This window comes from Oncorhynchus mykiss, chromosome 10 (assembly GCF_057628025.1).
Source record: "Oncorhynchus mykiss isolate SJ-2025 chromosome 10, ASM5762802v1, whole genome shotgun sequence".
NCBI classification, from domain to species: domain Eukaryota; kingdom Metazoa; phylum Chordata; class Actinopteri; order Salmoniformes; family Salmonidae; genus Oncorhynchus; species Oncorhynchus mykiss.
In genome coordinates, this window is record NC_143031.1 from 62,878,738 (window position 1) to 63,009,724 (window position 130,987).

Sequence of the window (130,987 nt, forward strand, 5' to 3'; positions counted from 1 at the left end):
GTCAGGAGTGGGATGGGAAAGCGGAGGAGGCGAAGAAGAACTACGAGGTAGCGATGAGGGAGTACAGAGAGAGTGGAGGAGGATCCTCTGCCCCCTCCAAAAAGTACAGTATCATGTCCCTGTTAAACACCTACAGTTGAAGTCCGAAGTTTACATACACCTTAGCCAAATACATTTAAACTCCGTTTTTCACAATTCCTGACATTTAATCTAGTAAGAATTTCCTGTTTTAGGTCAGTTAGGATCACCACTTTATTTTAAGAATGTGAAATGTCAGAATAATAGTAGAGAGAATTATTTATTTCACCTTTTTTTCTTTCATCACATTCCCAGTGGGTCAGAAGTTCACATACACTCAGTTAGTATTTGGTAGCACTGCCTTTAAATTGTTTAACTTGGGTCAAATGTTTAGGGTAGCCTTCCACAACCTTCCCACAATAAGTTGGGTGAATTTTGGCCCATTCCTCCTGACAGAGCTGGTGTAACTGAGTCAGGCTTGTAGGCCTCCTTGCTCGCACGCTTTTTCAGTTCTGCCCACAAATTTTCTATAGGATTCAGATCAGATCTTGACTTTGTTATCCTTAAGCCATTTTGCCACAACTTTGGAAGTATGCTTGGGGTCATTGTCCATTTGGAAGACCCATTTGAGACCAAGCTTAAACTTCCTGACTGATGTCTTGAGATGTTGCTTCAATATCTCCATATAATTTTCCTCCCTCATGATGCCATCTATTTTGTGAAGTGCACCAGTCCCTCCTCCAGCAAAGCACCCCCACAACATGACGCGGCCACCCCCGTGCTTTATGTGTAGTTGCAAACCATAGTCTGGCTTTTTTATGGCGGTTTTGGAGCAGTGGCTTCTTCCTTGCTGAGCGGCCTTTCTGGTTACGTCGATATAGTTCTCGTTTTACTGTGGATATAGATACTTTTGTACATGTTTCTTCCAGCATCTTCACAAGGTCCTTTGCTGTTGTTCTGGGATTGATTTGCACTTTTCGCACCAAAGTACGTTCATCTCTAGGAGACAGAGTGCGTCTCCTTCCTGAGCGACATGACGGCTGTGTGGTCCCATGGTGTTTATACTTGCGAACTATTGTTTGTACAGATGAACGTGGTACCTTCAGGCGTTTGGAAATTGCTCCCAAAGATGAACCAGACTTGTGGAGGTCAACCATTTTTTTTGGCTGAATTCTTTATATTTTCCAATGATGTCAAGCAAAGAGGCACTGAGTTTAAAGGTAGGCCTTGAAATACATCCACAGGTACACCTCCAATTGACTCAAATGATGTCAACTAGCCTATCAGAAGCTTCTAAAGCCATGATATCATTTTCTGGAATTTTCCAAGCTGTTTAAAGGCACAGTCAACTTAGTGTATGTAAACTTCTGACCTACTGGAATTGTGATACAGTGAATTATAAGTGAAATAATATGTCTTTAAACAATTGTTGGAATAATTAATTGTGTCATGCACAAAGTAGATGTCCTAACCGACTTGCCAAAACTATCGTTTGTTGACAAGAAATTTGTGGAGTGGTTGAAAAACGAGTTTGTACATACTGTACATACTACACTCTTACAAAAAAAGGTTCTGGATAGAACCAAAAAGGGTTCTATGCTTGCTTCATATAGTGCATTCGGGAAGTATTCAGACCCCCTTCACCTTTTCCACATTTTGTTACGTTGTAAGCTTTTAAAAAAAAGGCAGCCAGCTTGGAGTTTGCCAAAAGGCACCAAAATTACCCTCAGACCATGAGAAACAAGATTCTCTGGTCTGACGAAACCAAGATTCACCGTCATGTATGGAGGAAACTGCATGGTGGTGGCAGCATCATGCTGTGGGGATGTTTTTCAGCGGCAGGGACTGGGAGACTAGTCACGATCGAGGGAAAGCTGAACGGAGCAAAGTACAGAGAGAACCTTGATGAAAACCTGCTCCAGTACTCAGAACCTCAGACTGGGGAGAAGGTTCACCTTCCAACAGGACAACGACCTTAAACACACAGTCAAGACAACTCAAGAGTTTCTTCAGGACAAGTCTCTGAATGTCCTTGAGTAGCCCAGCCAGAGCCCGGACTTGAACCCGATCAAACATCTCTGGAGAGACCTGAAAATAGCTGTGCAACGACGCTCCACATCCAACCTAACAGAACTTGACAGGATCTGCAGAGAAGAATGGGAGAAACTCCCCAAATACAGGTGTGCCAAGCTTGTAGCGTCATACCCAAGAAGACTCGAGGCTGTAATCACTGCCAAAGGTGCTTTAACAAAGTACTGAATACTTATGTAAATGTAATATTTTAGTTTTACATTTTTTTTATACATTTGCAACATTTCTAATAACCTGTTTTTGCTATGTCATTATGGGGTATTGTGTGTAGATTGATGTAGATCAATTTAATCCATTTTAGAATATGGCTATAATGTAACAAAATGTGGAAAAAGTAAAGGGGTCTGAATACTTTCCGAATGCACTGTGCATGGCTTCTACATCTACATCTGAACTATAGACCTCGGTTTAAAAGCTGACAGTGTTTTTATATACCTTTTATTTTATTTTGAATCCTGCGGCTCTGTTGGGCTAAATTGCTGTGAGCGCCGCTATCTATCCCGGGATCCTGCCAGATTCCGTATAGGAGGAGAGACGAGAAAGCCCAGCTAGCCTAGTTGTCTCGGCGGGCTCAAATGGAGGCCGCTAATCTAACGCAGGAACTGTGTTTACTTTGCTTTGTTCCGGGACAATGTGGACCGCGCTGACTTTCAATGTAGCAACTGCTTGCGGAGGACTACAGGAGCGAAGCAGCTATTCTTGGCAAGCAAGTAGCAAACCTACATAAGCTACTGAGGAACCCACGTCCACCTACTTTTTATTTTTCTTCCACCCCTGTAGCCGGACGCCGCTCTGGTCTGGTGGTAGTTTCGCCGCCATGTCGCGGCTCTCCACAGCCGACTGGCCGGTGCTTGGCAGGGTTACATCCCTGAAGGGGTCTCCCCCTTTCCTAGAGAACGGAACTGTTCTCGACCCAACCAACCAGCCATGGAGTTACGTCACTCGCTTTGGACGTCGAAGAAGGTGTCCTCTGTCAATGGTGGTCTCCATGAGATGTTGAGCCCGGAACTGACACAGACCAAAAACAGATTTGCCGCCCTGGATCCAGAGGTTCCAGCGCCTTCGTCCTGGGTGGGTTCCCAATCAAGATCCTATCTGGAGGTAGCTGCGTCTTCGTCCTTTGTTCTGTCTCCCTCTCCAGTGGCTTCTACCTCGTGTTCAGATCCTCGGAGCTCCCAGCCTCACCCGCTGCCTGAGAGACCGGCCCATTCAACATTACCAGCTGTCATCATAGGCAGCTCTATGGTGGGAAACATCTTGGTTCCCAAGGCAAAAACCCTGTGCTACCCAGGAGCACAAGTACAGAACATAACAAGGCTGCTTCCAACTGTTCTACCACAGATGCCGGGAGCTGACACTGTCGTAGTCCATGTGGGGTCAAACGACATCAGGAGGGCTAGCATGGAACATTTGAAAATGGATTTTAAAGAACTGATTTTAGCATTAAAATAATTTCAGGTCCAGTACCATCGTTGGGCCGCGGGTGTGAAAGATTCAGCAGACTGCTGGCATTACACATCTGGCTAAAAGACTACTGTAGCTCTGCTGGAGTCACTTTTATTGATAACTTTGACACCTTCTGGAAACAGAAGATACTCTACAGGAATGACGGAGTCCATCCATATCATCTTGGCTCCTGGACTCTGTCCACGCATTTCAAGGCTGCGTTGAAACAATGACTGGTAAATGATCCAAGACCAGCTGTCACGCCCTGACCTTAGAGAGCCTTTTTATGTCTCTATTTGGTTTGGTCAGGGTGTGATTTGGGTGGGCATTCTATGTTCTGATTTCTATGTTTTGTGTTTCTATGTTTTGGCCGGGTATGGTTCTCAATCAGGGACAGCTGTCTATCGTTGTCTCTGATTGGGAATCATACTTAGGCAGCCTTTTTCCCTTTTGCTATTGTGGGAAGTTATCTTTGTTAGTGGCACTATTGCCCTTGTAAGCTTCATGGTCGTTTCTTTGTTTTGTTGGCGACATTCATTCAAATAAAGAAAATGTACGCTCACCACGCTGCGCTTTGGTCCACTTGTGACACCAGCTCGGTTAATCCCTAACATTGTGACAATGACTAGTCATAATGATGCATCAAATGTACATGATTTTAGGGGCATTGTAAAAAACACAATGTATGTAATTTAATTGATGTACCCCTAATTGCACCCGAATACATCTGTTTATCCTACAGCTATTGTAAGCAGTAATCATGAGCCTATAAACCAGAGTTACACTGTTAGCACTGAGGTGGTGTGCAATAGTAGGAAGACCACTTTATGCCGCTCACCCTGCACTATCAGCTCCAATGTAAATAACATGAGTAAGTCTACCTCTGATAAGCTTCCCAGTAAAGCATTAAAAACAATCAAGCAACCCATAAAAGTGCTAAAAATAGCCCATATTAACATATGTAGCCAAAGAAACAAGGTCCATGAAGTCAATAACTTGCTTGTAACAGATGACATTCATATTCTGACTATCTCTGGAACTCACTTAGATAATACCTTTGATGATACAGTGGTAGCGATACATGGTTATAACATCTACCGAAAAGACAGAAATGCCAACGGAGGCGGTGTTGCAGTCTATATTCAGCACCACATTAATGTAAAGCTTAGAGACGATCTAATGTTAAATACTGTTGAGGTAATATGGCTACAGGTTCATCTGCCTCACCTAAAGCCCATTCTTGTGGGAAGCTGCTATAGACCACCAAGTGCTAACAGTCAGTATCTGGGTAATATGTGTGAAATGCTTGATAATGTATATGATATCAACAGAGAAGTATATTTTCTGGGTGATTTAAATATTGACTGGCTATCATCAAGCTGCCCACTCAGGAAAAAACATCAAACTGTAACCAGTGCCTGCAACCTGGATCCGGTTGTCAGTCAACCTGCCAGGGTAGTTACAAACAGCACAGGAGTTAAATCATCAACATGTGTTGATCACATCTTTACTAATGCTGCAGATATTTGCTTTAAAGCAGTATCCAAATCCATAGTATGTTGTGATCACAATATAATAGCCATATCTAGGAAAACCAAAGTTCCAATGGCTGGGCCTAATATAGTGTATAAGAGGTCATACAAGACATTTTGTAGTGATTCATATGTTGATGATGTAAAGAATATTTACTGGTCTGTGGTGTGTATTGAGGAGCAACCAGATGCTGCTGGTCTGTGGTGTGTATTGAGGAGCAACCAGATGCTGCTGGTCTGTGGTGTGTATTGAGGAGCAACCAGATGCTGCTGGTCTGTGGTGTGTATTGAGGAGCAACCAGATGCTGCACTTGACGCATTTATGAAAATATGTATTCCAGTTACTAATAAGCATGCACCCATTAAGAAAATGACTGTAAAAACTGTTAAATCCCCTTAGATTGATGAGGAATTGAAAAATGGTATGGTTGAGAGGGATGAGACAAAAGGTATGGCAATAAAGTCTGGCAGCCCAACTGATTGGCAAACGTACTGCAAATTAAGAAATCATGTGACTAAACTAAAGAAAAAATAAACTACACTATGAAACAAAGAAAAATTATATAAAGAATTATAGTAAAAAGCTTTGGGGCACCTTATATGAAATTTTGGGGAAAAAAGTTGCCTCCGTCATTCATTGAATCAGATGGCTCATTCATCACAAAGCCCACTGATATTGCAAACTACTTTAAGACTTCATTGGGATAGGGGGCAGCATTTTCACTTTTGGATGAAAAGCATTCCCAGAGTAAACTGCCTGCTACTCAGTCCCAGATGCTAATATATGCATATTATTATTAGTATTGGATAGAAAACACTCTGAAGTTTCTAAAACTGTTTAAATGATGTCTGTGAGTATAACAGAACTCATATGGCAGGCAAAAACCTGAGAACAAATCCAACCAGGAAGTGGGAAATCTGAAGTTGGTCGTTTTTCAACTCAGCCCCTATTACAGACACAGTGGGATATTGGTCATCTTGCACTTCCTAAGCCTTCCACTAGATGTCAACAGTCTTTAGAACGTTGTTTCAGGCTTCTACTATGAAGGGGGGCTGAATGAGAGGGGAATGAGTCAGAGGTCTGGCAGAGAGCCACGGGCTCGTGACGCGCAGTCATGTGAGAGCGACCTGCGTTCCATTGCTTTTCTACAGACAAAGGAATTGTCCTGTTGGAACATTTTTGAAGATTTATGGTAAAAACATCCTAAAGATTGATTCTATACTATGTTTGACATGTTTCTACGGACTGTACCGGAACTTTTTGGACTTTTCGTCCGACCTTTCCACTAGACTTGCCCGTGCCCCGTGAGTTTCGATTTGTATACTAAACGCGCTAACAAAGGGAGGTGTTTGGACATAAATGATGAACTTTATCAAACAAATCAAACATTTATTGTGGAACTGGGATTCCTGGGAGTGCATTCTGATGAAGATCATCAAAGGTAAGGGAATATTTATAATGCTATTTCTGACTAATGTTGACTACACAACATGGCGGATATTTCTTTGTCTGGTCTGAGCGCCGTACTCAGATTATTGCATGGTATGCTTTTTCCGTAAAGTTTTTTTGAAATCTGTTTTCTTTATTTTTGTTTTCTTTCTCTGTTTTCTTTATATTTTGGTTAGGTCAGGGTGTGACTAGGGTGGATATGATAGTTTTTGTATTGTCTAGGGGTTTTGTATTGTCTAGGGTTTTTGTATGTCTAGGGTTTTGTAGGTCTAGGTATTTTTATGTTTATGGTGGCCTGATATGGTTTCCAATCAGAGGCAGCTGTTTATCGTTGTCTCTGATTAGGGATCATATTTAGGTAGCCATTTCCCTTTGGTGATTGTGGGATCTTGTTCTATGTTTAGTTGCCTGTCTGCACTATTCATATAGCTTCACGGTTAATTTTGTTATTTTGTTAGTTTGTTCAGTGTTTCAATCTTTAAATAAAGAAGAATGTACTCATACCACGCTGCACCTTGGTCTCATTCGTATGAAGAACGTGACAGTGACTTGGTGGTGACCTAACATAATCGTTTGTGGAGCTTTCGCTGTAAAGCCTTTTTGAAATTAGACACTGGCTGGATTAACGAGAATTGTATCTTTAAAATGGTGCCTAAATACTTGTACAGTGGGGCAAAAAAAAAGTATTTAGTCAGCCACCATTTGGGCAAGTTCTCCCACTTAAAAAGATGAGAGAGGCCTGTAATTGTCATCATAGGTACACTTCAACTATGACCGACAAAAAAAAAATCCAGAAAATCACATTGTAGAATTTTTAATGAATTTATTTGCAAATTATGGTGGAAAATAAGTATTTGGTCACCTACAAACAAGCAAGATTTCTGTCTCTCACAGACCTGTAACTTCTTCTTTAAGAGGCTCCTCTGTCCTCCACTCGTTACCTGTATTAATGGCACCTGTTTGAACTTGTTATCAGTATAAAAGACACCTGTCCACAACCTCAATGAGTCACACTCCAAACTCCACTATGGCCAAGACCAAAGAGCTGTCTAAGGACACCAGAAACAAAATTGTAGACCTGCACCAGGCTGAGAAGACTGAATATGCAATAGGTAAGCAGCTTGGTTTGAAGAAATCAACTGTGGGAGCAATTATTAGGAAATGGAAGACATACAAGACCACTGACAATCTCCCTCGATCTGGGGCTCCACGCAAGATCTCACCCCGTGGGGTCAAATTGCAGGCATTGCCACTCCTATTTGCTATATCTTCAATTTAAGCCCACTAGAGAGCATGTGCCCTCAGGCCTGGAGGGAAGCTACAGTTATTCCGCTACCCAATAATAGTAAAGCCCCCTTTACTGGCTCAAATAGCTGACCAATCAGCCTGTTACCAACCCTTAGTAAACTTCTGGAAAATAAATATGTTTGATAGACCAGATACAATGCTATTTGACAGTAAACAAATTGATAACAGAAATTCAGAATGCTTATAGGGAAGGACACTCAACAACTATAACACTTACACAAATGACTAATGATTGGCTGAGAGAAATTGATGATAAAATGATTGTGGGGGCTGTCTTGTTAGACTTCAGCAGCTGTAGTCTGCTGCTGGAAAAACATATGTGTTATGTCTTAACACCCCCTGCTCTAACGTGGATAAAGAGTTACTTGTCTAACAGAACACAGAGGATGTTCTTTAATGGAAGCTTCTCAAATATAATCCATTTAGAATCAGGAATTCCCCAGGGTAGCTGTTTAGGCCCCTTGCTTTTTCCCTTTTTACTAAAGACATGCCACTGACTTTGAGTAAAGCCAGAGTGTCTATGTATGCGGATGGCTCAACGCTATACATGTCAGCTATTAGAGCGACTGAAATGACTGCAACACTCAACAAAGAGCTGCAGTTAGTTTCAGAGTGGGTGGCAAGGAATAAGTTAGCCTAAATATTTCTAAAACTAAAAGCATTGTATTTGGAACAAAACACTCACTAAAGCCTAAACCTCAACTAAATCTTGTAATAAATCATGTGGAAATTGAGCAAGTTGAGATGACTAAACTGCTTTGAGTAACCCTAGATTGTAAACTGTCAGGGTCAAAAGATATTGATGCAGCAGTACCTAAGATGGGGAGAAGTGTGTCTATAATAAAGCAACGTTTTGCCTTCTTAACAACACTATCAACAAGGAAGGTCCTACAGGCCCTATTTTTGTCGCACCTTGACTACTGTTCAGTCGTGTGGTCAAGTGCCACAAAAAAGGACTTAGGAAAATTGCAATTGGCTCAGAACAGGGCCGCACGGCTGGCCCTTGAATGTACACAGAGAGCTAAAATTAATAAAATGCATGTCAATCTCTCCTGGCTGAAAGTGGAGGAGAGATTGACTTCATCACTACTGTTATTTATGAGAGGTATTGACATGTTGAATGCACCGAGCTGTCTGTCTAAACTACTGGCACAAAGCTCGGACCCCCATGCATACCCCACAAGATATGCCACAAGAGGTCTCTTCACAGTCCCCAAGTCCAGAACAGACTATGGGAGGCACACAGTACTACATAGAGCCATGACTACATGGAACTCTATTCCACATCAAGTAACTGACGCAAGCAGTAAAATTTTATTTAAAAAACAGATTAAAAAAACACCTTATGGAACAGCGGGGACTGTGAAGCAACACAAACATTGGCACAGACACATGCATACACACACACACACATGATAACATACACACTATACATACACATGTATTTAATACTGTAGATATGTGGTAGTGGTGGAGTAGGGGCCTGAGAGCACACAGTGTGTTGTGAAATCTGTGAATGTATTGTAATGTTTTTAAAATTGTATAAACTTCCTTAGTTTTGCTGGACCCCAGGCAGCAGCTAATGGGGATCCATAATAAATACAAATACATCTGCATTTCTTGCTGTTTGGGGTTTTAAGCTGGGTTTCTGTATAGCACTTTGTAACATTGGCTGATGTAAAAAAAAAAAAAAAGCCTTTATAAATCCATTTGATTGATTGATTAAGATTCAATATAGAACCGAAGTTGGTTCCATATAGAATCCTGTAGGAAACCCGAGGGTTCTATATGGAAACAATTTTTGTTCAGTGAGAAGAAGCCCTTGGGTTCTGATCAAAGAACTCTACAAAGGGTTTTATATAGAACCTTTACGGGTGCCATATTCATGGGTTGCAAGTTTCGTCACAATATTGTTTTGAACGTTCATTTTGGACTGATACCCGGCTGAGCATTCAGTGCATTACAGTGACTTGGAAATACAATGACATTCAAAAGGAGACACATATTTAGTAGGAAAACCTTTTGTTATCATTTGGATGACTCCAGATTGACTTTAGATGCAGCTAGCTAGCTGGCTAAGATTGAGGAGAGGCCACCGGATTTTAGCTCGCTAATGTTAGCATTGCTAGCTATTTTTGACAAACTTTGCTAGCTAATGACAACATTGCAATCTGTCTAAAGTAAATTTGACGACATGATAATGCTGGCAAAGTTGTTTCCTACTAAATATGTGACAACTTTAGCAATGTCATTGTATTTCCAGGCACTGTAATGTAATTTAAACCTAACAGTAGTTAGCCTCTGTCCAGAATGACTGGGCTTATCACCACATTAGGGCACCACTATGGCACCACCGAGTGACGGAGGTGCAACCTATGAATATGAAGCAAGCACTAGAACCCTTTTTGGTTTTATCCAGAACCTTTTTTTCTAAGAGTGTAGATACAATTGATGCACTACTTGTACATCATTTGCAGTATATATAACGTGGGGTGGTTTCCCAGACACAGATTAAGCATACTGCTAGAGTAGAAATCATTTCTAATTGAGATTCTCCATTGAACATGCTTTTTAATCCAGGACTAGGTTTCTGTCACGCCTGCTCCCGCTTCCCCTCTCTGGCGCTCGAGGGCTCCCGTCATTACGTACACCTGTCACCATCATTACACGCAACATCGCTCATTGGACTCAACAGGACTCCTTTACTTTGTTGATTGCCCCTTTATATCTGTCTGCTCCTCAGTTTGTTCCCCGTGTCAGCATTATTGCCGTTTTGTTTCCCCTCTCCAGACGCTGTCCATTTTCTTTTCCTGTCCATGTTTCATTAAATGTTCACTCCATGTACTTGCTTCTCATCTCCAGCGTCGGTCCTTACAGTATCATAGATTTATCATGAAAGAGTTTTGCTAAACATCACAGCAAAAGGTGCATCATATTTGAAGTATTTTTGTCTGAATGTTTGCTCATTTATCATGTCTTTAATCTATCACTTCCTCTTTTTCATGTGTTCAGGGAGAGGAAAAAGAAGGGAGGGAAGAGTGATGAGAAGAATAAGAAGGGGACGTCTGGCGGAGGGAGGGAGCGAGAGAGGGAGAGGACGACAGGAAACGACAGCTTTAAGAGCAGGGAGTTTATCTCCAGCGAAGAGAGCTCCTCAGAGTCAGACAGAGGCAAGGGCAAACGCAAACGCAAGGTGAGGACACATATGCACACACACACAATGTACTTCACATGTAAAATGTTGCTACAAGTATGGCATTTCAGACAATTGTTTTGTTTAATCATGTTCACACCTCTTCTTTTACCCTCTATCTCTCTCTCCCCATCTCTCTCTCTCAGGGTTCAGATGAACTAGAGGAGGTGGCCTCGACCCCACCCAGTTCTGACTCAGGATCAGACTGAGGCGCGCCTGAGAGGAGAGAGAGAAAGAGAGGGAAGAACATGGAGAGGGAAAAGAGGGCAAAGTGTGGAGAGGGGTTGTGAACTCTCTACCGCCCTCCGTTCCTCTCTCTTATATGCTTGTTCTATTCTATTTTAAAGCACAGGAATCAAGTATGAAGATAATTCATACCGATGTATTCAAAAATATTCTGTCCAGGAATTGTAAAACGATCCCCCTCATCTCAGGAAGCGAAATACTGTATTTAATGATTTTAGCCCAGTGCAAAAATCCCATAACCTGACCAGTGTCATGACTACATTTCCCAGCTACACATGCATGACACTGTCTGTTGGTTTAGGCTGTGAACAACTCAGGTAAAAACCCTTGCCTGCTGTTAAATGTAGTTTTCCAGAATATTACTAAATTAAATATTATAAGTAAATGCCCTTTTCCATGTCTTGAGTGTTTTGGTGCTGACTGGCGTAAATGCTGTCTTTCACATAACGTTACACATGTTCACAAACACACACACATAAACAACCATTTGCTATTAGCGAAGCACAATAAACATTCTATGGTTATTCCACGTGGTTTAGAAGGATGTGTGGTGTTGGACTGAGTTAGAGGAAGGAGGAGGGCTGTGGTTTCAATATACCATGGTGTGGTCAACTATGAGCAGTGCGAATGACGGGGAGGAACGGAGAGAGGGACGGATGGAGGAGGCCTGTCTTTTAAGTGTCTGTGAGTAGTCTGATACTGATGACAAGCGCTCTAACGGATATCAATTCTCTCTCCCCTCTCCTTCTCAGCCAACCACAACATCTATTTTCTTGTTCTTTCTCTCTCACACACTCCCTTTTGTTCTCCCTCTCTCAGTTTCTCTGCACACCCTTTCTCTCCAACCACAACATATTCTGTATATGACAGCTACATTGTTTATCTACCACAACACTTACCCTCTTCTCTCTACATGCTAGCCCTGGATTGATATAACTTTAAACAGTATATATATTTTTTATTGTCACATACACCGGATAGGTGCAGTGAAATGTGTTGTTTTACAGGGTCAGCCGTAGTACAGCGCCCCTGGAGCAAATTAGTGTTGTGCCTTTTTGTTGTTTCTCTCTCCCCTTATCATTGTCTGTTCTCCCTCCCCTTCTCCTTCGTCTTCTGTCTGTCCTCTCCAGCCCTCTAGCTCTCTCCTTCCTCTCAGACCACTTACTAGGTAATCTAATTGAAGGTGTGGATGAGTTTTATTTATCATCTATTAAGTCAATTCCCTTTCTCTCTCCATCTCTTTCTCTCAGTCTCTCCCCAGCTGTCTTTCTCTTTCTCCCCCTCTCTCTCGTTCTCCAATTTCTAAGGAAATCTAATAACAAGTTGGAAAGAACTTCCTAGTATCTGTATTTTCTAACGGCGCCACAATCATCATTATGAGAAATATAACTCTCTGGGCACATCCCAAATGGCGCCCTATTCCTTATATAGTGCACTACTTTCGACCAGGGACTATAGCGTGTAATTGGGGACTTAGCATCGGTCTCTCTCTTAGCCCAGAGGGTTATGGTGTACTGTGTACTTAACAGGGTCATGCCTTAGAAACAAACGTACAATCCGTCGTACAATGCTTGTAATTTGGACTAGGACACTGTTGCCACCCCCCGACACTATCTCTGACCGCTTTAATGCCCAAAAAGGCCCATTAAATTCCTTTGTTTAGCAGATGCTCTTATCCAAAGAGACTTACTGGAGCTACGAGGGATAAGTGCTTTGCTCAAAGGCACATCAACAGATTGTTCACCTTGTCAGCTCAGGGATTTGAACCAGTGACCTTTCAGTTACTGGCCAAACGCTCTTAATGACTAGGCCACCTCAACCTGAGGAAATATAAAGAAAAAACACCCCAAAACAATATTTTGGCATTTTTTTTCATAAGTCCATTGTTGAAAAATGCCAAAATGTTTGACATGTCAGCGATCAAGTTTTCAAGATATATAAATTTCAAAACAAAGAAATAGGGTGCATTCGGAGTATTCAGACCCCTTGACTTTTTCCACTTTTTGTTTTAAAAATCCTCATCAATCTACACACAATACCCCATAATGACAAGGTGAAAACAGGTTTTGAGAAATCTTTGCAAATGTATTAAAAGTAAAAAATTATTATTACCTTATTTACATAAGTATTCAGCACCTTTGCTATGAGACTCGAAATTCCATTGATCATCCTTGAGATGTTTCTACAACTTGATTGAAGTCCACCTGTGGTAAATTCAATTGATTGGACATGATTTGGAAAGGCACAAACCTGTCTATGTAAGGTCCCACGGTTGACAGTGCATGTCAGACCAAAAACCAAGCCATGAGGTCGAATGCAGAGCTCCGAGACAGGATTGTGTCGAGGCACAGATCTGGGGAAAGGGAACCAATCAAACAAATCAATCAAATGTGTTTCTGGCTGTGCCGGGTAGAGATTATAACAGAATCAAAATCAAATCAAATGTATTTATATAGCCCTTCGTACATCAGCTTATATCTCAAAGTGCTGTACAGAAACCCAGCCTAAAACCCCAAACAGCAAACAATGCAGGTGTAGAAGCACGGTGGCTAGGAAAAACTCCCTAGAAAGGCCAAAACCTAGGAAGAAACCTAGAGAGGAACCAGGCTATAAGGGGTGGCCAGTCCTCTTCTGGCTGTGCCGGGTGGAGATTATAACAGAACATGGCCAAGATGTTCAAATGTTCATAAATGACCAGCATGGTCAAATAATAATAATCACCCGGACAGGAAGATCACGTCAATGACTCAACCCACTCAAGTGGCGCACCCATCCTAGGGACGGCATGGAAGAGCACCAGTAAGCCAGTGACTCAGCCCCTGTAATAGGGTTAGAGGCAGAGAATCCCAGTGGAGAGAGGGGAACTGGCCAGGCAGAGACAGCAAGGGCGGTTCGTTGCTCCAGTGCCTTTCCATTCCCATTTCCTTCACACTCCTGGACCAGACTACACTTAATCATAGGACCTACTGAAGAGACGAGTCTGCGTCTTTCACATGGATAGGCAGACCATTCCATAATAATGGAGCTCTATACGAGAAAGCCCTGCCTCCAGCTGTTTGCCTAGAAATTCGAGGGACAGTAAAAAGGCCTGCGTCTTGTGACCGTAGCGTACGTGTAGGTATGTACGGCAGGACCAAATCGGAAAGATAGGTAGGAGCAAGCCCATGTAAGGCTTTGTAGGTTAGCAGTAAAACCTTGAAATCAGCCCTAGCCTTAACAGGAAGCCAGTGTAGAGAGGCTAGCACTGGGGTAATATGATAACATTTTGGGGTTCTAGTCAAGATTCTAGCAGCCGGTGTTTAGCACTAACTGAAGTGTATTTAGTGCTTTATCCAGGTAGCCGGAAAGTAGAGCATTGCAGTAGTATAACCTAGAAGTGACAAAAGCATGGATAGGTTTTTCTACATAATTTTTGGACAGAAAGTTTCAGATTTTGCAATGTTACGTAGATGGAAAAAAGCTGTCCTTGAAGCAGTGTTGATATGTTTGTCAAAAGAGAGATCAGGGTCCAGAGTAACGCAATCAACAATCAAGATGAATTGCCAGATTCAACAGAATATCTCTTTGCTTCTTGGAACCCATAGCTATCATCTCTTTTGTCTGAGTTTAAAAGTAGAAAATTTGCCGCCATCCACTTCCTTATGTCTGAAACACAGGCTTCCAGGGAGGGCAATTTTGGGGCTTCACCATGTTTCACCATGCTTCACCATGTCGTCCGCATAACAGTGAAAGTTAACATTATGCTTCCGAATGACATCACCAAAAGTTAAAATATATTGTGAAAACAATAGTGGTCCTAAAACGGAGCATTGAGGAACACTGAAATTTAGAGCTGATTTGTCAGAGGAAAAACCATCTACAGAGACTAACTGATATCTTTCAGACAGATAAGATCTACATCAGGCCAGAACTTGTCCGTGTAGACCAATTTGGGTTTCCAATCTCTCCAAAAGAATGTGGTGAGAGTGCAGAACCTGGGTCTGACGCCATTAAAAGGTAATTGACCACCTTTACCACAAGTGCAGTCTCAGTGCTATGATGGGGTCTAAAACCAGACTGAAGCGTTTCATATACATTGTTTGTCTTCAAGAAGATAGTAAGTGGCTGCGCAACTGCTTCTTATACATTTTTTGAGAGGAACGGGAGATTCAATATAAGCCGATAGTTTCTTATATTTTCTGGGTCAAGGTTTGGCTTTTGCAAGAGGCTTTACTACTGCCACTTTTAGTGAGTTTGGTACACTTCCGGTGGATAGAGAGCCGTTTATTATGTTCAACATATGAGGGCCACGCACAGGAAGCAGCTCTTTCAGTAGTTTAGTTGGAATAGGATCCAGTATGTTTCCGGATGTGAAACGGCTAGCTAGTTAGCGGTGGTGTGCGCTAATAGCGTTTCAATCGGTGACGTCACTTAATTGTGTAGCGCTTTTCATTTGCTTTGCTCTGAGACCGTAGTGGTTCCACTTGCTCTGCAAGGGCTGTGGCTTTTGTGGAGCGATGGGTAACGACGCTTTGAGGGTGACTGTTGACGTGTGCAGAGCGTCCCTGGTTGCGCCCAGGTCGGGGCAAAAGTTATACTGTTACATATGCAGCTTGAAGGTTTAGAGGCCATGATTATTTTCATCAATGTGTCAAGAGAATTAATAAACTTGAGTGTCTCCCTTGATCCTAGGTCCTGGCAGTGTTGTGCAGACTCAGGACAAATGAGCTTTGGAGGAATACGCAGATTTAAAGAGGAGTCCGTAATTTGCTTTCTAATGATCATGATCTTTTCATCACAGAAGTTCATGAATTCATCACTGCTGAAGTGAAAGCCATCCTCTCCTGGGGAATGCTGCTTTTTAGTTAGCTTTGTGACAGTATCAAACATTTGTTTTGGTTTGTTGTTATTTTCCTCAATTAAGTTGGAAAAATAGGATGATCGAGCAGCACTGAGGGCTCTTCGATACTGTACTGTCTTTAAAAGCTATTTGGAAGACTTGCAGTTTAGCGTAGCGCCATTTCCGTTCCAATTTTCTGGAAACTTGCTTCAGAGCTCGGGTATTTTCTGTATACCAGCGAGTTAGTTTCTTATGACTAATCTTTTCTGTTTTTAGGGGTGCGACTGCATCTAGGGTATTACGCAAGGTTAAATTGAGTTCCTCAGTTAGGTGGTTAACTGATTTTTGTACTCTGACATCCTTGGGTAGGCGGAGGGAGTCTGGAAGGGCATCTAGGAATTTTGGGTTGTCCGCGAATTTATAGCACGGCTTTTGATAATCCTTGGTTGGGGTCTGAGCTGATTATTTGTTGTGATTGTACACTTAATAAAATGGTGGTGCGATAGTCCAGAATTATGAGGACAAACATTAAGATCCACAACATTTAGTGAGTAGGTCCGGAGACATGTTGGACAAAGCCCACTGGCTCCGAAAGCCTTTTGGAGTGAGTCTGTGGACTTTTCCATGTGAATATTAAAGTCACCAAAAAAAGTAATATTATCTGCCATGACTACAAGGCCCGATAGGAATTCAGTGAGGAACGCTGTATATGGCCAGGAGGCCTGTAAACAGTAGCTAGTAAAAAGTAAAAGTAATTGAGTAGGCTGCATAGATTTCATGAGTAGAAGCTCAAAAGACGAAAACGCAGTTTTGCGGGATGCGCGGGGGATATGGTAACTAGTGTAATCAGGAGGTGAGGCCTCATTTAACACAGTAAATTCATCAGGCTTAAGCCATGTTTCATTCAGGCCAATCACATCAATATTATGATCAGTGATTAGTTCATTGACTATAACTGCCTTGGAAGTGAGGGATCTAACATGAAGTAGCCCTATTTTGAGATGTGGGATATCACAATCTCTTTCAATAATGACAGGAATGGAGGAGGTCTTTATTCCAGTGAGATCTCTAAGGTGAACACTGCCATGTTTAGTTTTGCCCAACCTGGATTGAGGCACAGACACGGTCTCAATGGGGATAGCTGAGTTGACTACACTGATTGTGCTAATGGCAGACTCCACTAAGCTGGCAGGCTGGCTAACAGCCTGCTGTCTGGCCTGCACCCTATCTCATTGTGGAGCTAGTGGAGTTAGAGCCCTGCCTATGTTGGTAGATAAGATGATATGACCCCTCCAGCTAGGATGGAGTCGGTCACTGCTCAGCAGGCCAGGCTTGGTCCTGTTTGTGGGTGAGTCCCAGAAAGAGAGCCAATTATCTACAAATTCTATCTTTTGGGAGGGGCAGTTTTCAACCAGCGATTGAGTTGTGAGACTCTGCTGTAAATCTCATCACTCCCCCTAACTGGGAGGGGGCCAGAGACAATTACTCAATGCCGACAAATCTTTAAATCTGATTTACACGCTGAAGCTATGTTGCGCTCTGACTGTTTCATCCTAACATCATTGGTGCCGACGTGGATAACAATATCCCTATACCAAAGATGTTCTCATCTATCTGTGCCAATACTCTCTACACTCGCCAGTTTTAGCCTTAGCCAGCACCATCTTCAGATTAGCCTTAACATTGGTAGCACTGCCCCCTGGTAAACAGTGTATGATCGCTGGATGATTCGTCTTCAGTCTAATACTGCGGGTAATGGAGTCACTAATGACTTGCGTTTTCAATTTTTCAGAGCTAATGGTGGGAGGCTTCGGTGTCTCAGACCCCGTAACGGGAGGAGGAGAGACCAGAGAAGGCTCGGCCCCTGACTCCGACCTGTTGCTCAATGGGGAGAACCGGTTGTGAAAGTTTCTGTTGGCTGAATGAGCTACACCGGTTGAGCATTCCTACAGCATTTCCTTCCAGAAGCCATGGAAAAATTGTCCAGACTGTGTTGGGGATTTATACTACTATCTGTAGTTATTTGTGGCATAGTCACTGTTTCATACTTTCCTAGACTTAAATTACCCTTGCCTAACGATTGAATCTGAAGCTGGGCTAGCAGCACACCTATCCTCGACAAAGGGTGATAGTTCTCCCATATGTTAATGTTAATACTTAGCTTCGGCTGGTGGAAGTCCTGACAAACCACGTCCAGATAAAGCGTCCAGGGTGAAAAAGTTGAATGAAAAAAGTTGAGCGAGATTTCAAATATAAAATGGTAATTAAAAAGTAAAAACTGTAAAGTTAGCAGGTAGAAAAGTAAGTTTAGCAACAAACCGCACAGCAGCACGTAAACAACAAGTCTACAAGTTGTGACCGGAAGTTACGTCAAGTGTGCTTGGATGTTTGCAAGGGTGATGGTGGAGCTGGGTACCCATAAATGTCTGCAGCATTGAAGGTCCCCAAGAACACAGTGGCTTCCACCATTTTTAAATGGAAGACGTTGGAACAACCAAGACTCTTCCTAGAGCTGGACACCTGGGCAAAACTAAGCAATCTGGGAAGAAGGACCTTGGTCATGGCGGTGACCAAGAACCCGATGGTCACTCTGAAAGAGCTCCAGAGTTCCTCTGTGGAGATGGGAGAACCTTCCAGAAGGACAACCATCTCTGCAGCACCACCAATCACGCCTTTGTGGTAGTGGCCAAACGGAAGCCACTCCTCACTAAAAGGCACATGACAGCCTGCTTGGAGTTTGTCAAAAGGCACCTAAAGGACTCTCAGACCATGAGAAACAAGATTCTCTGGTCTGATGAAACCAAGATTGAACTCTTTGGCCTGAATGCCAATCATCATGTCTGGAGGAAACATTGCATGGTGTGGTGAAGCATGTTGGTGGCAGCATCATGCTGTGGGGATGTTTTTCAGCGGCAGGGACTGGGAGACTAGTCAGGATCGAGGGAAAGACGAATGAAAACTTTTATGAAAACCTGCTCCAGAGTGCTCAGGACCGGAGACTGAGGTGAAGGTTCACCTTGCAACAGGACAACGACCCTAAGCACACAGCCATGACAATGCAGGAGTGGCTTCGGGACAAGTCTCTGAATATCCTTGAATGGTCCAACCAGAGTCCGGACTTGAACCCGATTGAATATCTCTGGAAAGACCTGAAAACAGCTGTGCAGTGATGCTCCCCATCCAACCTGACAGATCTTGAGAGGATCTGCAGAGAAGAATGGGAGAAACTCAGATTCAGAGGAGTCTGCAGTCACATGTGGCGTCCCACAGGTGTCAGTGCTGGGGCTTATCCTGTTATTAATTGACAGGCTCCCTCTCAGCCAAATCCTCAGAGATTATAACAACTCCCACTGCTACGCTGACGATATTTAGCACCTAGCCCATTATTGCTATTTTACCTGCCTTAATTCTACATTTATGTTGTTTTATTGAATATAAATATATTTTTTCCCCTCCGTAGACCTTTGAGACAAGTCCAGAATGAAAAGCGCTACACAATTAAAATATATTATAATGTATACATATGTAAAATCCAGAGATACTGCCTTAATCTCTAGTCTACTGTCTTCAGTCTATGGAAAAAGGCCATATAAATCCAATCAATTATTATTCATTATTAAAGGGCAACTATCAGGGCACAAGGCGAGACCCAGATGTAGACACAGAAGGCAGAGTCTTAGATGTTTATTAATCCAAAAGGGGTAGGCAAGAGAATGGTCGTGGACAGGCAAAAGGTCAACACCCGTTCAGAGTCCAGGAGGTACAGAGTGGCAGGTACAAGTGGTGGAGCCGTACGTTAGGTTATATGTTCATCTTTCGATGAGCATGGTAAAAGACCAGGGCTGCATCCCAAATGGCACCCTATTCCCTTCCTAGTGCACTACTTTTGACCAATGGACCCTGGTCAAAAGTAGGGCCTTATATAGGGAATAGGGTGCCATTTTGGATGCAGACACAGTTGAAACATCGGGTAAAATCAATGTATATAAAAATGGATCTATATAACATACATGCAGTAGCTTTGGTCATGGACTTCTAGACCTCAGGTCAAGGGTCAAAGACAACAGATGAGGAAATTAACAATCAAGGTTACTGCTCTTTAAATGTTAGTGTGTGTGTGTGCGCTTGCGAGTGCGTGCATTGGGTCTGTCATTGATTGTAATGGGATTGTATTTTACTTTGTACTTTTACTGAGGATGCTGACAGACTGACTGGCATCACTCAGGAAGTTAATCTCCTCTTCCTTAACTCTCAAGTGTTTTTCTCCATCTTTTCAGTTTCAGTGTGTGTATGTGTTTAAGTGTATGTGTGTGTGTGTGTGTACTAACTCTCTGTCAAACCTATTCCCCCACCCCTCCCTCAATCACTTCCTCCCTCATTGTTCCACTCTCCCTCCATCTCTCTCCTTCCCTCCCTCCCTCAAGTAAAGGGTTATCACAGATCGAGTTAGTAGATTTAGTCAATAATAATAAAAAATCTAAGTGTCCCTGCTTTGTGGATTGGAGAGGTTGAGTGATGGGGGCGGGGTCTGTCTACTTCCTCCTTCTTGGCCCATCAGGAGCCAATATTCCCCCTGGTCATTTCTCATAAATTGCCATAAAATTACTTATAGAATGTAGTAATTTCAAAGGATCTCTGTGTAAGTGACCAGCTCAATGCAGATGTTCATACTTAGATATAGATAACTTCCGTTAGATTTAAGTGAAATGTCATTCATCTGATGTGATTTGGGGTGTAATGGATGTCAAATAGTGTGTGTATGTGTGTATGTGTGGGTGTGTGTATTAGGGGAAGCAGAAGAGGAGAAAGAAAGATAGAGGGGTTGAGAGACATTGCCGAGAGAGTCAATCTGATAAGTGGAGGAAAGACAATAAGCAGAAAGAGAAAGAGAGAGGGGGTAAAGAAAGAGATGGAGAGAGAGATGGAGAGGGAGAGAGTAAGGATGTTTACCATTTCACTATTTCACCAGTGACAAATCTGTTACTTGAACCTTTTTGAAAGAAGCAAAGACAATGATCAGATTGCTTTTTTGGAACAAATAACTGTTTTAGTATGTAGGGAAACCAACGCATCTTGGGATTCGCCTTTAGTTTTTTGGGGGTGTACCTAAGTCACACATACTCTCTGAAGAGGCATTCTGTGGATTGTTTGCTGTGACTTTGGGTCACTGACAGACACAAGTTGGATTTATTGGGTGTCCCGGGTTGCCTCGACGTCAGGATGTGGACGTGTATCACAGACTTCTTCACCTACGAGACCACCAAGTCGGTGGTGGTGAAGAGCTGGACCATCGGGATCATCAACCGCGTCGTACAGCTCCTCATCATCACCTACTTCATCGGGTCAGTAGTATCGCTCTATCACTCACATTTTGGACCTCCCAGTGAGAGGAATTGGTTGAAAGACGTCTTTTCAACGTCTTTTCAATGGAGAAACAGGAAAAAGGTCTCCGCACAGTTCCAGTCAGGTGCACATTTCTCATAAGAAAGACTTAATGTATGTTCAACCTCTTTTTAACCAAACATATGTCTTTTTAACGTCTTTTAACCAAACAGATGTCTTTTTAACCAAACAGATGTCTTTTTAACGTCTTTTTTACCAAACAGATGTATTTTTAACGTCTATTTAACCAAACAGATATCTTTTTAACCTCTTTTTAACATCTTTTTAACCAAACAGATGTCTTTTTAACGTCTTTTTAACCAAACTGATGTCTTTTTAATGTCTTTTTAACCAAACAGATGTCTTTTTAACGTCTTTTTAACCAAACAGATGTCTTTTTAACGTCTTTTTAACGTCTTTTTAACGTCTTTTCAACCAAACATCTTTTCAAAGTCTTGTGCTTATGGAGCTGAATCTTATAAATCTCTTGTTTGTTAATTAGGATCTCTTTCAGCCCAATAAAAGGCTTGACTTTAAAGACTCATAGATCATTCATTAGTACTCTATACGTGACAGGAAGAGACGGGAAAACGGGATTGAATGATTTTCCCATTGTGTTATCTCAACCCGTCTCTCTCTTCTTCTCTCTCCTACTTCCTCTCCTCTCCTGCACCTCTCTTAGGTGGGTGTTTGTGTATGAGAAGGCGTACCAGATCAGAGACACGGCTATAGAGTCGTCGGTCATGACCAAAGTCAAAGGCTTTGGACTGTACAACAACCGAGTCATGGACGTAGCTGAGTACGTCACCCCCTCTCAGGTAACACACGAACACACGCAAACATTTGTACGCGTGCATGCACGCACACACAGACACACACACATGTGCACACGTAGATACCCAAGCACACACTTACACACACAGGACACACACACCGACAGGCAACACACACACACACACAAACTATGGTCTGAGATTTTTGGATTCCTTATGTTAATGTTGGCAATTGGCATTGATAGACAGCCCAAGGAGCCATGTATAGTTGTTGTATAGCCTCTGTCTTCCCTGCTTGCTCAATCTTTGTATATATCTGGGTTGTTGTAAGCACTTTGTGGGTAATGTATTTGTTAAAAGTCCTGTGAACATCACTTAATACTTAAAATGGACACCAAATATTGATACTGAGGTATGTGTGGATTATGACATCAGGCCTGATGTGCTGGTCAATAAAAATGGGAGTGTTTTTTTATTGTGTGTGTGTGTGTGTGTGTGTGTGTGTGTGTGGTCTGACAGGGGGCCTCTGTGTTCTGCATCATCACCAAACTCATCACCACAGAGAACCAGGTGCAGGGATACTGTCCTGAAGTGAGACCCCTCACACTTACTCTCCCATTGGCCCTCTGTGGTCCCCCCCCCACATGCTCTATCTCTCTCTCTCTGTCTCTTTCTGTCTACCTGGCTCTATCTGTCTCTCTGTCTGTCTCTCTCTCTCTGTCTGTCTTGATGTCTGTCTGTCTGTCCGTCCGTCTGCCTCTGTGTGTTACTCTAACTCTGTACTATGTGTGATACACAGAGTGAGATGAAATACAAGTGTACGCACGACAACAACTGCACTAAGTTCCTCAACAAGCCTGGGGGAAATGGTGAGGTTTCTCCTCTTTTTCTGATCAACTTTTTCTCTTCCTTTTCTTATTGTATGTTCTTAAGAAGACAGAAGATGTTACAGAATTTGCCAAACCGTTTCTCCCAGAATAATGTTTTGATCTTTGTCATTTATTGTCCCTATCCGTCCTCCCCTTTTCTGTGTCTTATATCCTCTCTCCTTCTTCCTTTCTCTCTTCCCTCCCTCTCTTCCTCAGGTCTTCCGACGGGCAGGTGTGTACGTTTCAACGACACCCTTAATACCTGTGAGATCAGAGGCTGGTGCCAGGCGGAGATCGACTACATCAAGACGTGGGTAACCGTGTGTGTGCGAGTGTGTTTGAGTGTTGATGAAGGAACATGATTCTCTTTCTGACCTTCCCTCAGGCATCCTATGATGGAGGTGGAGAACTTCACCATCTTCATCAAGAACAGCATTCGTTTCCCCCTCTTCAACTTCACCAAGTGAGGATGATGATGATGATAATGATGTTGTTGATGATGTCGATGATGATGATAATGATAATGGTAATAATGTTGAAGATGATGAAGATAATGATGTTGCTGATGATGATAATGATGGTGATGTTGATAATGATGTTAATGATGGTGATGATAATGATATTAATGCTAATAATGATGTTGATGGTGATAATGATTTTTAGAATGGTGTTGATAATGATGTTGAAAATGATTTTGATAATGATAATGATGTTGATGATAATGATGTTGTTGATGAAGATGCCGATGACAATGATGAAGACATTGGTGATTACGATAATTTATAGCGATAATTTAACTCTAACTGGTCTCCTCTCTCTCATGTTTGTGTGTGTGTGTGTGTGTGTGTGTGTGTGTGTGTGTGTGTGTGTGTGTGTGTGTGTGTGTGTGTGTGTGTGTGTGTGTGTGTGTCTCAGGGGTAACTTCCTGCCAACCATCACCCCTCAGTACATCAAGGCGTGTAACTTTGACCATGAGAACAACACCTACTGCCCCATCTTCAGGGTGGGGGACGTTATCCGCTATGCACACCAGAACTTCACCACTCTGGCACAGAAGGTACAGTGTTTCACTCCCAGGTACAAAAACTCAGCAAAAAAAAAAAGTAATCTCACTGTCAACTGCCTTTATTTTCAGTAAACTTAACATATAAACATATCAAAATTCAACAACTGAGACATGAACTGAATAAGTTCCACAGACATGTGACTAACAGAAATGGAATAATGTGTCCCTGAACAAAGGGGGGGTCAAAATCAAAAATAAAAGTAATCTCTTCCACATGGACTACACCAGATTTGCCAGTTCTTGCTGTGAGATGTTACTCCACTCTTATTTTGGTGTTTTCAGAGTCAGTAGAAAGGCCTTTTTAGTGTCCTAAGTTTTCATAACTGTGAACTTAATTGCCTATCATCTGTAAGCTGTTTGTGTCTTAACAACCGTTCCACAGGTGCGTGTTCATTAATTGTTTATGTTTCATTGAACAAGCATGGGTGTTGCGGTTTTCTTCCGTCGAAGAAGAGGAGAACCAAAATGCAGCGTGGTTAGAGTTCATGGTTTTTAATATGAGAAACTAAACATGAACATAATTACAAAAACAACAAATGTTGCAAAACCCCGGAACAGTCCTATCTGGTGCAGAGAACACAAAGACAGGAAACAAACCCCAACACAAAACAAGCTACCTAAATATGGTTCCCAATCAGAGACAATGACTAACACCTGCCTCTGATTGAGAACCATTTCAGGCCATACATAGAAACGGAGGACACACGCACCTCAGGGCGAGTGCGGGGAGGAGAAACAGGGAGTACTGGGCTCTGGACATGCACAGGAAGCCTGCTGCGGGGGGCTGCCACCGGAGGGCTGGTGCGTGTAGGTGGCACTGGATAGACCGGACCGTGCAGGTGCACTGGAGCTCTTGAGCACCTAGCCTGCCCAACCTTACCTGTCTCTATGCCTACTCTAGCCCGCACCGGGCTATCCACCCGCACTGGAGACACCGTGTGCTCTACAGCATAACACGGTGCCTGCCCGGTCCCTCCCGCTCTCGTTTTATTTTTTTGCTGGGATTATTCATACTAGTATATTTCCTTAATTGGGGAGAACAGGCTGGTGTTAATAACTGTAGCAGAATGAGTGTAATGGTATCAAATACATCAAACACGTTTCCAGGTGTTTGATTCCATTTCAGTTGCTCCGTTCCGACCATTATTAGCAGCCTCCTGTCATTTCTATCCACAGTTCTTTCCATCCATACTAGTCTTTTATATACTCACATATTATGCTCTCTTTCGCTCTTTTTCCTCCCCTTCGGCTATATTCACTCCTTCCCCTTTAGGCTACATTCATATTCTGTCTTTTTCCCACTCTCACAAAGTAGCAAAGAGATTTTCTAAATGTATGTCAACCACTTCCTACAGGGAGGGGTAATAGGTATAAAGATCGGCTGGATGTGTGACCTGGACAAGTCAGAGGATGAGTGTAACCCCTCCTACTCCTTCACCCGGCTGGACGCCATGTCAGAGAAGAACAGCGTCTCTCCCGGGTACAACTTCAGGTAGCCATGACCTCTGACCTCTAACCTCTGGCCTTTAGAGAGTGAGCCCTATAGAGATGCATAAAGAGCTCTAGATTGATATAACCCATTTTTTGCATGGACACTGCCATTGAGGACTTCCACCATTTTAAAGTAGTCAAATGGGTGGGGATTCCTATGGGTTGGGAGCGATTAGTCAATGATCAGAGCCTTGTCTTCTTCAAATTGGGTTGCCAATGGTTAGTAAATGGCTTTAAGCTAGATCAGTGATTGTCAACCTTTTTTTGTATAAAAAAAAAGAATAATTAGGTGACACACCTAAAATATCCCTATTATTAATGGATTTAGTGTAAATGACCTCCGTTTTATCTGTGTCAAACTGCAAATAATCTATTTCCGTGACAAATGTTTTCATAGATGGAATAGGGTTTATTTGAACTATTTTCATAGTTCCTTATTCATGATGATATATTTTTCTGATACCCCTTTAAGTACTACTTAAAGGGGTATCTGTACTTTGCTTTACTATTTTTGACTACTTTTACTTTTACTGCACTACACTGTACATTCCTAAAGAAAATGATGTACTTTTTACTCAATACATTTTCCCTGACAACCAAAAGTACTCATTGCATTTTGAATGCTTAGCAGCACAGGAAAATGGTCTACTTCACACACCAATCAAAATAACATCACCGGTCATCCCTACTGCCTCTGATCTGGTGGACTCACTAAACACATGCTTCCTTTGTAAATGATGTCTGAGTGTTGGAGCGTCCCCCTGGGTATCCATCATTTCATGCTGTCTGGTTTGCTTAATATAAGGAATTGTAAATGATTTCTACTTTTACTGTTGATACTTGAGTGTATTTAAAACCAAATACTTTTATACTTTTACTCAAGTAGGATTTTACTGGGTGACGTTCACTTTTACTTGAGTCATTTTCTATCAAGGTATCTTTACTGTTACTCAAGTATGACAATTGGGTACTTTCCACCACTGTGTATCTGTATGGTGAGCCCTGAGAGGCATGTCCCCCTGGTACAAGCCATGTGCATTGCTCATGTCCTTACTCTCTGTCCATGTTGTGCTGATAGGTATGCTAAGTACTACAAGATGGACAACGGGACAGATTACCGTACTCTGCTCAAGGCCTATGCCATCAGGTTTGATGTGCTGGTCAATGGAAATGTGAGTGTTTTTAATGCTTTGTGTGTGTTTCTGTGTGATGGGGGATGATTAGAGTATACATGTGTCTGTGTGAGAACATGTACGTCTGTGGTTTGCATGAGTCTAATTGCCTATGTGGGTCCACCCTAACCCTATCTGATACACTGCCGATTTTGCAGGTTTTCCCACTTACAAAGCACGTAGAGGTCTGTAATTTTTATCATAGGTACACTTCAACTGTGAGAGACGGAATCTAAAAAGAAATCCTGAAAATCACATTGTATGATTTTTAGGTAATTAATTAGCATTTTATTGCATGACATAAGTATTTGATCACATACCAAACAGTAAGAATTCCGGCTCTCACAGACCTTTTTTCTTTAAGAAGCCCTCCTGTTCTCCACTCATTACCTGTATTAACTGCACCTGTTTGAACTTGTTACCTGTATAAAAGACACCTGTCCACACACTCAATCAAACAGACTCCAGCCTCTCCACAATGGCCAAGACCAGGAAGCTGTGTAAGGACATCAGGGATAAAAGTTTAGAACTGCACAAGGCTGGGATGGGCTACAGGACAATAGGCAAGCAGCTTGGTGAGAAGGCAACAACTGTTGGCGCAATTATTAGAAAATGGAAGAAGTTCAAGATGACGGTCAATCACCCTTGGTCTGGGGCTCCATGCAAGATCTCACCTCGTGGGGCATCAATGATCATGAGGAAGGTGAGGGATCAGCCCAGAACTACACGGCAAGACCTGGTCAATGACCTGAAGAGAGCTGGGACCACAGTCTCAAAGAAAACCATTAGTAACACACTACGCCGTCATGGATTAAAATTCTGCAGCGCACGCAAGGTCCCCCTGCTCAATCCAGCGCATGTCCACGCCCATCTGAAGTTTGCCAATGACCATCTAGAATGATCCAGAGGAGAAATGTGAGAAGGTCATGTGGTCTGATGAGACAAAAATAGAGCTTTTTGGTCTAAACTCCACTCGCCGTGTTTGGAGGAAGAAGAAGGATGAGTACAACCCCAAGAACACCATCCCAACCGTGAAGCATGGAGGTGGAAACATCATTCTTTGGGGATGCTTTTCTGCAAAGGGGACAGGAGGACTGCACCGTATTGAGGGGAGGATGGATGGGGCCATGTATCGCGAGATCTTGGCCAACAACCTCCTTCCCTCAGTAAGAGCATTGAAGATGGGTCGTGGCTGGGTCTTCCAGCATGACAACGACCCGAAACACACAGATGGAGGTGGAAACATCATTCTTTGGGGATGCTCCGTAAGAAGCATCTCAAGGTCCTGGAGTGGCCTAGCTAGTCTCCAGACCTGAACCCAATAGAAAATCTTTGGAGGGAGCTGAAAGTCTGTATTGCCCAGCGACAGCCCCGAAACCTGAAGGGTCTGGAAAAGGTCTGTATGGAGGAGTGGGCCAAAATCCCTGCTGCAGTATGTGCAAACCTGGTCAAGAACTACAGGAAACATATGATCTCTGTAATTGCAAACAAAGGTTTCTGTACCAAATATTAAGTTCTGCTTTTCTGATGTATCAAATACTTATGTCATGCAATAAAATGCAATTGAATTACTTAAAAATCATACAATGTGATTTTCTGGATTTTTGTTATAGATTCCGTCTCTCACAGTTGAAGTGTACGTATGATAACAATTACAGACCTCCACATGTTTTGTAAGTAGGAAACCCTGCAAAATCGGCGGTGTTTCAAATACTTGTTCTCCCCACTGCATGTGTTATTTAGATGAGGGGGGGTCTTATGTATGTCTGCTTGTGTGTGTGTGTGTGTGTGGGGTTGGTTGGTTGGTTGGTTGTGTGTGGTTGGGTGTGTGTGGTTGATTGTGTGTGCGTGTGTTTACTTCTGTAAAGTACTTGATTTGTTTGTTATAGGCAGGGAAGTTTAACATGATCCCGACTCTGATCAACATGGTAGCTGCCTTTACGTCAGTTGGAGTGGTGAGCCCTTCTTTTCAGTTGCTACTTTCTATCCACAAAGTATCCACATCGTCTCTAGGCTAGTTTTAAATTAAAACATATCTGTTCCACCTTCAGTCTCTTAACTTTATAATAATATTATCCACACAGTCTCTGTAGACTAGTTCAAAAATGTCTTTGTCATATGTGTCTCTGTCTCCCCAACTGAAGTAATTTCTGTGGAAAATAGTTATTCTCTTCTTTTCTTTCTTCTCCCCTAATTTCTTCAATCCCATTCTATTCTATTCCACAAACCTTGTTTTCTTTCTCTGCCTTGGATTGGTTCCAGGGCACCGTGCTTTGTGACATCATACTCTTGAACTTCCTGAAGGGAGCAGAGCATTACAAGGCCAAGAAGTTTGAGGAGGTAAAGTTTGAGGCGTGACACCAACCCTGCTAACTGTGATATAGATATCAGCCTTTGCATGCCTGAGGCCGCATCTCAGAGTAGGAGTGCTGATCTAGGATCAGTTTACCCCTGTCCCATGATCTTATTCATTGTGATCTAATAGGCAAAACTGATCAGTAAGCCTACTCTGAGAGTTGATACATACGGCCCAGAGGAATAGTTGAAACTAAGGGTAAAATCCTAACTTCCACTTAAATCATGCTTTAATATCAACTAAAGATAACTGAAAATTTGACTTAAGTGGAAAATAGGAGTCGCTTGACTGTGATGTGCTCCTCATGTTCTTCAAGTGTATAAAATTCAATAAAGTAATTTTCTCTCTCCCCCCAATCTATCATTACTCCATTAGGTGTCAGACACGCAGATCGAGAACTCCTTATCCAGCAATGGGCTGTATCGGAGTAGGGAGTTCATTGGAGTAGAGAAGCAGTCAAACGACTCAGGGGCCTTTTCCATTGGGCAATACGGCTAACGGACAGCCAATGGAATGGAGTGTTTGAGGGGGAAAGGGGTGGGTGGTGGCAATTTGGAAAGTTTGGATGCAAATGTAGGTTTAGGTTGATATTGCCCATAGACCCTAATCTTGGATCAGTTTAACATTTTCTACCCCTAAAGGTTATGGTTAGGATTGGGGATAGGGAAGCTGATCCTAGATCTGTATCTAGGGGAGACTTCACCCCGGATAGAGAATGCATGTATATATAGCATTGTAATATTCCTTATATTTCACATGAACCTGTAATTTACCTGTAATATTTTCATAGTGGAGGTTGTATGTGCAATCGTTAACTCTGCATGGACTATTGTATTTGAACTCCTACCTCTACAAAGTATTAAAGTCTACCCACTACTTAAATAAAAGTATGTGACTTAAATTTTGATTCTGGTTTGATTCTGCCAGAAACTCAAATCCTGCTAGGAACAGACAAACAAAAACTCTAGTTGTTTACTTGCTTAACACTCTTTATTTATATATATTTTTTTAATGCATTTTTCAGTTTGCTAAAAGCAGGCACATCTCTATGTGGTTTGGTTTCACCGTGGGAGATCTGTGGGTTGGGGTCGTTGGGGAAAGGAGCAGGTTGAGTCCAAAATGACACCCTATCCTTTATAGTGCACTACTTTGACCAGGGGGCCGTGGGGCTCTGGTCAAAAGTAGTGCACTCTATAGGGAACAGGGTGTCATTTCGGTCACAACCCAAGAGAGAGGAGCAGGGGACTGGGTTGGTGTTACACAGACATACACACAGTCTATACCAACACACCACTGGAGAAAGCATGCCCAATACATTGCTGCTTCATACTAAGTATGTGAGCGTGGATATTCGTCCTCAAACTCTGTTCTTGAAGGAGCACACGTAGCTCTTCTTGGTGAAACACGTGTGGTCGTTCCATTTCCCAATTTCTTGGCGATAGAGAACAAAAACACAGAGAGAACAGAGAGACAAACAGAAGTTCAAATGTGAGTTCAAAATACCATCTCTTCCCACCACCTTCCAAGAAATGTTTATTTCACGTTTTTGTCATTTCAGCTGTTAGCCAGTGCATTCAACTAAGGTAGGTGAAAACAAACACATATCACAGCCATTGCAAGTAAAAACCATCCATCCATCCATCCCCCCCCCCCCCTCCCCCTTTCCATCTCTTACTGCTCCAGTTCATCTCCACACAGTCCTCGCGGCTCGTCCAGCGGGAGATGGGCTCCCCAGGGGTCCACGCTTCAAAGTTCCAGCTGGAGCCGTCAGTCCACACAAACTTACCAGACTGAGAGAAGGAGGTAGAGAGATACATGTGGATAGAGGTAGAAAGAGGGGAGTGATATAAATGTGGATAGAGGTAGAAAGCGGGGAGTGATATAAATGTGGATAGAAGAAGAGAGAGGGGAGTGATATAAATGTGGATAGAGGTAGAAAGCGGGGAGTGATATAAATGTGGATAGAAGAAGAGAGAGGGGAGTGATAGAAAGACCGGAGGTGATAAAAACAAATGTAAAGTGCATTTGGAAAGTATTCAGACTCCTTCACTTTTTCAATTTTTTGTTATGTTACAGCCTTACTCTAAAATGGATTAAATAAAACATTTTCCTCATCAATCTACACACACTACCCCATAATGACAAAGCGAAAACATTTTTTTGTACATTTTTGCAAATTATTCAAAATATAAAACAGAAATACCTTATTTACATAAATAATCAGACCATTTGCTAGGAGACTCGAAATTTGAGCTCTGGTGCATCCTGCTTACATTGATCATGCTTGAGACGCTTTTACAACTTGATTGGAGTCCACCTGTGGTAAAATCAATTGATTGGACATTATTTGGAAAGGCACACACCTATCTATATAAGTTCCCACTTGAGGTCAAAGGAATTGTCCTATGAGACAGGATTGTGTCGAGGCACAGATCTGGTGAAGGGTACCAAAAAGTGTCTGCAACATTGAAGGTCCTCAAGAACACAGTGGCCTCCAACATTCTTAAATGGAAGAAGTTTAGAACCACCAAGGAGACCAAGAACCCGATGGTCACTCTGAGTTTCTCTGTGGAGATGGGAGAACCTTCCAGAAGGACAACCATCTCTGCAGCACCTTTATGGTAGAGTGACCAGACGGAAGCCACTCCTCAGTAAAAGGCACATGACAGCCCGCTTGGAGTTTGCCAAAAGGCACCTAAAGGACTCCCAGAACATGAGAAACAAGATTATCTGGTCTGATGAAACCAAGATTGAACTCTTTGACCTGAATGCAATGCGTCACGTCTGGAGGAAACCAGGCACCACTCATCACCTGGCCAATACCATCCTTACGGTGAAGCATGGTGGTGGCAGCATCATGCTGCGGGGATGTTTTTCAGCAGCAGGGACTGGGGGACTAGTCAGGATCGAGGGAAATATGAACGGAGCAAACTACAGAAAGATCCTTGATGAAAACCAGTCTCTGAATGTCCTTGAGTGGCCCAGCCAGAGCCCGGACTTGAACCCGATCGAACATCTTTGGAGAGACCTGAAAATAGCTGTGTAGCGACGCTCCCCATCCAACCTGACAGAGCCTGAGAGGATCTCCAGAGAAGAATGGGAGAAACTCCCCAAATACAGATGTGCCAAGCTTGTAGCATCATACCCAAGAAGACTTGAGGCTGTAATCGCTGCCAAAGGTGCTTCAACAAGGTGCTGAGTAAAAGGTTTGAATACTCATGTAAAGGTGATATTTCCATTTTTTTGCAAAACTGTCTAAAAAACTGTTTTTGTCATTATGGGGTAGTGTGTAGATTGATGAGGGGGAAAAACAATTGAATCCACTTTTGAATATGGCTGTAACGTAACAAAATGTGTAAAAAGTCAAGTGGTCTGAATACTGTAAATGTAGATATTACGACAATCATATGTTCAATGTTAAATGTTGTGCTGCAAAGCTTCTCTCTTTCCCCATGTCACTCTTTCCTCCCACATGACTTTGCCTCCCTCCACCCAATATCCGCCCTGTCTTAATCACTCCTTCCATCCATCACTCCTCCTCTCCTACCTGGAAGAGTTCGAAGCCTCCCAGCCAGATGCGAGGGCTTTTGCGGTTGTTCTTCATCACCACGCAAAGCAGGTTGTTGTTGGCTTGACTGTTATGTACCGACACCAGGTGGCCACCGGGGGCAGCAGACCTGCACTGTGTCTGAGAAGGATGAGAGAGAAGAGGAGAAATAGGTGGTGGGAAGAGAAAGAGTGAATTAGTGAGAGAGAAAGAGAAAGTGGGAGGAAGGAGAGAGAGAGCGAGTAAGCAGGTGCTGATGTAGTGACTTGGAGCCCAAGGCAGAGGTCAGTCAGAGGCCACTCTTATGCACATGCACCATTTTCTTTTCATGGGTAATTAACTATAAAAATGCATTACCTTTTAATGTGCCATGAACACAATCAGTCATTATGTTTTATCTGATTGTTAAACAAATCACTTCAAAAAGAAGGTTACCTTCGCACGTTTATCCAAAATAATTCCAGCGTCTGAGCTGTGCACCTGCCAAATTTCCTTACAGTGGCGAAACAGCGCCACTGTCTTGCTATAATAGCCCATGTATGACATGTCATACCAGCATCAGATATGGGCTACACATAGATGTCCTCTGCCTCGACGACGATGGCAGTATTATCAGCAGCACCTATCGTTTTATGGAAGTAAAGTGAATTGTATCCCCTTCGAGTCAAAAGGCCTCGTCGAAAACCAGGCGTCCTTGGGGAGTGAGGCCTAAGAGGGTTTTATGAATATGCATCAACCAGTGGGTCTTGCGACAGGTGTACAGAGACAACCAGTTCAAAGAGGAGTATAGAGTGCAGTGCCCTATAAGAAGCATTGGTGACAAATCTGATAGCCTCATAGTAAAGAACATCTAATCAGGGTTAGTTTGGCAGCTGGGGTGAAAGACGAGCGATTACGATAGAGGAAACCATGTCTAGATTTAACTTTAGCCTGCAGCTTTGATATGAGAGATGGACAGTGTACAGTCTAGCCACACTCCCAAGTACTTGTATGAGGTGACTACCTCAAGCTCTAAACCCTCAGAGGTAGTAATCACACCTGTGGGAAGAAGGGCATTCTTCTTACCAAACCACATCACCTTTGTTTTGGACGTGTTCAGAACAAGGTTAAGGGCCGAGAAAGCTTGATGGACACAAAGAAAGCTTTGCTGTAGAGAGTTTAACACAAAATCCGTGGAGGGGCCAGCTGAGTATAAGACTGTATCATCTGCATATCAATGGATGAGAGAGCTTCCAACTGCCTGAGATATGTTGTTGATGTAAATTGAGAAGAGTGTGGGGCCTTGGATCGAGCCTTGTGGTACTACTTTGGTGAAGGGCAGTGGCTGAGACAGCAGATGTTCTGACTTTATACACAGCACTCTTTGAGAGAAGTAGTTAGCAAACCAGGCCAAAGACCCCTCAGAGACACCAATACTCCTTAGCCGGCCCACAAGAATGGAATGGTCTAACGTATCAAAAGCTTTGGCCAAGTCAATAAAAATCCCAGCACAACATTGCTGAGAATCAAGGGCAATGGTGACATCATTGAGGACCTTTAAGGTTGCAGTGACACATCCATAACCTGAGCGGAAACCAGATGCCAGAGAGAATCCTATAGACATCAAGAAAGCCAGTCAGTAGATTATTTACAACGTTTTTTCAACACTTTTGATAAAGAGGCCAAAATAGAAATGGGTCAGCTTGATCTACCCCTTTAAATAACGGATGCACTGTGGCTGCCTCCCAAGCAACGCGAACCTCCCCAGAGAGGAGAGACAGGTTAAAAAGGTCAGATGTTGATGATCAAAACAAGTTGATGCATGTCGATTTTGTGTATAGACTTCTGACAAATCAGAATTGCGTTTTTCCTCCAGGTTCTGAAATTTTAAGTATCTGTAATCTGATTGCAATCTTTTAGCTGGTAACGTAATGGATTACAGTTACTGTTTTTTTGTAATCTGTTACTCCACAGCCCTGGAGGTTGTGACAGCGACTTGATTTGGACATATGACAACGCGAGATTACTACTAAGTGAACATATGGAATTGTTTTAAGATGGTCATACCAAGGATAATTTAGATATTTGATCTACAATATTAGGACCCCTGTAAGTATAATTTTTGGGGTGTTGTTATAATTTGATGAAACATTGCATTTGGCCTTACTGCTATTAGCCCATAGAAATGCATTGAATAACACATTCATACATGGAAAAACATATAGTCAACATTAAATTAAAAGGAAGATCTGAGAGATATAGGACTAAGAAAGCTCAGGAAAAAATGCTAATCTTTTTTACCATGTTACCATGTTACCGTGACACTTGTGGGGGGACGAACAGTAGAGCAACCCAAACACCTTTGTGTTCATGACTGTTTTATGTTTCCATAGAGGGGTCATATACATTTTCTAGGCCAAACCGTTTGGACGCTACAGACATTTTTGTGAGAAGACAGATTTTCGAGATGTCTCCTGTAGCTTTACCTCAGCCACCTTCCACCGCCGGTGTAGAAGGACAATGTCAGCGGATGAGGTGGATTGAGACAAAGGCAATGCAAAAACACAGAAATCTCTCGTTTAGACACATTTTGGATGGGGATTTTTTTATTTACTTTGTTATTTATTATGCCTCAAACAAAGCATGGGGGGGGCCTCAGCGGAGAAATATGTATTTATTTTAATTTTAATTATGCCCAGGTCTTGATTTTTATTTTATTTGAACGTTTATTTAACTAGGCAAGTCAGCTAAGAACAAATTCTTATTTACAATGATGGCCTACAAATGATGTGAGGCCTGAGGCAATTGCCTCTTCTGCCTAATGGTAAGTCCGCCAGTGGGAGTAAGATGAATACATTAGAAGACACATCTAATTAAGACATTGGGTTTAACCTTCACTTCACTGTATTGCCATTGTATTGGAATGGACAGGCTGACTGACTCCAGGTAGAGCAGTAACATGCTTTGATCATGTTATTATGTCGTTCTCCTGTTACATAGAATGTTGTTTACCTCCGCTTCGGTGAAGTTGAGGGCAGCCTTGAAGTACTTGATGCAGTAGGAGCCCAGCCTGTACCAGTCTTCATAATTCTTCAGGTCACAGGCTTTGGGCATGTCACACGCTGCAGTCTCATCCTGGAGATACACTGGAGCATCATCGCCACCTAGGGGACAATGGTGGAATAACTACTCTCCTGGGGCCTTATATACTTAGAAAACAGCCACAAACGGAACATTCCTATGACACTCACAGGCCGCTAACAAAACTCTCCCATTCCATAATTCACTAAACTGATCAATGCGCACACCATATAGCCCAGGGGCCTAAGAAATGCCTATCTAAGACCTCTTATTTAACCAGGCAAATCAGTTAAGAACAAATTCTCATTGACAATGACGGCCTAGGAACAGGAACAGTGTGGTTCTGCATTTTTGCTAAATGAGGCAACAGTTTGCTTTAGGACCATACGGACGCCTCCAAGCTGTCGGGGAGGCTGTTTGGAGTGTTTATCTGACTGGATTTAATTAAAAGTAATGTCTCCCCAAAAGTAATGTCTCCCCACTTCTAAAATCAAAATTGTGCCCCTGATCAAAACACATACTGTAATCAATGCAACTCTCTTACCGGTACTTCTGTGGAATGTCAAAGCCATGTTTGTCCCAAGTAGTGACATCATCACAATCAGGCTGACAAACTTCATCTTGGCTTCCTCTGATTCTGCGTTTCCTTAAAACAAACAACTCAATCAGTAACAGTTTCCTTTAAATAAATGCATTTATAAATAAATCAATTGTATTAACCTTTATTTCACCAGGTAAATTATCTGAGATCATAGTCTATAGCAATATGCTATGAATGACATTAAAACAAATCTCTTGTTCTCAAATTGACTGTGGCTGGTGATTCATAAATACCGAGCCCTGACGGATTGTTAATTTGAGTGGCTCTGCGCGCTAACCGATTGTAAAGTGCCACAGCCTATGGAACAATCAGCTGTCCCATTTGACAACAAAAGATTTGCTTGCCCCGGTCAATTTGTGTCATGTACTGTCATGTTGTGTCTTGTCTCTGTCCTTTCCCTTCACCCTGTCTCCCTCTGCTGGTCGTTGTTAGGTTACCTTTTCTCCTCCTCTTTCCCCCAGCTGTGCCTTGTCTCCTCCTAACTACCCATTCACCCCGTTTCCCACCTGTTCCCTTTTTCCCTCTGATTAGGTCCCTATATCTCTCTCTGTTTTTGTTCCTGTCCTTGTCGGATTCTTGTTTGTTGTGTTTCATGCCTGAACCAGACTGTCGTCATGTTTGCTGTAACCTTGTCCTGTCCTGTCGGAATCTGCCGGTCCGTCTGAGCCTACCTATGTTTGGTAATTAAAGAAGCTCTGTCTAAGTTAATTCGCTTTTGGGTCCTCATTCACGCACCGTAACAGAAGAATCCGATCAAGAATGGACCCAGCGACTTCGGATCCTCTCCACTCAGCCGTCGGGATCCAGGGAGCGATGCTAGGCAGACACGAGCAGGAAGTGTCTGCTGCTCGACATGCCGTTGAGACCCTGGCCACCCAAGTCTCCAACCTCACAGAACAGGTTCACCATCTCCGCCTCAATCCACCGGCCACTTCCAGGGCTTTCGAATCTCCGGAGCCCAGAATCAATAACCCGCCGTGTTACTCTGGGGAGCCCACTGAATGCCGCTCGTTCCTCACCCAGTGTGATATTGTGTTTTCTCTCCAGCCCAACACTTACTCCAGGAGCACTGCTCGTGTCGCCTACGTCATATCTCTCCTTATTGGACGGGCTCGTGAGTGGGGCACGGCAATCTGGGAGGCAAGGGCTGAGTGTACTAACCAGTATCAGGACTTTAAGGAGGAGATGATACGGGTTTTTGATCGATCTGTTTTTGGGGAGGAGGCTTCCAGGGCCCTGTCTTCCCTATGTCAAGGCAATCGATCCATAACAGACTACTCTATTGAGTTTCGCACTCTTGCTGTCTCCAGTGGCTGGAACGAGCCGGCCTTGCTCGCTCGTCTTCTGGAGGGTCTCCGCGCAGAGGTAAAGGATGAGATTCTCTCCCGGGAGGTTCCTTCCAGCGTGGATTCCTTGATTGAACTCGCTATTCGCATTGAGCGACGGGTTGATCTTCGTCACCGAGCTCGTGGAAAGGAGCTCACGCTCTCCGTCGCCCCCCTCTCCGCATCACTACCATCTTCCTCTGCCGGCTCGGGTGCTGAGCCCATGCAGCTGGGAGGTATCCGCATCTCGACTAAGGAGAGGGAACGGAGAATCACCAACCGCCTCTGTCTCTATTGCGGTTCCGCTGGTCATTTTGTCACTTCATGTCCAGTAAAAGGCCAGAGCTCGTCAGTAAGCGGAGGGCTACTGGTGAGCGCTACTACTCCTGTCTCTCCTTCAAGATCCTGCACTACCTTGTCGGTCCATCTACGCTGGACCGGTTCGTCAGCTTCCTGCAGTGCCTTAATAGACTCTGGGGCGGAGGGCTGTTTTATGGACGAGACCTGGGCTCGGGAACATGACATTCCTCTCAGACAGTTAAAGGAGCCCACGGCCTTGTTCGCCCTGGATGGTAGTCCTCTCCCCAGGATTCAGCGTGAGACGCTACCTTTAACCCTCACTGTTTCTGGTAATCATAGTGAAACCATTTCTTTTTTAATTTTTCGTTCACCTTTTACACCTGTTGTTTTGGGCCATCCCTGGCTAGTTTGTCATAATCCTTCCATTAATTGGTCTAGTAATTCTATCCTCTCCTGGAACGTCTCTTGTCATGTGAAATGTTTAATGTCTGCTATCCCTCCTGTTTCCTCTGTCTCTTCTTCACAGGAGGAGCCTGGTGATTTGACAGGGGTGCCGGAGGAATATCACGATCTGCGCACGGTGTTCAGTCGGTCCAGGGCCACCTCTCTTCCTCCACACCGGTCGTATGATTGTAGTATTGATCTCCTTCCGGGAACCACCCCCCCCCGGGGTAGACTATACTCTCTGTCGGCTCCCGAACGTAAGGCTCTCGAAGATTATTTGTCTGTAGCTCTTGACGCCGGTACCATAGTCCCCTCCTCCTCTCCCGCCGGAGCGGGGTTTTTTTTTGTCAAGAAGAAGGACGGGTCTCTGCGCCCCTGCATAGATTATCGAGGGCTGAATGACATAACAGTGAAGAATCGTTATCCGCTTCCTCTTATGTCTTCAGCCTTCGAGATCCTGCAGGGAGCCAGGTTTTTCACTAAGTTGGACCTTCGTAACGCTTACCATCTCGTGCGCATCAGGGAGGGGGACGAGTGGAAGACGGCGTTTAACACTCCGTTAGGGCACTTTGAATACCGGGTTCTTCCTTTCGGCCTCGCTAACGCTCCAGCTGTCTTTCAGGCATTAGTCAATGATAGACATGCTGAACATCTTTGTTTTCGTTTACCTTGACGATATCCTGATTTTTTCACCGTCACTCCAGATTCATGTTCAGCACGTTCGACGTGTCCTCCAGCGCCTTTTAGAGAATTGTCTTTTTGTGAAGGCTGAGAAGTGCACTTTTCATGCCTCCTCCGTCACATTTCTCGGTTCTGTTATTTCCGCTGAAGGCATTAAGATGGATCCCGCTAAGGTCCAAGCTGTCATTGATTGGCCCGTCCCTAAGTCACGCGTCGAGCTGCAGCGCTTTCTCGGCTTCGCAAACTTCTATCGTCGTTTCATCCGTAATTTCGGTCAGGTGGCAGCTCCTCTCACAGCCCTTACTTCTGTCAAGACGTGCTTTAAGTGGTCCGTTTCCGCCCAGGGAGCTTTTGATCTCCTCAAGAATCGTTTTACATCCGCTCCTATCCTTGTTACACCTGACGTCTCTAGACAGTTCGTTGTCGAGGTTGACGCGTCAGAGGTGGGCGTGGGAGCCATTCTTTCTCAGCGCTCCCTCTCTGACGACAAGGTCCACCCATGCGCGTATTTTTCTCATCGCCTGTCGCCGTCGGAACGTAACTATGATGTGGGTAACCGCGAACTGCTCGCCATCCGGTTAGCCCTAGGCGAATGGCGACAGTGGTTGGAGGGGGCGACCGTTCCTTTTGTCGTTTGGACTGACCATAGGAACCTTGAGTACATCCGTTCTGCCAAACGACTTAATGCGCGTCAGGCGCGTTGGGCGCTGTTTTTCGCTCGTTTCGAGTTCGTGATTTCTTATCGTCCGGGCTCTAAGAACACCAAGCCTGATGCTTTGTCTCGTCTCTTCAGTTCTTCAGTAGCCTCCACTGACCCCGAGGGGATTCTCCCTGAGGGGCGTGTTGTCGGGTTGACTGTCTGGGGAATTGAGAGGCAGGTAAAACAAGCGCTCACTCACACTCCGTCGCCGCGCGCTTGTCCTAGGAACCTTCTTTTCGTTCCCGTTCCTACTCGTCTGGCCGTTCTTCAGTGGGCTCACTCTGCCAAGTTAGCCGGCCACCCTGGCGTTCGGGGTACGCTTGCTTCCATTCGCCAGCGTTTTTGGTGGCCCACCCGGGAGCATGACACGCGTCGTTTCGTGGCTGCTTGTTCGGTCTGCGCGCAGACTAAGTCCGGTAACTCTCCTCCTGCCGGCCGTCTCAGGCCGCTTCCTATTCCCTCTCGACCGTGGTCTCACATCGCCTTAGATTTTGTCACCGGACTGCCTTCGTCAGCGGGGAAGACTGTCATTCTTACGGTTGTCGATAGGTTCTCTAAGGCGGCTCATTTCATTCCCCTTGCTAAGCTTCCTTCTGCTAAAGAGACGGCACAAATCATCATCGAGAATGTTTTCAGAATTCATGGCCTTCCGTCAGACGTCGTTTCGGACAGAGGTCCGCAATTCACGTCTCAATTTTGGAGGGAGTTTTGCCGTTTGATTGGGGCTTCCGTCAGTCTCTCTTCCGGCTTTCACCCCCAGTCTAACGGTCAAGCAGAACGGGCCAATCAGACTATTGGTCGCATCTTACGCAGTCTTTCTTTTCGTAACCCTGCGTCTTGGTCAGAACAGCTCCCCTGGGCAGAATACGCCCACAACTCGCTTCCTTCGTCTGCGACCGGGCTATCTCCTTTTCAGAGTAGCCTCGGGTACCAGCCTCCGCTGTTCTCATCTCAGTTCGCCGAGTCCAGCGTCCCCTCCGCTCAGGCTTTTGTCCAACGTTGCGAGCGCACCTGGAAGAGGGTCAGGTCTGCACTTTGCCGTTATAGGACGCAGACTGTGAGGGCTGCTAATAAGCGTAGAACTAAGAGTCCTAGATATTGTCGCGGTCAGAGAGTTTGGCTCGCCACTCAGAACCTTCCCCTTAAGACGGCTTCTCGCAAGTTGACCCCGCGGTTCATTGGTCCGTTCCGTATTTCTCGGGTCATTAATCCTGTCGCAGTTCGACTTCTTCTTCCGCGATACCTTCGTCGCGTCCACCCGGTCTTCCATGTCTCCTGCATCAAGCCCGTCCTTCGCGCCCCCGCTCGTCTTCCCCCCCCCCCCCCCATCCTTGTCGAGGGCGCACCCATCTACAGGGTCCGTAGAATTTTGGACATGCGTCCTCGGGGCCGTGGTCACCAGTACCTCGTAGATTGGGAGGGGTACGGTCCTGAGGAGAGAAGTTGGGTTCCCTCTCGGGACGTGCTGGACCGTGCGCTGATCGAGGATTTCCTCCGTTGCCGCCAGGTTTCCTCCTCGAGTGCGCCAGGAGGCGCTCGGTGAGTGGGGGGGTACTGTCATGTACTGTCATGTTGTGTCTTGTCTCTGTCCTTTCCCTTCACCCTGTCTCCCTCTGCTGGTCGTTGTTAGGTTACCTTTTCTCCTCCTCTTTCCCCCAGCTGTGCCTTGTCTCCTCCTAACTACCCATTCACCCCGTTTCCCACCTGTTCCCTTTTTCCCTCTGATTAGGTCCCTATATCTCTCTCTGTTTTTGTTCCTGTCCTTGTCGGATTCTTGTTTGTTGTGTTTCATGCCTGAACCAGACTGTCGTCATGTTTGCTGTAACCTTGTCCTGTCCTGTCGGAATCTGCCGGTCCGTCTGAGCCTACCTATGTTTGGTAATTAAAGAAGCTCTGTCTAAGTTAATTCGCTTTTGGGTCCTCATTCACGCACCGTAACAATTTGACAACAAAAGTCTGTCGTTTGTTGCCCAATAAGAAGAATGCACTATTAGAATGCAATTTTGTGTGCCCCAATGAATAAATATTGTGAAACACTATCATTCCACTATTACCATAGATATATTAAAGACATTTTCTGAAATTACAATGCAACAATGATATGTATAGCTCCTTTAAAAAAACGAATGCAAAGCAAAAAAAAAGGAACATTTGCACAATGTAATCTGAAATACAACCTTACCAGAGTGTGGACTAGGTTGCTTCTCAATCTCATTCGTGGTTAGATAAATTATGTATTTGTGATTAAAAGTGTTGGTAAGACACTCAATATAGCAAGTAGGGCCTAGAGGTAGGGTGCAGGTAGGGGATAGAGGTAGGGTGCAGGGAGGGGATAGAGGTAGTGTGCAGGTAGGGCCTAGAGTTAGGGTGCAAGTAGGGCCTAGAGGTAGGGTGCAAGTAGGACCTAGAGGTAGGGTGCAGTTAGGGCCTAGAGGTAGGGTGCAGGTAGGGCCTAGAGGTAGGGTGCAGGTAGGGGCTAGAGGTAGGGTGCAGGTAGGGGATAGAGGTAGGGTGCAGGTAGGGGATAGAGGTAGGGTGCAGGTAGGGCCTAGAGGTAGGGTGCAGGTAGGGCCTAGAGGTATGGTGCAGGTAGGGGCTAGTAGAAGGAGCTAGGGGTTACTATTTGATCACCAAGACCTACTTCTCTTCACTATTTAATCTTCCTCTTGGTTTTGTCTCTCAGGACTGTCATGAACTTGGACAGAGGAGGCTTGGGACTTGAATCAGGCTTTCTGCTGCTTTCAGTGGTCTGAGAGAGAGAGAGAGATAGAGAGAGAGAGAGAGATCCATTTTGAAATCTTTGGAGTTCTGAAGTGGTCTCTGCCAATAGCTAGGTTTCCATCCAATCGGCGCCAGATTTCCATGTGAATATTCTAAAATCTGCCTAAAAACAATTTGCACACTTTCCCACCAGAGATGTTTCATTCAAATGGACTTGTTGTGGATAAAAAGCTGTGCGTGATGACATAGTTCACGTAAAAATAAGTTGTGGTTAATGCGTTTCCATCGCATTTTCAACTCCACTGACGGTTTTGTGAAAACATTTCTTGCATTAGACTGTATAGTGAATGTGCCCACTCTGGTTTTGGCACGTGCTCTCTAGCCAACAGTTAGATACAGTGCTGGTTTAGCATACATTATGAGATTATTATGGACAAAAATAACACAATTATTTTGATTTGTCAAACCGGGATCAAGCTCATCACTGTGCACTTTCCCCACCATGTAGAGTTCATCATCATTTATTTAATCCGTAGCCTAATAAACTGCATGTTTTCCCGAGTCATAGTGGGAGGACCACACAACATATCACCTGAATCCAAGTTTACGTCGATATGATGGTTATTATATCAATATCTGCACAAAAAGGTGTATTTATTGTCACATGCACAAGTACAGTGAAATTCTTACTTTCTAGCACAATGAACTACAGTTAAATTAAAGCCGTCTCAGAGGCTGGCTACTGAAAAGTGTTGAAAACTCCCCAACACCTCATAATAGTCAGATCTCTCACTTCTTATGACCCTCAATCATTTTACAATACAACACCATATACTTACAGAATCTCATTCATAGTTAGAGAAATTGCATTTGTGATTAGTACAGTAATTTAATTGTGTAGCGCTTTTCATTCTGGAGTTGTCTCAAAGATCTACGGAGGGGGAAAAATATATATTTATATTCAATATAGCAACATAAATTTAGAATTAAGGCAGGTAAAATAGCAGTAGTGGGCTAGGTGCTAAGTATCGTCAGTTTAGCAGTGGAAGTTGATGTTATAATCTCTGAGGATTTGGCTGAGAGGGAGCATGTCAATTAAAAACAGGAAAAGCCCCAGCACTGACACCTGTGGGACGCCACATGTCCTGCTGAATGCTCTGAATCTGAGTTTCTCCCATTCTCTGTAGATCCTCTCAAGATCTGTCAGGATGGGTGGGGAGCATCACTGCACAGCTGTTTTCAGGTCTCTCCAGAAATGTTAGATCGGGATCAAGTCCGGACTCTGGTTGGGCCACTCAAGGATATTCAGAGACTTGTCCCGAAGCCACTCCTGGGTTGTCCTGTTGGAAGCTGAACCTTCAACCCAGTCTCAGGTCCTGAGCACTGGAGCAAGTTTTTATAAAGATTTTCATTCGTCTTTCCCTCGATCCTGACTAGTCTCCCAGTCCCTGCCACTGAAAAACCTCCCCATAGCATGATGCTGCCACCACCATGCTTCACCATACAGATGTTGCAATGTTTCTTCAAGACTTGACGATTGGCGTTCCGGCCAAAGAGTTCAATCTTGGTTTCATCAGGCCAGAGAATCTTGTTTCTCATGGTCTGAGAGTCCTTTAGGTACCTTTTGGCAAACTCCAAGCGGGCTGTCATGTGCCTTTTACTGAGGAGTCGCTTCCGTCTGGTCACTACCACAAAGGCCTGATAGGTGGTGCTGCAGAGATGGTTGTCCTTCGGTGTCGCTCATTCAGCCGACAAACTTTCAACCGGTTCTCCCCATTGAGCAACGGGTCAGAGTCAGAGGCCGAGCCTTCTCTGGTCTCTCTTCCTCCCGTTACGGTGTCTGAGACGCTGAAGCCTCCCACCATTAGCTCTGACATATTGAAAACCCTAGTCACTGTCGACTCTATTACCAGCAGTATTAGACTTAAGACGAATCATCCAGCGATCATACACTGTTTAACAGGGGGCAGGGCTACCGACGTTAAGGCTAATCTGAAGATGGTGCTGGCTAAAGCTAAAACTGGCGAGTGTAGAGAGTATTGGCACAGATAGATGAGAACATCTTTGGTATAGGGATATTGCTATCCACGTCGGCACCAATCATGTTAGGATGAAACAGAGGTCACCTGAGGTAACATATCTTCAGCATGTAAATCAGATTGAAAGATGTGTCTGCATCGAGTTCTTGTCTCTGACCCTCTCCCAGTTAGGGGGAGTGATGAGCTCTACAGCATAGTCTCACAACTCAATCATTGGTTGAAAACTGTTTTCTGCTCCTCCCAAAATATAGAATTTGTATATAATTGGCTCTCTTTCTGGACCTGCACCCTACCTCTAGCCCATACCTGCACCCTAGCTCTATTTACTACCTGCACCAAACCTCTAGGCCCTACCTGCACCCTACCTCTAGGCTCTAATTGCACCCTACCTCTAGGCCCTACCTGCACCCTACCTCAAGGCACTGCCTGCACCCTACCTCTAGGCACTGCCTGCACCCTACCTCTAGCCCCTACCTCTAGGCACTACCTGCACCCTACCTCTAGGCACTACCTGCACCCTACCTCTAGGCACTACCTGCACCCTACCTCTATTTACTACCTGCACCAAACCTCTAGGCCCTACCTGCACCCTACCTCTAGGCTCTAATTGCACCCTACCTCTAGGCCCTACCTGCACCCTACCTCAAGGCACTGCCTGCACCCTACCTCTAGGCACTGCCTGCACCCTACCTCTAGCCCCTACCTCTAGGCACTACCTGCACCCTACCTCTAGGCACTACCTGCACCCTACCTCTAGGCACTACCTGCACCCTACCTCTAGGCTCTACTTGCACCCTACCTCTAGGCACTACCTGCACCATACCTCTAGGCACTGCCTGCACCCTACCTCTAGGCCCTCCCTGCACCCTACCTCTAGGCCTTACTTGCACCCTACCGCTAGCCTCTCCCTGCACCCTACCTCTAGGCACTACCTGCACCATACCTCTAGGCCCTACCTGCACCCTAACTCTAGCCCCCTACCTGCACCCTACCTCTAGCCCCTACCTGCACCCTACCTCTATTTACTACCTGCACCAAACCTCTAGGCCCTACCTGCACCCTACCTCTAGGCTCTACTTGCACCCTACCTCTAGGCACTACCTGCACCATACCTCTAGGCACTGCCTGCACCCTACCTCTAGGCCCTCCCTGCACCCTACCTCTAGGCCTTACCTGCACCCTACCGCTAGCCTCTCCCTGCACCCTACCTCTAGGCACTACCTGCACCATACCTCTAGGCCCTACCTGCACCCTAACTCTAGCCCCCTACCTGCACCCTACCTCTATCCCCTACCTGCACCCTACCTCTATTTACTACCTGCACCAAACCTCTAGGCCCTACCTGCACCCTACCTCTAGGCCCTACCTGCACCCTACCTCTAGGCACTGCCTGCACCCTACCTCTAGGCAGTGCCTGCACGGTACCTCTAGCCCCTACCTCTAGGAACTACCTGCACCCTACCTCTAGGCACTTCCTGCACCCTACCTCTAGGCACTACCTGCACCCTACCTCTAGAACTACCTGCACCCTACCTCTAGGCACTACCTGCACCCTACCTCTAGGCACTACCTGCATCCTACCTCTAGGCACTACCTGCACCCTACCTCTAGGCACTACCTGCATCCTACCTCTAGGCACTACCTGCATCCTACCTCTAGGCACTACCTGCACCCTACCTCTAGGCACTACCTGCACCCTACCTCTAGGCACTACCTGCACCCTACCTCTAGGCACTGCCTGCACCCTAACTCTAGGCCCTACCTGCACCCTACCTCTAGGCCCTACCTGCACCCTACCTCTAGGCCCTACCTCTAGGCCCTACAGGCACCCTACGTCTAGGCCCAACCTGCACCCTACCTCTAGGCCCTACCTGCACCCTAACTCTAGCCCCCTACCTGCACCCTACCTCTAGCCCCTACCTGCACCCTACCTCTATTTACTACCTGCACTAAACCTCTAGGCCCTACCTGCACCCTACCTCTAGGCTCTACCTGCACCCTACCTCTATCCACTACCTGCACCCTACCTCTAGGCCCTCCCTGCACCCTACCTCTAAGCCCTCCCTGCACCCTACCTCTAGGCCCTCCCTGCACCCTACCTCTAGGCTCCCTGCATCCTACCTCTATCCCCTACCTGCACCCTACCTCTAGGCTCTACCTGCACCCTACCTCTAGCCCCTCCCCGCACACTACCTCTAGGCCCTACCTGCACCCTACCTCTAGGCCCTACCTGCACCACTCCTCTGGGCACTACCTGAACCCTACCTCTAGGCACTACCTGCACCCTACCTCTAGGCACTACCTGCACCCTACCTCTAGGTCCTACCTGCACCATACCTCTAGCCCCCTACCTGCACCCTACCTCTAGCCCCCTTCCTGCACCCTACCTCTAGCCCCTACCTGCACCCTACTTCTATTTACTACCTGCACAAACCTCTAGGCCCTACCTGCACCACTCCTCTAGGCACTACCTGAACCCTACCTCTAGGCACTACCTGCACCCTACCTCTAGGCACTACCTGCACCCTAAATCTAGGCCACACCTGCACCCTACCTCTAGGCCCAACCTGCACCCTACCTCTATGCCCTACTTGCACACTACCTCTACCCCCTACTTGCACCCTACCTCTATCCCCTAATTGCACCCTACCTCTAGGTCCTACTTGCACCCTACCTCTAGGCCCTACCTGCACCCTACCTCTAGGCCCTACCTGCACCCTACCTCTAGGCCCTACCTGCATCATACCTCTAGGCACTACCTGAACCCTACCTCTAGGTCCTACCTGTATCATTCCTCTAGGCACTACCTGCACCCTACCTCTAGGCACTACTTGCACCCTACCTCTAGGTCCTACCTGCATCATTCCTCTAGGCACTACCTGAACCCTACCTCTAGGCACTACCTGAACCCTACCTCTAGGCACTACCTGCACCCTACTTCTAGTTCTTACCTGCATCATTCCTCTAGGCACTACCTGCACCCTACCTCTAGGCACTACCTGCACCCTACCTCTAGGCCCAACCTGCACCCTACCTCTACCTGCACCCTACCTCTAGGCACTACCTGCACCCTACCTCTAGGCCCAACCTGCACCCTACCTCTAGCCCCTACCTGCACCCTACCTCTAGCCCCTAACTCTATCCCCTACCTGCACCCTACATCTAGCCCCTACCTGCACCCTACCTCTAGGCCCTACCTGCACCCTACCTCTAGCCCCTACCTGCACCCTACCTCTAGCCCCTACCTCTAAACACTACCTGCACCCTACCTCTAGCCCCTACCTGCACCCTACCTCAATCTCCTACCTGCACCCTACCTCTAGCCCCTACATGCACCCTACCTCTATCCCCTACCTGCACCCTACCTCTAGCCCCTACCTGCACCCTACCTCTAGCCCCTACCTCTAGCCCCTACCTGCACCCTACCTCTAGCCCCTACCTGCACCATACCTCTAGCCCCTACCATCTAAACTACCTGCACCCTACCTCTAGCCCCTACCTGCACCCTACCTCTCGCCCCTGCCTGCACCCTACCTCTAGCCCCTACCTGCACCCTACCTCTATCCCCTACCTCTATCCCCTACCTCTAAACACTACCTGCACCCTACCTCTAGCCCCTGCCTGCACCCTACCTCTAGCTCCTACCTCTAAACACTACCTGCACCCTACCTCTAGCCCCTACCTCTAGACACTACCTGCACCCTACCTCTATCCCCTACCTGCACCCTACCTCTATGCCCTACCTCTAGGCACTACCTGCACCCTACCTCTATCCCCTACCTGCACCCTACCTCTAGCCCCTACCTCTAGGCACTACCTGCACCCATATCTCTAGCCCCTAACTGCACCCTACCTCTAGCCCCTACCTCTAGGCACTATCTGCACCCTACCTCTAAGGCCCTACCTGTACCCTACCTCTAGCCCCTACCTCTAGACACTACCTGCACCCTACCTCTATCCCCAACCTCTAGGCTCTACCTGCACCCTACCTCTATCCCCTACCTGCACCCTACCTCTAGCCCCTACCTGCACCCTACCTCTAGCCCCTACCTCTAGGCACTAGCTACACCCATATCTCTAGCCCCTACCTGCACCCTACCTCTAGCCCCTACCTCTAGGCACTATCTGCACCCTACCTCTAGGCCCTACCTGCACCCTACCTCTATCCCCTACCTGCACCCTACCTCTAGCCCCTACCTGCACCCTACCTCTATCCCCTACCTCTAAACACTACCTGCACCCTACCTCTAGCCTCTACCTCTAGACACTACCTGCACCCTACCTCTAGCCCTTACCTGCACCCTACCTCTATCCCCTACCTGCACCCTACCTCTAGCCCCTACCTGCACCCTACCTCTAGCCCCTACCTGTACCCTACCTCTAGCCCCTACCTGCACCCTACCTCTAGCCCCTACCTGCACCATACCTCTAGCCCCTACCATCTAAACTACCTGCACCCTACCTCTAGCCCCTACCTGCACCCTACCTCTCGCCCCTGCCTGCACCCTACCTCTAGCCCCTACCTGCACCCTACCTCTATCCCCTACCTCTATCCCCTACCTCTAAACACTACCTGCACCCTACCTCTAGCCCCTGCCTGCACCCTACCTCTAGCTCCTACCTCTAAACACTACCTGCACCCTACCTCTAGCCCCTACCTCTAGACACTACCTGCACCCTACCTCTATCCCCTACCTGCACCCTACCTCTATGCCCTACCTCTAGGCACTACCTGCACCCTACCTCTATCCCCTACCTGCACCCTACCTCTAGCCCCTACCTCTAGGCACTACCTGCACCCATATCTCTAGCCCCTAACTGCACCCTACCTCTAGCCCCTACCTCTAGGCACTACCTGCACCCATATCTCTAGCCCCTACCTGTGCCCTACCTCTAGCCCCTACCTCTAGGCACTACCTGCACCCTACCTCTAGGCACTACATGCACCCTACCTCCATCCCCTACTTGCACCCTACCTCTAGCCCCTACTTGACAATAAATACACCTTTATGTGCAGATATTGATATAATAACCATCATATCGACGTAAACTTGGATTCAGGTTATATGTGGTATGGTCCTCCCACTATGACTCTGGAAAACATGCAGTTTATTAGGCTACGGATTAAATAAATGATGATGAACTCTACATGGTGGGGAAAGTGCACAGTGATGAGCTTGATCCTGGTTTGACAAATAAAACAATTCTGGTTATTTTTGTCCCTAATAATCTCATAAGTTATGCTAAACCTGCACTGTATCTGTATCTAACTGTTAGCTAGAGAGCACGTGCCAAAACCAGAGTGGGCACATTCACTATACAGTCTAATGCAAGAAATGTTTTCACAAAACCGTCAGTGGAGTTGAAAATGCGATGGAAACGCATTTAACCACAACTTATTTTTATGTGAACTATGTCATCACGCACAGCTTTTTATCCAACAACAAATCCATTTGAATGAAACATCTCTGGTGGGAAAGTGTGCAAATTGTTTTTAGGTGGATTTGTGAATATTCACATGAAAATCTGATGGAAACCTAGCTATTGGCAGAGACCAATTCAGTACTCCAAAGATTTCAAAATGGATCTCTCTCTCTCTCTCTCTCTCTCACTCTCTCTCTTTCACTCTCTCTCTCTCTCTCTCTCTCTCTCTCTCTCTCTTCTCTCTCTCTCAGACCACTGAAAGAAGCAGAAAGCCAGATTCAAGTCCCAAGCCGCCTCTGTCCAAGTTCATGACAGTCCTGAGAGACAAAACCAAGAGGAAGATTAAATAGTGAAGATAACTAGGTCTTGGTGATCAAATAGTAACCCATAGCTCCTTCTACTTGCCCATACCTGCACCATACCTCTAGGCCCTTCCTCTAGTCCCTACCTGCACCCTACCTCTAGGCCCTACCTGCACCCTACCTATAGGCCCTACCTGCACCCTACCTCTAGCCCCTACCTGCACCCTACCTCTAGCCCCTACCTCTAGGCCCTAACTGCACCCTACCTCTAACCCCTACCTGCACCCTACCTCTAGCCCCTACCTGCACCCTACCTGTAGGCCCTACCTGCACCCTACCTCTAGCCCCTCCCTGCACCCTACCTCTAGCCCCTACCTCTAGGCCCTACCTGCACCCTACCTCTATCCCCTACCTCTATCCCCTACCTCTAAACACTACCTGCACCCTACCTCTAGCCCCTGCCTGCACCCTACCTCTAGCTCCTACCTCTAAACACTACCTGCACCCTACCTCTAGCCCCTACCTCTAGACACTACCTGCACCCTACCTCTATCCCCTACCTGCACCCTACCTCTATGCCCTACCTCTAGGCACTACCTGCACCCTACCTCTATCCCCTACCTGCACCCTAACTCTAGCCCCTACCTCTAGGCACTACCTGCACCCATTTCTCTAGCCCCTACCTGCACCCTACCTCTAGCCCCTACCTCTAGGCACTATCTGCACCCTACCTCTAAGGCCCTACCTGTACCCTACCTCTAGCCCCTACCTCTAGGCACTACCTGCACCCAACCTCTAGGCACTACCTGCACCCATATCTCTAGCCCCTACCTGCACCCTACCTCTAGCCCCTACCTCTAGGCACTACATGCACCCTAACTCTATCCCCTACTTGCACCCTACCTCTAGCCCCTACTTGCACCCTACCTCTAGCCCCTACTTGCACCCTACCTCTAGCCCGTACCTCTAGGCACTACCTGCACCCTACCTCTAGGCACTACATGCACCCTACCTCTATCCCCTACTTGCACCCTACCTCTAGCCCCTACCTGCACCCTACCTCTAGCCCCTACCTCTAGGCACTACCTGCACCCTACCTCTAGGCACTACATGCACCCTACCTCTAGCCCCTACTTGCACCCTACCTCTAGCCCCTACCTGCACCCTACCTCTAGCCCCTACCTCTAGGCACTACCTGCACCCTACCTCTAGGCACTACATGCACCCTACCTCTATCCCCTACTTGCACCCTACCTCTAGCCCCTACTTGCACCCTACCTCTAGCCCCTACCTCTAGGCACTACCTGCACCCTACCTCTAGGCACTACATGCACCCTACCTCTAGGCCCTACCTGCACCCTACCTCTAGCCCCTACCTGCACCCTACTTCTAGCCCCTACCTGCACCCTACCTGATCAAATAGTAACCCATAGCTCCTTCTACTTGCCCATACCTGCACCATACCTCTAGGCCCTTCCTCTAGTCCCTACCTGCACCCTACCTCTAGGCCCTACCTGCACCCTACCTATAGGCCCTACCTGCACCCTACCTCTAGCCCCTACCTGCACCCTACCTCTAGCCCCTACCTGCACCCTACCTCTAGGCCCTACCTGCACCCTACCTCTAGCCCCTACCTGCACCCTACTTCTAGCCCCTACCTGCACCCTACCTCTAGCCCCTACCTGCACCCTACCTCCAGGCCCTAACTGCACCCTACCTCTAACCCCTACCTGCACCCTACCTCTAGCCCCTACCTGCACCCTACCTGTAGGCCCTACCTGCACCCTACCTCTAGCCCCTCCCTGCACCATACCTCTAGCCCATACCTCTAGGCCCTACCTGCACCCTACCTCTATCCCCTACCTCTATCCCCTACCTCTAAACACTACCTGCACCCTACCTCTAGCCCCTGCCTGCACCCTACCTCTAGCTCCTACCTCTAAACACTACCTGCACCCTACCTCTAGCCCCTACCTCTAGACACTACCTGCACCCTACCTCTATCCCCTACCTGCACCCTACCTCTAGCCCCTACCTCTAGGCACTACCTGCACCCATATCTCTAGCCCCTACCTGCACCCTACCTCTAGCCCCTACCTCTAGGCACTATCTGCACCCTACCTCTAAGGCCCTACCTGTACCCTACCTCTAGCCCCTACCTCTAGGCACTACCTGCACCCAACCTCTAGGCACTACCTGCACCCATATCTCTAGCCCCTACCTGCACCCTACCTCTAGCCCCTACCTCTAGGCCCTACCTGCACCCTACCTCTAGCCCCTACCTGCACCCTACCTCTAAGCACTACCTGCACCCTACCTCTAGGCACTACCTGCACCCTACCTCTAGGCCCTACCTGCACCCTACCTCTAGCCCCTACCTGCACCCTACTTCTAGCCCCTACCTGCACCCTACCTCTAGCCCCTACCTGCACCCTACCTCTAGGCCCTAACTGCACCCTACCTCTAACCCCTACCTGCACTAGCCCCTACCTGCACCCCTACCTGCACCCTACCTGTAGGCCCTACCTGCACCCTACCTCTAGCCCCTCCCTGCACCCTACCTCTAGCCCCTACCTCTAGGCCCTACCTGCACCCTACCTCTATCCCCTACCTCTATCCCCTACCTCTAAACACTACCTGCACCCTACCTCTAGCCCCTGCCTGCACCCTACCTCTAGCTCCTACCTCTAAACACTACCTGCACCCTACCTCTAGCCCCTACCTCTAGACACTACCTGCACCCTACCTCTATCCCCTACCTGCACCCTACCTCTAGCCCCTACCTCTAGGCACTACCTGCACCCATATCTCTAGCCCCTACCTGCACCCTACCTCTAGCCCCTACCTCTAGGCACTATCTGCACCCTACCTCTAAGGCCCTACCTGTACCCTACCTCTAGCCCCTACCTCTAGGCACTACCTGCACCCAACCTCTAGGCACTACCTGCACCCATATCTCTAGCCCCTACCTGCACCCTACCTCTAGCCCCTACCTCTAGGCACTACATGCACCCTAACTCTATCCCCTACTTGCACCCTACCTCTAGCCCCTACTTGCACCCTACCTCTAGCCCCTACTTGCACCCTACCTCTAGCCCCTACCTCTAGGCACTACCTGCACCCTACCTCTAGGCACTACATGCACCCTACCTCTATCCCCTACTTGCACCCTACCTCTAGCCCCTACCTCTAGGCACTACCTGCACCCTACCTCTAGGCACTACATGCACCCTACCTCTAGCCCCTACTTGCACCCTACCTCTAGCCCCTACCTGCACCCTACCTCTAGCCCCTACCTCTAGGCACTACCTGCACCCTACCTCTAGGCACTACATGCACCCTACCTCTATCCCCTACTTGCACCCTACCTCTAGCCCCTACTTGCACCCTACCTCTAGCCCCTACCTCTAGGCACTACCTGCACCCTACCTCTAGGCACTACATGCACCCTACCTCTAGCCCCTACTTGCACCCATATCTCTAGCCCCCACCTGGACCCTACCTCTAGCCCCTACCTCTAGGCACTACCTGCACCCTACCTCTAGCCCCTACTTGCACCCATATCTCTAGCCCCTACCTGCACCCTACCTCTAGCCCCTACCTCTAGGCACTACCTGCACCCTACCTCTATCCCCTACTTGCACCCTACCTCTATCCCCTACTTGCACCCTACCTCTAGCCCCTACTTGCACCCTACCTCTATCCCCTACTTGCACCCTACCTCTATCCCCTACTTGCACCCTACCTCTAGCCCCTACTTGACAATAAATACACCTTTATGTGCAGATATTGATATAATTACCATCATATCGACGTAAACTTGGATTCAGGTGATATGTGGTGTGGTCCTCCCACTATGACTCGGGAAAACATGCAGTTTATTAGGCTACGGATTAAATAAATGATGATGAACTCTACATGGTGGGGAAAGTGCACAGTGATGAGCTTGATCCTGGTTTGACAAATCAAAATAATTGTGTTCTTTTTGTCCCTATTAATCTCATAAATTATGCTAAACCAGCACTGTATCTGTATCTAACTGTTAGCTAGAGAGCACGTGCCAAAACCAGAGTGGGCACATTCACTATACAGTCTAATGCAAGAAATGTTTTCACAAAACCGTCAGTGGAGTTGAAAATGCGATGGAAACGCATTTAACCACAACTTATTTTTATGTGAACTATGTCATCACGCACAGCTTTTTATCCACAACAAATCCATTTGAATGAAACATCTCTGGTGGGAAAGTGTGCAAATTGTTTTTAGGTGGATTTGTGAATATTCACATGAATATCTGATGGAAACCTAGCTATTGGCAGAGACCAATTCAGTACTCCAAAGATTTCAAAATGGATCTCTCTCTCTCTCTCTCTCTCTCTCTCTCTTCTCTCTCTCTCAGACCACTGAAAGAAGCAGAAAGCCAGATTCAAGTCCCAAGCCGCCTCTGTCCAAGTTCATGACAGTCCTGAGAGACAAAACCAAGAGGAAGATTAAATAGTGAAGAGAACTAGGTCTTGGTGATCAAATAGTAACCCATAGCTCCTTCTACTAGCCCATACCTGCACCATACCTCTAGGCCCTTCCTCTAGTCCCTACCTGCACCCTACCTCTAGGCCCTACCTGCACCCTACCTCTAGCCCCTACCTGCACCCTACCTCTAAGCACTACCTGCACCCTACCTCTAGGCACTACCTGCACCCTACCTCTAGGCCCTACCTGCACCCTACCTCTAGCCCCTACCTGCACCCTACTTCTAGCCCCTACCTGCACCCTACCTCTAGCCCCTACCTGCACCCTACCTCTAGGCCCTAACTGCACCCTACCTCTAACCCCTACCTGCACCCTACCTCTAGCCCCTACCTGCACCCTACCTGTAGGCCCTACCTGCACCCTACCTCTAGCCCCTCCCTGCACCCTACCTCTAGCCCCTACCTCTAGGCCCTATCTGCACCCTACATCTATCCCCTAGGGGCGGCAGGGAAGCCTAGTGGTTAGAGCGTTGGACTAGTAACCGGAAGGTTGGAAGTTCAAACCCCCGAGCTGACAAGGTACAAATCTGTCGTTCTGCCCTTGAACAGGCAGTTAACCCACTGTTCCTAGGCCGTCATTGAAAATAAGAATTTGTTCTTAACTGACTTGCCTAGTTAAATAAAGGGAAAATAAAAAAATAAACATCTAGGCCCTATCTGCACCCTACCTCTAGGCCCAACCTCCACCCTACCACTCGGTCCTAGCCCCAACATCTTTGGTGTTTACAGTTTTAGGTGTGTAAGCGATAACACTGCAGCTGCACACAGTAATGAAATAATCATATATTCATCTTTCTAAATTGAGTTTCTTACCAACACTTTTAATCACAAATACAATTTCCTCTAACTATGAATGAGATTCTGTAAGATCTGAATAAATTGATTAATTTAAGTACAAGTATATGGTGTTGTATGGTAAAATGATAGAGGGTCGTAAGAAGTTAGAGATCTGACTACTATGAGGTGTTGGGGAGTTTTCAACACTTTTCAGTAGCCAGCCTCTGAGACGGCGTTAATTTAACTGTAGTTCATTGTGCTAGAAAGTAAGCATTTCACTGTACTTGTGCATGTGACAATAAAACATGAAACTTGAACCTTGCTGGTGCCACCACACAACAACAGAGTGTTAACAGGAAGTCTGCGTCTCAAATGGCACCGTAGTCCCTATATAGGGCTCTACTTTGGACCAGAACCCACAGGAATAGGGTGCCATTTGGGACGCAGGAGTAGAGGGGTGGGCATCTGTATCTGTAAGGACGGGGTGAGAATTACAGGGAGGAGGTGAGATTACATTTGCTATTAAAAGAAGGGAATACCAAATGAGAGAGAGAGAGAGAGAGAGCGGGAGAGAGAGAGAGGGAGAAGCAACCTAGTCCACACTCTGGTAAGGTTGTATTTCAGATTACATTGTGCAAATGTTCCTTTTTTTTTGCTTTGCATTCGTTTTTTTTAAAGGAGCTATACATATCATTGTTGCATTGTAATTTCAGAAAATTTCTTTAATACATCTATGGTAATAGTGGAATGATAGTGTTTCACAATATTTATTTATTGGGGCACACAAAATTGCATTCTAATAGTGCATCCTTCTTATTGGGCAACAAACGACGGACTTTTGTTGCCAAATTGACCGGGCAAGCAAATCTTTATTTGTCAAATGGGACTGCTGATTGTTCCAGAGGCTGTGGCACGTTACAATCGGTTAGCGCGTGGAGCCACTCAAATTAACAATCCGTCAGGGCTCGGTACTTGTAAATCGCCAGCCACAGTCAATTTGAGAACAAGAGATTTGTTTTAATGTCATTCATAGCATATTGCTATAGACTATGATCTCAGATAATTTACCTGGTGAAATAAAGGTTAATACAATTGATTTATTTATAAATGCATTTATTTAAAGGAAACTGTTACTGATTGAGTTGTTTGTTTTAAGGAAACGCAGAATCAGAGGAAGCGCAAGATGAAGTTTGTCAGCCTGATTGTGATGATGTCACTACTTGGGACAAAAATGGCTTTGACATTCCACAGAAGTACCGGTAAGAGAGTTGCATTGATTACAGTATGTGTTTTGATCAGGGGCACAATTTAGATTTTAGAAGTAAGGAGACATTACTTTTAATTTTTTATTATTATATTGTTTTAAATCCAGTCAGATAAACACTCCAAACAGCCTCCCGGACAGCTCGGAGGCGTCCGTATGGTCCTAAAGCAAACCGTTGCCTCATTTTGTATCACATTCCAATTAAAAAACTGTGGGGGGGGGCACAAAAATGCAGTCTACTGCATCAAGTACTTCAAGGCTGCCCTCAACTTCACCGAAGCGGAGGTAAACAACATTCTATGTAACAGGAGAACGACATAATAACATGATCAAAGCATGTTACTGCTCTACCTGGAGTCAGTCAGCCTGTCCATTCCAATACAATGGCAATACAGTGAAGTGAAGGTTAAATCCAATGTCTTAATTAGAGGTGTCTTCTAATGTATTCATCTTACTCCCACTGGCGGACTTACCATTAGGCAGAAGAGGCAATTGCCTCAGGCCTCACATCATTTGTAGGCCATGATTGTAAATAAGAATTTGTTCTTAGCTGACTTGCCTAGTTAAATAAAGGTTAAATAAAATAAATAAAATAAAAATCAAGAAGCCTCATGACATGGGCATAATTAAAATAAATAAATATAAATATTTTTCCGCTGAGGCCCCCCCCATGCTTTGTTTGAGGCATAATAAATAAAAAAGGAAATACAAAAAAATCCCCATCAAAATGTGTCTAAACGAGAGATTTCTGTGTTTTTGCATTGCCTCTGTCTCAATCCACCTCATCCGCTGACATTGTCCTTCTACACCGGCGGTGGAAGGTGGCTGAGGTAAAGCTACAGGAGACATCTTGAAAATCTGTCTTCTCTCAAAAACGTCTGTAGCGTCCAAACGGTTTGGCCTAGAAAATGTATATGACCCCTCTATGGAAACATAAAACAGTCATGAACACAAAGGTGTTTGGGTTGCTCTACTGTTCGTCCCCCCACAAGTGTCACGGGACTCGGTAAACGGTAACATGGTAAAAAAGATTAGCATTTTTTCCTGAGCTTTCTTAGTCCTATATCTCTCAGATCTTCCTTTTAATTTAATGTTGACTATATGTTTTTCCATGTATGAATGTGTTATTCAATGCATTTCTATGGGCTAATAGCAGTAAGGCCAAATGCAATGTTTCATCAAATTATAACACCCCAAAAATTATACTTACAGGGGTCCTAATATTCTAGATCAAATATCGAAATGATCCTTGGTATAACCATCTTAAAACAATTCCATATGTTCACTTAGTAGTAATCTCGCCTTGTCATATGTCCAAATCACATCGCTGTCACAACATCCAGGGTTGTGGAGTAACAAATTACAAAAACAGTAACTGTAATCTGTTACGTTACCAGCTAAAACATTGTAATCAGATTACAGATACTTTTGAAAAACTAGATGATTACTTCTAGGATTACTTTTTAAATTCAGAAAGGATATTTGTGAGAAAAATAAATTGACATTCAAATCAGCATTGAAAAAAGTGTATGTTTGTTCCGCCTGAGCGAGTCTGACCACAAGTCAGAGACCCCTGTGATGACACACAAAATGTGTTTGATGGATTGCGGGAAAAGAGCAGGAATAAGCTTTTATAGGCTACTGTCCAAGCTATGTCGTCCAATGGTGTGACTGCTGTCGGCATCCAAAGATGATCCAACTTGAATAAATGCTTGGAGGTAAGAAAGACAGCAGTGATACGGGTATCACTTATTATTGATATCTAAATAGCACATTGTTGTGAATCACACTGCTGCTCTCTCATTTAGCCTTACAGATTGTGATTGTTGTGGATGTTCACAAATACAGTGTCTTCAGAAAGTATTCACACCCCTTGACTTTTTCCATATTTTGTTGTGTTACAGCCTGAATCTTTTTTGAGGCCACTGGCCTGCGCACCTCATAATGTCAAAGGGGAAGTACGATTTTCAAAATGTTTCAAATGAATACAAAATGAACAGCTGAAATGTCTTGAGTCAATAAGTATGCAAGCCTAAATAAGTTCAGGAGTGAACGTTTGCTTCACAAGTCACATAATTAGAGTCCATCCTCTGTGCAATAATGGTGTTTAAAATGATCTTTGAACAAATACCTCATCCCTGTCAGGAATTGTGAAGAACTGAGTTTAAATGTATTTGGCTAAGGTGTATGTAAACTTCCGACTTCCAACTGTATATTTACTTCATTTTGAAGTCAGGCTGTAACACAACAAAATGTAGAATAAGTAATGGGGTATGAATACCTTCTGAAGACACTGTGTACGTGTATTATAACCCAATAATGGTTGAATTGAAGAAGTTTTAGCTGCCTATCAATCAATGTTTTTGCGACCAGTGGACAGCCAGTGAAAAATGCACTCATGCAAATGCTGCATAGTGTGGATCCAGGGCCTGATTAATGCAGGGGCTTACAGGGTCTGATGCCCTGGGGCCCAAGCCCGTATTGGCAGCAAAAAAATTGAAATTTGTGTATATATACAAAAGCCACACCCATTTGCTGACAGGTGTATTAAATCAGGCACACAGCTATGTAATCTCCACAGAGACACATTGGCAGTAGAATTGTATTATGGAAGAGCTCAGCGACTTTCAACATGGCACAGTCATAGGATGCCACCTTTCCAACAAGTCAGTTAATCAAATTTCTGCCCTGCTAGAGCTGCCTCAGTCAACTGTAAGTGCTGTTAATGTGAAGTGGAAACATCTAGGAGCAACAACGGTTCAGCCGCGAAGTGGTAGGCCACACAAGCTCACAGAACAGAGCCGCCAAGTGCGTAGCACGTAAAAACTATCTGTCCTCGGTTGAAACACTCACTACCTAGTTCCAAACTGGCTCTGGAAGCAACGTCAGCACAGGAACTGTTCGTCGGGAGCTTCATGAAATGGGCTTCCATGGCCGAGAAGCAGCACACAAGCCTAAGATCACCATGTCCAAACGCGTTCTCTGGAGTGTGAATACACTTCGCCATCTGACAGTCCGATGGACAAATCTGGGTTTGGCGGTTGCCAGGAGAACGCTTTCCCTTTCCCAAAGTCTAAAGTCTACAAAACCTAGTCCACTCTGTTCATAACATATTCCAGTTTCAGGAACAGGAAACTGTATTGAGATTAAATGTTTCATCGATGAGATGTGCAGAATGTAGGCCAAAATCCATCTTGTTCCATCGCCAGTGGGCTTCCTCTCACGACCATATTTGGTCGTGAGTGGAAACGCCAAACGGATGCTTCATTTTTATACATCCAGTGAAATATCTGTCTCATTGTTCTATCAGTGGTAGTAACGTGCGCGGCCCACCAGCCATCAAGAATTTAAGAGCATAGTGCGTGCCAATGCCGCCTCAGCATTATGGCTACATTTCATGCTAAGCTGTTGACAGAATTTTACCACATTCATGAGTAGGTCGGTTGGCAGAAATAAAAGTGGAGACTGTAACTGACTACATTTAGAAAGTAACTTGACCAACCCTGTTGGAGGTCTGGAGAATTTTGCATTGCAAAAACGGTTTGAATGGTCCGCTGGCTCGCAGCGGCAAGATTTTGATTGGATGTTACATTTCAATAACCCTCCCCCCACATACCCGCTGGTGCTATGTGTTATGTTCTCACACTGGGAAGGACACATTTTGCAGAGTTGTTCCATATGCTAGTCTGCAAAATTTCAGAACCTGGAGGAAAAACTTAATTCTGATTTGTCAGTCTATACACAAAATCGACATGCATCAACATATTTTGATCATCAACATCTGACCTTTTTAACCTGTCTCTCCTCTCTGGGGAGGTTCCCATTGCTTGGGAGGCAGCCACAGTGCATCCTTTATTTAAAGGGGTAGATCAAGCTGATCCTAACTGTTATAGGCCTATTTCTATTTTGTCCACTTTATCAAAAGTGTTGAAAAAACTTTGTAAATAATCAACTGACTGCCTTTCTTGATGTTTGTAGGATTCTCTCTGGTATCTGGCTTCCGCTCAGGTTATTGGTGTGTCACTGCAACCTTAAAGGTCCTCAATGATGTCCCCATTGCCCTTGATTCTAAGCAATGTTGTACTGCGATTTTTATTGACTTGGCCAAAGCTTTTGATACGGTAGACCATTCCATTCTTGTGGGCTCCAAATCACTACGTCCGCACCTGCTTACTCTCTCTCTCTCTCTCTCCTTCCTCCTACTCTCTCTTTCTCTCTCACTAATTCACTCTTTCTCTTCCCACCACCTATTTCTCTTCTTCTCTCTCATCACTCTCAGACACAGTGCAGGTCTGCTGCCCCCGGTGGCCACCTGGTGTCGGTGCATAACTGTCAAGCCAACGACAACCTGCTTTGCGTGGTGATGAAGAACAACGCCAAAAACCCTCGCATCTGGCTGGGAGGCTTCGAACTCTTCCAGGTAGGAGAGGAAGAGTGATGGATAGTGGGTGGAGGGCGGCAAAGTCATGTGGGAGGAAAGAGTGACATGTTCGGTCGAAGGGGAAAGAGAGAAGCTTTGCAGCACAACATTTAACATTGAACATATGATTGTCGTAATATCTACATTTACAGTATTCAGACCACTTGACTTTTTACACATTTTGTTACGTTACAGCCATATTCAAAAGTAGATTCAATTGTTTTTTCCCCTCATCAATCTACACACTACCCCATAATGAAAAAACTGTTTTTAGACATTTTTTCAAAAAATTGAAATATCACCTTTACATAAGTATTCAAACCTTTTACTCAGCACTTTCTTGAAGCACCTATGGCAGCGATTACAGCCTCAAGTCTTCTTGGGTATGATGCTACAAGCTTGGCACACCTGTATTTGGAGAGTTTCTGTTATGGTGAGTGAATGAGGACCCAAAAGCGAACTAACTTAAACAGAGCTTCTTTAATAACCAAACATAGGTAGGCTCAGATAGACCGGCAGATTCCGACAGGACAGGACAAGGTTACAGCAAACATGACGATAGTCTGGCTCAGGCATGGAACACAACAAACAAGAATCCGACAAGGACAGGAACAGAAACAGAGAGAGATATAGGGACCTAATCAGAGGGAAAAAGGGAACAGGTGGGAAACGGGGTGAATGGGTAGTTAGAGGAGACAAGGAACAGCTGGGGGAAAGCGGGGGAGAAAAGGTAACCTAACAACGACCAGCAGAGGGAGACAGGGTGAAGGGAAAGGACAGAGACAAGACACAACATGACAGTACATGACAGTACCCCCCCACTCACCGAGCGCCTCCTGGCGCACTCGAGGAGGAAACCTGGCGGCAACGGAGGAAATCCTCGATCAGCGCACGGTCCAGCACGTCCCGAGAGGGAACCCAACTCCTCTCCTCAGGACCGTACCCCTCCCAATCTACGAGGTACTGGTGACCACGGCCCCGAGGACGCATGTCCAAAATTCTACGGACCCTGTAGATGGGTGCGCCCTCGACAAGGATGGGGGGGGGGGGGGAAGACGAGCGGGGGCGCGAAGGACGGGCTTGATGCAGGAGACATGGAAGACCGGGTGGACGCGACGAAGGTATCGCGGAAGAAGAAGTCGAACTGCGACAGGATTAATGACCCGAGAAATACGGAACGGACCAATGAACCGCGGGGTCAACTTGCGAGAAGCCGTCTTAAGGGGAAGGTTCTGAGTGGCGAGCCAAACTCTCTGACCGCGACAATATCTAGGACTCTTAGTTCTACGCTTATTAGCAGCCCTCACAGTCTGCGTCCTATAACGGCAAAGTGCAGACCTGACCCTCTTCCAGGTGCGCTCGCAACGTTGGACAAAAGCCTGAGCGGAGGGGACGCTGGACTCGGCGAACTGAGATGAGAACAGCGGAGGCTGGTACCCGAGGCTACTCTGAAAAGGAGATAGCCCGGTCGCAGACGAAGGAAGCGAGTTGTGGGCGTATTCTGCCCAGGGGAGCTGTTCTGACCAAGACGCAGGGTTACGAAAAGAAAGACTGCGTAAGATGCGACCAATAGTCTGATTGGCCCGTTCTGCTTGACCGTTAGACTGGGGGTGAAAGCCGGAAGAGAGACTGACGGAAGCCCCAATCAAACGGCAAAACTCCCTCCAAAATTGAGACGTGAATTGCGGACCTCTGTCCGAAACGACGTCTGACGGAAGGCCATGAATTCTGAAAACATTCTCGATGATGATTTGTGCCGTCTCTTTAGCAGAAGGAAGCTTAGCAAGGGGAATGAAATGAGCCGCCTTAGAGAACCTATCGACAACCGTAAGAATAACAGTCTTCCCCGCTGACGAAGGCAGTCCGGTGACAAAATCTAAGGCGATGTGAGACCACGGTCGAGAGGGAATAGGAAGCGGCCTGAGACGGCCGGCAGGAGGAGAGTTACCGGACTTAGTCTGCGCGCAGACCGAACAAGCAGCCACGAAACGACGCGTGTCATGCTCCCGGGTGGGCCACCAAAAACGCTGGCGAATGGAAGCAAGCGTACCCCGAACGCCAGGGTGGCCGGCTAACTTGGCAGAGTGAGCCCACTGAAGAACGGCCAGACGAGTAGGAACGGGAACGAAAAGAAGGTTCCTAGGACAAGCGCGCGGCGACGGAGTGTGAGTGAGCGCTTGTTTTACCTGCCTCTCAATTCCCCAGACAGTCAACCCGACAACACGCCCCTCAGGGAGAATCCCCTCGGGGTCAGTGGAGGCTACTGAAGAACTGAAGAGACGAGACAAAGCATCAGGCTTGGTGTTCTTAGAGCCCGGACGATAAGAAATCACGAACTCGAAACGAGCGAAAAACAGCGCCCAACGCGCCTGACGCGCATTAAGTCGTTTGGCAGAACGGATGTACTCAAGGTTCCTATGGTCAGTCCAAACGACAAAAGGAACGGTCGCCCCCTCCAACCACTGTCGCCATTCGCCTAGGGCTAACCGGATGGCGAGCAGTTCGCGGTTACCCACATCATAGTTACGTTCCGACGGCGACAGGCGATGAGAAAAATACGTGCATGGGTGGACCTTGTCGTCAGAGAGGGAGTGCTGAGAAAGGATGGCTCCCACGCCCACCTCTGACGCGTCAACCTCGACAACGAACTGTCTAGAGACGTCAGGTGTAACAAGGATAGGAGCGGATGTAAAACGATTCTTGAGGAGATCAAAAGCTCCCTGGGCGGAAACGGACCACTTAAAGCACGTCTTGACAGAAGTAAGGGCTGTGAGAGGAGCTGCCACCTGACCGAAATTACGGATGAAACGACGATAGAAGTTTGCGAAGCCGAGAAAGCGCTGCAGCTCGACGCGTGACTTAGGGACGGGCCAATCAATGACAGCTTGGACCTTAGCGGGATCCATCTTAATGCCTTCAGCGGAAATAACAGAACCGAGAAATGTGACAGAGGAGGCATGAAAAGTGCACTTCTCAGCCTTCACAAAAAGACAATTCTCTAAAAGGCGCTGGAGGACACGTCGAACGTGCTGAACATGAATCTGGAGTGACGGTGAAAAAATCAGGATATCGTCAAGGTAAACGAAAACAAAGATGTTCAGCATGTCTCTCAGGACATCATTGACTAATGCCTGAAAGACAGCTGGAGCGTTAGCGAGGCCGAAAGGAAGAACCCGGTATTCAAAGTGCCCTAACGGAGTGTTAAACGCCGTCTTCCACTCGTCCCCCTCCCTGATGCGCACGAGATGGTAAGCGTTACGAAGGTCCAACTTAGTGAAAAACCTGGCTCCCTGCAGGATCTCGAAGGCTGAAGACATAAGAGGAAGCGGATAACGATTCTTCACTGTTATGTCATTCAGCCCTCGATAATCTATGCAGGGGCGCAGAGACCCGTCCTTCTTCTTGACAAAAAAAAACCCCGCTCCGGCGGGAGAGGAGGAGGGGACTATGGTACCGGCGTCAAGAGCTACAGACAAATAATCTTCGAGAGCCTTACGTTCGGGAGCCGACAGAGAGTATAGTCTACCCCGGGGGGGGGTGGTTCCCGGAAGGAGATCAATACTACAATCATACGACCGGTGTGGAGGAAGAGAGGTGGCCCTGGACCGACTGAACACCGTGCGCAGATCGTGATATTCCTCCGGCACCCCTGTCAAATCACCAGGCTCCTCCTGTGAAGAAGAGACAGAGGAAACAGGAGGGATAGCAGACATTAAACATTTCACATGACAAGAGACGTTCCAGGAGAGGATAGAATTACTAGACCAATTAATGGAAGGATTATGACAAACTAGCCAGGGATGGCCCAAAACAACAGGTGTAAAAGGTGAACGAAAAATTAAAAAAGAAATGGTTTCACTATGATTACCAGAAACAGTGAGGGTTAAAGGTAGCGTCTCACGCTGAATCCTGGGGAGAGGACTACCATCCAGAGCGAACAAGGCCGTGGGCTCCTTTAACTGTCTGAGAGGAATGTCATGTTCCCGAGCCCAGGTCTCGTCCATAAAACAGCCCTCCGCCCCAGAGTCTATTAAGGCACTGCAGGAAGCTGACGAACCGGTCCAGCGTAGATGGACCGACAAGGTAGTGCAGGATCTTGAAGGAGAGACAGGAGTAGTAGCGCTCACCAGTAGCCCTCCGCTTACTGACGAGCTCTGGCCTTTTACTGGACATGAAGTGACAAAATGACCAGCGGAACCGCAATAGAGACAGAGGCGGTTGGTGATTCTCCGTTCCCTCTCCTTAGTCGAGATGCGGATACCTCCCAGCTGCATGGGCTCAGCACCCGAGCCGGCAGAGGAAGATGGTAGTGATGCGGAGAGGGAGGCGACGGAGAGCGCGAGCTCCTTTCCACGAGCTCGGTGACGAAGATCAACCCGTCGCTCAATGCGAATAGCGAGTTCAATCAAGGAATCCACGCTGGAAGGAACCTCCCGGGAGAGAATCTCATCCTTTACCTCTGCGCGGAAACCCTCCAGAAGACGAGCGAGCAAGGCCGGCTCGTTCCAGCCACTGGAGACAGCAAGAGTGCGAAACTCAATAGAGTAGTCTGTTATGGATCGATTGCCTTGACATAGGGAAGACAGGGCCCTGGAAGCCTCCTCCCCAAAAACAGATCGATCAAAAACCCGTATCATCTCCTCCTTAAAGTCTTGATACTGGTTAGTACACTCAGCCCTTGCCTCCCAGATTGCCGTGCCCCACTCACGAGCCCGTCCAATAAGGAGAGATATGACGTAGGCGACACGAGCAGTGCTCCTGGAGTAAGTGTTGGGCTGGAGAGAAAACACAATATCACACTGGGTGAGGAACGAGCGGCATTCAGTGGGCTCCCCAGAGTAACACGGCGGGTTATTGATTCTGGGCTCCGGAGATTCGAAAGCCCTGGAAGTGGCCGGTGGATCGAGGCGGAGATGGTGAACCTGTTCTGTGAGGTTGGAGACTTGGGTGGCCAGGGTCTCAACGGCATGTCGAGCAGCAGACACTTCCTGCTCGTGTCTGCCTAGCATCGCTCCCTGGATCCCGACGGCTGAGTGGAGAGGATCCGAAGTCGCTGGGTCCATTCTTGGTCGGATTCTTCTGTTATGGTGAGTGAATGAGGACCCAAAAGCGAACTAACTTAAACAGAGCTTCTTTAATAACCAAACATAGGTAGGCTCAGATAGACCGGCAGATTCCGACAGGACAGGACAAGGTTACAGCAAACATGACGATAGTCTGGCTCAGGCATGGAACACAACAAACAAGAATCCGACAAGGACAGGAACAGAAACAGAGAGAGATATAGGGACCTAATCAGAGGGAAAAAGGGAACAGGTGGGAAACGGGGTGAATGGGTAGTTAGAGGAGACAAGGAACAGCTGGGGGAAAGCGGGGGAGAAAAGGTAACCTAACAACAACCAGCAGAGGGAGACAGGGTGAAGGGAAAGGACAGAGACAAGACACAACATGACAGTACATGACAGTTTCTCCCATTCTTCTCTGGAGATCCTCTCAGGCTCTGTCAGGTTGGATGGGGAGCGTCGCTGCACAGCTATTTTCAGGTCTCTCCAAAGATGTTCGATCGGGTTCAAGTCCGGGCTCTGGCTGGGCCACTCAAGGACATTCAGAGACTGGTTTTCATCAAGGATCTTTCTGTAGTTTGCTCCGTTCATATTTCCCTCGATCCTGACTAGTCCCCCAGTCCCTGCTGCTGAAAAACATCCCCACAGCATGATGCTGCCACCACCATGCTTCACCGTAAGGATGGTATTGGCCAGGTAATGAGTGGTGCCTGGTTTCCTCCAGCATTGCATTCAGGTCAAAGAGTTCAATCTTGGTTTCATCAGACCAGATAATCTTGTTTCTCATGTTCTGGGAGTCCTTTAGGTGCCTTTTGGCAAACTCCAAGCGGGCTGTCATGTGCCTTTTACTGAGGCGTGGCTTCTGTCTGGTCACTCTACCATAAAGGTGCTGCAGAGATGGTTGTCCTTCTGCAAGGTTCTCCCATCTCCACAGAGGAACTCTGGAGCTCTGTCAGAGTGACCATCGGGTTCTTGGTCACCTCCCTGACCAAGGCCCTTCTCCCCCGATTGCTCAGGTTGGCCGGACGGACTGCTCTAGGAAGAGACTTGGTGGTTCCAAACTTCTTCCATTTAAGAATGTTGGAGGCCACTGTGTTCTTGAGGACCTTCAATGTTGCAGACACTTTTTGGTACCCTTCACCAGATCTGTGCCTCGACACAATCCTGTCTCAGAGCTCTATGGACAATTCCTTTGACCTCAAGTGGGAACTTATATAGATAGGTGTGTGCCTTTCCAAATCATGTCCAATCAATTGATTTTACCACAGGTGGAGTCCAATCAAATTGTAGAAACGTATCAAGGATGATCAATGTAAGCAGGATGCACCAGAGCTCAAATTTCGAGTCTCTTAGCAAAGGGTCTGATTATTTATGTACAGTACATAAGGTTTTTCTGTTTTTTATTTTTAATACATTTGCAAAAATTTACAAAAAACTGTTTTCGCTTTGTCATTATGTGTGTAGATTGATGAGGAAAATGTTTTATTTAATCCATTTTAGAATAAGGCTGTAACATAACAAAAAATGGAAAAAGTGAAGGAGTCAGAATACTTTCCAAATGCACCGTACATTTGTTTTTATCACCTCCGGTCTTTCTATCACTCCCCGCTTTCTACCTCTATCCACATTTATATCACTCCCCTCTCTCTTCTTCTATCCACATTTATATCACTCCCCTCTCTCTTCTTCTATCCACATTTATATCACTCCCCGCTTTCTACCTCTATCCACATTTATATCACTCCCCGCTTTCTACCTCTATCCACATTTATATCACTCCCCTCTCTCTTCTTCTATCCACATTTATATCACTCCCCGCTTTCTACCTCTATCCACATTTATATCACTCCCCTCTCTCTTCTTCTATCCACATTTATATCACTCCCCTCTCTCTTCTTCTATCCACATTTATATCACTCCCCTCTCTCTTCTTCTATCCACATTTATATCACTCCCCTCTCTCTTCTTCTATCCACATTTATATCACTCCCCTCTCTCTTCTTCTATCCACATTTATATCACTCCCCTCTCTCTTCTTCTATCCACATTTATATCACTCCCCTCTCTCTTCTTCTATCCACATTTATATCACTCCCCTCTCTCTTCTTCTATCCACATTTATATCACTCCCATCTCTCTTCTTCTATCCACATTTATATCACTCCCTCTCTCTTCTTCTATCCACATTTATATCACTCCCCGCTTTCTACCTCTATCCACATTTATATCACTCCCCTCTCTCTTCTTCTATCCACATTTATATCACTCCCCTCTCTCTTCTTCTATCCACATTTATATCACTCCCCTCTCTCTTCTTCTATCCACATTTATATCACTCCCCTCTCTCTTCTTCTATCCACATTTATATCACTCCCCTCTCTCTTCTTCTATCCACATTTATATCACTCCCCTCTCTCTTCTTCTATCCACATTTATATCACTCCCCTCTCTCTTCTTCTATCCACATTTATATCACTCCCCTCTCTCTTCTTCTATCCACATTTATATCACTCCCCTCTCTCTTCTTCTATCCACATTTATATCACTCCCCTCTCTCTTCTTCTATCCACATTTCTCTCTACCTCCTTCTCTCAGTCTGGTAAGTTTGTGTGGACTGACGGCTCCAGCTGGAACTTTGAAGCATGGACCCCTGGGGAGCCCATCTCCCGCTGGGGGAGCCGCGAGGACTGTGTGGAGATGAACTGGAGCGGTAAGAGATGGAGGGGGGAGTGATGGGATGGATGGATGGTTTTTACTTGCAATGGCTATGATATGTGTTTGTTTTCACCTACCTTAGTTGAATGCACTGGCTAACAGCTAAAATGACAAAAATGTGAATGAAACATTTCTTGGAAGGTGGTGGGAAGAGATGGTATTTTGAACTCACATTTTAACTTCTGTTTGTCTCTCTGTTCTCTCTGTATATTTGTTCTCTATTCTCAAGAAATTGGGAAATGGAACGACCACACGTGTTTCACCAAGAAGAGCTACGTGTGCTCCTTCAAGAACAGAGTTTGAGGACAAATATCCACGCTCACATACTTAGTATGAAGCAGCAATGTATTGGGCATGCTTTCTCCAGTGGTGTGTTGGTATAGACTGTGTGTCTGTCTGTGTAACACCAACCCAGTCCCCTGCTCCTCTCTCTTGGGTTGTGACCGAAATGACACCCTGTTCCCTATAGAGTGCACCACTTTTGACCAGAGCCCCACGGGCCCCCTGGTCAAAGTAGTGCACTATAAAGGATAGGGTGTCATTTTGGACTCCTCCTGCTCCTTTCCCCAATGACCCCAACCCACAGATCTCCCACGGTGAAACCAAACCACATAGAGATGTGCCTGCTTTTAGCAAACTGAAAAATGCATTAAAAAATATATATAAATAAAGAGTGTTAAGCAAGTAAACAACTAGAGTTTTTGTTTGTCTGTTCCTAGCAGGATTTGAGTTTCTGGCAGAATCAAACCAGAATCAAAATTTAAGTCACATACTTTTATTTAAGTAGTGGGTAGACTTTAATACTTTGTAGAAGTAGGAGTTTGAATACAATAGTCCATGCAGAGTTAACAATTACACATACAACCTCCACTATGAAAATATTACAGGTAAATTACAGGTTCATGTGAAATATAAGGAATATTACAATGCTATATATACATGCATTCTCTATCCGGGGTGAAGTCTCCCCTAGATACAGATCTAGGATCAGCTTCCCTTTCCCCAATCCTAACCATAACCTTTAGTGGGGAAAATGTTAAACTGATCCAAGATTAGGGTCTATGGGCAATATCACCCTAAACCTACATTTGCAGCCAAACTTCCCAAAATGCCACCACCCACCCCTTTCCCCCTCAAACACTCCATTCCATTGGCTGTCCGTTAGCCGTATTGCCCAATGGAAAAGGCCCCTGAGTCGTTTGACTGCTTCTCTACTCCAATGAACTCCCTACTCCGATACAGCCCATTGCTGGATAAGGAGTTCTCGATCTGGGTGTCTGATACCTAATGGAGTAATGGTAGATTGGGGGGGAGAAAGAAAATAACTTTATTGAATTTTATACACTTGAAAAACATCAGGAGCACATCACAGTCAAGCGACTCCTATTTTCCACTTAAGTCAAATTTTCAGTTAGTCTCTAGTTGATATCAAAGCATGATTTAGGTGGAAGTTAGGATTTGACCCTTAGTTTCAACTATTCCTCTGGGCCGTATGTATCAACTTCTCAGAGTAGGCTTACTGATTTAGAATCAGTTTTGCCTTTTAGATCACAATGAATAAGATCATGGGACAGGGGTGAACTGATCCTAGATCAGCACTCCTACTCTGAGATGCGGCCTCAGGCCTGCAAAGGCTGACACTGATTATTAAGATAAATATCTATATCACAGTAAGCAGTGTTGGTGTCACACCTCAAACTTTACCTCCTCAAACTTCTTGGCCTTGTATTGCTCTGCTCCCTTCAGGAAGTTCAAGAGTATGATGTCACAAAGCACGGTGCCCTGCGACCAATCCAAGGCAGAGAAAGAAAACAAGGTTGTAGAATATAATAGAATTGAAGAAATGAGGGGAGAAGAGAGAAGAAAAGAAAAGAAGAGCATAACTATTTTCCACAGAAATAACTTCATTTGGGGAGACAGAGACATGCATGACACAAAGACATTTTCGAACTAGTCTACAGAGACTGTGTGGATAATATTATTATAAAGTTAAGAGACTGAAGGTGGAACAGATATGTTTTAATTTAAAACTAGCCTAGAGATGATGTGGATACTTTGTGGATAGAAAGTAGCAACTGAAAAGAAGGGCTCACCACTCCAACTGATGTAAAGGCAGCTACCATGTTGATCAGAGTCGGGATCATGTTAAACTTCCCTGCCTGTAACAAACAAGTCAAGTACTTTACAGAAGTAAACACACGCAAACACAACCAACCACACACAACCAACCACACATACAACCAACCACACATACAACCAACCAACCAACCACACACACACACACACAAACATGAGAGAGAGGAGACCAGTTAGAGTTAAATTATCGCTATTGTCGTCATCACCAATGTCATCATCTTCATCATCAGCATCTTCATCAACAACATCATTATCATCAAAATCATTATCAACATCATCATTGTCAACATCATCCCAAAAATCATTATCACCATCAACATCATTATTAGCATTATTATAATTATCATCACCATCATTATCATCATCAACATCATTATTGCCATCATCATCATCGCCATCATCATCAACATCATTATCACCAGCAACATCATTATCTTCATCATCAACAACATTATTATAATAATTATTATCATCATCATCGACATCAACAACATCATTATCATCATCATCATCCTCACTTGGTGAAGTTGAAGAGGGGGAAACGAATGCTGTTCTTGATGAAGATGGTGAAGTTCTCCACCTCCATCATAGGATGCCTGAGGGAAGGTCAGAAAGAGAATCATGTTCCTTCATCAACACACACACGGTTACCCACATCTTGATGTAGTCAATCTCCGCCTGGCACCAGCCTCTGATCTCACAGGTATTAAGGGTGTCGTTGAAACGTACACACCTGCCCGTCGGAAGACCTGAGGAAGAGAGGGAGGGAAGAGAGAGAGGAAGAAGGAGAGAGGATATAAGACACAGAAAAGGGGAGGACGGAAAGGGACAATAAATGACAAAGATCAAACCATTATTCTGGGAGAAACGGTTTGGCAAATTCTGTAACATCTGTCTTCTTAAGAACATACAATAAGAAAAGGAAGATAAAAAGTTGATCAGAAAAAGAGAAACCTCACCATTTCCCCCAGGCTTGTTGAGGAACAGTTGTTGTCGTGCGTACACTTGTATTTCATCTCACTCTGTGTATCACACATAGTACAGAGTTAGAGTAACACACAGAGGCAGACAGACAGATGGACGGACGAACAGACAGACAGACAGACATCGAGGCAGAGAGAGAGAGACAGACAGACAGAGCCAGGCAGACAGAAAGAGAAAGAGCATGTGGGGGGGGGCACAGAGGGCCAATGGGAGAGTAAGTGAGAGGGGTCTCACTTCGGGACAGTATCCCTGCACCTAGTTCTCTGTGGTGATGAGTTTGGTGATGATGCAGAACACAGAGGCCCCCTGTCAGACCACACACACACACACACACAATAAAAAAAAACTCCCATTTTCATTGACCAGCACATCAGACCTGATGTCATAATCCACACATACCTCAGTATCAATATTTGGTGTCCATTTTAAGTATTAAGTGATGTTCACAGGGCTTTTAACAAATACATTACCCACAAAGTGCTTACAACAACCCAGATATAAACAAAGATTGAGCAAGCAGGGAAGACAGAGGCTATACAACAACTATACATGGCTCCTTAGGCTGTCTATCAATGCCAATTTCCCACATTAACCTCTTGAACCTAGGGGGCACTATTTTCATTTTTGGAAAAATAACGTTCCCAAAGTAAACGGGCTATTTTGTCAGGACAAGATCTAAAGTTTCCAAAACTGTAAAAATAGTGTCTGTGAGTATAACAGAACTGATATTGCAGGCGAAAGCCTGAGAAAAATCCAATCAGGAAGGGACTCTTATTTAGAAAGCTCTGCGTTCCTATGCGTCCCTATTGAGCAGTGAATGGGATATCAACCAGATTCCTTTTTCTATGGCTTCCCTAATGTGTCTAGTGTCACAAGACATAGTTTCAGGCTTTAATTTTGAAAAATTAGCGTGAACGACAACATTGCGTCAGTGGTCAGCTGGTGGCTCTCAGAGTGATTTGTGCGTAATAGACAAAGGCGGCCATTGTGCCTCTCGCTCCTACTGGGAAGCCAACTGTCCCGGTTGATATATTATTGAATAGATATTTGAAAAACACCTTGAGGATTGTTTATTAAAAACATTTGCCATGTTTCTGTCAATATTATGGATCTAATTTGGAATATTTTTCGGCGTTGTCATGACCGAAGTGGATTCCTCAACCAAATGTGAATTTCGGCTATAAAAATAATCTTTATGGGACAAAAATAAACATTTGCAGTCTAACTGGGAGTCTCGTGAGTGAAAACATCCGAAGCTCATCAAAGGTAAACGATTTAATTTGATTTCTTTTCTGATTTGTGACCAAGTTGCCTACTGCTAAGCTGGACATAATGCTATGCTAGGCTATCGATAAACTTACACAAATGCTTGTCTTGCTTTGACTGTAAAGCATCATTTCAAAATCTGAAATGACAGGGTGATTAACAAAAGGCTAAGCTGTGTTTCACAATATTTCACTTGTGATTTCATGAATATGAATATTTTCTAGTAATATTTTTTGTCCGTTGCATTATGCTAATTAGTGTCAGTTTATGACAATTCTCCCGGATCCGGGAGGGTTAGTTCTAAGAGGTTTTAACATAAGGAATCCAAAAATCTGAGGCCATAGTTTGTGTGTGGTGTAGGTAGTGCCTAGAGGTAGGGTGCAGGTAGGGGATAGAGGTAGGGTACAGGTAGGGGATGGAGGTAGGGTGCAGGTTGGGCCTAGAGGTAGGGTACAGGTAGGACCTAGAGGTAGGGTACAGGTAGGGCCTAGAGGTAGGGTGCAGGTTGGGCCTAGAGGTAGGGTGCAGGTAGGGGGTAGAGGTAGGGTACAGGTAGGGGATAGAGGTAGGGGATAGAGGTAGGCTGCAGGTTGGGCCTAGAGGTAGGGTAAAGTAGGACCTAGAGGTAGGGTACAGGTAGGGACTAGAGGTAGGGTGCAGGTTGGGCCTAGATATAGGGTGCAGGTTGGGCCTAGAGGTAGGGTGCAGGTAGGGCCTAGAGGTAGGGTGCAGGTAGGGGCTAGAGGTAGGGTGCAGGGAGGGGATATAGGTAGGGTGCAGGTAGGGCCTAGAGGTAGGGTGCAGGTAGGGCCTAGAGGTAGCCCCTAGAGGTAGGGTGCAGGTAGGGCTTAGAGGTAGGGTGCAGGTAGGAGATAGAGGTAGGGTGCAGGTAGGGCCTAGAGGTAGGGTGCAGGTAGGGCCTAGAGGTAGGGTGCAGGTAGGGCCTAGAGGTAGGGTGCAAGTAGGGCCTAGAGGTAGGGTACAGGTAGGGGATAGAGGTAGGGGATAGAGGTAGGGTGTAGGTTGGGCCTAGAGGTAGGGTACAGGTAGGACCTAGAGGTAGGGTACAGGTAGGGCCTAGAGGTAGGGTGCAGGTTGGGCCTAGAGGTAGGGTGCAGGTTGGGCCTAGAGGTAGGGTGCAGGTAGGGCCTAGAGGTAGGGTGCAGGTAGGGCCTAGAGGTTGGGCCTAGAGGTAGGGTGCAGGTTGGGCCTAGAGGAAGGGTGCAGGGAGGGGATATAGGTAGGGTGCAGGGAGGGCCTAGAGGTAGGGTGCATGTAGGGCCTAGAGGTAGGGCCTAGAGGTAGGGTGCAGGTAGGGCGCAGGTAGGAGATAGAGGTAGGGTGCAGGTAGGGCCTAAAGGTAGGGTGCAGGTAGGGCCTAAAGGTAGGGTGCAAGTAGGGCCTAGAGGTAGGGTGCAAGTAGGGGATAGAGGTAGGGTGCAGGTAGGAGATAGAGGTAGGGTGCAGGTAGGGCCTAGAGGTAGGGTGCAAGTAGGGCCTAGAGGTAGGGTGCAAGTAGGGGATAGAGGTAGGGTGCAAGTAGGGGATAGAGGTAGGGTGCAGGTAGGAGATAGAGGTAGGGTGCAGGTAGGGCCTAGAGGTAGGGTGCAAGTAGGGCCTAGAGGTAGGGTGCAAGTAGGGGATAGAGGTAGGGTGCAGGTAGGGGATAGAGGTAGGGTGCAGGGAGGGGCTAGCGGTAGGGTGCAGGTAAGGCCTAGAGGTAGGGTGCAGGTAGTGCCTAGAGGAATGATGCAGGTAGGGGCTAGAGGTAGGGGCTAGAGGTAGGGTGCAGGTAGGGGCTAGAGGTAGGGTGCAGGTAGTGCCTAGAGGTAGGGGCTAGAAGTAGGGTGCAGGTAGGGGCTAGAGATATGGGTGCAGGTAGTGCCTAGAGGTTGGGTGCAGGAGTGCCTAGAGGTAGGGGCTAGAGGTAGGGTGCAGGTAGGGCCTAGAGGTAGGGTGCAGGTAGGGCCTAGAGGTAGGGTGCAGGTTGTGCCTAGAGGTAGGGTGCAGGTAGGACCTAGAGGTAGGGTGCAGGTATTGCCTAGAGGTAGGGTGCAGGTAGTGCCTAGAGGTAGGGTGCAGGTACGTGCTAGAGGTAGGGTGCAGGTAGGGGATAGAGGTAGGGTGCAGGTAGTGCCTAGAGGTAGGGGATAGAGGTAGGGTGCAGGTAGTGTCTAGAGGTAGGGGCTAGAGGTAGGGTGCAGGTAGGGGCTAGAGGTAGGGTGCAGGTAGGGGCTAGAGGTAGGGTGCAAGTAGGGGCTAGAGGTAGGGTGCAAGTAGGGGATAGAGGTAGGTTGCAGGTAGTGCCTAGAGGTAGGGTGCAGGTAGTGCCTAGAGGTAGGGGCTAGAAGTAGGGTGCAGGTATGGGCTAGAGATATGGGTGCAGGTAGTGCCTAGAGGTTGGGTGCAGGTAGTGCCTAGAGGTAGGGGCTAGAGTTAGGGTGCAGGTAGGGCCTAGAGGTAGGGTGCAGGTTGTGCCTAGAGGTAGGGTGCAGGTAGGGCCTAGAGGTAGGGTGCAGGTATTGCCTAGAGGTAGGGGCTAGAGGTAGGGTGCAGGTAGGTGCTAGATGTAGGGTGCAGGTAGGGGCTAGAGGTAGGGTGCAGGTAGGGTGCAGGTATTGTTTAGAGGTAGGGCTAGAGGTAGGGTGCAGGTAGTGTCTAGAGGTAGGGTGCATGTAGTGTTTAGAGGTAGGGGCTAGAGGTAGGGTGCAGGCAGGGGCTAGAGGTAGGGTGCAGGTTGGGCATAGAGGTAGGGTGCAGGTAGTGCCTAGAGGAAGGGTGAAGGTAGTGCCTAGAGGTAGGGGCTAGAGGTAGGGTGCAGGTAGGGGCTAGAGGTAGTGGCTAGTGGTAGGGTGCAGGTAGGGGATAGAGGTAGGTTGCAGGTAGTGGCAAGAGGTAGGGGCTAGAGGTAGGGTTCAGGTAGGGGCTAGAGGTAGGGTGCAAGTAGGTGCTAGAAGGTAGGGTGCAAGTAGGGGCTAGAGGTAGGGTGCAGGTAGGGGCTAGAGGTAGGGTGCAGGTAGGGGATAGAGGTAGGGGCTAGAGTTAGGGTGCAGGTAATGCCTATAGGTAGGGGCTACAGGTAGGGGATACAGGTAGGGTGCAGGTAGGGCCTAAAGGTAGGGTGCAGGTAGGGGATAGAGGTAGGGGCTAGAGGTAGGGTGCAGGTAGTGCCTAGAGGTAGGGGATAGAGGTAGGGTACAGGTAGGTGATAGAGGTAGGGTGCAGGTAGGGGATAGAGGTAGGGTCCAGGTATATCCTAGAGGTAGGGGCTAGAGGTAGGGTGCAGGGAGGGGCTACAGCTAGGGTGCAGGGAGGGGCTAGAGGTAGGGTGCAGGTAGGGCCTAGAGGTAAGGTGCAGGTAGTGCCTAGAGGTAGGGTGAAGGTAGTGCCTAGAGTTAGGGGCTAGAGGGAGGATGCAGGTAGGGGATAGAGGTAGGGTGCAGGTAGGGACAAGAGGTAGGGGCTAGAGGTAGGGTGCAGGTAGGGGCTAGAGGTAGGGTGCAGGTAGGGGCTAGAGGTAGGGTGCAAGTAGGGGCTAGAGGTAAGGTGCAAGTAGGGGATAGAGGTAGGGTGCAGGTAGTGCCTAGAGGTAGGGTGCAGGTAGTGCCTAGAGGTAGGGGCTAGAAGTAGGGTGCAAGTAGGGGCTAGGGATATTTGTGCAGGTAGTGCCTAGAGGTTGGGTGCAGGTAGTGCCTAGAGGTAGTGGCTAGAGGTAGGGTGCAGGTAGGGCCTAGAGGTAGGGTGCAGGTATTGCCTAGAGGTAGGGGCTAGAGGTAGGGTGCAGGTAGGTGCTAGAGGTAGGGTGCAGGTAGGGGATAGAGGTAGGGTGCAGGTAGGGCCTAGAGGTAGGGTGCAAGTTGGGCCTAGAGGTAAGGTGCAGGTAGTGCCTAGAGGTAGGGTGAAGGTAGTGCCTAGAGTTAGGGGCTAGAGGTAGGGGCTAGAGGGAGGATGCAGGTAGGGGATAGAGGTAGGGTGCAGGTAGGGACAAGAGGTAGGGGCTAGAGGTAGGGTGCAGGTAGGGCCTAGAGGTAGGGTGCAGGTATTGCCTAGAGGTAGGGGCTAGAGGTAGGGTGCAGGTAGGTGCTATAGGTAGGGTGCAGGTAGGGGATAGAGGTAGGGTGCAGGTAGTGCCTAGAGGTAGGGGATTGAAGTAGGGTGCAGGTAGTGTCTAGAGGTAGGGGCTAGAGGTAGGGTGCAGGTAGGGTGCAGGTAGTGTTTAGAGGTAGGGCTAGAGGTAGGGTGCAGGTAGTGTCTAGAGGTAGGGTGCATGTAGTGTTTAGAGGTAGGGGCTAGAGGTAGGGTGCAGGCAGGGGCTAGAGGTAGGATGCAGGTATGGGCTAGAGGTAGGGTGCAGGTAGTGTTTAGAGGTAGGGGCTAGAGGTAGGATGCAGGTAGGGGCTAGAGGTAGTGTGCAGGTAGGGGCTAGAGGTAGGGTGCTGGTAGCGGATAGAGTTAGGGTGCAGGTAGGTGCTAGAGGTAGGGTGCAGGTAGGGGATAGAGGTAGGGTGCAGGTAGGGGCTAGAGGTAGGGTGCAGGTTGTGGCTAGAGGTAGGGTGCAGGTAGTGCCTAGATGTAGGGGATAGAGGGCGGTGTGCAGGTAGTGCCTAGGTTTAGGGTGCAGGGAGGGGCTAGAGCTAGGGTGCAGGGAGGGGCTAGAGGTAGGGTGCAGGTATTGCCTAGAGGTAGGGGCTAGAGGTAGGGTGCAGGTAGGTGCTATAGGTAGGGTGCAGGTAGGGGATAGAGGTAGGGTGCAGGTAGTGTCTAGAGGTAGGGGCTAGAGGTAGGGTGCAGGTAGGGTGCAGGTAGTGTTTAGAGGTAGGGCTAGAGGTAGGGTGCAGGTAGTGTCTAGAGGTAGGGTGCAGGGAGGGGCTAGAGGTAGGGTGCAGGTAGTGTCTAGAGGTAGGGGCTAGAGGTAGGGTGCAGGTAGGGTGCAGGTAGTGTTTAGAGGTAGGGCTAGAGGTAGGGTGCAGGTAGTGTCTAGAGGTAGGGTGCAGGCAGTGGATAGAGGTAGGGTGCAGGTAGTGGTGGAAAAACGACTAATTATCATACTTGAGTAAGAGTAGATACCTTAATAGAAAATTACTCAAGTAAAAGTTATAATCACCCAGTAAAATACGACTTAGTGAAAGTCTAAAAGTATTTGGTTTTAAACATACGTAAGTATCAAAAGTAAATGGAATTGCTAAAATGTACTTAAGAATCAAAAGTAAAAGTATAAACCATTTCGAATTCCTTATATTAAGCAAACCAGACAGCACAATTGTATTTGTATTTTTATTGACAGATAGCCAGGTACACACTCCAACACATAATTTACAAACAAAGCATTTGTGTTTAGTGAGTCTGCCCTATCAGAGGCAGTAGGGATGACCAGGGATGTTCTCTTGATAAGTATGTGAATTGGACCATTTTCCTGTCAAAATGTAACAAGTACTTTTGAGTGTCAGGGAAAATGTAGTACATTATTTTCTTTAGGAATGTAGTGAAGTAAAAGTACAAGTAGGCAAAAATATAAATAGTGAAGTAAAGTACTGTCATGGCCAACATTTTTGAGAATGATGATGAGCATGATGGAGCACCTTGCCATATGGAAAAAGTGATAACTAAGTGGCTCGGGGAACAAAACATCAATATTTTGGGTCCATGGCCAGGAAACTCCCCAGAACTTAATCCCATTGAGAATTTGTGGTCAATCCTCAAGAGGCGGGTGGACAAACAAAAACCCACAATTTCTGACAAACTCCAAGTCTTGATTATACAAGAATGGGCTGCCATCAGTCAGGATGTGGCCCAGAAGTTAATTGACAGCATGCCAGGGTGGATTGCAGAGGTCTTGAAATAGAAGGGTCAACACTGCAAATATTGACTCGTTGCATCAATTTCATGTAATTGTCAATAAAAGCATTTGACACTTATGAAATGCTTGTAATTATACTTCAGTATTCCATAGTAACATATGACAAAAATATCTAAAGGCACTGAAGCAGCAAACTTTGTAGAAATTCATATTTGTGTCATTCTCAAAACTTTTGGCAATACTTTAAAGTATTTTTACACCACTGGGTCCTGGTAGGGGCTAGAGTTAGGGTGCAGGTAGGGCCTAGAGGTAGGGTGCAGGTAGGGCCTAGTGGTAGGGTGCAGGTAGGGCCTAGAGGTAGGGTGCAGGTAGGGGCTAGAGGTAGGGTGCAGGTAGGGCCTAGAGGTAGGGTGCAGGTAGTGCCTAGAGGTAGGGTGCAGGTAGGGCCTAGAGGTAGGGTGCAGGTAGGGCCTAGAGGTAGGGTGCAGGTAAGGCCTAGAGGTAAGGTGCAGGTAGGGGCTAGAGGTAGGGTGCAGGTAAGGCCTAGAGGTAGGGTGCAGGTAGGGGCTAGAGGTAGGGTGCAGGTAGGGCCTAGAGGTAGGGTGCAGGTAGGGCCTAGAGGTAGGGTGCAGTTTGGGCCTAGAGGTAGGGTGCAGTTTGGGCCTAGAGCTAGGGTGCAGGTAGGGGCTAGAGGTAGGGTGCATGTAGGGCCTAGAGGTAGGGTGCAGTTTAGGCCTAGAGGTAGGGTGCAGGTAGGGGCTAGAGGTAGGGTGCAGGTAGGGCCTAGAGGTAGGGTGCAAGTAGGGCCTAGAGGTAGGGTGCAGGTAGGGGCTAGAGGTAGGGTGCAGGTAGGGCCTAGAGGTAGGGTGCAGGTAGGGCCTAGAGGTAGGGTGCAGTTTGGGCCTAGAGGTAGGGTGCAGGTAGGGCCTAGAGGTAGGGTGCAGGTAGGGGCTAGAGGTAGGGTACATGTAGGGCCTAGAGGTAGGGTGCAGTTAGGGCCTAGAGGTAGGGTGCAAGTAGGGGCTAGAGGTAGGGTGCAGGTAGGTGCTAGAGGTAGGGTGCAGGTAATGCCTTGAGGTAGGGTGAAGGTAATGCCTAGAGGTAGGGGCTAGAGGTAGGGGATACAGGTAGGGTGCAGGTAGGGCCTAAAGGTAGGGTGCAGGTAGGGGCTAGAGGTAGGGGCTAGAGGTAGGGTGCAAGTAGTGCCTAGAGGTAGGGGATAGAGGTAGGGTACAGGTAGGTGATAGAGGTAGGGTGCAGGTAGGGGAAAGAGGTAGGGTGCAGGTAGATCCTAGAGGTAGGGGATAGAGGTAGGGTGCAGGGAGGGGCTAGAGCTAGGGTGCAGGTAGGGGATAGAGGTAGGGTGCAGGTAGGGCCTAGAGATAGGGTGCAGGAAGGGCCTAGAGGTAGGGTGCAGGTAGGGAATAGAGGTAGGGTGCAGGTAGGGGATAGAGGTAGGGTGCAGGAAGGGCCTAAAGGTAGGGTGCAGGAAGGGCCTAGAGGTAGGGTGCCGGTAGGGGATAGAGGTAGGGTGCAGGTAGGGCCTAGAGGTAGGGAGCCGGTAGGGGCTAGTAGAAGGAGCTATGGGTTACTATTTGATCACCAATACCTAGTTCTCATCACTATTGAATCTTCTTCTTGGTTTTGTCTCTCAGGACTGCCATGAACTTGGACAGAGGCGGCTTAGGACTTGAATCTGGCTTTCTGCTGCATTCAGTAGTCTGAGAGAGAGAGAAGAGAGAGAGGGAATCATTTTGAAATCTTTGGAGGACTGAAGTGGTCTCTGCCAATGGTTAGGTTTCCATCCAATTTGTGACAGATGTTCATCTGTTCAAAAATTCTAGAATCTGCATAAAAACAATTTAAGCATTTTCCCACCAGAGATGTTTCCTTTAAATTGACTTGTTGTGGATAAAAAGCTGTGCGTGATGACATAGTTCACGTAAAAATAAGTTCCATCGCATTTTCAACTCCACTGACGGTTTTGTGAAAACATTTCTTGCATTAGACTGTATAGTGAATGTGCCCACTCTGGTTTTGGCACGTGCTCTCTAGCTAACAGTTAGATACAGATACAGTGCAGGTTTAGCATACCTTATGAGATTATTATGGACAAAAATAACAAGATTATTTTGATTTGTCAAACCAGGATCAAGCTCATCACTGTGCACTTTCCCCACCATGTAAAGTTCATCATCATTTATTTAATCTGTAGCCTAATAAACTGCATGTTTTCCCGAGTCATAGTGGGAGGACCACACAACATATCACCTGAATCCAAGTTTACTTCGATATGATGGTAATTATATCAATATCTGCACATAAAGGTGTATTTATTGTCACATGCACAAGTACAGTGAAATGCTTACTTTCTAGCACAATGAACTACAGTTAAATTAACACTGTCTCAGAGGCTGGCTACTGAAAAGTGTTGAAAACTCCCCAACACCTCATAATAGTCAGATCTCTCACTTCTTATGACCCTCAATCATTTCACCATACAACACCATAGACTTGTACTTTAATCAATCCATTTATTCAGATCTTACAGAATCTTGTGTCCATCAGGCATGTCCTGACATCTTTGTGCTTTACTTGCATAACAAGGTTGGATGGAAACCTGGCTAGTGATGCTAATATACATTATTACATTCAGTAATAAGCAACAGTCTGTATGAAATTACACCCTGTTCCCGTAGTACACTAGGGAGTAGAGTTCCATTTCAGACACACTTCAGAGACACATGTTAATGTTACAGTGTTCAAAAATGTTGCCAAGTGTTACGGGGTCAAATGAACTCTGACCTTAACGGAGAAGTTGCCCTGTGTCGGTGTTGTCCCAGAGTCGTGTTCTTCAGCGGACGGAGGGATGCTGTAGAAAACAGAGGACGGAAAGACATAGGAGGGAGAGGAGCAGGAAGAGGAGGAAGAAGGGAGTGATGTGGGAGAGAGGGTGGGAGGAGGAGAGGGTTTGAGGAATTTGATTTCCGGGGCTTTGATTGCAGTGCGTCTTATCTTGAAGGTCTCTGTTTCAGGAAAGAAGGAGAGAACAGCAGACATGTTTTTTATATTTCAGCGTCTCAGCTTTTGTCCAAATCTTTCATCTCGTTTTCCAGTCATTCAATCTTACTTCTCGTCTTTAGCCCCGGAAGTCTGTGCTTTCTCTTTTTGCTCACATGAATTTTATGTTTCTGAGCAGAACTGTCCAGAACTCCAAGTGACTGAGAGAGAGAGAGAGAGAGAGAGAGAGAGAGAGAGAGAGAGAGAGAGAGAGCGAGAGAGAGAAAGAAAGAAAGAGAGAGCGAGAGAGAGAATAAGAACAAGAGAGTGAGAGTGAGAGAGAGAGAGAGAGAGAGAGAGAGAAAGAATAAGAACAAGAGAGTGTGAGAGAGAGAGAGAGAGAGAATAAGAACAAAAGAGTGAGATTTTTCAGTGAGTGTTTATATACCAGGGCTCTCCAACCCTGTTCCTGCAGTGCTACTGTCCTGTAGGTGTTCAACCCTAATCTAGAGCACCTGCTTTTAATAATTAGCTGGCTGATAAGATGAAGATGAATCAGGTTAGTTACAACTAGGGTTGGAGCAAAAAACCTACAGGGGGTTATGTCTCCAGGAACAGGGTTGGACAGAGGCCTATAGACAGAGGCCTACAACTGCACTTTAAATGACTACAATGCCCACAATCCCACCGTGTGGCTCACCTTAACACAGGAGAAGTCAAGATGGTCCTTTGATTGGTTCCTTATGGGGGACTTAGAGTCATGGATGTCCTTAGATATGGGTCTGGAGTGGTCCAACTCACTCTCCTCCGCTGCATCATTGTCCAATAGTATCTTCGGTTTGATGACAGCAATTGCATCAGCTCCAGTGTCATTGTTGTTGTCTACTTCCTGTTGTCTGTTGTCCGATTGGTTGTCCACAATCTCATTCGAACTTGATTGGCTGAAGTGAACATCCTCATATAAAGAATGGCCTATGTCCTCGTGATTATGTTGAACGTCTTTGGGGAGGCGCAACTCTTGTTCAGTCTTTAATTGGTCGCCTTCATCACCACCGTGTTGGCTAGCAGCCTCTGATTGGTAAACGGACAGTGAGGGGGCGGGACTGTCCTTAATGGACAGGAATGGTGACCACTCCTCTCCTGTTAGAATCTCGTCCACCAAGCTGATGGGACTGAAGTTGAACTTGAAAGAGCTGAAGGAGCTGTAAAATAGAGGCGGAAAAACATTGAAGTCAATGGTTTCGTCACAAAATAGCACCCTATTTCCAATATAGTGCATTACATTTGAACAGGGCACTGATCAAACGTAGTGCACTATACACCATATCCCCTATAAAGTGCACTACATTTGACCTATTAGTGCACTATATAGGGAATAGGGTGCCATTTGGGGAACAACATATATATTATGTCATCTGTCATGGGTTGATGAAACCAGTGGTCACATTTCGTTAAACAAATATATATAATAACACTTTTCACAAGTATGTAGTACATTTTCACAACTCTAGTTTGTAAAAAAAAACTCAAAACATATCATCTAATAGGCAATTATTTCAAAACTTTAACACCTTCAATTGACAAAGTACAACACACAAAATGACACAGTCACTTTTTCACCACACTTAATCAGTGTTTAATCTAGAAACACAAGTTTCACATTGTAATACATGCTCATATAAAGTAATAGCCTTTCACAATGCAGTGTTCACATTACTTTTGATATGATTCTGTTCTCATTTGTTAAAATACATTGTTCTATTACTTAATCCAACTGCTCTTAATTGATCATCACTTCAACATTTGGTAAACCTATATTCTAATTTTGAGAACTACAGAATAAAAATGTATGTTTGTAAAGTATAAACATATAAAGTATGATATACACTGAGTGTACAAAACATCAGGAGCACCTTCATAATATTGAGTTAAACCTACTTTTGACCCTCAGAACAGCCTCAATTTGTCGGGGGCATTGACTTTACAAGGTGTCGAAAGCATTCCACAGGGATGCTAACCCTTGTTGACACCAATGCTTCCCACAGTTGTGTCAAGTTGGCTGGATGTCCTTTGGTTGGTGGACCATTCTTGATACGCATGGAAAACTGTTGAGCATGAAAAACCCAGCAGCATTGCAGTTCTTGACACACTCAAACTGGAGCACCTGGCACCTACTACCATGACCCATTCCAAGGCACTTAAATCTTTTGTCTTGCCCATTCACCCTCTGAATGGCACACACACACAATCCATGTCTCATAAAAATCCTTCTTTAACCTGCCTCCCCTTCATCTACACTGATTGAAGTGGATTTAACAAGCGACATCAATAAGGGATCATAGCTTTCACCTGCTCAGTCTATGTCATGGAAAGGGATGCATAGTGTAACGTACAATTATGATGAGGACTATAATGATTTTACTCTACAGTAAGTTTAAAATATATATATCTGTCATTGACAAGAACAAAGATGTACTGTATGCATCACCTACACAGTAAGAATGGATCCAGAATAATGTTATTTTTGCAGGGGGTGGTGGGGGGGGAGGGGGAGGGGGGGGCGTTCACACTGGTCCTACAATGCTGCACATCTCATTGAGTTCCTCCTGTCAAGGAGAAGGGATCACCTATGTCGTTGTGTGGGACAATTCACCAAATACTTGTGTAAATAGCACCAAAGCGATTGGAGAAAAAAAAAAACAGAGATTGCAAAAATGCCACTTGACTGGACTAACAGCTCGGAGCACAGAATGTGCATGTGGTGACTTCAGGGCACCCAGGAAGTCATGACAGCTATGGGGAAGTTGTGTCTGAGTTACTGTAACTTCATCAACATAACACACACACAGAGACCAAAGAATGTGTGAGCTCTGCTATGGCAAGCACAATGCCTTAAGTAAAGTCAAGGATAAAGAGAGGGTGTGGTGGATGCAAACTCCCCAAGACTCCCTTTCCATCACCACTGAAAACATCTCTCTCTTCTCCTACTCTTACTCCCTCTCATTCTGTCTCTCACCTCTGAAAACGTGCACGCTGTCCCACAGGCTTCCTCTCCGTCTCAGCTTGGCTGGGCGGCTCCATCGTCGGTGGAGCAGCCTCACTACTCCTCTTCTCCTCTTCATCCTCCTCTTCCTCTATGACGGACATTTTAGTATGCAACCTGACTGAATATCGATCTTGACGAAGGTTCCCCTGTCAAACAGAGACCACAGCAAAGAATCACACCGTGGTCACCCTGAAAAAAAGAGGGTGACTTCGTTCTTAATCAATGTCAGATAGTCCGACTGGGTGTCGATCTTGGTCGAGGTTCACCTGTTATAACATGACATGGTAATATTTGATTCATCATTTAATGTCAGATAGTTCATTGTAGTAAAAGAGAGAATACAAACGCAATGTTGTCGCATTAAATGAGCAAGAAAGACTTACCAATGGCATTTCGCACTCCACCTCTTTTTCTCCGTCGTCCTCCTGAATCTCTCCATTCCGTCTCTTCTCCTCTCGACTCTGCTTCCATCTGCTCATCATCTTCTTGGCAAATTTCTTCACCTTTCCTCCCTTCATTGTCTTAATATTCGGGTGTTTCGACCCAAGCACACCCCCACCCCCACCTGTTGCAGCGTCCTGAACCACAACTTCATGTGTGCCTTCTAAATTCCTCCCCTCTTCCATCAAACCTCCCTCCTCCGTGTTACACCTAAACTCGGCAGGGGTTCTGGAGCTCTCGCTCCCATCTGCGATGTGTTCGCTAGGCTCCGGTGGTTCTCTGACTCCCTCTGTCTCTGGAGGTATAGACTGGAGGTCAGGGGGGATGTCTCTCGTTTCAGACCCAGAAGAGGCACTTCCATCTGGACTGTCCTGGGCTCTCCTCTCAGGTCCCTGGGGCAGAGATCTGTTTCTGTGTGGAGGTTTGGGTATAAGCGGCTTGGGTGTGATCGATTCCAATGGTTTGGGTACCCCCATTACCCCCATCCCCACCGGCTCAGAGGCTTTAGGGTCCTGTGTTGCCACGGACACAGTCGTCTCCAACTGCTGCACCCCCCCACCCCTCTGTGCTGTAGAGTCCAGAGTAGGATCCAGAAGGGGCTGTGAGAATCGGCGTTCTGACTTGAGGATGACAGCTGAGTACATAGACAGCCTATCCCCTGAGGATGACAGCATATCCTCCTCCTGGCCTCCAGGCCCTCTCCCATGCCCTGTAGGCCTCAGCTCACAGCCTGCGCCCTCGCCTACCACTCTCCCCAACACAGGGACACTCTGGCTAGGGTCGAGGGCTGGTGGAGGGGGCAGCGGCGGTGGCCCTGTAGGGTGTAGTGGTGGTTTAGCCTTCCTCTTGGGGGGAACGGGGGGAGGCGGTGGTCTGGCATCCAGGCCAGGGGGACAGGGTAGCAACTGCCTTCTCTCCCATCTGGGAACCACAGCAGGGGGTTCGCTGGTTTCCTCTTTCTCCTCGTCGACCAGTTTTTTCGATCCTGCATCCAAAAATAGAATGCCGGAATTCCCCTCTTCTCTCTCCTCTGAATCCCTGTCTGATGATTCCAGATCGTTGTCCCTCTCAGTCAGAACTTCCAATTGTGGATCATTATCATCATCAACATGATCACCATTATCATCATCCTCAATCACTGAAACAAGCTTCCCTTGGAATATGAGCTCTGCATTATTGTGGTCCTGAGGGGTCACATAGAATCCCCTGTCTGTTTCCACTGAGGTTCTGAGGTGTTGGGGTGTGTTAGGGTGTGTGTTACGGTGCGTGTTAGGGTGTATGTTAGGAGGTTGATCCGTGTCTTCTGCAGTGCTCAGTCTGAGCAGCATGGACTGGATCAGAGATATACTTCCAGAGTGACTGTCTGCCTCAGACATCTAGAGAGAGAGAAATACAGAGATTTTTAATGTGTCCCAAATGGCACTTTATTCCCTTTATAGTGCACTACTATTAACTAGGTCCCATTCCAGATAGAGTGCCCATAGGGCTCTGGTCAAAAAGAGGTGCACTACATAAGGAATACGGTGCTATTTTGGAGGCATACAGAGTGTTGTTTCATAACCACATCCCTACAGTAATAATACACTCAGTGTCTGTTTGTCCGTCCGTCCGTCCGTCCCTCGACCTGTCTGTCAGCCTGTCTCTGACCAGTGTGTGTCAAAGTCAGCACAGGTCATTGATGGCATGATTTCACAGAAATATTGACTTAGTTTTATCAACAGAAGCTATTCACAGTTTGGATTCACTCATATGTCCTATATGCCCCTACAGAAGCTGTACAACAACCCGTTGATGTTACTACATCCTCTCTCTCTCAGTGTAATGTTCATGCATTTCAATCACTGCAACTTTACAGTTCTTTAGAGATTTATTAGACTTAGGGTTGCAAAAATGTTGGTAAATTCCCAGGTTCTATAGAAATTCTAGTTGGAATATTCCCGGAATCAGGAGAGAATAAACAGGGAATCCGGAGATCTCCAACCAGGATTTCTGGAAAACTCCGGAACTTTGGGAAAGTTAACAGAATTTTACACCCCTAATTAGACTTAGTATATTTCTCTTACCGCTGTTCTATTCTCTTCCTCCGTGTTTTCTTCCCTTCATCCTCTTCTCCTCGAGCCCTCTTTGCATTGAAAGCTTTCCTCAGCTGCTTTCTTTTAGTCCCTCTCTCTCTCTTTCCCACATGTGTTCCTAAGAGACACAACTCTAACATGTCTGGCCTCTCTCTTCCCTCCTGCCTTCTCCCTCTGCGTGCTCGTGCATGTGTGTGTGTGTGTGTAATAATATCCTAATTGAAACTGCCAAAACCAGTCCTCCCCCATTCCGCTTGTCAGTGACTCAAAGTTTAACATGGCATGGAATGCTATATTAAAGACACAGTTTCGGTGATTGTGGCCCACCTTATCGCAGTGCGTGCATGGTTCCTCACACTCCTTAGCCAAATGTCCTGGCTTGCTACAGTTGTAACATTTAGGTCCCTCTCTGTCTTCTCTCTTCAGAGTTCTTTGTCTTTTCTCACCTCCACCCTTTTCTACCTCTATCCACTTTCTCAATAAGGTTGCTAAATCCTCTTCCTCCTTAGAAGCTCCCTTTTTCTTGGCCCCCTCCTCTCTTTTTCTAGCTTGAGCCAGCCAAATACGAGCGGTGTCGAACCCTTCTGTCCGTTGCTTCTCTACCTTGTCCCCACAAACCCTATTTATTGATTAATCATTGATTCCAGTTTTTCTATATTTAAAGGTCAGTCAAATTCATACTTCTTCCTCCACTTTAACCTGTTGGATCTCTAGGGGCGCTATTTCATTTTTGGATAAAAAACGTTCCCGTTTTAAGCGCGATATTTTGTCACGAAAAGATGCTTGACTATGCATATTCTTGACAGTTTTTGAAAGAAAACACTCTGAAATTTCAGAATCTGCAAAGATATTGTCTGTAAGTGCCCCAGAACTCATTCTACAGGCGAAACCAAGATGATGCGTCAAGCAGGAAATGAGCAGAATCTCTGAAGCTCTGTTTTCCATTGTCTCCTTATATGGCTGTGATTGCGCAAGGAATGAGCCTACACTTTCTGTCGTTTCCCCAAGGTGTTAGCAGCATTGTGACGTATTTGTAGGCATATCATTGGAAGATTGACCATAAGAGACTACATTTTCCAAGTGTCCGCCTGGTGTCCTGTGTGGAATTCGGTGCGCAAACGCCAGCTGCTTGTACTTTTCCATTTGATTGAGGGGAGAAACCATGCTTCCACGAACGATATATCATTGAAGAGATATGTGAAAAACACCTTGAGGATTGATTCTAAACAACGTTTGCCATGTTTTCAGTCGATATTATGGAGTTAATTTGGAAAAAAGTTCGCGTTTTGAGGACTGAATTTTCGTTTTTTTTTTGGTAGTGATGTAGAAAACGGAGCTATTTCGAATTCACAAATAATCTTTTTTGGAAAAACTGAGCATCTGCTATCTAACTGAGAGTCTCCTCATTGAAAACATCCGAAGTTCTTCAAAGGTAAATGATTTTATTTGAAGGCTTTTATGTTTTTGTTGAAATCTTGCGTGCTGGATGCTAACGCTAATGCTAACGCTAAATGCTACGCTAGCTAGCCACTTTTACACAAATGATTGTTTTCCTATGGTTGAGAAACATATTTTGAAAATATGAGATGACAGTGTTGTTTACAAAAGGCTAAGCTTGAGAGATGGCATATTTATTTCATTTCATTTGCGATATTCATGAATAGTTAACGTTGCGTTATGGTAATGAGCTTAGGTCTGTAAATAGAATCCCGGATCCGGGTTTGGTCGACGCAACAGGTTAAACAGAAATAGACATTTATTTGATCCGTTAACTGCATATACCGCTCATCTCCTGTTAATTCCGGAACCTCCTTTGAGGATTTACTGCCCATTGTTAGTAAAACCTTGTAGTTACTATGCTTATTCTCATAATCTATGTGTATGTATTTCTATGATCTATGTATGTGCTCTTTTCCCGTTATCCAATTACTATAGTTGCTCTCCTGCCTGACTATGTGTGTGTCTCTATAATCTCTTACTCAATTGCCCTTGACCTTTTCTAATGTGTATATCTCCTTTCCGTTAGTTTACATAGGTAGTGTCCACTGATAGTCTTGGTGGTAGCCACTGATACCTCGTGTCATCACGGACCTGGTTTACATTGGTACTGCAGATACCACGTGTCATTACAGACCTTCTTCTGTTGCCTTGGTGGCTCTACACCCAATTCCTATTTTCCAATTGCCTAGAATACTACCTATATCAGGGTTCTCTACACAAAATTCTAAAAATAGGTCACCAGGTAAGAATGCCCTGTGGGAATTTTAAAATCAACACCTAAACTGCACACAAATATATTTCGTCAATTTCCCAAATTCGTGAATAAAGATTTACTGACTTTCGTCACGTAGACTGGGAAAAGCAATGTAGGTTAGGTCTCGTCACCACCTGTCGTGTACCAGTTCACCACTGGCCTGAAATAAACCCTCAATTCAGAGGTCAGGTCTTTGTCTTAAGGATCCTGGATCCGCCCGTGCACGGTTTTCAGCAGTTCCTTGGGACGGCAGAGGCAGATATTGAGATCCGGCTCGAAGGACCAAATTGTTACGAGAATTATGTTCTCAATGTTCATAAACCACTTCAATTAAACTACTCAGTCTGCCACCCCAGAATTTGTACGTTTCTGGTTGAATGAAACAGACGGAGGCCCAGCTACGATAGTCAACATTTGTATTCATGAGAGGGCTTGTCCGTTGTACAAAACCATTAATTTTATACTCGCTCCTTACGCAGTTACATTCACACACAAACAGTAGGTATCCTACGCACATACTGTATCACTACCCAGCCGACAAAGATTAGGGAGACCGTGGGAAGCACTCCCTGCCCTCTCCCAAATCCCTCAGAGGCCCCTAGCAAGGTCGGCACCGAATTTTGCTCAGACAGTCTGTGTTTAAGATACTATAAAGATATATTGTACAGATATATAATTTTACTGACTAAACCTAAACAAAACCATCAGATAATAATTGTATGATTCTAATCAATTTCATACCGTTATAAGGTTTCAGAGTGGAATTATTTGATCCTTATCTTTCAACATTTAAATTACTTTAACACCTATAAATTCATACAGCCAGAAAGTGATCGGAGTTTGCCGTTCAATATGTGACTACAGCTGTCCTCTCCACTCAGGGGAAAGGTATAAGTCCAAGGTGAGCCATCGAGACATTACTCCATTTGAAAGACAAAAGCAATAAGGAATTTCTCTCATCTCAAATGCGGCCTACCACATTCATGCTAACCACAGCCAGCCATGGGCTGCAAGCGGTTTTATTTTATAAATACCTTTTTTTATTTATTTTATTGTACCTTTATTTAACCAGGTAGGCCAGTTGAGAACAAGTTCTCATTTGCAACTACGACCTGGCCAAGATAAAGCAAAGCAGTGCGACAAAAACAACAACACAGAGTTACACATAAACAAACGTACAGTCAATAACACAAAATAAAAGAAAATTCAAAAAATCTATGTACAGTGTGTGCAAATGTAGAAGAGTAGGGAGGTAGGCAATAAATAGGACCTAGAGGCGAAAATAATTACAATTTAGCATTAATACTGGAATACCTTAAATTTGTTTGATCCTAATTTGATTCGATTTATTTGCCCATTTAAAAACACAATACGTGGACATACACGTGGACATAACGCATTTAAAATCTTTGAGGATGACACAAAAAGTGATATACCTAATAATTCACAGTCTAAGTAGATTAATTATAAACGCAGCAAAAAAAGAAACGTCCTCTCACTGTCAACTTCATTTATTTTCAGCAAACTTAACGTGTAAATATTTGTATGAACATAACAAGAGTGAATAACTGAGACATAAACTGAACAAGTTCCACAGACATGTGACTAACAGAATAATATGTCCATGAACAAATGGGGGGTCAAAAGTAACAGTCAGTATCTGGTGTGGCCACCAGCTGCATTAAGCACTGCAGTGCATCTCCTCCTCATGGACTGCACCAGATTTGCCAGTTCTTGCTGTGAGATGTTACCCCACTCTTCCACCAAGGCACCTGCAAGTTCCCGGACATTTCTGGGGGGGAATTGCCCTAGCCCTCACCCTCTGATCCAACAGGTCCCAGACGGGCTCAATGGGATTGAGATCTGGGCTTTTCGCTGGCGACGCCAGAACACAGACATTCCTCTCTTGCAGGAAATCACACACAGAACGAGCAGTATGGATTGAGATTGAGATTGCCTGCAATGACAACAAGCTCAGTTCGATGATGCTATGACACACCGCCCCAGACCATGACGGACCCTCCACCTCCAAATTGATCCCGCTCCAGAGTACAGGCCTCGGTGTAACGCTCATTCCTTCGACTATAAGCGCGAATCCGACCATCACCCCTGGAATCAGACCATCACCCCTGAGACAAAACCGCGACTCGTCAGCGAAGAGCACTTTTTGGCAGTCCTGTCTGATCCAGCGATGGTGGGTTTGTGCCCATAGGTGACGTTGTTGCCGGTGAAGTCTGGTGAGGACCTGCCTTACAACAGGCCTACAAGCACTCAGTCCAGCCTCTCTCAGCCTATTGCGGACAGTCTGAGCACTGATGGAGAGATTGTGCGTTCCTAGTGTAACTTGGGCAGTTGTTGTTGCCATCCTCTACCTGTCCCGCAGGTTTGATGTTCGGATATACCGATCCTATGCAGGTGTTGTGACACGTGCTCTGCCACTGCGAGGACGATCAGCTGTCCATCCTGTCTCCCTGTAGCGCTGTCTTAGGCGTCTCACAGTAAGGACATTGCAATTTATTGCCCTGGCCACATCTGCAGTCCTCATGCCTCCTTGTGGCATGCCTAAGGCATGTTCACACAGATGAGCAGGGACCCTGGGCATCTTATTTTGGTGTTTTTCAGAGTCGGTAGAAAGGCCTCTTTAGTGTCCTAAGTTTTCATAACTGTGACCTTAATTGCCCACTGTCTGTAAGCTGTTATTGTCTTAATGACCGTTCCACAGGTGCATGTTCATTCATTGTTTATGGATCAATGAACAAGCATGGGAAACCGTGTTTAAACCCTTTACAATGAAGATCTGTGAAGTTATTTGTATTTTTACGAATTATCTTTGAAAGACAGGGTCCTGAAAAAGGGACCTCCTTTTCCGCAGCAACCAGTGATCCAGGTCAACAGCATCAATATCACAGTATAAACTTTACGTCCGTCCCCTCGCCCCGACCTGGGCGCGAACCAGGAACGCTCTGCACACGTCAACAGTCATCCTCGAAGCATCGTTACCCATCGCTGCACAAAAGCCGCGGCTCTTGCAGAGCAAGGGGAACCACTACTTCAAGGTCTCAGAGCAAGTGACGTCACCGATTGAAACGCTATCAGTGCGCACCACTGCTAACTAGCTAGCCATTTCACATCGGTTACAGCGGCACCGCTTAAACACCGCAGAAGAAGCTGAAAAGCTATCAACGGGAAGTTTTTTTCCTCCCATCCTCCATTGAGTTTTCAAACTTGTCTTTGATACTTGAAAGCAGCCAGTAGCTCTGAGGCAGTGAGGAAAATAGAGGATGGAGGGCTAAGGGTGAAGGAGCCTGAGAGGATCCCTGTGAGTAGTAAGCCAGTAAAAGTTTGTGCTTCAGTAAGGTTGGCTTCTTGGTGTTTATTGCTATGGTCATTAATTGTACTGCACAGATGGAAAGGAAATCCCAAAAGATTGAAAAGATGGAATTGGTAGTAGCAACAGCAGGGATGTTTTTGGGTCAAGAGATTTTATTGCAGAAGAACTACAGGGTGTTTTGAGAAAAGGGGTTCCAGCTTCTTAGGCTGACGGCCTGGTGTCGAACCTGTTAGGGCCAAAGTAGTGGGATGGGGTTTGTTTGTTTGTTTGGGATAAAGGTATAGATCTAGGTGAAATTTATATTTTCCCCATTTCCCTTTTCTCTTTATTTTGAACAAAATGTGCAATGCACTTTCTGAACTGTGAAAGGCAGCAATATACAACTAAGTGTCTAGTCTGCCGGAAAACCACATGAAGAAGAAGTAGCCAGTAGCTTTTAGATAGAATACGCCACAGGCTTTTGGAGGTAAAGAACAGTTTAATTGTCTGTATTTATCACCACCTGACGTTTTGAAATACAGAACAACAATACACTAGCTGCACACATTCAATATACAGTGCCTTCAGAAAGTATTCGTACCCCTTTACTTATTCCACATTTACAGCTTGAATTCAAAATGGATTTTAAAAAAAAATCTTTTTCTCACCCATCTACACACAATACCGCATAATGACAAAACATGTTTTCAGAAATGTTTGGTAAATGTATTGAAAATGAAATACAGAAATATCTCGTTTACATAAGTATTCACACCCTTGAGTCAATACTTTGTAGAAGCACTTTTGGCTTCTGGAGTCTTTTGGAGTCTTTCTAGGTATGTCTCTAAGAGCTTTCCACACCTGGATTGTACAATATTTGCCCATTATTATTTTCAAAATTCAGCCACTCAGGAACATTCACTGTCTTCTTGGTAAGCAACTCTGTGTAGATTTGGCCTTGTGTTTAGGTTAGTGTCCTACTGAAAGGTGATTTCATCCCCCAGTGTCTGGTGGAAAGCAGACTGAGCCGGGTTTTCCTGTGCTTAGCTCCACTCCGTTTCTTTTTTTATCCTGAAAAACTTCCCAGTCCTTAATGTTCGCATTATACAGCCACCCATCCACCCAGACCAACCACCCTACTTTAGTTTTTGCCTTAAGTAGCTATATGTCTTATGTAACCATACATAACAAATCATACTAATTTGAGTGTCACGGATTTACCTTCACTATGTTACGTCTAGTCTGTGAGACCAGGCTGTGCAAATAGGATGCATGTTCTGAAATATTTGTATTCTGTATAGGCTTCCTTCTTTTCACTTCGTCAATTGGGTTAGTGTTGTGGAGTAACTACAATGTTGTTGATCCATCCTCAGTTTTCTTCTATCACAGCCATTAAACTCTAACTATTTTAAAGTCACCATTGGCCTCATGGTGAAATCCTTGAGCAGTTTCTTTCCTCTCTGGCAACTCAAATCAAATCTTATTGGTCACATACACATGTTTAGCAGATGTTATTGCGATGGAGCGAAATGCTTGTGTTTCTAGCTCTGACAGTGGCGCTGTTGCACCTTCTTCACAGCACCGTCTGTGTGGGTGGACCACCTTCCCCAGTCCTGAGTTAGGAAGGACACCTGTATCTTTGTAGTGACTGGGTGTATTGACACACAATTCAAAGTGTAATGAAAAACTTCACCATGCTCAAATGGAGGCTGTAACACAACAAAATGTGGAAAAAGTCAAGAGGTGTGGATATTTTCTGAAGGGACTGTAAATAGATGGAGCACCAATTCGCTAGCCTGGATTTTGGATAATGCATAGTGGGTCATTCAATGGAGTCAATAGACTTAATTTGAAGTGTTCAAATATGGAACCAAAGCATTTGAACATGTTTTGTTCTCATCTGTTCATCCACCAGATTGGAATGCAAAGTTTGTTTGCTCAAGTAAGTAATGTTACAGCTTTCTTCATTTGTGTGTAGTTTTACTTGTGTAATGCATTAACATAAAACACGACAATATCGCAAGCTAGATAGCTAGCCTAGCTAGTTAACAATACTTGGTTAACATGCTAATGTTAGATGGCTTGCTAATGTTAGCTGCTTAGCTAGCTTGAAACATGAACTTGGCAGTTGCTAGCAAGCTAAATTATGGGGAAAATGTTATTAAGTTGGCTAGTTTGCTATCCGATTGTGTCCTTGCTAGCAATCTTGCTAACAACATTGACTAACGTTATATGCACATTCAGAGAGAGACACTACAACTGGCCAACGGTGCCAAGTTTGGGCCGCAGACATGAAGGTAAGAACATAACTGTTACCAATTGAAATGTTTTTATAGACTGTCACAATAAATGTATATATAAAAAATATAGGGGGTGGGGGAGGGAAATATGTTAACATAGTATGTCATTTCTAATACTTTGTATCTTAGGTGTCTGGCTGTAATACCAAGGGCCTGAAGTCGAAAGTGTGGCAGATGCTACCTTGCCACGGATGAGGGTCCAGATTCAGGTCACCCGTTACCTGAAAGGGGCCTCCGATTGTGAATGTAGGATCTGACGGCACACAGGAGAGAGGAATCTACTGTAGTGAGAGTCAAGTTTCGGACCACCTGTTTCAAAGCCAGCCTCTGCCACAAATAACCACAATACTGTTCCAACAGTTGAACCCTGGGCTGACTTTTGCAACATACCCCACCCACTCTTACCATTTACTTTAATATTCTGTACACACTGAAATTACTTTATAGTGTACAGTATCATAGTATAGTACCCTCAAACACAAATGTCCCACTACACCTGATTTCCCACTAATGCTGATTTATAGGCCTAGCCCACTTCTAGGATAAAGAACAAAACTGTTACTGTCATTCACCAGTGTAAAAAAAAACATTTCTGGGGTTAATTGAAATTGACAAAAAAAAAATGTATACAAATATACTTAATCAAAATTAATTCAAGTAGTTTCAGTGATTTGTTCATTTAATTTTACCCCAACATTTTAGAATAAATCCAATTTAATATGTTGCTCAAAATGTATGTATCTTTATTAGGATAACCAAAGAGAGACTAAATGTAGTGATTTAATTTACTCAATTGTAATCATATTTCTAAAAAACATCATTTAAGTTCTTGCAACAACTTGCCAAGTGACTCCATTTTTCCAGGATTGTGGGTAATTCAAAAATGTTTTACTTTATGATTATTTACATTTTAGTCATTTAGCAGACACTGTTATCCAGAGCAGCTTACAGTTAGTGCATTTATCTCAGGCATAGTAAGTACATTTTCCTCAATTAAGTAGTTATCAGCAGTCAAGTGCGAGTGTTAATTCGATAAAAGGCTAGGGGTGGGGGTGGAGGGGTGCTGTGGGATTATTTAAGATACTCTTTGAAGAGGTAGGGTCTCAGACGTTTTTCGGAAGATGGGCAGGAACTCTGCTGTCCTAGCGTCAGGGTGAAGCTTGTTCCACCATTGGGGTGCTAGGACAGAGAAGAGCTTTGACTGGACTGAGTGGGAGCTGCCCTCCCGTAGAGGAGGGAGGACCAAGAGACCAGAGGTGTCAGAACGGAGTGCTCGGGTTGGGGAGTAGGGTTTGAGCATAGCCTGGAGGTTGGGAGGGACAGTTCCCCTTGCTGCTCTGTAGGCAAGCACCGTGGTCTTGTAGTGGATGCAAGCTTCGACTGGAAGCCAGTGGAGTGTGCGGAGGAGTGGGGCGACATGGGAGAACTTGGGATGATTGAACACCAATCGGGCTGCTGCGTTCTGCATCAGTTGCAGGGTTTTAATGGCACAAGTGGGGAGCCCAGCCAACAGCAAGTCGAGAGAGATGTCTGGAAGCCCCCGCTTCCTGTGTGAGGTAAGGTTGCACTCTGTGGATGTTGTAGAGCGTGAACCTGCAGGAGCGAGTCACTGCTTTGTTTGCAGAGAACGACAGAGTGCTTTCCAGGATCAAGCCAAGGTTCTTTGCACTCTGGGAGGGGGACACAGTGGAGTTGTCAACCATGATGGAGAAGTCTTGGAGCGGGCAGGCCTTCCATGGGAGGAAGAGCTGCTCCGTCTTGTTGAGGTTGAGCTTGAGGTAGTGGGCCAACATCCAAGCTGAGGTGTCTGCCAGGCATGCAGAGATGCGTGTCAGCACCTGGGTGTCAGAAGGGGGTAAAGAAAAGTAATTGAGAGTCGTCCACATAGCAATGATAAGTCAAGACCATGTGAGGATATGACGGAGCCGAGTGACTTGGTGTACAGAGAGAAAAGGAGAGGGCCTAGAACCGAGCCCTGGGGGACACCAGTAGTGAGAGCAGGAGAGGAGGGTCTAATGATTCACCGTGTCAAAGGCAGCAGATAGATCTAAGAGGATGAGAACAGAGGAGAGATAGTCAGCTTTGGCAGTTTGGAGAGCCTCCATGATGCAGAGGAGAACGATCTCAGGTGAGTGACCTATCTTGAAGCCTGACTGGTTAGGGTCAAGAAAATCATCTGAGAGAGATAATAAGAGAGTTGGTCATAGACAGCATGCTCAAGTGTTTTGAAAATAAAAGAAAGAAGGGATACCAGCCTATAGTTTTTGACGTCAGAGTGGTTGAGTGTTGGTTTCTTGAGGAGGGGAGCGACTCTGGCCATCTTGAAGTCAGTGGTCAGGGATTTGTTGATGAGGGAAGTGAGGAATGGAAGGTTTCCAGAGAAGGTCTGGAGATGGGGTCGAGCGGGTAGGTACTCGGGCAACCGGACATGACCCATCGCAGGATTTCATCTGGAATGCATGTTTGAAGAAAGAAAGTATATTTCTATATCAGTATTAAGCAGCTTGTTATGCCATGCGGTGTAATGGATCTTGATGAATGGATATCAAAACTGTCAATAATAAAGCTGTATACAAACATGGTCTCTTTCTTGCTTTCTTGAGTAAGGCAGCTCCAAAAGGCAGGTGTTTCAGTCTAGCTCAGTGCTTTCTGTGGTGGAGGGGCAGCCAGCGGAAACTAGGAAGCTGAAATATTTGGCATGGGCCCTCAGATCCTAAAAAAGTTCTACAGCTGCACCATCGAGAGCATCTTGACTGGCTGTATCAACACTTGGTATGGCAACTGCTTGGCATCCAATGCAAGGCGCTACAGAGTGTAGTGCGTACAGCCCAGTACATCACTGGGGCTGAGCTCCCTGCTATCCAGGAACTCTATACCATGTGGTGTCTAAAAGGAAGGCTCCATCATTTACGGTGGTACAGCCTCTGCAGAAGTCAGGGCATTCATACTTCTTGTGCTTCACGGTGCAGTGCAGAGCTGTTGTGAAGGAAGTGAGTTTGTGTTTATACAGGACTTCCCGCCCCCACCTACCGTCAACCAATCATGTCAATACGGAGCCATCCGTTACAGAATTTGGGAGGCGCACAGTGATGCGGTACAGAGCTCAATTTGGCCGCTGTGTGCCTCCGGAGGCTACGCAATTGTGTCACACGGAATCATACGGAATCTACAACCACATTTTCAGATCAAGCAGAAGTTGGCTCCTACACTGACGCCACACACACACTTTCACACTCACCCCCTACGTTGCTGCTACTGTCTATTATATATATCCTGTTGCCTAGTCATTTTACCCCTACCTATTTGTACAGTAAATAGCTACTTCAATCAACAACAAAAATGATACTTTAAAGAAAATGTTTTTATATATTTTCAAATGTTTTACTTTTATGTTTAGATCAAAATATATTCAAGTATACATGAAGGTGTCTGTAATAGAATAAACTTGGCAAAAGCAAATGTAGACATTAATAAACGCATATCAAAACTTCCTACATATTTTTCTTAAACGTGGGGGAGTGCCAAGATGGAGGCACGGGGTCTTCAAAACAGTGCCCATTAGTCATCTAGTGTATAAATCATTGGCGCCATCATGTGATTCCAATCCCGGAAAAACAACATAAAAAGTTTGTGTCGCAACTTGCTCTGTCAAAACGTTTCATTTTCCATTCTTTCTAAAACAATTGTTGTACGAATGCGTTGGACTATATGATATAATAATGAAGTCTGCATTGTTACATGTTTTAGTGCCCTTTTGTGTTTGTGTCGTTTTGGCGAACACTGGTCTATTCAACAGCGTTTTAGTCGACATGAGCTATGATCACTACGCCGAGAAGACAGTTGACTACCTACCCTGTTACCTGGCAATGCCATTCAACTCCTTGGTCAATTTGGGATACATTTTCATGGGCATCTACTGGCTACTTCAACGGACGGGCGGTAAAAGAGACACTAGGGCGGATTACGTCAAAGACATGTTCGCACTCATGGCCATTGCCTACGCACCTGTGCAGTGGGTGCGCCTCGCGACTCTCCTTCGTGCGCCCTCTGTTTTGGACCAGTGGTTCACGCTTCCCATCTTCGCGTGGGTGCTGGTGTGGTGCGATTTTATCGAGCACGGTTGGCGGCCACGGTACATGTTAACGGTTGAGTTATGCTCCATTCTCAGCTATGGTCTTTCGCTGGTGCACGACCAAGGGTTCGAAGTGGCCCTCGGATGTCATGTGGCATTCGCGGTCATCAAAGGTGTAGGGGTAAACCGTAACCATGGGGACTGCCACTCCCGGAGATACCTGGTTCTTGCGGTACTGTCCTGCAGTGGTTTCGTGTTGCTGAAACTGTTGGATCACACCCTGGCCCGGTACCGACCGTTCCAACATCTCACTGGACACTTCTGGTCCAAAGTGTGTGACATTCTGCAGTTCCACTACACTTTCTGCTTTCTCACGCGCTTCACCAAAACGGACTGAATAAGTATGTCCATGGATGATCAATGGCAATAGATCTGAGTCTGTCTGCAACTAATGTGTGTTAATTCATTCAATTGTCTTCATGGACTTAAGGGAGCAGAAATTGTGTAGAAGAAACATAACCCACTTCAAGGACAAATGACAAAACTGTGTCGGTCATTCACTGAAGTTATATTCTAGATAGTAGGTCAATCACACCTAATTCAGATTTGAAAAGAAATGTAGGTACAGGTAGGCTGGTTTGATAAAATGCTGAGGGGAAAAGGCAGCAAGAACTGAGTCAGCCAATGATTTAAGACTGATGAAGATATATATTTGTTTTTTCTTTGTAATTTTAACCAATGCACGACATCGCGTTCGTTAACATCTAATCTCCTAAGAGATCAACATCAGTGCAACATATATTTCCAACAAATGTGTAAATATGTCAAAACAATCATTGTCACAATATCTCATTGGAGGAATTAAAACTGTTTTATGAGAAATCTTTTAGCCACCAACTTTACATAATTTATTTTGTGGTCAATCTTTACAATTCCAACTTTGTCATGCTTGTCAGCACAGGCTCAGAGAATAATAACTTCCTACTGGTCCAGAACAGAGCAAGTCCCGCCTCCCGGAAGTCCTGATTGGCACAGTAGATAATGGGGTTCAACCCGCAGTCTAGGTAGGACATCACTGATGACAGGGTTCTCAGCCAATCAGGTGCAGGGGATAGGTCCAGTCTACCCAGGAGAATCAGCTGTGGGGAAGTGAGGGTAAAAAATAACCATTGGCTTCAGGGAGGAGAATGGCAAAATTAATCTGAAGAGAGTGTGTGTCTGTGTCACCTCAGACACAGCGAAGGGAGTGTAGCAGAACAGGTAGAAGGCCACAATCAGAGGAGTGACAGAGGAGAGGTCATCTGGGTCACTATGAAGGAGAGAGGGAAAGAGAGCCGTTACTGAGGAAGGTACTAATCTGGGTGCCTCTCATTCTATGTGAGGTTGCTTTCTCTATTCATCGCCTTTCCATCATCTGCACTGATCTGTAATTTTCGAGTATATGTGAATGGAACCTCCATTTCTAGCTTGAATAAGATACTTTGGTAAAGCAAGAATGGTGTGCATGCATCAGGAAATTGATGTGCAGTTATTTCACATCAATGCAGATGATGTAAACGAGACGAGGGGGAGGTGACCATTTCAGACTATTACAATGCACCCAAATGCTCACAAATCACAACACATACCTGTCGCAGTTCCTCTTGCAGCCAGCAGCGGTGAAGAGAGAGCAGAAGAGGATGAGGATGAAGGGGAGGAAGATGCAGATGAAGAAAACACAGAGGATATAGACTAGCATGTCAGAGTAACTGCTCTCCCAGAACACTGCACACAGCATCTCTGAAGGGTCGTACCTGAGAGTTAGAGAGAGACAGAGAGTTCAGAGGCAGGGACGGACCGGATCAAATTCGGCCTGGACATTTCTAACAGACCTGCCTATTTTTTTCCTTGAGGGCCTGACACCAGCCCATTTTTCCCTTGGGCCCCCATTATTGGCCAAATAATTATAATTCTGTGCAAAACCCCTCATTTAGATTGGCTAACTGGGCTAAAGATAGACCAGAGTACATTGATGGAAGAGAAGATAAATTAACAATGACCTAGTCTTCCTCACTGTATGTCTAGTATGACCCAAAAACTACAAGACACCACAACCCTCCCTCACCTGATCCAGTTGTAGACCACAGGGATGCTCCCAAACACCACCCCTGTCAACCAGGAAGCCAGGCAAGCCAGAGCCACGACAACAGAGGCGCCTCTTCCTGTGGAGGCCACGACCTTGGCTCGCTGTACGCAGAGAATCGCTGTGGAGAGTGGAGGAATTAGGTTTTTTTTTTAAAGTAGTGCACTACATAGGCAATAGAGTGCCATTTGGGACAAACATTAGATGTAAGTGGATTGAGGATTGTTGAATTGGATGTAAAATCTGCATGTGTGAGGAGAGGAGTGGGTGTTTATAAGTGAATAGTGAGAATGATGAGAATGGAAAGTGTGTGTGTAGAGAAGTTGGTTAGCGCATTACGTGGTCATCAAAGTCAGTCCCGTAACACTATTGTTTCTCCAAGTGAAATGTGGATTCAAAACGCCTACAACCTAGGCCCAGGAGAGTCTCACCTATGCTCCCAATAGAGGAAGTGATGAAGGCGAATTTGAGCAAGCTGACGACCTCGCACCATGGTGACCTCTGACCCTTAGTCAACATAGCCAATAGGGAGCCAGAGATGATGAGCAGGGAGGAGCCAAGGTCGGAGAGGGTCAGACTGACGAACGGGACCCAGTATCTACAGGGAAACTGACCCCTACACTAAGAAAGAGACGGAGAGAGAGATTATTCTATTTCAAGCTTTTTTTTATATATATATATATATGGGCTCTGCTCATTGGCATTGCTCAGTGTCTCTTCATCAGCAGATAGAGCTTGTTTGTACTGTGACATTTTGTAAAAGAGTGCCACCATCAGGCAGGCATATGTAAACTATAACGCACTCACAGAAGTAAGCTACAGTCAGAACACTGGGTTACAATGAGGATATACGAGTCCTTGGTTAGATCTCCTAACAGTATGTCAGTCAGTGTAGTCACACACACACTCAAGAGTTAATAACAGTTACCTACCATGATTTTTACCAGTAGTACCAGACAGTTCCCAATGACCCCCAGCACCATCTCCACGCTCAGAACTGCCACCAGCACTGACCTCTCAACCCTTGTCCAGGACCGCTCCAACACTACCGATGTGCTGCTGTTGGCCCAATCGTTCACTGAGCGATGGAGAAGAGAAAGAACAGTGATTATAAGTTATAAAGATATAAATGAATGCAGTCAATTACTGTTGGTTAGTCAAATTATACAATCTTGAAAGCCTCACAATGTGTAGAAAATCATTGCTATTATAGAATAATTAATGTAATTGTAATACAGTACCGTACTTACTTTTAAGACGGCTGGTTAGAGTCCACAACCATGAGGAGATAGAGGGAATTATGGATGGGAGAGTGAAGATTACACAAAGTGAGACCGTCATCAAAAACAATCTCCAATTAAAACTATCCTGCTTCATTAGCCACTGGCAAATCCCTTATTAAGCATTGTGTGAGTGTGTGTGTGTGTGTGTGTGTGTGTTTCTTTATTTTTCTTTATTTATTTTACCTTTATTTAACTAGGCAAGTCAGTTAAGAACAAATTCTTATTTTCAATGACGGCCTAGGAACAGTGAGTTAACTGCCTGTTCAGGGGCAGAACGACAGATTTGTTCCTTGTCAGCTCGGGGATTCGAGCTGTGTGTGTGTGTGTGTGCGTGTGTAAAATATCACTACTAAATACTGAATGAAGCACAATCAATTCAAAACAACAACAATACATTTAATAATTTTACGTAGCACTGTATTTTAGGACAGAAAATCATATTTTCAAACTTTTGACCTTACCACCTGTGCCACAACAAAAATGGCGACTTTTTGACGTCCAACGCGACATATCTGTCATAACGTTCTTTGACTTCCTGCCCACGCAAATTGCACTTCTCAAATCGTCCGCTGTTCTGGTTTAGAAGGCCAAATAGCGACACGTCGGTGAGTTTTACGTTATTTTATCAACTACATACTTATTTGCAATGGTTTTAAAGATATTTTACAACACATAATATCTTTGTTGATATTTCTACTGCCTGTTGGTACTTGTATGACCGCTGCTTTTACAGCTAAAGCTACATAACGTCAGTCATTGGAAAAGTCCTTGAGGATTTTATGGCTAACCAGTTGTTGCTAGCCGGCTCGCCAATGCTTGTTAGTACCTATCTAACAATATGCATTTGTCATAGCGTAAAGCGTTTTGGTAGTAATACATTTTGCTACAATATATCATGTCACGCAGTAAAAATAGCGTTGAACAGGGCCTGGGTCACCTGGGTAGACGGTTGGCTTTTGTTTTCTGGGAAAACATTTGTCTTGCTAGAACACTCATGCCCTCAACTAGCAAGCTAACGTACTAACTAACCTATGCTGTTAACATATATTCATTTTAGTGTAGTAACTTCTTCTCTCTGTCGTCACAAGGACCAGCAGAGCGCTTGACATAAGGGTCATAATAACAAATACTGTATACCAAACAAAGTTAAGGAAGTGCACTTCTACATTTTACATAAGATATATCCATGTAATTCTATGATATCCAAATGTGTGGCTACTGATATCTGCCTTTTCTGTGAAAAAGGTGAGAATCTGTCTCACTTTTGGGGAAACCTTGCTAAATACTTATTTACCATTATGAACACTGCCTATGTTTTTGACATGAAAGATATGTTTTACTATTGCAATGATAAGACCACTGAAATTATTGTTAATTGTTTTTCAATTCTTGTCAAATACTTCCTACACAAACAAATATTCTATACCAAAATTACACATTTTTCTGATTGAATTTAATTATCTTATTAAAACATTAACCCTAGTGAATAACAACAAGAATAACATCTTCCTGAATCTTTATAATAATATTTTTTCAGAGTAAATAAAATAGCACTAAAATGGTTTATTTTTTGTATTATTTTGATGATATTTTTTGTATGTTTGAGTATTTTCTTGTTAATACCTGTGTTTTGTTTTGTTAGACATGTTTGATGTAGCAATGTAAGTGGATTTTTGTATTATGAATACATTTTTTTAAATTAAAAAGTAAAGGGTCATAATGATCACACACAAACGATTTTAGTAACAAGAACACATACTAACCTCTTAGCTATGGAACTTAGTTAGCTATCTACCTATGGTTTGTTTGTTGACAAACAGACAAGTTATTTGGATGATAACATAAGGCACATCTTTACATTATGTCATGACAAACAAAGTAAGACCAATACAGGTTTTCTGAATGTGTGCAATGTATGATCTGGCTACAGGTTTCAATAGGTCAGTGACTTTTTAAAACATTTTTATTTAAAAATGATATGCCAATTTATATGCACATACCCTGTATTGCACTTGTGTGTCACATGATTAATAATTACTTGTTTCTGTTTTTCTTTCTCTACCTCTTCCTGTGTTGTTGACGTGTTCCAGACATGTCTGCGGCGTTGCGTGTACTATATTCCGTGTCCCGGCCAGGTAAGACCTCACCTGAGGGAGGGATGGATATTGATGGTGTGGTGCACTGCTTTGGTGATAGAAAAGTCACTCTGGTCATCAACAGTTCAAGAGGAAATTTAGGCAATACTTAGTTATTTGGGGTAAACAGTGGATACAGATACCCAAAACATCTCAACTATCTATGAAGATACTGATTGTAGGTCGCTCTGGATAAGAGTGTGTGCTAAATGCTCTCAATGTAATAATTTAAGACGAGTCAATGCTGTTAGCTGTCATTGAAGTCTACTTGCTAATTGTTGACCTCTTGTGGTGAAAACACTTCCCCGGTAGCTCCATTCCATCCTCTGCCTTTTAGGTCATAATTTGACTCCTCCCCCCCCCCCCCCCACAGGCGCCTTTGCGGCTGGACACAATCTGGTGCGTCCAATCAGTCTGTCGGCCCAGAGAGAGGGATTCAGTAAGTACGATCTCTTACCCCGGCTCTCAAGGTGCGTTGGTTTTGCATCACTGGGTGGGCGGCATTCCATTAGTCCTAAAGGGAAATCCCCACCCATCTGGGGCATCTGGGAATTCAAAACGAGCACACCCAGTGTCTCTCATATACACCTGACCACTGTGATCCCCACACAGCTGCACTTTGTTTGCCTTTGATTAGTATGAATGTTCAGACACTCACTCAACATTAATCTCCCTGTCTTTGTCTCTCTACCTCCCTCTCTTACCCCTCCCTCTCGCCTTCTCTCTTCCTCTCTCTGTAGAGTATGTGAATGCTCAGGATCTGCCCACAGACATGAAGTCCATAACAGACCGAGCCGCTCAGACTCTGCTGTGGACAGAGCTCTTCAGAGGTCAGTTTTACTCCTGACTCTTCGTGACACCAACCCCCATGTCTGAAACGGTGCTGTATTCCCTATATAGTCCACTACTTTTGACCAGGGACAGCAGGGTGTCATTTCAGACACAGCCACTGAATAACCTGGTCCCAGGTTTTTTTGTTGCTATTTTGCAAACTCCTGTGACACATTTCATAGGGGTTGACAAGAGGGCACCAAAAGATCAGGGATCAGCCTTTCAATGACTGATAAAGGCTACATACTGACAAAGTAGAGTTTACCTTAAATCTGTACTGTGCCATTTTGGATGCAGCCGGTGTAGTGTATAACATCACTTCCTGCTTCTTGCTCCCACAGGATTGGGCATGACCATGAGCTACCTATTCAGAGAGCCGGCCACCATAAACTACCCGTTTGAGAAGGGGCCCCTGTCGCCCCGTTTCCGCGGTGAGCATGCCCTGCGCAGGTACCCCTCTGGAGAGGAGCGCTGCATCGCCTGCAAGCTGTGTGAAGCCATCTGCCCTGCCCAGGTACATAGAAACACACCTGTGACCTGTTGCACCAGTTGGGTGTAAAAACGTGGTCATAAATGCTAGGTCAGGTGTAGCTACGTCAGACTTCGATCAGAATTCACACCTGTTTGCACCAATCCTAAATAAGACTTGTCGTAGCTTAGTCCAGTGTAAGCATGAGATTTAATGCTTCATAATTATGGTTGCTAGGCTGCGCCCGTTACTAGGCTGTTGCCATCCTCGTGGCAGTTCTAAACTTTGCAAGGCATGTCACTTCCATAGAGAGAACAGTCCATCCCTTTGCATAGCCCACCACTATGCATGAACCTTTTCTTAACCACAACTAGATGGATCCATAAAGAGTTACTGTGGGAATTAATATGATATCTTTTAACTTCTATTTAAATCGGGAGCCCATTGAGACAAGGGTCTCATTTTCAATAGTGCCCTGAGGACAACATATTCAACTCCAACATTCCCCCATAAAGTGTGTGTATATCACATGGATTATTTATTTATTTTACATTTAACCTTTATTTAATAGGCAAGTCAGTTAAGAACAAATACTTATTTTACAATGATGGCCCACCGGGGAACAGTGGGTTAACTGCCTTGTTCAAAGGCAGAACAACAGGTTTTTACCTTGTCAGCTCTGGGTTTTGATCCAACAACCTTTCGGTTACTGGCACAACGCTCTAACCACTAGGCTAACTGTCAGAATCGTGTAGTAACCAAAAACTTATGATGAAAATATCTAAATATATTTTAGGTTCTTCAAAGTAGCCACCAATTGCCTTTATGACAGCTTTGCACACTCTTGGCATTCTCTCAACCAGCTTCACCTGGAATGCTTTTCCAACAGTCTGGAAGGAGTTTCCCCATATACTGAGTACTTGTTGGCTGCTTTTCCTTCACTCTGCGATCCAACTCTTCCCAAACATCTTAATTGGGTTGAGGTTGGGTGATTGTGGAGGCCAGGTAATCTGATGCAGCACTCTCACTCTCCTTGGTCAAATACTGCTTACACAGCCTGGAAGTGTTGGGTCATTGTCTTGTTGGAAAAACAAATGATAGTCCCACTAAGGGCAAACCAGATGGGATGGCGTATCGCTGCAGAATGCTGTGGTAGCCATACTGGTTAAGTATGCATTGAATTCTAAATAAATCAGTATCACCAGCAAAGCACCCTCACACCTCCTCCTCCATGCTTCACAGTGGGTACCACTTATAGGGTCATCATCCGTTCACCTATTCTGCATCTCACAAAGACATGGCGGTTGGAACCAAAAATCGAACATTTGGACTGATTAGACCAAAGGACAGATTTCCACCAATCTAATGTCCATTGCTTGTGTTTCTTGGTCCAAGCAAGTCTCTTCTTATTATTGGTGTCCTTTAGTAGTGGTTTCTTTTCAGCAATTTTGTGACTGCACTTGAAGAAACTTTAAACGTACTTGAACTTTTCCATATTGACTGACTTTCAGGTCTTAAATGAATGATGGACTGTCATTTCTCTTTACTTTTTTAAGCTGTTCTTGCCATAATATGGACTTGGTCTTTTACCAAATAGGGCTATCTTCTGTATACCACCCCTACCTTATCACAACACAACTGATTGGCTCAAACACATTAAGGAAATAAATTCCACTAATCAGTCAGATACTTAGATGCCTGTATGCTCAGTCAGATTATATGCAACGCAGGACACGCTAGATGATAATACTAGATATTATCAACCATGTGTAGTTAACTAGTGATTTATGATTGATTGTTTTTTATAAGATACGTTTAATGCTAGCTAGCAACTTACCTTGGCTTACTGCATTCACGTAACAGGCAGTCAGTCTCCTTGTGGAGTGCAACGAGAGAGAGGCAGGTCGTTATTGCGTTGGACTAGTTAACTGTAAGGTTGCAATATTGGATCCCCCGAGCTGACAAGGTGAACATCTGTAGTCCTGCCCCTGAACAAGGCAGTTAACCCACCGTTCCTAGGCCGTCATTGAAAATAAGAATGTGTTCTTAACTGACTTGCCTAGTTAAATAAAAAAAATAAAAATTTTAAACGGCGCCCAAAAATACCAATTTCCGATTGTTATGAACTTGAAATCGGCCCTAATTAATCGGCCATTCCGATTAATCGGTCGACCTCTAGTCTAGATGACTCATCTGTTATTTACCACTGATCAGACCATTTTGATAGCATGTTATGTAGCCTATAACAAGTTGATGATTTTGCTGTTTACTCCTGACCAAAAGCCGATGACTTGTCCGATGTGATTCTGTTTCAACGAATCTCCGTCTGTATATTTGGTCTCTGGCTGGGAAAATAAGTGGAGGTGGCAGCTCATTTATTCATTAATTTAGCTCATTTATTCATGTTTCTGATCATCTATTCACTGATCAGAAACATTTTAGCATGCTATAATGTTGCCCAAATCTACAGTATTATTTTGCTAATGACTCGTGCATAGGCAACTCCAAAAGTCAGCGGAGGTTGTGAAATACGAACGCGAGATTCACATGCCATTGAAAATGGATGACTGTTATTTCTATCGGTATTGGGAACACGGTTTGAATTGAACACCCTACGCCGCCTGCTCCCTGCTAGACCGCTCATAGAAGGCTTGCTCCCAGGTGGTGCAACGGGTATAGTTTTTTTTGGTCCGGCATTGAGCGCATTTTACGTCTGACATAGTTACGGCCCAACTGGTGCAACCGGCCCCTGTAATGTTTACACTCCTGTACTATTCGCATCTGCATATCCCTAACCCTCCCAGGGCATCAAAACACCTGCACTTTGCAACGGAAATACCTCCATGGCTGCGTCCAAAATTGGTGCACGTACATAGACCCCTGCATAGTGCACCCTATAGGCCCTGGTCAAAAGAAGTGCACCGTTTACCGTTTCCTATGTCTGCTATACCACAACACCTTCAGGCTCACTGCCCTAAACGTGATTTACCCACCCCCCATTACATAGGCCATCACCATCGAGGCAGAGCCCCGATCGGACGGCAGCAGGAGGACGACGCGCTACGACATCGACATGACCAAGTGTATTTACTGTGGCTTCTGCCAGGAGGCCTGTCCTGTTGACGCCATCGTGGAGGTGAGCTGGACCTTCTACCTCTCTACTGTGGCCGGTGTCCCAAATGGCACCCTATTCCCTACTTAGTGCGTTACATTTGACCAAAAGGAAATAGGGTGCCATTTGGCACAAAACCCTCTACCCCTCTACCAACCCCTCTTCCTCTGTAGATGTCTGGCTGTTCAGATCCCTGTGACTGAGGTTGGCGTAAAGGACCTGTAAAACTATTTGGTTTGGTGTCTCCACTCTCTTCTTCCACCCTCTCTTTCACCTCTCTCTCCCTTAGGGCCCCAACTTTGAGTTTTCCACAGAGACTCATGAGGAGCTGCTCTACAACAAAGAAAAACTGCTCAATAACGGAGACAAGTGGGAGGCTGAGATTGCTGCCAACATACAAGCTGATTACCTCTATCGATAGACTGACTGGTGCGCAGATACACACACACCCACACACCGACCGACTGACTGACCATACTCTGTTGATAACCATGAAACGCACACAGATGCAGTATGACAGACTGGCACACACATTGTATAGATAGATATTCGTCAGCCTCTTTGACACAGACACACGTCCATTCATACTGTACAGTTGATCCAGATCAATGGTTCACACCCAGATGTGTTTCCAGAGATCCAGACAGCACTGTTTATCTATACTGCATAAATATTGAATGGGACAAATAAACAGCAGGAACCCACAGCTCTCCAGAACGAGGTCTGTGTGGACCACTGTATTTATAAGCTCAGTTCACCCACAGAGAGAAGCACCCTCAGTCTCTTGTACCGGCAGCCCGACCACATATGCCTATCCTGGGGCACATTCAATAGGGATACGTTGTGGAAATTTGCAGAAAGAAATTACATGAATAGAGTTGACCTGATTCTTTATTCTACTTGTCAGAGAGGCATGTTTGTTCTACGTACCATATTTATATCTGACTGTTCCACAGTGCTGTGCCCTACTGAACACACCCCTTATGTCTTTCCTCAACAGTACTGTTTATCTGATTTGAGGTAAGATATTGCCCCTAACCACAGATCTAGGATCAGATTTAAGTAACCTTATCCATTAGGGGCAAGGAAATAAATCTGACCATGTGTTAGTTGTTAGGGACAACTACCTACTTTGTCCCAAATGGCATCTTACCTGCTATATAGTGCACTACTTTTGACCAGGGCCCATAAGATTCTGGTCAAAAGTAATGCGCTATTTAAGGAATAGGGTGCCATTTGGGATGCAAGTCCTACTGTTTTATGTTATCATTTGGTCAGAAAGCGTTACACAACCAGTTGGCACATGATACTCAGGCTCGATTATAATATCGTCAAACTAGTAGATATATTAGCCTGCTGCAAACACAAAGTTAAATGGGGGTTTGTTGTCATGAATTGTACAAAGGTTCAATACTTGTGGACAAATTATGAAGAATAAACATTGTTCTGTCCGAAGTTTTCAAATGGCGTGCAGTGTTGTCTTTTAAAGTCCCAATGTAGTCAGTGTGATTTCCTGTGTTTTTTTGTTTAAAAAAATATATATTTTCACAGTGGGGTATGAGGTATACTGTGACATTTATGATAATTCCCTTTCAGTGTAAGAGCTGTTTAATAAGACTGCCTGTTTTTCATGCGGTAAATTAGTTACATATATAGATACCATTTAGCAGGTGCTTTTATCCAAAGCGACTTATAGTCCTGTGTGTATATATATATATATATTTGATGTATTGGTAGGTCCCTGGAATCAAACCCACTACCCTGGCGGTGCAAGTGCCATGCTCTACCAACTGAGCCATACAGGACCAGTTAATAGACCAATAAGAAAGAGAGTTCCAAGCCTCTCTGCCAATAACAGCTCATATCCAGTTTCCTCCCCACTCAGACCACTCCCAGGCAATCTTCATGTTGTGGGGGTACTTTGCTTCAGGAGGGATTGGTGCACTTCACAAAATAGATGGCACCATAAGGAGGAAAATTATGGGAATATATTAAAGCGACATCAGTCAGGAAGTTAAAGCTTGGTCGCAAATGGGTCTTCCAAATGATCAATGACCCCAAGCATACTTCCAAAGTTGTGGCAAAATGGCTTAAGGACAACAAAGTCAAGGTATTGGAGTGGCCATCACAAAGCCCTGACCTCAATCCTATAGAAAATTTGTGGGCAGAGCTGAAAAAGTGTGTGCGAGCAAGGAGGCCTACAAACCTGACTCAGTTACACCAGCTCTGTCAGGAGGAATGGGCCAAAATTCACCCAACTTACTGTAGGAAACTTGTGGAAGGCTATCCAAAACGTTTGCCCATATTAAACAATTTAAAGGCATTGCTACCAGATACCAATTGAGTGTATGTAAACTTCTGACCCACTGGGAATGTGATGAAAGAAATTAAAGCAGAAATAAATTATTCTCTCTACTATTATTCTGACATTTCACATTCTTAAAATAAAGTGGTGATCCTAACTGACCTAAGACAGGGATTTTTTACTAGGATTAAATGTCAGGAATTGTCAAAAACTGAGTTTAAATGTATTTGGATAAGGTGTATGTAAACTTCCGACTTCAACTGCACATATAACTAGGAATAAAGTGACCGATAATAAACATTAGCGGCAGCATATGTGATGAGACAAAGTTAGTACAAAAAGGGTCAATGCATATAGTTAAATAGTTAACCAAATGTCTACACAGACTAACTATTTTGCAATCTTATGGCTTGGGGTAGAAGCTGTTCAGAGTCCTGTTTGTTCTAGACTTGGGACATCAGTAACGTTTGCCGTGCGGAAGCAGAGAGAACAGTCTATGATTTGTAGGGCCTTCCTCTGACACCGCCTGGTGTAAAGGTCCTGGATGGCAGGGAGCTTGGCCCCAGTGATGTACTGGGCTGTACACCCTACCTTCTGTAGTGCCTTCGAGGTCGGATGCCAAGCAATTACCCTACCAAGCGGTGATGCAGCCAGTCAAGATGCTCCGGTTGAGTTTTTACTCTGTTTGTTCAGAACCTAACCGTTTAGTATTGTGAAGTAACTACAATGATGTTTATCCATCCTCAGTTTCTTCCTATCACAGCCATTAAACTCTAACTTTTTAAAGTCACCATTGGCTTCATGGTGAAATCCCTAAGGTGGTTCATTCCTCATCGGCAAATGAGTTAGGAAGGACGCCTGTGTAGTGACTGGGTGTATTGATACACCACCAAAAGTGTAATTAACAGTACCACTTAAGTTGGTTTTTTGGGGGTGTCTATACTGTACTACTTATATTTTTGACAACTTTTACTCCACTACATTCCTAAAGAAAATTATGTAATTTTTTACTTCTTACATTTTCCCTGAAACCCAAAAGTACTCGTTACATTTTGAATGCTTAGCAGGACAGGAACATTGTCTGCTTCATGCACTTATCAAGAGAACATCCCTGGTCATCCCTACTGTCTCTGATCTAGCAGACTCACTAAACACAAATGCTTCATTTGTAAATTATGTCTTGATCTGTGTCCATGGCTATCCGTAAATTAAAAAACAAGAAAATCATGTCGTCTGGTTTGCTTAATACAAGACATTTGAAATTATTTATACTACTACTTTTGATACTTAAGTACATTTAAAACCAAATAGTTTTAGATTTATACTGGGTGACTTTCACTTTTACTTGAGTCATTTTTTTTAAAGGTATCTTTACTTTTACTCAAGTATGAAAGTTGTGTTCTTTTCCCATCACTGGTAATTAATAACTTCACCATCCTCAAAGGGATATTCAATGTCTGTTTTTATTTTCCCATCTACCAGGTAGCCTAGTGGTTACAGTGTTGGGCCAGTAAGCAAAAGGTTGCTACATCAAATCCCTGAGCTTTGCTAAACGTCCCTGAACAGTTTCCCATATAGTCAATGGGGTTTGTAAACCAACCTGGATGTAATATACACTGCTCAAAAAAATAAAGGGAACACTAAAATAACACATCCTAGATCTGAATGAATGAAATATTCTTATTAAATACTTTTTTCTTTACATAGTTGAATGTGCTGACAACAAAATCACACAAAAATGATCAATGGAAATCAAATGTATCAACCCATTGAGGTCTGGATTTGGAGTCACACTCAAAATTAAAGTGGAAAACCACACTACAGGCTGATCCAACTTTGATGTAATGTCCTTAAAACAAGTCAAAATGAGGCTCAGTAGTGTGTGTGGCCTCCACATGCCTGTATGATCTCCCTACAATGCCTGGGCATGCTCCTGATGAGGTGGCGGATGGTCTCCTGAGGGATCTCCTCCGAGACCTGGACTAAAGCATCCGCCAACTTCTGGACAGTCTGTGGTGCAACGTGGCGTTGGTGGATGGAGCGAGACATGATGTCCCAGATGTGCTCAATTGGATTCAGGTCTGGGGAACGGGCGGGCCAGTCCATAGCATCAATGCCTTTCTCTTGCAGGAACTGCTGACACACTCCAATCACATGAGGTCTAGCATTGTCTTGCATTAGGAGGAACCCAGGGCCAACCGCACCAGCATATGGTCTCACAAGGGGTCTGAGGATCTCATCTCGGTACCTAATGGCAGTCAGGCTACCTCTGGCAAGCACATGGAGGGCTGTGCGGCCCCCCAAAGAAATGCCACCCCACACCATGACTGACCCACCGCCAAACCGGTCATGCTGGAGGATGTTGCAGGCAGCAGAACGTTCTCCAGAACATTCTCCACGGCGTCTCCAGACTCTGTCACGTGCTCAGTGTGAACCTGCTTTCATCTGTGAAGAGCACAGGGCGCCAGTGGCGAATTTGCCAATCTTGGTGTTCTCTGGCAAATGCCAAACGTCCTGCACGGTGTTGGACTGTTAGCACACCCCCACCTGTGGACGTCTGGCCCTCATTACCACCCTCATGTAGTCTGTTTCTGACCGTTTGAGCAGACACATGCACATTTGTGGCCTGCTGGAGGTCATTTTGCAGGGCTCTGGCAGTGCTCCTCCTGCTCCTCCTTGCACAAAGGCGGAGGTAGCGGTCCTGCTGCTGGGTTGTTGCCCTCCTACGGCCTCCTCCACGTCTCCTGATGTACTGGCATGTCTCCTGGTAGCGCCTCCATGCTCTGGACACTACGCTGACAGACACAGCAAACCTTCTTGCCACAGCTCACATTGAGGTGCCATCCTGGATGAGCTGAAATACCTGAGCCACTTGTGTGGGTTGTAGACTCCGTCTCATGCTACCACTAGAGTGAAAGCACCGCCAGCATTCAAAACTGACCGAAACATCAGCCAGCAAGCATAGGAACTGAGAAGTGGTCTGTCGTCACCACCTGCAGAACCACTCCTTTATCGGGAGTGTCTTGCTAATTGCCTATAATTTCCACCTGTTGTCTATTCCATTTGCATGTGAAATTTATTGTCAATCAGTGTTGCTTCCTAAGTGGACAGTTTGATTTCACAGAAGTGTGATTGACTTGGAGTTACATTGTGTTGTTTAAATGTTCCCTTTATTTTTTTGAGCAGTGTAATTCTGGCCACATGTTGACTCAGTGGTGCTTCTCCGTGCAGGTCGTGGGACCAGGGAGAGAGGCACACTCTAAACAAGAATAGGTGCATCACCTGTTACTGAGCTGGCAAACATTAAGCGTGTGCCCTTGGGCCATTACTCTACTACCACATGTCTACAACACAAAATCCTTGTGTGTGCATGTGTCTCTTCACAGTCCCCGCTGTTACATAAGGTTTATTTTGATCTGTTTTTTAAATCAAATTTTACTGCTTGCGTGAGTTACTTGATGTGGAATAGAGTTCCATGTAGTCATGGCTGTACTGTGCGCCTCCCATAGTCTGTTTTGTTTAGGTTAGTGTGTAGTCATTAAAATTATATTGTGCCCATTTTTCAGATCTGCCAACCGGCTTGGCGTGTGACAGGTAACCAACCGTCTTTCCACCAAGCTGTTCCAGGCCTGGAGTGGCAGGCTGGAACTTCCAGAGTCGTGTAGACCTGAAGCAGTGTGATGTGGTCCAGGTATTTATCACACACAGGTATACACACTCACTCAATCACTCTGTTTCGTTGTATAATTATTTCAACTTAAGAAAATTGTTCCTCTCTCTTTTAGATCTGACACCCCTATTAGCTCAACCACAGTCTTCACAGCTGCAGGTGTCTGCCCCGGCATCTGCTACACCGGCCACGACACGTGATACAGGTAATTATCACATGCACGTGTGGACACACATGCACACTCACCCTCACTTGGGGCTGTATTCAATCACGTCCACTTTAGCCGACATCCACATAGCGGTTGTTTTGGCGGTGTCTGAGGTGGAACTGTGTTAGAGCTGGCAAATCCACAAGCTGCTCCTGGCATTATACTTAAAGCGGACATTGCCATTGGCTGCACGGAGTCGCATTAACAGAAATCTCATGCAGCCCTGTTTACAAGTTAGAACACAGCAATTTGAGATGCAATCTACACCTCGAATAGGCTGATAGAAATCCTCATTATTTAGTTGAATGATTTTGAATTTGAGCTGCGTTATTTCTATATAACCTACACTTTCTCGTTCGGAACTGGTAACGAGAGTAGGGCGGGTGTAGTTTTGTGACAATGATTTGACAGATCCCACGCAGTTACACGTCAGACATCCCCAAAACATCAGCTTTGCGTTAGTCGGCTACCGACGGTTAACGCTTTATCCGATTGAATCTAGGCCTTACACTCATTGTCTATTTAGTTGTATGATTATTGTTCGTTAAGAAAATTGTGCCTCTGTCTTTTAGATCTGCCCCCCCCCCTAACTTGTTTATTTTATGTATGCACCATTTTATTTGAGAAAAATATCTGCAATAAAGTACCTTCACAGTTAAAGCAATGTCTTTGGTTTATTAGATATTTCTCTGAATACAATGTGTGACCAGAAGAAAGTTGGCAGACCTGCAACCCTTGGACTGTGTGCAGGTTTTGTCATCTTGTAACGGAATTCCTCTTCTTCAGAGGAGGAGTAGCAAGGATCAGACCAATGTGCAGCGTGGTAAGTGTCCATAATGATATATTTAATAAATCAACTGAACAAAAGTACAAACAACCAAAACAGTCCCGTATGGTGAAACCACTAACACAGTATACAACCACCCACAAAACACAATAGAAAACAGGCTACCTAAATATGGCTCCCAATCAGAGACAACGACTGACACCTGTCTCTGATTGAGAACCATACTAGGCCAAACACATAGAAATATAACAACAGAACAAAACCTAGAAAAACAACAGAATGCCCACTTCAACTCACGCCCTGACCAACTAAAATAAAGACAGGTCAGAATGTGACACATCTGGGGCTTAAAAATAGAGAGATGGGGAGAGATATAGAGGGAGGGGAGGAAGAGTGCAGTTTAAAGGTTTATCATTAATAACTGACACAATTTTATAATGAATACATATTAGAATAATACATAAGAGTGACCAATAGTTACTGTACTGTGATTGTTTATTTACTCAATCAAGTAGTGCCCCAAGGAGGGATCGAACCGTATCTCAAAAGCAGCAGAAAAGGTCAAATAAGGTCACCAAAATTTCCGTTACGGCTATACACGACTGGCCATAAGGTTCAAATCTGTCTTCCCCTGAACAAGGCAGCTAACCCACTGTTCCTAGGTCGTCATTGTAAATAAGAATTTGTTCTTAACTTGTTATGGCTGTGGGCAGTATTGAGTAGCTTGGATGAATAAGGCGCCCAGAGTAAACTGTCTGCTACTCAGGCCCAGTTGCTAATATATGCATATTTGGATAGAAAACACTCCGAAGTTTCTAAAACTGTTTGAATGATGTCTGTGAGTATAACATAAATCATATGGCAGGCAAAAACCTGGGAAAAAATCCAACCAGGAAGTGGGAAATCTGAGGTTTGTAGTTTTTCAACTCATTCCCTATCGAATGCACAGTGTCTATGGGGGCAAATTGCGCTTCCTAAGGCTTCCACTAGATGTCAGTCTTTAGAACCTTGTTTGATGCTTCTACTGTGAAATGGGGGCGAATGAGACAGAGGTCTGCCAGAGAGCCACGAGCTGGCCACACGCGTTCACGTGAGAGTTAGCTTGAGTTCCATTTCTGAAGACAAAGGAATTCTCCGGTTGGAACATTATTGAAGAGTTATGTTAAAAACATCCTAAAGATTGATTCTATACATCGTTTGACATGTTTCTACGGACTGTAACGGATTTTTTTTACTTTTCGTCTGCGCGTCATGAATTTGGATTACTGGGCTAAACGCGCAAACAAAAAGGAGGTATTTGGACATAAATGGACATTATCGAACAAAACAAAAATGTATTGTGGAACTGGGATTCCTGGGAGTGCATTCTGATGAAAATCAAAGGTAAGTGAATATTTATAATGTTATTTCTGACTTCTGTTGACTACACAACATGCCGGATATCTGTTTGGGTTGTTTTGGTCTCTGAGCGCTGTACTCAGTATACATGGTGTGCTTTTTCGGTAAAGCTTTTTGAAATCTGACACAGCGGTTGCATTAAGGAGAAGCGTATCTATAATTCCGTGCATAACAGTTGTATCTTTATCAATATTTGTTATGAGTATTTCTGTAAATTGATGTGGCTCTCTGCAAAATCACTGGATGTTTTGGAACTACTGAACGTAACGCGCCAATGTATACTGAGATTGTTTGATATAAATATGAACTTTATCGAACAAAACATACATGTATTGTGTAACATGAAGTCCTATTAGTGTCATCTGATGAAGATCATCAAAGGGTAGTGATTCATTTATCTATATTTCTGCTTTTTGTGACTCCTCTCTTTGGCTGTGTTTTTCTGTGACTTGGCTCTGACCTAACATAACCGTTTGGTTTGCTTTCGTCGTAAAGCCTTTTTGAAATCTGACACTGTGGTGGGATTAACAAGAAGTGTATCTTTAAAACGGTGTAAAATACTTGTATGTTTGAGGAATTTTAATTATGGGATTTCTGTTGTTTTGAATTTGGCGCCCTGCACTTTCACTGGCTGTTGTCATATCGATCCCATAAGCGGGATCTCAGCCCAAAGATTTAACTGACTTGCCTAGTTATATTTAATACCAATAGGTGCCCTTCTTTACGAGGCATTGGAAAACCTTCCTGGCCTTTGTGGTTGAGTCTGTGTTTGAAATTCACTGCTCGACTGAGGAACCTTACAGGTAGTCATATTAAACACTATTATTGCACACAGGGTGAGTCCATGCAAATTATTATATGTGACTTGTCAAGTACATTTTTACTCCTGAACTTACTTAAGCTTGCCATAACAAATGGGTTGAATACTTATTGACTCAAGTGATTTCAGCTTTTCATTTTGTATTCATTTGTAAAAAAATAAATAATAATAATAATAAAACATCATTCCACTTAGATGCTATGGGGTATTGTGTAGCCCAGTGACACAAAATCTGAATTGAATCAATTCAAAATTCAGACTGTACCACAATTTCAAAGGGTGTGAATACTTTCTGAAGGCACTGCAGGTGGGAGGGGCTTACAGGCTGTCGCCAATTTATTCGAACGTTTGCATTGAATACATATTCGTCGAATATGCAAACGTTCTAAATGTCAACAGAATCACAGGACAAGTTAACGGTAACATAGCTACTGTTACAACGAGGAGATACGTTCTTTATTGTACAATAAAGGCTGGCTGGCTCGTGTGCGTCCACACAGACAAATCAAATAAAAGTTGTGGTAGTCACATACACGTATTTAGAAGATGTTATTGCGGGTGTAGTGAAATGCTTGTGTTGCTAGCTCCAACAGTGCAGTAGTATCTAACGACACACAAATCAAAAAGTAAAAGAATGGAATTAAGAAACAAATATTAGGCTGAGCAATGTCGGAGTGGAATTGATTAGAATGCACAGTATATACATATTAAATGAGTAGATCAGTATGTAAACATTATTAAAGGGACCAGTGTCTCCATGTCTATGTACATAGGGCAGCAGCCTCTAAGGTGCAGGGTTGACTATTTGTATTTTACCTTTATTTAACTAGGCATGTCAGTTAAGAACAACTTACAGTGCCTTGCGAAAGTATTCGGCCCCCTTGAACTTTGCAACCTTTTTCCACATTTCAGGCTTCAAACATAAAGATATAAAACCATATTTTTTTGTGAAGAATCAACAACAAGTGGGACACAATCATGAAGTGGAACGACATTTATTGGATAATTTCAAACTTTTTTAACAAATCAAAAACTGAAAAATTGGGCGTGCAAAATTATTCAGCCCCTTTACTTTCAGTGCAGCAAACTCTCTCCAGAAGTTCAGTGAGGATCTCTGAATGATCCAATGTTGACCTAAATGACTAATGATGATAAATAAAATCCACCTGTGTGTAATCAAGTCTCCGTATAAATGCACCTGCACTGTGATAGTCTCAGAGGTCCGTTAAAAGCGCAGAGAGCATCATGAAGAACAAGGAACACACCAGGCAGGTCCGAGATACTGTTGTGAAGAAGTTTAAAGCCGGATTTGGATACAAAAAGATTTCCCAAGCTTTAAACATCCCAAGGAGCACTGTGCAAGCGATAATATTGAAATGCAAGGAGTATCAGACCACTGCAAATCTACCAAGACCTGGCCGTCCCTCTAAACTTTCAGCTCATACAAGGAGAAGACTGATCAGAGATGCAGCCAAGAGGCCCATGATCACTCTGGATGAACTGCAGAGATCTACAGCTGAGGTGGGAGACTCTGTCCATAGGACAACAATCAGTCGTATATTGCACAAATCTGGCCTTTATGGAAGAGTGGCAAGAAGAAAGACATTTCTTAAAGATATCCATAAAAAGTGTTGTTTAAAGTTTGCCACAAGCCACCTGGGAGACACACCAAACATGTGGAAGAAGGTGCTCTGGTCAGATGAAACCAAAATTGAACTTTTTGGCAACAATACAAAACGTTATGTTTGGCGTAAAAGCAACACAGCTGAACACACCATCCCCACTGTCAAACATGGTGGTGGCAGCATCATGGTTTGGGCCTGCTTTTCTTCTGCAGGGACAGGGAAGATGGTTAAAATTGATGGGAAGATGGATGGAGCCAAATACAGGACCATTCTGGAAGAAAACCTGATGGAGTCTGCAAAAGACCTGAGACTGGGACGGAGATTTGTCTTCCAACAAGACAATGATCCAAAAGATAAAGCAAAATCTACAATGGAATGGTTCAAAAATAAACATATCCAGGTGTTAGAATGGCCAAGTCAAAGTCCAGACCTGAATCCAATCGAGAATCTGTGGAAAGAACTGAAAACTGCTGTTCACAAATGCTCTCCATCCAACCTCACTGAGCTCGAGCAGTTTTGCAAGGAGGAATGGGAAAAAATGTCAGTCTCTCGATGTGCAAAACTGATAGAGACATACCCCAAGCGACTTACAGCTGTAATCGCAGCAAAAGGTGGCGCTACAAAGTATTAACTTAAGGGGGCTGAATAATTTTGCACGGGTAAAGTGAGATACCCCTTGTCACTGCATACCCACATCCATCCAAAAGGTGCTCCCATGCCTTCCCCTATCCTGGAAATGTTTACACCTGTCACCTGTTACTGTAAGTCTAACACACTAAAATCCCCTTTAGCATAGTTTCTCCTATCACTATACTCTTCTCTCAGTTGACCCATATATTCATGACAAGCACTAGTATCTCCCATATCTTCTCTCTACCACATTAGGTAAGTTTGCTCCCTTCTTGTGACCACCCCAACATACAGTGCCTTGCGAAAGTATTCGGCCCCCTTGAACTTTGCGACCTTTTGCCACATTTCAGGCTTCAAACATAAAGATATAAAACTGTATTTTTTTGTGAAGAATCAACAACAAGTGGGACACAATCATGAAGTGGAACGACATTTATTGGATATTTCAAACTTTTTTAACAAATCAAAAACTGAAAAATTGGGCGTGCAAAATTATTCAGCCCCCTTAAGTTAATACTTTGTAGCGCCACCTTTTGCTGCGATTACAGCTGTAAGTCGCTTGGGGTATGTCTCTATCAGTTTTGCACATCGAGAGACTGACATTTTTTCCCATTCCTCCTTGCAAAACAGCTCGAGCTCAGTGAGGTTGGATGGAGAGCATTTGTGAACAGCAGTTTTCAGTTCTTTCCACAGATTCTCGATTGGATTCAGGTCTGGACTTTGACTTGGCCATTCTAACACCTGGATATGTTTATTTTTTAACCATTCCATTGTAGATTTTGCTTTATGTTTTGGATCATTGTCTTGTTGGAAGACAAATCTCCGTCCCAGTCTCAGGTCTTTTGCAGACTCCATCAGGTTTTCTTCCAGAATGGTCCTGTATTTGGCTCCATCCATCTTCCCATCAATTTTAACCATCTTCCCTGTCCCTGCTGAAGAAAAGCAGGCCCAAACCATGATGCTGCCACCACCATTTTTGACAGTGGGGATGGTGTGTGCAGGGTGATGAGCTGTGTTGCTTTTACGCCAAACATAACGTTTTGCATTGTTGCCAAAAAGTTCAATTTTGGTTTCATCTGACCAGAGCACCTTCTTCCACATGTTTGGTGTGTCTCCCAGGTGGCTTGTGGCAAACTTTAAACAACACTTTTTATGGATATCTTTAAGAAATGGCTTTCTTCTTGCCACTCTTCCATAAAGGCCAGATTTGTGCAATATACGACTGATTGTTGTCCTATGGACAGAGTCTCCCACCTCAGCTGTAGTTCTCTGCAGTTCATCCAGAGTGATCATGGGCCTCTTGGCTGCATCTCTGATCAGTCTTCTCCTTGTATGAGCTGAAAGTTTAGAGGGACGGCCAGGTCTTGGTAGATTTGCAGTGGTCTGATACTCCTTCCATTTCAATATTATCGCTTGCACAGTGCTCCTTGGGATGTTTAAAGCTTGGGAAATCTTTTTGTATCCAAATCCGGCTTTAAACTTCTTCACAACAGTATCTCGGACCTGCCTGGTGTGTTCCTTGTTCTTCATGATGCTCTCTGCGCTTTTAACGGACCTCTGAGACTATCACAGTGCAGGTGCATTTATACGGAGACTTGATTACACACAGGTGGATTGTATTTATCATCATTAGTCATTTAGGTCAACATTGGATCATTCAGAGATCCTCGCTGAACTTCTGGAGAGAGTTTGCTGCACTGAAAGTAAAGGGGCTGAATAATTTTGCACGCCCAATTTTTCAGTTTTTGATTTGTTAAAAAAGTTTGAAATATCCAATAAATGTCGTTCCACTTCATGATTGTGTCCCACTTGTTGTTGATTCTTCACAAAAAAATACAGTTTTATATCTTTATGTTTGAAGCCTGAAATGTGGCAAAAGGTCGCAAAGTTCAAGGGGGCCGAATACTTTCGCAAGGCACTGTACATGTGTCCCATAATCCCCAAATGTTCAACAGTCTTTCTAGCCAAGCACTTTATTATACATAAATCAAAAGCAAAACACAGTAGTCCTACCAGGAGCGGAACAATCATGGCAGACCTGGACATCATTACCTTACCCATCACGTTTCCAAATACACCATTAAACCAGTGTCCAATTTGGTCAAAGATGGGGTTGTCAGCTTTTCACAGAGCACCTCCTAACTTAGCCAGATCATTAATAATAGCTGCCATGTTGTCAGAGGAGTCAGGAAGTAACATGACACAGTAATCCTCATCGTTTATTCCAAGGGACTTGTCTTTAGCCAATATGTGCCATTTCGTCTCTGGTCACTACTGCCTTCAAATTCTGCACATTTAGTGACAACTGAGTAAAACCCTGTTTTATCAAATTAGTAAGGGCCTGCATGGAGTATGTCAAATTATGAATCCATATACCCATTACTACAACTTCCCATGCTGCTTCCTCCCCCCTCTGACCAACATCAGAATAGTATAATAGCTTTTTCTTTGTCGAGACCGAGTATGGTTCCTTTTCATAAAATGGAGTAATCTACATCCAAAATCATTCTTTCCAATTGGCACTGCCTGGGTTCCCCACCGAAATGCTGTGGAGGTGGGTTTCTGGAAAAGAATTACCCGTGTGCCAGATGTGTTCCCCCTCCCCTGTAATCCTATGTATGTCACTGCTTTCACCCATGTATTATTCTCCACATCCCCGTCCACCAAGGGAACGGGTAAGATTTGGAGAGCATGGTTGCGATTTTCTTGTTTCACCAACCATAGTGTGTGTATGATGGTTTCCTCGACATCTGATGACTCTTCGGGTTCTGTGGCTGAACCTTGTTGGTTCTTCTGTCCTTTGTCTCGGGACCTTCTTCCTCCTTCAGATGTTCTCGGGGCCCTGCTCTCCCTCCCTCCAGTCGCTCATCCATGGCTTCCACTCTGGGAGGTGCTTGCAGTGGGAGAGATGATGCCAGCCGGACCGCTCCGTTGCCCGCAGGACCGTTGGCGTTACCACGGTTACCTGGTACACACCCATCCATCGTGGTTGGTTCCATTTTCGCTTTTGGACCCCGAGTTTCACTCATTCTCCAACGTTTATGGGTAGCTGGTCAGGGTCTTCACCTGGGATTGGTTCTGCTGCTTTCCTAGTGTGGAGAAAATTTACAACAGAAGGTAGTTCCTTCATGTACTCAAGATGGTCACACTATGTCTCAGTTATGTCTATCTGTCGGTCATAGGTCTCACCCCTGGGGTGTTCATTGGCCGTCTCGCTAACATTTCAGCCATTTTTACTTTTTTTTAACTGTTTTAACTGTTTGAGCAACGCAATTGGATGTTTCCACCCGCCTGGTAAACCTGTCAGTTATCACCAGGCAGCATCTTTCTTTTGGCTCTAGCATGTCTATAAAATCCATAGCTATGTTGACAAAAGATCCTTTTGGAGTGGGGGAACTTCCCTGGTTGCAGTGGAGTTCCCTTGCCTATATTACATAACAAACGTGTCGCGCAACGATAAATGAACTGTTTAACGTGCGGATTCAAATCTTCAAACACTCTCCTCCTCCATTCTCCTCTCATATCCCCCTTTTGACGAATGGCTCACTCCATGAGCCAATCGGCAAATATTAAAGAACATTGTAGTTGGTACACAGGACATGCCATTCAAAAGATATATCAAGCCTGCTGCTGTTTCTTAAGAACAGTAGTTTCAAATGATACAAACGACTTAAAAAAAAATACAAATGCATGTGTTTGACAAAGGGAAAACAGACAATTTGGCCGCCTCATCAGCTATGCTGTTACCAATTCTAGCATTATCACACCAGCCCGTGTGTGCCTCAACCTTAACAATAGCCAATGTGTTCGGTTTTCACATAGCTTCAAACAACTGTTCAACAAAAGGTCTGTTTTTAATAGGAGTGCCAGTGGTAAACTCTCTTGCTAGTCTGAGTAGCCAGTAAAGGCCTTCCCCCAATTCACAAGCTGTGGTCAGAGCTAATAAAGCTGTCTGTTGCGCTGATAAATGGTCTGGTAGGGGCCGTATAACATCAATATCACATCTACTTCAGATAATCCTACATGCGTCTACCCTGTGCTTTGATCTATATAGGCAGAACCATCAACGAACAGCACCATGTCAGAGTCAAGCAGAGGTACATCAAACAAGTCTTTGTCCGGTACACATTCCTGGGCTATCCAGATGTCCTGTTACTGTTACTGATGATTTGCTCAGGGAAGCCCAAACAACTTGTCCAGGTTTGTCTAAACAGAAACAGGGAGCTCCAGTGTCTATTAGAAATGGTAGGTCATGTCCATTAACATTTAAGAGTAACCATTGGCTCTTCTCTTCCATCAATGAATTCATAATGGAGCAGGGGAGTCGGGCACCTTCATTGTTGATTCCAAGGGAAATGAGAACTGTTGGTGTTCTGATTTCCCATTGGCCATGGCTGTCCTCTGTCATTAGCAAAGTGTCCTCTTTCAGGCCTAAATGTTCCTCTGCCTCTGTTGTAACCGCTTCCATTTTCCCCATTGCAAACTCACATGCCCAAACTGCCACAGGTCCAGCATTGAGTGTTGTTCAATTCACGAAGGGCTCTGGCGGGCCCACCTCCTCTCCCAGTCCATGTTTGTGGTCACCATAATGTTGAGTGGTGAAAAGCACATACCCTTCAGGCACCAGGTTCACAGATGTGACAGATGTGACTGTGGGGGAGCTGCAGGCTGTGGTGAGCCTGTAGAAACAACTTGAGCAGATGTCTTTTTGTCTTCCAGTCTGTTCCTTTTTGTAGAGTGAGTTGGGGTGGAGAGGGAAAACTCCCTCCAGGAACTGTGCCTCCTTTTCCTTCCAGCACCATCATCAGTTTCTGATACAAGGGCACTTCATCTTCATCCCCTTCTCCTTGTCCATTCTTCCCATCTGAATTATCTCCTTGACTAAATCCAAACTCGTCTTGTTGAATGAACCAGCTATTGGATATCTACTTTCTCCCGCCATCTCTGTCCATACATGCCATTTCTTAAGTGTCTGTAAATTCCACAGCAGGAAACTTATTTTGCATATATTCAACAGGCGTGACAAGCTTCATTGCTCCAATCTCCTCATTCTGATTTGACTGTGCCATGATGCTCAGTTTTTTATTTAGAGAGACTGCGTGTAATGTGTCCTCTAACCTCTATGGGTATCCTAAAGTGGGTGTAATGTGTATGAATATGCCTATAAAAATTCCTCTCTATCTCCTTTCAGTGTGTTAAATAACAGTGGTTGAGAGTAGAATTAGGATTGCAGTCTCACTTAATCCAGGCTATAGTAATTGGTTCTACTAAACTCAAATATAATTCCCACACGGGCCTCACAAAGAAACCCGCATGCCAAACGACTTTAATTTCTAATGTTTTATCTTAATTGTGTAGAGTAACAGTAATATGGTATACACCAGTGCCCTCTGGTGGTGATACAAAGTAACTTTTTTGAATGAAAATGTTTCCAATACTGTCCTATGGTAGGAAAGTGTCACCAACAAATACGTTCAACTTTTATTCAAATAATTTCTAACTTTTTGTTCCACCATTGGACCATTACCCAATAACTCCCGCCATAATCCACAGACAGACAAACAATGAAAAACATACAAACGCACCTTTCATAACCAACTCTACTCATTCATTGGGTACCTCTACAAAATAAACTCCACAAAATAAAAATAACTAGAATTGTCGCCAGTGTTACAACCCAAATAATATGAAAACCGGACAATTGTCGCTCTGAATTGTCTCTAACAAATAAACAAGTATGAGTAATTGTCGCCTGAATTACTTCTAACAAATAAAATTTAAATCTTCAAACTTTAATTTCATTCATCCTATATTGACATCATGCATTTCACCAATAGTCCGATACGTAATTTCTCCAAACTAAAATCTAACGATGTCATATTCAATGCGTATGTCTTTCATTTAGATTGAGTGATGTGCCGCTTACTTGTTAGAGGGAAACCACACCAGTAAATGCCATTTAATTACAGACTTAGATTAAACGGGTGTCTGCTTACTTTATTTAATTTTGAGCTCTGGCAACATGGTGTGGAATCTCTACCAACCGGGGTGACACTCACTCCTGGCAAACTCGCCAAATGTTAGGGTTCGTTCCTACTTCGTCCTTGTCAATCATTGGTGAAATTAGCATTATGACAATATCTTTAATTAAATCATTCAAAAACTTTTATTAATGCAATTTCAGACAGAAGTTGACAATCAGGAACATAGCACACATGTTTTCGAGTAAATTCTGCATCAAACAAAAGGTCTCAAGTTGTTTTATTAAACCGAAGTCCCGCCTTAGTGTTGTCACTAACTACGTCATTACCTTTTTACTCTTGAAACCAAAACCCTGCATCCATAGCTATACAAACATACAGTTTCAGTGATATCTAAAAAGCTAGACAATAAATGTCCACTCCCCAAAGTTGATTTATTATGGAATGTATGACTAGTCTCTTATCTCCCACACTCCCCTGCAGAGTTTTTTCTCAGTCACACATTTCTAAGAGGGGTCTTCTTTGAGAGAGAGAGAGAGAGAGAGAGAGAGAGAGAGAGAGAGAGAGAGAGAGAGAGAGAGAGAGAGAGAGAGAGAGAGAGAGAGAGAGAGAGAGAGAGAGAGAGAGAGAGAGAGAGAGAGAGAGAGAGAGAGAGAGAGAGAGAGAGAGAGAGCAAACTGTGGAACAATTCTAAAACGATATAATGAATATATATATTGTAAATCTGTAGTCTAGGACCCTATAAATGCATTTAACATAAGCATAATCAATTATTCTAATACATCAAACATTTGTACAGCCCCAAATCATGACCCCTAGGTGAATCCTGACACTAGGTAAAGCCCCACCTTATCTCAGCTCACTGGTCACTATAGCAACACCCACCCGTAGCACACGCTCCAGCAGGTATATCTCCCCAAAGCCAACACCTCGTTTGGCCACCTTTCCTTCCAGTTCTCTGCTGCCAATGACTGGAATGAATTGCAAAAATTACTGAAGCTGGAGATTTATAATCTCCCTCGCTAACTTTAAGCATCAGCTGTCAGAGCAGCTTACCGATCACTGTACATGTACACAGGCCATCTGTAAATAGCACACCCAACTACCTCATCCCAATACTGTTATTTTTTTTTTTGCGCCCCAGTAGCTCTACTTGACTGTATGTTTGTTTATCCCTTGTGTAACTCTGTTGTTGTTTATGTTGCACCGCTTTGCTTTATCTTGGCCAGGTCGCCGTTATAAATGAGAACTTGTTCTCAACTTGCCAACCTGGTTAAATAAAGGTTAAATAAAAATGTATTTTTTCAAAAAATAATGATGTATTTGAGAGACCAGTGCTCATTGAATATAGTGTACAAAATATTAGGAACACCTTCCTTATGAGTTTGACCCCCTTTGCCCTCAGAACAGCCTCAATTCATTGGGCATGGACTCTACAAGGTGTCGAAAGCTTTCCACAGAGATGTTGGCCGATGTTGACTCCAATAATTCCCACAGTTGTGTCAAATTGTCTGGATGTCCTTTGGGTGGTGGAGCGTTCTCAATACACACAGGAAGCTGTTTGAGCGTGAAAATCCAGCAGCATTGCAGTTCTTGACATACTCAAACCAGTGTGCCTGGCACCTACTACCATACCCTGTTCAAAGACACTTAAATATTTTTTATTGCACATTCACACTCTGAATGGCACACAGACACAATCCATGTTTAACCTGCCCTCCTTCCTTTCATCTACACCAGGGGTGTCAAAGTCAAATGGACGGAGGGCCAAATAAAAAAATCAGCTACAAGACGAGGGCCGGACTGTTCGAATGTTCATTGAAAATTTTTTAAATGACGCATATAGTCTAGTGAACCTAATTGAACCTACTGAAAACCTAACAAATATATTACAATATGATCAGATAAATAAAGCAATATTTTCTTATGGCTCTGTCAGTAATCTTTAATTTTCAACAGACACAAAAGACAAATTTCCTTTATATAAATATCCCCATAACATGAACATTAAATGAAAGAAACCGGTATTCAAGGCACCATCAGTAGACTATATTTTCTATTTTAGCAAAAGTGGGCTAAATTTACTTCAAAGAAAAAACAATAATAGCAATTTTCTATCATCCACTCAACTGAAATATTTTAAAAATATAATTGGATTGAAATACAAAAAAATAAAGTGCAAAAATCTATTAATCAAAAACAACACTTTGTTTAAGGAGAAGTAACATGCAGTGAAAACAAATATTAAATTTTAACTTTTAAACTTGAACTGAGTAAAAACTCTAAATATGTGATTGCACAGTAATGTTCACTTGTTTGAGGTTGAGGGTGATACTTGGTGGTGTCCCATCTTTTCCACAAGTTCATCAATGTTCGGGGTAAGGCTCTGAGCTGAAGAAATCCTCAGAATTGAGTGGAGGTGTTCAGCAGTAAGTCGACTTCTGTGTGATGTTTTGTTCAGGTTCATCAAAGAAAACAGTTGTTCACACAGGTATGTGCTGCCAAACATAGACAACGTTTGAGCAGCCTGGATGCGCAGCTGGGGCATTGTGCCGGGGAGGAAACGGGCGAACTCCGCAGCACCCACTGCCGCATATTTTGCCCTCAGTGCATCATTGCATTGGAGGTCAATCAACTCCATTTGGAGGTTTGGTGGTGAGCTTTCCACGTCAACAGCAAATGGGTTACCGAGCAGTTCCAACCTGCTTTTTTGTGCTTCAAAGTCAGCAAATCGGCGTCGAAAGTCAGCGGCAAGCATACCTATTTTATCAGCCAACTGTGTGCTCGGGAACGCACTGGTAGAGAGCTTCTCTTTCATGGTCTGGCAGCTGGGAAAGTGGCTCAAATTTTCTTTCCGCATCTGCGTCTCCCACAGAGTCAGTTTGGTTTTAAATGCCTTCACTGTACTGTACATATCAGAGATGACACGATCCCGACCCTGCAGCTGCAAGTTTATTGCATTCAGATGACTCGTAATGTCACACAGAAAAGCCATTTCACACAGAAACATTTCGTCTCGGAGTTGTGTTGTGTCTTTCCCTTTGCTGTCCAAGAACAGACAAATCTCCTCACGAAGCTCGAAACATCTTTGAAGCACCTTTCCCTGGCTTAGCCATCGCACCTCTGTGTGATAAGGCAAATCACCATGCTCCGTTTCTAACTCCGTCAGAAATGCCTTGAACTGGCGGTGATTCAAACCTTTGGCTCTGATAAAGTTAACTGTGCGCGTGATGATGCTCATTACATGCTCCATTTTCAAGGCTTTACCGCACAACGCTTCCTGGTGTATGATACAATGATAAGCTGTCAGCTCACCTGTCGCGTTTTCCTCTTGCATCTTTTCCCGTATCTTCGCCACCAGTCCGCTCCTGTGTCCACACATCGCAGGTGCTCCGTCGGTTGTCAAACCCACGAGTTTTTCCCAAGGCAGCTCCATCTCATTTACACATCTTGACACCTCTTCATACAAATCATGCCCCGTAGTTGTGCCATGCATAGGACGTAAAGCCAAAAACTCCTCTGTCACGCTTAGGTTGGAGTCCACTCCGCGGATGAAAATTGACAACTGGGCAATGTCAGAAATGTCGGTGCTCTCATCCACAGCCAAGGAATATGCAATAAAATCTTTTCCCTTTTTCACAAGCTGCTCTTTTAGATTGATGGACAACTGGTCTACTCTCTCGGCAATGGTGTTTCTGCTCAGACTCACATTTAAAAAGAGTTGCCTTTTTTCTGGGCAAACTTCGTCACAAACTTTAATCATGCAGTTTTTGATGAAATCCCCCTCCGTAAATGGCCGGGCTGATTTA

General features: G+C 44.9%; 8 protein-coding genes, 1 long non-coding RNA gene and 2 pseudogenes across 12 annotated transcripts in view; 5 read left to right on the forward strand and 6 right to left on the reverse strand.

Moving 5' to 3' along the window:
* The window catches only part of ssrp1b (structure specific recognition protein 1b), a 22,087-nt gene extending 10,418 nt beyond the window's left edge, over positions 1 to 11,669 (forward strand). For both annotated transcript variants that reach the window (XM_036933559.2, XM_036933560.2), the window contains exons 17-19: positions 6 to 103; positions 10,858 to 11,038; positions 11,185 to 11,669. In XM_036933559.2, the coding sequence (XP_036789454.1) occupies positions 6 to 103; positions 10,858 to 11,038; positions 11,185 to 11,247 (342 nt within the window). In that variant the 3' untranslated portion in view covers positions 11,248 to 11,669. The remainder of the gene's footprint in view (positions 1 to 5; positions 104 to 10,857; positions 11,039 to 11,184) is intronic.
* Positions 11,670 to 20,740: 9,071 nt separating this feature from the next.
* On the forward strand, positions 20,741 to 30,113 carry p2rx3b (purinergic receptor P2X, ligand-gated ion channel, 3b). The gene is made up of 12 exons (XM_021619847.3): positions 20,741 to 21,445; positions 22,168 to 22,303; positions 22,778 to 22,849; positions 23,058 to 23,127; positions 23,344 to 23,437; positions 23,513 to 23,590; positions 24,043 to 24,184; positions 25,549 to 25,685; positions 26,763 to 26,856; positions 28,746 to 28,811; positions 29,119 to 29,196; positions 29,588 to 30,113. The coding sequence occupies exons 1-12, from the start codon at positions 21,324 to 21,326 to the stop codon at positions 29,708 to 29,710; spliced, it is 1,212 nt and encodes a 403-aa protein (XP_021475522.2). The 5' UTR covers positions 20,741 to 21,323; the 3' UTR covers positions 29,711 to 30,113.
* Positions 30,114 to 30,183: 70 nt separating this feature from the next.
* Positions 30,184 to 42,077, reverse strand: LOC110534434 (lectin). 2 transcript variants are annotated; one of them, XM_090187391.1, is made up of 6 exons: positions 42,053 to 42,077; positions 36,364 to 36,456; positions 35,751 to 35,902; positions 32,760 to 32,900; positions 30,888 to 31,002; positions 30,184 to 30,643 (listed from the first exon to the last, which is right to left on the reverse strand). In XM_090187391.1, the coding sequence occupies exons 2-6, from the start codon at positions 36,437 to 36,439 to the stop codon at positions 30,570 to 30,572; spliced, it is 558 nt and encodes a 185-aa protein (XP_090043517.1). In that variant the 5' UTR covers positions 36,440 to 36,456; positions 42,053 to 42,077; the 3' UTR covers positions 30,184 to 30,569. The 2 variants fall into 2 exon arrangements, with proteins under 2 accessions (XP_090043517.1, XP_090043516.1); XM_090187390.1 differs by having other exon boundaries at positions 36,364 to 36,465.
* Positions 42,078 to 57,082: 15,005 nt separating this feature from the next.
* Positions 57,083 to 69,813, forward strand: si:dkey-9i23.4 (C-type lectin domain-containing protein). Its single transcript, XM_021619293.3, has 4 exons — positions 57,083 to 57,211; positions 61,206 to 61,346; positions 69,005 to 69,119; positions 69,354 to 69,813. The coding sequence occupies exons 1-4, from the start codon at positions 57,083 to 57,085 to the stop codon at positions 69,425 to 69,427; spliced, it is 459 nt and encodes a 152-aa protein (XP_021474968.2). The 3' UTR covers positions 69,428 to 69,813.
* A 73-nt stretch (positions 69,814 to 69,886) lies between these two features.
* On the reverse strand, positions 69,887 to 71,286 carry LOC110534942 (uncharacterized). The gene is made up of 3 exons (XR_002475193.3): positions 71,218 to 71,286; positions 70,829 to 70,906; positions 69,887 to 70,408 (listed from the first exon to the last, which is right to left on the reverse strand). It is a non-coding gene; the product is annotated as an uncharacterized LOC110534942 (long non-coding RNA).
* A 7,484-nt stretch (positions 71,287 to 78,770) lies between these two features.
* LOC118936724 (uncharacterized) lies at positions 78,771 to 88,062 on the reverse strand. Of its 2 annotated transcripts, XM_090187393.1 has the most exons (8): positions 87,858 to 88,060; positions 85,737 to 87,170; positions 85,324 to 85,499; positions 83,008 to 83,509; positions 82,438 to 82,528; positions 82,113 to 82,333; positions 80,917 to 81,028; positions 78,771 to 78,923 (listed from the first exon to the last, which is right to left on the reverse strand). In XM_090187393.1, exons 2-7 carry the CDS (start codon positions 87,168 to 87,170, stop codon positions 80,930 to 80,932), a joined length of 2,523 nt encoding a protein of 840 aa, XP_090043519.1. In that variant the 5' UTR covers positions 87,858 to 88,060; the 3' UTR covers positions 78,771 to 78,923; positions 80,917 to 80,929. The 2 variants fall into 2 exon arrangements, with proteins under 2 accessions (XP_090043519.1, XP_036789460.2); XM_036933565.2 differs by having other exon boundaries at positions 78,771 to 81,028; positions 87,858 to 88,062.
* Positions 88,063 to 90,318: 2,256 nt separating this feature from the next.
* On the reverse strand, positions 90,319 to 92,722 carry LOC149980144 (uncharacterized; annotated as a pseudogene).
* Positions 92,723 to 96,391: 3,669 nt separating this feature from the next.
* On the reverse strand, positions 96,392 to 98,312 carry LOC149980145 (uncharacterized; annotated as a pseudogene).
* Positions 98,313 to 98,551: 239 nt separating this feature from the next.
* tmem187 (transmembrane protein 187) lies at positions 98,552 to 100,346 on the forward strand. Its single transcript, XM_021619295.3, has one exon. The coding sequence runs from the start codon at positions 99,450 to 99,452 to the stop codon at positions 100,197 to 100,199; it is 750 nt and encodes a 249-aa protein (XP_021474970.2). The 5' UTR covers positions 98,552 to 99,449; the 3' UTR covers positions 100,200 to 100,346.
* Positions 100,347 to 100,654: 308 nt separating this feature from the next.
* si:dkey-9i23.8 (pinopsin) lies at positions 100,655 to 103,717 on the reverse strand. Its single transcript, XM_090188550.1, has 7 exons — positions 103,711 to 103,717; positions 102,857 to 103,002; positions 102,356 to 102,545; positions 101,907 to 102,045; positions 101,431 to 101,595; positions 101,030 to 101,111; positions 100,655 to 100,941 (listed from the first exon to the last, which is right to left on the reverse strand). The coding sequence occupies exons 1-7, from the start codon at positions 103,715 to 103,717 to the stop codon at positions 100,729 to 100,731; spliced, it is 942 nt and encodes a 313-aa protein (XP_090044676.1). The 3' UTR covers positions 100,655 to 100,728.
* Positions 103,718 to 103,727: 10 nt separating this feature from the next.
* On the forward strand, positions 103,728 to 111,218 carry ndufs8a (NADH:ubiquinone oxidoreductase core subunit S8a). Its single transcript, XM_021619296.3, has 7 exons — positions 103,728 to 103,812; positions 105,298 to 105,342; positions 105,716 to 105,781; positions 106,083 to 106,172; positions 106,515 to 106,687; positions 109,650 to 109,778; positions 110,044 to 111,218. The coding sequence occupies exons 2-7, from the start codon at positions 105,300 to 105,302 to the stop codon at positions 110,173 to 110,175; spliced, it is 633 nt and encodes a 210-aa protein (XP_021474971.1). The 5' UTR covers positions 103,728 to 103,812; positions 105,298 to 105,299; the 3' UTR covers positions 110,176 to 111,218.
* Positions 111,219 to 130,987: the final 19,769 nt, after the last annotated feature.

Excerpts from the sequence above, each read along its gene's own strand:
- p2rx3b (XM_021619847.3), top strand. The coding sequence starts at position 21,324 with ATGTGGACGTGTATCACAGACTTCTTCACCTACGAGACCACCAAGTCG. Across the intron at positions 28,812-29,118 it reads CCTTTACGTCAGTTGGAGTG|GGCACCGTGCTTTGTGACAT; the intron begins GTGAGCCCTTCT and ends GATTGGTTCCAG. Across the intron at positions 29,197-29,587 it reads AGGCCAAGAAGTTTGAGGAG|GTGTCAGACACGCAGATCGA; the intron begins GTAAAGTTTGAG and ends TTACTCCATTAG.
- LOC110534434 (XM_090187391.1), bottom strand. The coding sequence starts at position 36,439 with ATGAAGTTTGTCAGCCTGATTGTGATGATGTCACTACTTGGGACAAAC. Across the intron at positions 35,903-36,363 it reads GACATTCCACAGAAGTACCG|GTGGCGATGATGCTCCAGTG; the intron begins GTAAGAGAGTTG and ends ATTGTCCCCTAG. Across the intron at positions 31,003-32,759 it reads GAGGCTTCGAACTCTTCCAG|TCTGGTAAGTTTGTGTGGAC; the intron begins GTAGGAGAGGAG and ends TCCTTCTCTCAG.
- si:dkey-9i23.4 (XM_021619293.3), top strand. The coding sequence starts at position 57,083 with ATGGTCCTAAAGCAAACCGTTGCCTCATTTTGTATCACATTCCAATTA. Across the intron at positions 57,212-61,205 it reads TCAACTTCACCGAAGCGGAG|ACACAGTGCAGGTCTGCTGC; the intron begins GTAAACAACATT and ends CATCACTCTCAG. Across the intron at positions 69,120-69,353 it reads TGTGGAGATGAACTGGAGCG|AAATTGGGAAATGGAACGAC; the intron begins GTAAGAGATGGA and ends TCTATTCTCAAG.
- LOC118936724 (XM_036933565.2), bottom strand. The coding sequence starts at position 87,170 with ATGTCTGAGGCAGACAGTCACTCTGGAAGTATATCTCTGATCCAGTCC. Across the intron at positions 82,334-82,437 it reads TCCGGGGCTAAAGACGAGAA|AGACCTTCAAGATAAGACGC; the intron begins GTAAGATTGAAT and ends TTCCTGAAACAG. Across the intron at positions 81,029-82,112 it reads AGGGCAACTTCTCCGTTAAG|ACTACTGAATGCAGCAGAAA; the intron begins GTCAGAGTTCAT and ends TCTCTCTCTCAG.
- tmem187 (XM_021619295.3), top strand. The coding sequence starts at position 99,450 with ATGAAGTCTGCATTGTTACATGTTTTAGTGCCCTTTTGTGTTTGTGTC.
- si:dkey-9i23.8 (XM_090188550.1), bottom strand. Across the intron at positions 102,046-102,355 it reads TTCCTCTATTGGGAGCATAG|CGATTCTCTGCGTACAGCGA; the intron begins GTGAGACTCTCC and ends CACTCTCCACAG. Across the intron at positions 101,596-101,906 it reads GTGGTCTACAACTGGATCAG|GTACGACCCTTCAGAGATGC; the intron begins GTGAGGGAGGGT and ends TCTAACTCTCAG.
- ndufs8a (XM_021619296.3), top strand. The coding sequence starts at position 105,300 with ATGTCTGCGGCGTTGCGTGTACTATATTCCGTGTCCCGGCCAG. Across the intron at positions 106,173-106,514 it reads GTGGACAGAGCTCTTCAGAG|GATTGGGCATGACCATGAGC; the intron begins GTCAGTTTTACT and ends TTGCTCCCACAG. Across the intron at positions 106,688-109,649 it reads AAGCCATCTGCCCTGCCCAG|GCCATCACCATCGAGGCAGA; the intron begins GTACATAGAAAC and ends CCCATTACATAG.